The 134,015-nt window shown below is 51.4% G+C and overlaps 4 protein-coding genes across 25 annotated transcripts; 2 read left to right on the top strand and 2 right to left on the bottom strand.

The window, feature by feature from the left end:
- The first annotated feature begins 12,471 nt into the window (after positions 1-12,471).
- On the top strand, positions 12,472-20,808 carry Tnfrsf14 (TNF receptor superfamily member 14). 13 transcript variants are annotated; one of them, XM_006239587.5, is made up of 9 exons: positions 12,553-12,744; positions 13,184-13,326; positions 14,105-14,213; positions 14,669-14,794; positions 15,934-16,089; positions 16,859-16,949; positions 18,483-18,643; positions 19,383-19,414; positions 19,580-20,808. In XM_006239587.5, the coding sequence occupies exons 2-9, from the start codon at positions 13,228-13,230 to the stop codon at positions 19,673-19,675; spliced, it is 870 nt and encodes a 289-aa protein (XP_006239649.1). In that variant the 5' UTR covers positions 12,553-12,744; positions 13,184-13,227; the 3' UTR covers positions 19,676-20,808. The 13 variants fall into 13 exon arrangements, with proteins under 13 accessions (XP_063144215.1, XP_038966438.1, XP_063144218.1 ...); XM_039110509.2 differs by having other exon boundaries at positions 18,483-18,760; XM_039110507.2 differs by having other exon boundaries at positions 12,554-12,744; positions 18,483-18,760; positions 19,577-20,808.
- A 20,856-nt stretch (positions 20,809-41,664) lies between these two features.
- Positions 41,665-44,268, top strand: Prxl2b (peroxiredoxin like 2B). The gene is made up of 7 exons (NM_001108697.1): positions 41,665-41,785; positions 42,047-42,251; positions 42,557-42,608; positions 43,147-43,210; positions 43,301-43,376; positions 43,563-43,681; positions 44,099-44,268. The coding sequence occupies exons 1-7, from the start codon at positions 41,723-41,725 to the stop codon at positions 44,123-44,125; spliced, it is 606 nt and encodes a 201-aa protein (NP_001102167.1). The 5' UTR covers positions 41,665-41,722; the 3' UTR covers positions 44,126-44,268.
- Positions 44,269-45,162: 894 nt separating this feature from the next.
- On the bottom strand, positions 45,163-75,619 carry Mmel1 (membrane metallo-endopeptidase-like 1). Of its 10 annotated transcripts, NM_001107997.2 has the most exons (24): positions 75,454-75,592; positions 73,183-73,342; positions 58,673-58,741; positions 58,052-58,111; positions 57,114-57,275; positions 56,778-56,858; positions 55,511-55,606; positions 54,940-55,058; positions 54,345-54,407; positions 52,941-53,075; positions 52,776-52,865; positions 51,113-51,249; positions 50,673-50,766; positions 49,688-49,816; positions 49,120-49,218; positions 48,664-48,747; positions 48,194-48,297; positions 47,825-47,883; positions 47,337-47,456; positions 46,746-46,879; positions 46,568-46,633; positions 45,980-46,075; positions 45,665-45,741; positions 45,163-45,570 (listed from the first exon to the last, which is right to left on the bottom strand). In NM_001107997.2, the coding sequence occupies exons 2-24, from the start codon at positions 73,331-73,333 to the stop codon at positions 45,471-45,473; spliced, it is 2,325 nt and encodes a 774-aa protein (NP_001101467.2). In that variant the 5' UTR covers positions 73,334-73,342; positions 75,454-75,592; the 3' UTR covers positions 45,163-45,470. The 10 variants fall into 10 exon arrangements, with proteins under 10 accessions (NP_001101467.2, XP_006239631.1, XP_006239632.1 ...); XM_006239569.5 differs by lacking the exon at positions 54,345-54,407 and having other exon boundaries at positions 75,454-75,616; XM_006239570.5 differs by lacking the exon at positions 58,673-58,741 and having other exon boundaries at positions 75,454-75,616.
- Positions 75,620-78,005: 2,386 nt separating this feature from the next.
- On the bottom strand, positions 78,006-95,811 carry Ttc34 (tetratricopeptide repeat domain 34). Its single transcript, XM_039111371.2, has 9 exons — positions 95,647-95,811; positions 93,746-94,565; positions 89,495-90,302; positions 87,754-87,979; positions 86,329-86,533; positions 85,121-85,287; positions 84,411-84,681; positions 83,402-83,616; positions 78,006-80,381 (listed from the first exon to the last, which is right to left on the bottom strand). Exons 2-9 carry the CDS (start codon positions 94,518-94,520, stop codon positions 79,854-79,856), a joined length of 3,195 nt encoding a protein of 1,064 aa, XP_038967299.1. The 5' UTR covers positions 94,521-94,565; positions 95,647-95,811; the 3' UTR covers positions 78,006-79,853.
- Between the last annotated feature and the right edge of the window lie 38,204 nt (positions 95,812-134,015).

Genomic DNA, 134,015 nt, shown 5'->3' with positions numbered 1-134,015 from the left:
TTACCCAGCACCCTGGCAGCCACGGTATTAGCTGCTCATGCAGTCACCCTCTGCACAGTCCCAGGGGTAAAGCCTACCACAGCTGTTGCAGAGAGGAGCAGCCATCCATCCGTGGGGGCCATGTGACATTAGGAAGTCAAGTGGAACTGGTGGTGGGCTCTCTGTCTCTGCCTCCCTCCCTCTCTTTTTTATTCCTTGGTAAATGCAAATTTCTCTCAATTCCCCGACTCTGTCCAGCATCGATGGTTCATGGAAACTGGTATTTGAGTGGGGAGCCCTTCAACTTTCCCTTCTCCCCTAGTGTGTGTGTGTGTGTGTGTGTGTGTGTGTGTGTGTGTGTGTGTGTGTTTCCCCTTTTTCTAAAAAGGGTTTCTCTGTGCACCCCTGACTGTCCTCGAGTTTGCTCTGTAGACCAGACTGGCCTAGAACTCAGAGGTCCGCCATCGTCTGCCTCCCAGGTGCTACCACCGATCACTTACGGATGTAGCATTCTTAAATAAACACAGCCCCGGGGTTAGGGATTTAGCTCAGTGGTGGAGCGCTTGCCTAGCAAGCGCAAGGCCCTGGGTTCGGTCCCCAGCTCCGAAAAAAAGAAAAGAAAAGAAAAAAAAAGCATTGTTTGTAAATAAACACAGCCCTAAACCTGCGGAGGGATGCCTGGCTGTGAGGCTGAGGTGCACAGAGAGCAACCAGGCCTGGGTTTTGCTGCCCTCTAGTGGCGCAAAGGAAGGAAAGTAAGTAGGGTTTCCTACAGAAGAGCTAGGCTCCAGGCCCCCAAGTGGACATCTTGGTGTTCTCTGCTGCCACCAGAGGTCACACTTCAGCACTAGGTTGAGGAGGGAAGAGACCTGAATGGTTCTTTTCCAAGTTCTGGTAAAGACTCCCGGATGGGAAGTCATCGCTCTGGGGAATTTCCTGTCCCTGTGGAGACTTCCGCAGGACCCAGCATGACCTGGCAGAGGCTCATAGGCTGAGTAGGGAAGAAGTCTTTATCACTTCTCATAGAGACCTTGAACAGTGTCTGGCTGTTTTGTTAATGGAGTTTCTGTGTTCATGTGGTCTGAGCGGCTCCCCTGGGTTCCTCCCCTTCACTTCCACATTCTAGTTATTTCATCTATTAGCACGTCTGTGTTCAGGGAGACGCCAGCCTGAGGACTTCCTGTGCCCTGTTACCTAGCATATTGTAGGTGCTTCTTAAACAGAGGAGGACCTTGGTACTTGAGGAGTCCAGGACTCAGGTGAGGCCCAGCTGGCTCAAGGTCCTGCCATTTCCTCACAAGAGGTAATGCCGGGGACAGGGGACCTGCCCAGGTCTAGCTGAGGCTTCTGTGTGGGGATGGGGCTTTCCTTGCTATGCAAAGAGATAGAAAAGCAGTCTCCATATAACTTGGCAGTGTGTTGGACGGCTGGTTCACGGTCCCCAGAGGCTGTCAGTCTGGTGCTCCTGTGCGTGCGCGCGTGTGCGTGCGTGCGTGCGTGCGTGCGTGCGTGCGTGTGTGTGTGTGTGAAAAGCTTGACAGCATTTCTTGTTTGGGCACAATCTGAGGACTTTTGGGTGTCAGAGGATTCAGGCCTGGAATCCATCATTGATCACTGAGGGATGGCCAGGAAGGAAGGCTACATCCCCTGGACACCCAGACCTTTCTTGTGAAGTTCACCTCTCCTGGAGCCTTAGTCCTTAGGTGCTCCTGCCAAGGGCTGCTGTCCCTTGTTCTGAAAGTGCAGGCTACATGCATGGGACTTATTTTCTCAGGGCGCAGGTGGGCAGGGGAAAGAGAGGGCGGGCTCAGATGAACAACTATAGCCTCCCACCAGGAACTCCTAGGTCTCTCTTGATCTACTATCTCCGTCCCTAGGAGATAGACTCAGCATGGCTTATCTTGACAATTTCGAAGACCGGAGCCCGCTCTGCAGACAGACAAGTGCTGAGAGACATCGAGGCTGCCCTACAGCTGGACCGAAGGCTCAGCCGCAGTGTGCATGCCAGAGGGACCTTGGCCACCTCTGACCCACTCTGTTGTGCCCTAGGATTCTCCTCTCCTGAGACACTGATTGTCTTCTATCCCTGCATTGCCCTAGCCCCCAAACTCTTCTATCAGGGCACTGATCCTAGATTTTGCTGCTCCCAGACCAGGGAGATCTGGATGGTATGTCCCCGTGAGGGTTTAGAATCAGCCGGTGTGTAACCAGGACCTCTGGACTGCCCCATAAATGCCAATGGATTGTTTGAGAGGATGGAGGATGAATGAGTAGGGGCAGGATGAAGTGAATTCACACATGAGAAAAATGTTCTAGTGAACGACCAAAGGAGTTGTGGTGGATTAAGGTGGGGATACTTTCCTCTGACCCGGGAAAGCCCCTTACAGAGTCACGGCTAGATTGCTACACATCAATACTTTACATATTTTTTTTCTGTAAATTTACGTCCCACGATCCTCTTTTATGTTAAAAAAAAAAAAAAAAGAGGGGCATATTGAGAACCTCTTGTTTTCCGCTGTGATGAGTTGGTGGAAAATAAGTTCATGTTTTGCTTTAAGAAGAAACCTTAGTTTAGCAGGCAGCAGGAAGTGCTGCCATTGGAGGTTTCGACCATACCTCCTGATTTCCCTTTCCTGCCTGTGGAAACTAGCCTGTGGGCTAGAGGCCAAGGCCCAGGTCTTGGGCTATGCTCGGTAACTTCGTAGGCAAAGTGCAAATTCCTGCTCTTGCTGTGGCACTCTTTCCTGTCCCTCCCTTTCATCTTTTCTGGTAAATCATGAGACAGTATGGAAACTCTCGAGAAGGAAGTCTGAGTATGCACTGGCACTGTTATAGCAGGGGACCTGAGCTCTGCTCACCAACACCATACTTGGCAGCCCATGACTACTCTAGGAGATCTAAGGCCCTCTTCTGACCTCTTAGGCCACAACACTCACATGTAGGTATCTACACACACACACACACACACACACACACACACACACACACACACACACAGGTCTAGGAGACACTCAGGTCCTTTTCTGCTCTTAACTTCTGAGTCTTCTCTCCAGGCCCCCATTTTTGTATAGCCATCATCACTGTCCACACCCAGAACGTTTTCATTGTCTTCTTGGACACCCTTTTCTGGGTCCCCATGTCTTCCTTTGCACAGATCTCACAGTATCAGTTGTTTGTGTCTGGCTTCTCTCTCTCAGCAGAGTATCCTCGAAGCTCATCCATGTTGTAAGCATATGTCAATGCTCCATGGATTCTTGGTGGGCAAGTAACATTTCACAGTAGGAACAGTAGGACAGATACTCAGTTGCTTCCACTTCTCAGCTGCTGGGAATCATGGGATATGAATGTTCGTGGACGTGCACTAAAGTGGCCTCTGAGGGTAAGGGTTAGACCTGAATCCCCAAGTTCAGGGATTAAAGGGTGAGGAGGGGGAAGAAGTCTGTCTGTCTGTGGAGGTGGGTTACACAACTGGTCCTAATGCCTGACTGGACCCTTCCTGGGAAAAGCATGGCCTCTTGGTACTGCCTGGTGCATTCATCCATTGCTTGCAAATACCTTTCTGGTAAAAGGGGCAATATCTGGCAGAGACATTCAAGCCCAAGCCAGAAGCGAAAGTAGAAACAATGATCTGTGATCTCCATCAATTCCTGAGGGACATGTCTAGCATTTTTTAGAACACAGATGAGAAGACACACATTCGCTCTCACAGATGTCAAACATGGAGTGTCACATCCGTGTGTTTTGTGTGTGTGTGTGTGTGTGTGTGTGTGTGTGAGAGAGAGAGAGAGATTGTGTATATGAGTGTGTGTGGAGGGTATGTGTTTGTGTGTTTGTGTGTGTGTGTGAGAAAGACTGTGTGTGAGTGTGTGTTTGTGTAAGTGCATGTGTGTATGTGTGTGTTTGTGTGTGTGACTGTCTCTGTGTGTGTATGAGTGCGTGTTTGTATAGGTATTTGTGTGAGTGCATGTGTGTATGTGTGTGTGTGTGACTGTCTCTGTGTGTGTATGAGTGCGTGTTTGTATAGGTATTTGTGTGAGTGCATGTGTGTATGTGTGTGTTTGTGTGTGTGACTGTCTCTGTGTGTGTATGAGTGCGTGTTTGTGTATGTATTTGTGTGAGTGCATGTGTGTATGTGTGTGGTGGTGTGTGTTGGTGTATGGATGGTGAGTGAGTGTGGGTGTTTTGAGGGGGTAATCAAACTTAGGCACTCATTCCTATGCAGCAAGCACTTCACTGTCACTGACTGAGCTATCTCCCTAGCTCCTGGGGACAGGGCTTCTGAGTTCATACTCTGAGCCCAATGTCCAGACTGTCTGGAGATGGGACTTTAGGTGATTAATGTTAAGTGAGGTCATTAGAGTGACCTTGAAGACATGCTCAGAGGCACAGGGGATGCCAGTGGACATACAGAAGGTGCCATCTGTGGCTAGGAAGAATGTCTTGGAGGGGCTAGCCTCGTCACATCTTTGAGTCAAGTCCATACATTGTAGGATCACGAAGGTGTGACTATTTCTTCTTTTTGCTATTGCAGTAGTTGCCATGTAGGTAAAGATGACTTTGAACAATTTCTTTTTCTTTTGAGACAGGGTCTCACTATGTAGCCCTGGTTATCCTAGAACTCCATATGGAGACCAGGCTGGCCTTAACTCAAAGACATTTACTTACCTTTTCGTCCAGGGTGACCTTGAAATTCTGATTCTTCTGTCTCTACCTACAAGGGCTGGGATAGCCGCAACCCAGCCTGAATACTTGTTAAGTTCCGTCTGTGCTATCTGGTCATGACCTCCAGACCAGCTCAGATGCCCACACCCCAGTCACACAGTTCCTGGATCTTTCTGTCCCTCCCAGTTGCTCTGCTTCACATAGAGGCAACCGTGTAGTTTTGTTATTCTTGCTCCTCCATGAAGCCTGGGCTCAGAGAACATGTGATGTGTGTCCACAGTTTATCCTGCCCTCTTGGCAAAGCAGGACCTCCTCAGTTTGTTGTCCATCCTCCGGGGGGACGATTCTGAAACGATTTCTCATTCTAAAGTGGTCTGAACTGAGTCACTACCAACATTTCTCTAAAACATTTATTTACTTTGCACATGTTATAAGCACGCATGTGCGTACAAATGCCCGTGTGCCTACCTATGGAGGACAGAGGTTGACCCTGAATGTTTTCCTTCATCACGTTCTATCCTAGTTTTTGAGACAAGGTGTCTCCCTGAACCTGGAGGTTGCTGTTTTAGCTAGAAGGTCTGGCCATTGAGCCCCGGGATCTGTTCATTTCTGGCCCTTTGGCACAAGGATTACACACACATGCCACCATGCCGGTTTTTAAAATGCGCACCAGTGATGAACTCAGATCCAGCCAGCGCTTTACCCAGTGAGCCGTCTCTCCAGCCCTGCTTCTGACTTCTGTAGACATTTTGTGTACAGACCTGTGCTTGAGTTGTTTCTGTAGCTGGGGAGTGAGATGCTGGGTTGCATGGATGGTGTGTGATTAACTCTAAGATTCGACCACACCATTGCCCAAAGTGGTTGCACCATCTACAGCCGCGTGAGAGTTCTCATTACTCCACATCCTTACAGTGCTTGACTGGGACAGTCTTCTAACGGTGGGGAGGCCCCGGCTGTGGTTTTAACTTGAATTTTCCTAATGACTAATGATGTATAGAGTCTCTTGCATTCTTTGGTGAAGTCAGATTTTTTTTTTTTCTGTTAAGAAAAACTAGCTTAATCCCAGTGCTTGGGAAGCAGAGGCAAGTAGGTCTCTGGGTGTGAGGCTAGCCTGGTCTAGCAATTTCCAAGACAGAAAAGAAAGACAGAGAGGGAGAAAGAGAGAGAGAGAGAGGGAGGGAGAGAGGGAGAGAGGGAGGGAGGCAGACTGACTATGTTATTGGGGCTGAAGATATCGCTAAAACTGTTTTTTTTTTTAAGATTTATTCATTTATTATATATAAGTACACTGTAGCTGTCTTCAGACACACCAGAAGAGGGCATCGGATCTCTTTGCAGATGGTTGTGAGCCACCATGTGGTTGCTGGGAATTGAGCTCAGGACCTCTGGGAGAGCAGTCGGGTGCTCCTAACCACTGAGCCATCCCTCCAGCCCCCACTAAAACTGTTAAAAGAGTACTGGCTGCTCTTACAGAGGACTGTGGTTCAAGTCCCAGCAACCACGTAACGGCTCACAACCATCTGTAATTTTCCCAGGGGAATTGGTGCCCTCTTCTTGCCTCTGTGGGCAATTCCTGTTGGGGTACACATGCATGCATGCAGGCAAAACGCCCATTCGTATAAAAATAAAAATAAAATCTCAAAATAAAAGCCCTAAAAAACATCAGCAGCAGAAAGAAAAAACTAGGTTGTTTGTTGTTACAGCTTAGAGTCTAAATGCCACCCAAAGGCACAGCTTAGGACAGTCCTGGGGACTGGTGGAACCGGGAGAAGATGGGGCCTGGTGGGAGGAAGTGAGGTCACTGCATGAGACCCCTATTGGCATTTCGTCTAGGCTCCGCCCCACAGTTACCTGGCAACAGCCAGGTGTGCCTGACCCGCTAAAAAGGGGCTGCTTGTCCCCTCCTCACTCTCCTGCTCCTCTTGCTCTTCTTCCCTTGCTCTCTTACCATCTTCCCTCTCTCCATTATCCTCTCCCCTCTGCTCATGGAGGCCTCTACTCCTCTCTCTCTCTGCCTTTCTTTCCTTCTTTTTCCCCCCCCTGAGCTGGGGACCGAACCCAGGGCCTTGCGCTCGCTAGGCAAGCGCTCTATCACTGAGCTAAATCCCCAACCCCTCCGCCTTTCTTTCAACCCCCTCTCCGTGCCCTGAATAAACTCTATTCTATACTATACTGTCACGTGGCTGGTCCCTCAAGCACAGTGGCACCCCCTCCCCCACACCATACCGCACCCCCACCGAACGTAACCCCGCTTTCTCTTTCTTTTTGTAAAACAGAACAACCCTAGCCTCTCCTTCTCTCTTTGCTTCTCATCCGCGTCCGGTGAGCAGCCTTCTCCATCACAGGGTTCAACCTTGACCCTCAGGCTCGTAGGGGGCGACGCTGAAACTTCCTGTTTAGAAGTTGATCATCTCCGGTATCCGTCGTAGAAAACTGAACAACGTATTTGTCTCCTCACTGAGTGGCATGAGTTAAAAGGTGTTTTGGCTGTGAGCTTTTACACCCCGTGGGAGTTTTTCCTGCTGTGTGGCTTGTGCTCTCATTGCCTTAGCAACACTCTCGAGTGCGGACTGTAGACATCCTCTGTCTTCACAAAGCACGGCGGGCTCTTGTTTTCTTCCCCCCTTCTGTGGTTTCTACCCACTCAAAGACACCGTTGCCAGCTCAAGGTCACAAACATGTTTTCATGGGTTGCTCTAGCTTTTGAAGGTTGGGCGTTTAAAGGCAGAGCCCTGTTCCGTTCGCCTACTGGATTTCACCGCAGCACCTGCAGATGTCAGGACAGGCTGTAGATGTCTACGCTTTTAATGCTATTTTATTGCTATTATTTCTCAGATGAAGTCCCACTGTGGAGCTCAGGCAGGCCTAAAACCTTCTTTGATAGGTTCTTCCCCAAAATGGTGCGATAATAAACACCGTTTGCTATTTTTCAAGGGATTTATCATTTATGTGTGTGTGTGTGTGTGTGTGTGTGTGTGTGTGTGTGTGTGTATGTGCATACACGCACCTAAGTGCAAGTGCCTATGGAAGCCAGAAGGGAGCATCAGTTCCCCAGGAGCTGAAGTTAACAGGTGGTACGAGCTGTCCAGTGTGGGTGCTGGGAACTGAACTCTGGTCTGCTGCAGGACCAGCAAGTGCTCCCAAGTGCCGAGCAGTCTTTCCAGTCTTAGAAGACCACCTTCTCAGATAGCCAGCTCTCTGGATCAAATCTATCTTCCTGTCTCTGCACATGGGCCTTTGTATGACCAGCAGCATGAGGTGTACCATTCTGAATCTAGTCACATTTTCCTGCTCTGGGGGTGACTAGTAGTCTCCAGACAAATGCTAGACACCATGTTGACTACTTGATGACTTGGATTTTTGTGGGGTAAGGAGATGCCTCCTCTGAGGGATGCTGTGCCTTGTGAGGGAGCCCAGTCAGCAGCTTGGTGTTCACATTGCTCTCCCTACAGTGCCCTCTGTGGTAAAGCAGCACTCCGGAGGGGCTTCTCTAAGACTCTCTACTGAGCCCTGGCCTTCCCAGGACTCACCAGCTTCCCAGGTGACTCCCAAAGTAGGTCCCACACTGGCTCTTGGAAGCTCTGTGAGTACCTGCATACCGCGGTTTCCCAGTGGCCTGCTGTCCAGGCTCAGGGGCTACACTCAGCACACAGTTGACTACCTGTGTGTTATCACTCCCTCCTTTCTGAGCATCATTCAAGCATCGCTGAGTCCTGCCCTGTCAACCCAGCAAGGAATCATAACCTGTTTAGCTCTTCCCAGCGCCCAGCCTGTGAGAGAACAAGAGGCCCCACTAACACTAACCTTGGCTCTTGACTTGAGACTCTTCCTCTGAAGTTCATGCTTTTTCATATTGTTCAATAAAAAAAAAACAATAAAAAACCCCAGTTGATTCATGTATTTTCAGTTTCAAAGAAACCACTTCTCCTCCCCTCCTCCCCTCCTCCCCTCCTCCCCTTACTTCCTTTTCTTTTTGGAGACAGGATGCCCTTGTGTTGGGATTTGTGGCTTCTCTATACAGTCCAGACTGGCCCTGAACTCAAAAATCTTCCTGTCTGTACCCAGAGTACTGGGATGGGTATATGCCAACATACCAGACTCTGCCAGTTCTCTTTTGATGAGCAGGTGCATGGTTTCTAGCAACCCCACCTCTCTCAGGGCAGCCATGCTGATCACTACACTCACACTCCTCATGCTTGGCTGTCTATTCCTGGATCAAACCGGGAGCTGATTTGAACATACAACTTACCTACTTACAAATAATTTTCCAGACAGGTTTTCCTGCAGGGCAGTTCCAACAGGATAGGGCTGTCTGCTGAGCTACAATCCTCTGTCCTCTTAGCCTTTATTGTTGACCTACAGGTTGCTCCTTCCAGGGAATGCTATGCCTCTCCTTCCCAAGACGAGCACCCTTCCCTCCCTCCTCTCTGTCTTCACAGATGCCTTTCCCTCTCTGCAGAAGGCAGATGCTGCCCATGGCTGCCCAATTTGGAACCCAGGGTCTTTTGCAGTTCCCAGAAACTTCCATGTATCAACGACCAGTGGCTCTTTTCGAGGTCTAATTCACCCCCAGAATGCCAGGGGATCCAATGATTCATGAACAGGAGGATCCTCTCCACTGGTCCCTCTTCTAGGGCTTCTCCTTGAGCTGTCCTAGAATTAGGGTTGGGCAGAGGCTCAGCTCTGCTGTCATGTCTTGGCTCAGGGTGCCTTTGTGTGAGGTGGGAGGCTGCAGCGTTCTTATCGCTTGTAATGTATCCCTAAGCACTGCCTGGACACAGGCGTGGATAGAGGGTGCATTTATGGGCCCAGGATGGGGCAGTATGGCAGGAGAGAGTGGATGCAAGCACTTCTATCGAAGTGGGTTCCTGGAACTCAGGGCTCATAGGAAGTAGCCAGAAAGGTCAAGCGTGGACAGCTGCTTCTGTCCCGGTTCCTGACTCTAGCTAGTCCCAGAGGAAAGTGGCCAAAAGTAAACAGGGACAAGGTAGAGAAGAGGTCTACTGTGAACACCAAACTGAGTGTTCACCAGACTGTGGCAAGGTGTCTGTCTGAGGCAGCAGCCTAGAGCTTGGAGCTAGAGTCTGTTCCAGAGAACAAGAGCGGCAGCTGTCACGCGCTTCTGCTTCAGCCTCTGAATCCTGGAAAGCCCCAGGCTGCTGATCTCTGCAACGACTACCTGACTAGTTGGCAGACAGTAGATCTGTCTTGTTTGTAGATCCTGCTCCCCACCCCCTTTCCAGTCCACCTTCACCAGGACAACTGGAGTGGCAGTTCCCTCCCAGATCTCATCTATCCCAGCACTGCTCTGTCTCTGTGGTTAGCCTCCTTCCTTCTTACCTCTCAACAGTTCCCTCCTGGATAACCTTAGAGTCTATTCCTCAGAGCCACTCTGTCCACTCTCCACACAGTACACAGCTCTCAGTGCAGAATGTCTGTGTTCATGGCTGGCACTAACAGCTCCCTGCATGCCTGACCAACAGTGGACCTGATGGTTCAACTTGTGTCCTTAACAGAGAATTCCCTCCCCTCTGTCTTTTTCATCCTTCAGAAACTCATTTGTCATGTACGGCCCACAGGAGTCTTGAGCACCCAACTATGGCAATCTGGCTCTTAGGAGGGGTCTCCTCCCTGGGGACACTCAGGTAAGGAGAACACTAGGATCTCACCTTCTCCTTCTAGGACTGAGATCAAATTTGTTTTTCCCAATTCACTTTCTTCCAATTCACTACCCGTACTCACTACAAGAGAAAGAAGAAATGCCATGGGGGAAATTCCAGATGTGTCAGCACATCAGAGTGACATCAGGGCTTGGCACCGCTACAGAGATCAGAGCGGGACTAGGAGAAGTCCTCCAGAGAATGGCTGGGTGACCGGGGTAGGATTTGGGGAGAAGCTGTGGCCTGGGTCTTCCGCTCCTGCGGAGGTCAGAGGCTTTGTATAGGCATCTGTGTCTGTGTTCAGATCTCCTCTGTTGTAGCTTCCCATCTGCAGCTGGGAGAAGAGCTGTGCTCAGGGTGGTCTCCACAACCCCTGGGATCAGGTGGTTGACCTCAGGGCCTCTGAGCTCAGGGTCTGGATGAAACAGCCAAAGGTATCAGGGTGGTTGTAGAGAAAATGGAGACATGATGGCATCCCTCCATCTGTCAGGTGGCAGAAATGAGGGGGTGAAGGTAGCAGGTGATATCCAGGAGAAAATGCTTTGGTGGTGGGTAAGACCCAGAGCCAGTCTCTGCTGTCTGGTTTTGTCACTGGGGGCCAGAATAGAGCCATCTGGTGATGGGCATGGGACATCCTGGGTTGAAGGAGTAGCAGGTCACCCCTAGTTTTTATTCAAGAGGCGATTAGGTAGTCCTACACAGTAATCCTTCAGAGGTTGAAGAGTTATAAGGCGTGGAAATGGGCCTCAGAGAAGACCTCAATGAAGACACAATGTTTGGGTTCAGATTCACCACAGATAACATCTAGGGGACACTGCCCAGCCTTCTCAGACCCAAGGCTTTTATGCTGGTGTCCGGCGGTGGAGCATGAACAACCTAGCACTCCTCACTCAGCCAGACACTACATGGTGCCCGTAAATCCTCGTTCCTGGTTTCCCAAGAGGACGACGATCTTGGATTGTTAATCTCCGGGAATGGTGGTTTGGGAGCTTGGTAGAGGTTTTGTGTGGCCGTACCAGGTTCAGGGATCTCACCTACCTCATTTGAATCCTCTGGCTTCCCACCCTGGGGCATGTCTCGGAGAACCCACAGACATGGAGATACACTTGCAGTCCAGAGCCTTCTGTGTGTTCTGAGGTACCTGTGAGCTGTGGGGCTTTGGCCATTTCCCAGTGCTCACCCGTGGGGTGGGGGTATAAGATCTGCCTCTTCACTAGGAGACCACCACATCACTGTGTTGGACTGTCAGAGGCTGTTCACTCTGCGTTGTCTACTACAGAGGCACACAGACGGATGTGTGGGACAGCCTCTGTAACATAGAGCAGAGTGTGTGTGTGTGTGTGTGTGTGTGTGTGTGTGTGTGTGTGTGTGTGTGTGGTCCCTTTCGGGTGGGATTCTGGAGGACTGTGGACTAGAGCACTGGCTAGTTTCATGTAACTTGACACAAGCTAGACTCGTCTGAAAGGAGGGGATCTCAATTGAGAAAAAAAAATGCCTCCATAAGATCAGGCTGTAAGACATTTTCCTAGTTATTGACTGATGGGGGAGGGTCCAGCTCACTGTGGGTAGTAGTATCATCCCTGGGCTCTGGTGGTCCTAGATTTTTATAAGAAAGCAGGCTGAACAAGTTGTGGATAACAAGCCGGTAAGAAGCACCCCTGCATAGCTTCTGCATCAGCTCCTGACTCTAGGCACCAGCCCTACTTGAGTTCCTGTCCCGACTTCCTCTGGCCATGGACTACAATGTGGATTTGCAACCCAAATCAACCCTCACCTCCTTGAGTTGCTTTTGGTTATGGTGTTTCTTCACCACAACAGTAATCAAAACTCTTGAGTCGAGAACCAGAGAGAGCTGTTGGTAGGTGTTCAGGGCCAGGTGTTCTCTAGCCTGGTCCACACAGTTCACTGGAACAGGGTGTGTTCTAGGTGTGGGCAGGACAGGGCAATGAGGAAAACCAGCCCAGGGCTGGGGTGCCAGCCCAACCTAGGAGGGTGGTGATCAATTCAGCTGGATGGGAGCAATCATGTGTGGTTAGTTTTAACGGTCAGTGGGCAGGGATGGGGGGGGAGGAAGTAGCACAGATCAAAGAATCTTGAGGAGCTTGATTTCCTGTGTTCCTCTGGAGTTCCTTAGTCCTCTTTGGAGCCTAGGTCTATAGTAGGCCTCCAGCCCAAGGCTTACTGATACTGAGCCCATGACCTCAGCCGGTGGCTGTGGTTAAAAGCCCAACACACCACCCTGTAGTCCTCCTCGCAGCTCCCATCCTCATCTGCAGATGGAAAATAAGTCTGCTCTGCCTGGTCCCTCTCAGGGGACGGTTAGAGAGGCCCACGGCCTGCTCGAGTTTGATAAGAAGCCCAGCTTCACCCTTAGAAGATAAAGCTCCTGTTCCTAGGGCCTTCGGTGCTCAAGCGTGTGAAGCGTAAAGGCTGAGGAACCGCGGTGAGCAGTGGTAGTGGGGCTATCCCTGACGTGGTGTCTGGGAAGTGACTAAACCTTCTAGGGGAGGGTCCTGTGAGAGGGGTGTGTTGGGAAGTGGGTCAAAAGACCAAGTTCCCAGTTCCCTGAGGGGTTCCTATTTCAGACTGTCTATCAGAAAACTCGAGGTAAGCACCAAGGTGTTGGCAGTGACCTGGGAGACAGAAATACTTTCAGAGGGTATATATACCATATATATATATATATAAAATATATATATATTATACACACACACACACACACACACACACACACACACACACACATGGGCTGGGAGAACGTGCTAGTTTCCTTGTCTGAGGCTGAGGCTCTGGACTTTGGTGCTTTCCAGCACCACACCCCATGTGTATTTGACGTCCCCCATCTGCTCAGTCAGAGAAACTGCATTCTCTCTCACTTTTAGTTTTAGCTGGGGCTCATGAGAGTGTGTGAGGAGGTCCAAAGTCCATGGGGCTCCTGGCCTGCAGTGTCTTGATTAAGAAAATGGAACCTCTCCCGGGATGGGAGTCGTCACCCTGGAGCCGGGCAGACAACACCTTCAGGCTGGTGAGTTCTTGAGCCCTTTACAGCCTCTTAGCTCTGTCCTTCCAGCCTGACTCCAGCCACAGATCACCCCCCCCAGCATTTCCTGTCCCTCTGCTCTGTCTGGATAGCTAGCTCATGGAGGCTGTTTGTTGCTGAATCTCCAACAGATCTCTGGAGATAACTAAGAACAATCTGAGGTTGGGAGGCTACAGGCAGACCGGGCCTCTGCTCCCACTGTCCCCCCACTGGACTCCACTCACAGACATCAGCTATGGCTCTCTTTCAAGGGAAGGTGGTGGTGCCATGGGGATAGTAGCTCTTGGTAGACCCTGGAGAGCCCTTGGCAGACCCTAGGCTGTCTTGGACAGGCCCTGTAGCCAGAGGCCAACCTTATGCAGCTCCGTTCCTGAGGATAAGCACCTTCACTCAGTGGAGCTAGAGATCAGGGTAAGCTAGCAGGAGCCAGAGCGTCTAACCTGTTTGCTCAAGTAGGATACACTAACTATCAGTGAGCCACCCCACACCCCCCAACCAGCCCTCAACCCCACCCCTGCCTCAGGATTCTGAAGAGCCTGTTCCCAGCCCCGGCTAACCTTGCTGCCTCTCAGGCTGAAGGCACACAATGAAGGCAGACCTGGGCCCCAGCCCCTCCTCCAGAGACACTGCAGTTGTAGGCTGATACTTCCTCATTGCAAGGAGCAGAGCAGCAGAGTGTGAACTGAGGGCCTGGGCCAGCCTGGGGGAGGGAGCCACAGAGATGGAGGGAGTCCTCTCCTGCAGCACTCATCTGCTCTCCCAGGTGCCGTGTGTCTTCCTTTTGAACTTGTTGCAGTGTATCTCTGCCCAGCCCTTGTGCAGACAGGAGGAGTTTTCTGTTGGGGATGAGTGCTGCCCCATGTGCAATCCAGGTAGGAGCTCCCAGGAGGCAGTGCTATACCAGGGAGGAACTCCTGTCCTGAGTCTCTGGGCCTCTGGGTCCTCGGTCCAATGGCTATACAGGGTCCAGTTCAGGGATAGTCAGTGCCTGGCAGCCTGCAGTCAGTCGGTCAGCATCTGGGATCTTTGAAGTTGCACTGCCCGGGGTGGGCCTAGGGGATAGGGCAGGTTCTGTGTCAGTATAACCAGAGGCTGAGACTGAAAGTGGGCTGGGGTCAGAACCAGTTCCGAGTGATTTAAAAGGCCCTACCACCAGCTTCTGAATTACTCATAGAGGGAGCACAGAAGGCATATGGGCCAACAAGTCCTGTGGGACCTTAGTTGCGGCTGGTGCCGTACTTGTTGGACCCACATGAGGGTTCAGGGACGGCTTCTGTAGGTTACCCCCCCCCCAACCCTGCTGAGGAACTGTGGGTCCTGGCTGCAGGTTACCATGTGAAGCAGGTCTGCAGTGAGCATACAGGCACAGTGTGTGCCCCCTGTCCCCCACAGACCTATACCGCCCATGCGAATGGCCTGAGCAAGTGTCTGCCCTGCGGAGTCTGTGATCCAGGTAGGAGCTCCTGAGGAGGTGGGGCGCGCTGGAGGACTTGAACTCAGGCCTTGGTTCTAGAAGGGGGTAACTTACCGAGCTGCAGGCTTACCTTCCTACTATTGTCAGCAGGTCCTCAGGGTGTCTGCCCTCACTCTTGTCACTGAGACTCCACTGTCTGCTGCTTTCTCTCCCCTTCTGTCTGGTTCATGTGGGTGATGAGAGGCTCTTTCCTGCCTCAGTTTCCTTGCCCATGAAAGAGCTCTTACATGGGGTGGGACGTCACTGGGGATTGATTAGTCATTATATATATATATTTTTCCTTCATATGAAGAAACCCAGGAAAGCTTCACTTGTAGAATGATGGCTGCCTGGACCTGGGGTAGACTCAGATGGGGACACAGGTCCCAGCATGTTTGAAACTGTAAGGCCAGTGCTTCTGTTCCCACCACAGCCCCACAATCTCCAGACACTAGCCTTTGTTGACTCTGGATTTATTATAGCCCATGCGGTTGGCATCACGCTCCCCACAAGGATGACCCCGTGCTTACTTGTAGTGCGTGAAGAGGGTTGAACTCACCTCTACCGAGGATGACCACAGTGTGCAAACGGAGACGCCCTCACCCTTATAGAAGGAACCTCTGTATTCAACACACAGACCCTCACCTGGTCAGCCTCACTCCTACAGAGTGACTCTGTACCTATTCGCACAATTCCCATAAACAGTCGGCTCAGACCCAGAGGCAGAAGACTGCCGATTTCCATTGACGAGGATTTTAAGTCACCACGGCACTCTGCTGGGTGGCAGAGCCTTACCAACTCCACACTTCCAGGATTGTGGGCACGTGGATTGGGAGTCCTACTTCCCGGAGTAGGAGAAAACAGAGGCAAGGACGATTCAGACTTGGTCAAAACCCAGGTTCTGAACCGTGAACTACTCTGTGATCCCATCGGTCCTAGACCACGCCCCCTGCTCAGAGCCATTGAGCTATGTCTGGCTCCCCCTGTAGGACAAACCTGGTACCACATGTGCAGGTGGTGGGTAGCTTCTGGCAAGTGAAGCTGTGCAGAATCGGACCCAGGTACATTGGGACGGCTGGAGGATGGGTGCTTCCCCAAATCCCTCGCTGGTGCCCCCATGGCCTTGTCTCTGACGGCAGACATGGGCCTGCTGACCTGGCAGGAGTGCTCCAGCTGGAAGGACACTGTGTGCAGATGCATCTCAGGTTACTTCTGTGAGAACCAGGATGGGGGCGCCTGTTCCACATGCTTGCCTCACGCCGCCTGCCCTCCAGGACAGAGGGTACAGAAGAGAGGTGAGCTGGCCGACTGAAGGCTCTTTTCTGAGGCCACCCTTGTTCCAGTGAACCTGGGGTCTAGAAAACCTCCAGTTTAAGGATTTCAGAAGGAATGGAACAGAAATCTTGGCCAACCCTAGGGCACCCACCCCAGACCAGTCCTAGTGGCATGAGAGGAGAGTGCTATAGGTTCCCAGGAGGGAGGGTGAGACAGCAGAAGGTTGGGGAGGGGAGAGGGGAACACAGGGGGACAAGGAAAAGCAGGACTCAGAGAATCTGGAAGATCAGAAAGAAAAGGTTTTCTGGTGAGAGGCAGGAAGAGGACAGAGGGCGGAGGAGGGAAGGGGAGCTGGAGCAGCACCATTGGCTCCTACTTCTGGTCTAACCTCGGCTATCCAGCCTCAGGTCTATCCTTGGCTATCCTGCCTCAGCTCAGATGCTTCGAAGGGAACCCCACTTGTAAACTGTGCCCAACCCCACTACTCACCTAGCTGTGATTGTGAGGGCTGCCTTCGCCTTCTCTCTGGCATCTGGCTGGGCTTCCTTAAGGGTTTATGGGGTAAAGGATCCCTGGGTTATTACATCAGGCCCTTTCCATGTCCAGGATGTCCTAAAACTACCCAGCCCCTTGTCACAGTCTCCTGGTGCCATCTACTGCTGCAGCTCCCCCTACCAGCCACAGGGCATTATGTGTTGGAAGGTTCCAGAACAGACAGCTTCCAAGCCCCACCCCAGGGAAGGCCAGGTCTCTGCAAGCCTGAACCTAGTACTCCTCTACACTTCCCAGGTACTTACAGCCATGACACTGTATGTGCTGACTGCCTGACAGGAACCTTCTCACTTGGCGGGACTCAGGAGGAATGCCTGCCCTGGACCAAGTAGGTGACTAGCACTCTGGAGAAGGGTCTACTCTCTTCCCCTGGGAGATGAGTAGCCAAACCCAGCTGAGCTGCATCCCAGGTGGGCAGAGCAATATGGAGCCTCAGCTAGGACGCCACAGGCTGTGGTCAGTTCCCACTCTATGATTGTAGGATCAAGAAGTCAAGGTTGTGGGAATTCCATGCACTTCCATTGTGCGTGTGTAGTGTGTGTCCGTGTGTCTGTGTGTGTTTGTGTGTATGTCTGTGTCTGTGTGTGTAGTGTGTGTCTGTGTGTGTAGAGTGTGTCTGTGTGTGTTTGTGTGCATGTCTGTGTGTGTAGTGTGTGTCTGTGTGTGTAGTGTGTGTCTGTGTGTGTAGTGTGTGTCTGTGTGTGTAGTGTGTGTCTGTGTGTGTGTAGTGTGTGTCTGTGTGTGTAGTGTGTGTCTGTGTGTGTAGTGTGTGTCTGTGTGTGTTTGTGTGCATGTCTGTGTGTGTAGTGTGTGTCTGTGTGTGTGTAGTGTGTGTGTGTGTGTAGTGTGTGTCTGTGTGTGTAGTGTGTGTCTGTGTGTTTGTGTGCATGTCTGTGTGTGTAGTGTGTGTCTGTGTGTGTTTGTGTGCATGTCTGTGTGTGTAGTGTGTGTTTGTGTGTCTGTGTGTGTGTGTGCACACGTGCATGCGTGTGTGCTGGTTGTAAGATGTCTTAGTCAGGGTTTCCATGGCTGTGAAGAGACACTGTGACCACAGCAATTCTTATAGAGGAAGACATTTAATGGGGGTTAGCTTCAGAGCATAAGCCCATTATTGTCATGGTGGGAAGTGTGGCATGTAGGCAGACATAGTTTTAGAGATGCAGCTGGGAGTTCTACATCTGGGTTAGCGGGCAGCAGAAGGAGAGAGTGGCACTGGGTCTGGCTTGAGCATCTGAAACCCCAAAGCCCTGGGACCCACTTCCTCCAAAGCCCACACCTACTCTGATGAGGAGGCGTTCCCAACAGTGCGGCTCCCTATGAGCCTATGGGGGCCATTTTCATTCAAACCACCGCCATGATGTTCTCAGGGGAGGACCCTTCTCCACCTGAGCCGGGATTCTCCTCAATGTGGATCTCAGACCCTAGAGCTAACTGGGAACTCGGGATCTCTGACGATAGCTGGGCTTCTTTGGGTGATGCCTAGGGAAGAGCATCTGCCCATTAGGCTTCCCTAGGGAAGGGCATCAGTTTATCTTCTCTACCCCATTTCTCCTCACTGAGGTCAGTTCAGTCCCCAGCTTTGTCCCTAGCACCCCTCCTTCCTCCTCCTCTTCCTCCTCTTCCTCTTCTTCCCCCTCCTCCTCTGTTTTGCTTCCATTTCTACCCTGCTTCCCCCCCCCCCCGTTTCCCCATAAAGGGCTTGAAAGCTGTAACAGACCTGGGTGCTATCTCAGAGCTGTTGTACCAGCTGAAAGGCTCTGAGCTGCATGGACCCTGCCTCGTTCCCCGACATTGTCCAGTCTGCCGACCTATCCCCTACAGCATAGGTTTCCCACCATGTCCCATGGCTGCTCTCTCCTAGGTGCAGTACCTTTCAACGGGAAGTAAAACATGGGACCAGCAGCACAGACACCACCTGCTCCTTCCAGACCTTCTACATCGTCGTTGTGATAGTGGGAGTTGCGATAGTGGGAGCTGGGGTAGTTGTATTCCTCCTCCGCAAGCAAAGACAGCGGCATACCAGTGAGCAACGACCCACCCTCCCAGGGCTCAGGACTCCAGGAGTGGTCCCAGGGTCTTTGTGGAGTCTGGATCTACAATGGCTAGTGGTAGAGCCCTTCCTCAGAGCCCAGCTGTCAGGTGGCCTCTCCAGGACTCTCCGTTTTTCCCTTCCTCCCTCCCTTGCTCTCCCTTCTTTCCTTCCACTGTCCAGTCTCTGCTGTGTCCTGCTGAACTGGGCTCTAGAGATCAGCTTGTAGACCAAATCAGGCCTGGGAAGCTCTGGGTCATGCTTCAGGGAATCAAAAAACAAACATACAAAAAACAAACAAACAAACAAACAAACAAACAAAAATGGTCAGTCAGGCCACTCTCTCAACAGTGAGGAAGCATACCATTGTGCACTCACCCCTGCATGCTCCCAGTCCAGGCCACCATTGCAGGTGGATCAGGTAGCCTATCCCCCTTTCTGCCCAAGTTAAGTCCCCGCTCTTGGGAGTGAGTAGGTTCCCCAACTCTGCAAAGAGGGTGAGTGATTGACTTTGGCCTCCAGGAAGGTGGGTAGGGATCTGTTCTTTCACCCGGTGGGCCTCCTGTGAGTCTTGACACATGCCCAAAGCTCGTTTCTTCTTCTCTTAGAGACGGTCAGACTCTGGAGGTAGATCCCACAGCTGGAAGCCCAGAATGTGGGTTCTCCATTGCTGTGTGCCCCTCTTCCCTCTTGCTTCAGCCCCTCCCATGACTTGATGTCCTTGTGTTACAGGCATAGTGGCCAGTGAGCTGGAGGCTTTCCAGGTATCATTGCTGGGGGGGGGTGTTTGGGTTGGGGAGGAGGTTCCAACTGGTTGAAGGACCCAACTCCAGGGTCTACATCTGAGCCTTACAGGTCCCCGAGAACCATGCAGTCCCCAGCTCGGTGCCTGAGAGGCAGGAGTTCACCCTGTGCTTCTTTGGCAGCAGGAGCAACAAGAGGACGCCATCAGGTTTCCAGTCATCGAGGTTGGTCCTTCTGTGACCGAGGAGGAGGCAGCCTTCAACTGCATGAATTCGGGGTGATGAGACACCTTGGAGACCCTGATGGGAAGTTTCCATATGCCAGAGGGGCACGGCAGATGCCCTGGGCTGCTACGGCATCACATGGCAGGGGAGATGTTGCCATGGCCCAGGGTGTAGCAGTTGCTTTGTCCTTCTTAGTGTTAAATGGGATCATCTGCGCCCATGCAAACGATCCAAAGTCTGTATCAGTGACAGTTACCACAGACCCTATGCCCTACTTCCCAAATCTTCCAGACAGCCTGTCTAAACCCTAGGCCTTTGACCGTCCTGGAAATGTTAAAGGCTGCTCATCCAGAGGGCTGCTGAGCACGGCCTTCTGGGGTCAGGGTGCTTGCGATGAGACAAGAATATGGCATTGGTGGATTTTATTTTGAAGTTTCTGGGGCTGGAATCTTGCCCATACCAGGCAAGTGCTTTATTCCTGAGCTACATTCCCAAGACTCTTTCCGTTTTTTATCTTGAGGCAAAGTCACACGGAATTGTCTGGGCCAACCATGGACTCCTTCTGTATCTTGGGCAAGCCTCAAACTTGACGCTTCTACCTCTGCTCTTCAAGTAACACTGTGATGACCTGCGTGGTCCTCCAGACGGGGCGGGTCAATGCCTTCTATTTTCTTTGTGTGTGTGTGTGTGTGTGTGTGTGTGTGTGTGTGTGTGTGCACACGCGTACCTGTTACCCCCTTTTCCCACCGGACCTAGCCCCAGAGAGTTTTCTGCAGGCCCCAGAGAACTAAGTTTTACTCCCTCAGACACAAGTCTGCTGAGGGATTGATTAATCACTGACTCCACACCTCTCCTCAGTGTACCTGACCTGTCAAAGCTGGTCTTCAGTACTTGTTCCTTAGTAGCTAGCCATCTTGAGCCAGCCCGAGGCTCATCAATTCAGCTAGATCGGCCTACCACTGAGCGTTGGGCATCCCCTTGGCTCTGCCTTCTCAGCGCTGGGTTTAGGGCACACAGCACTATGCCAAACTTCTAAAGTGGATTCTGGGGATGAGCCCAGTTTCAAGAATGCAGGTCCTTTCTCATGCTGTGGAACAGCACTCTTAGTGACCAAACCATTCCCTTGGCTTCAGAATGAATGTCTAAGTTATTTTCTACTTGTCATAGGAAATAAATATTTTTGTTACACACCCTGTCTCTATCGTGTGTCTTATCAAACACCTGTCTGTCCTGTGAGAGTAACAGTGGCTGCTCCAAGGTGACTATGTTCTCTTGCCACCTAGTCACTTGGCGAGGGTTCTCCACTGGTGGGAGGTGTAGTCACCCTCGCTGATGTGTCAGCAACCACTGGGTTTTTTCATCCTGCTCGGCGATTGATCTCATCGCTGCCATATTTTCTGGCCCCCCACATTTCCATGGGCATCTTCTCCAATAGGAACCTTTGAACATAGAGCATCGGTTCACGGGAGTGACTGCCAGGCAAGCCGGGTGCTGTGTTCCAGGCTCATCTGTCCCCCTGCCCGAGTCCTGGCATCTCCCGAGAACTGTTTGCATTTATAAAGAACAGTGTTCAGAGGTCGAGACGGTGGCTAATTGCGCTCGCTCTGAGGCGTGCAGCGGACAACTTTGATCGTCAGCTTGGCTGAGTTCAGAAGTGCCCATGAGGGAGCAGGCTCAGGTGCGCTTGTGGAGCATCTCCAGGGATGGTTGGCTGAGGGGAAAGTCCCGTCCTGAGCATGGGATATGCCCAGATGAAAGGAGAGTGGGAAAGAGGCTCTCCTATGTGCACACCAACATTCCCTTTCTGCTCCCTGGCTGCTGTGAGCGGAGCAACCCTGCTCTACCACACAGATCTATACAAGCCTCTGCCGTACCACAGGCCTAGAAGCAGTGAAGCCAGCGGCCATAAACTCTGCTGAAACAGTGAGCTGAAACATAGCCTTCCTCCTTGAATTGCTCCCCTGATCTCCTGAGGTGTTTGCCATAGCAATGGAAAGCTTCATTAGGCTACACGCTATACCTCTGTGTATCTTAGTCACTGTTGTGTTGTTGTGAAGAGATACCATGAACAAGACTACACACACACACACACACACACACACACACACACACACACACAGAGCAGGGAGAACTGGTCCCGATGTGGGCTTTTGAAACCTCACCCCCTGCGATACACCTCTTCCAGTAAGGCCACACCTCCTAATCCTTCCCAAACAGTTCCGCTAACTGGGGACTAAGCATCCAAACAGATGACCTTATGGGGCCATTCTCACTCAAACCACCATAATCTCTTCTCATCTGTTTGTATCATCCATCCATCTTCTCTCTTCACCATCTGTCTTTTCTTATCTTCCATATGTCTGTCTTCTTCACTCCACGTAACCTTGCTATTCATCCACTCTTTAGCCCGTGGAACACGGAGAGAAACTTGTATGTTAATGCTAGTGGTTGAGGAAGTTGAGTTAGGAGGCAGAGGTGGGAAGGTTGTACTCATGCCTGATGTTTGCTGTTTCCGGCAGATTATAATTAGAACTGTGGAACAAGTCTGCATTCACGACTCACAAAGAGGACATCGGCACATGAAGCTGTCATCATGAACAGGGTCTCCAGTAACACGGAGGGCTCTGACCACCAAGGAACCACACCAACTTTGGGTATGCGTTCACATGAATGGATGCAGCTTGGCCTGATGCAGCCTTCCTGAGTCTTAACCACACAGCGGCCGCTGACCTATTTGGTCTGTTTTCTTCACAGAGTCTCCTAGCAAACTACAAGAGGCAAAACCATTAGTGAGTGGCATGAAACATTATGTGGAGACTCTTTGCTATCAGCACCCAGAACGTGCTTGATGCCCCTGGTGTCAGCTTGAGACAATTCAGGCAAACCAGTCTTGACTGACATCACTTTTTCCTGGTTACTTTCTAAGCCCTTCATTCTGATTAAATTGCAGGGGTCAGTTTTCTGCCACCCAACCCCATGCTTTGCCTGTAAGTCCCCAGTAAAATGCCCATTGTATTGTTCTAGATCTGCTGGCCTTTGGCTTTGCTCTGATTACATCTAGGGCCGAGTCTTCAAACACAAGGCTCAGGTTGCCTTGGAAGAGCGCTCGATAGCGGAGCTGTGAATTTAAAATTAGATGCTAGAATTACTGGGAGATGGCAGAGTGGTTGTTAAACAAGATTTGGGGGGCTGGAGAGATGGCTCAGAGGTTAAGAGCACTGTCTGCTCTTCCAGAGGTCCTGAGTTCAATTCCCAGCAACCACATGGTGGCTCACAACCATCTATATTCAGGTCTGGTGCCCTCTTCTGGCCTGCAGGCATACATGCAGGCAGAAAGCTGTATGATGTATACATAATAAATAAATAAATAAATATTAAAAAAAAAAAACAAGATTTGGGCACAGTGGGCCTGAGAGCTGCTCTTCTTGGTGCTCACAGAATGGGTAGGCATTCAGGAGCAGAGACACAGCAGGGCCCGAGACACTGCCACCTTCTCTGCCAGTGCAGAACCCTCTTCTCTCTATTCTGGTCTCCTATAGCAGCACAGGGCAAACATGTTCAACCAAGCACAGGCAGAGGTCACATCCACCCAAATAAATGGACGCCTGGGGCCAGCTGCACGACACCGTGTTCCTACTGTTCCTTGAGAGGGCTCTAAGAGTGTAGAGGACCCTGGGGCTGCCCAGTCTGGATCAGCACTGGAGCCAAGGGTCACCAGAACCGGTGCCTTCAAGCCACACTGACTCAAGCTACACAAGAGGTGCAGTGGGGGACCCTGAGGGCATCCTGTTCTTTGTAGCCGGCTGCCCACAATAGATGCCTGTCCTGAACGTGGTTTCATTTTGACAGTCTGACCTCTGGAGCTTCTCTTAATCCTTCTGGGAGGAGCCAACTCCTAGGTCCAGGAACTGGTGACCTGGGAGTTTGTAATTTACATTCAGACGAGCCAATCTGGAGTCCAGCAGTGGGAGCTACTGTTCTCAGTGCTTGGCTCAAACACCTGACAGGAAACCATGTAAGGAAGAAGGGGTTATTTTGGTTCCTGGTTTCAGGTCCGTCGTGGTGGGAAAGACAGGTGTGTGAGTTGGCCGGGTCACCTTGCGTCCACGGCGAGGAAGTTCAGTGCTAGGTGAGGATGTTCAGCTTCCTTTCTGAGCTTTCGTTCAGTTCAAGACCCTCGCCCTCGGAGGGACACTCCCTCACTTTAGGCTGGGTCTATCCACCTCAACCCAGTTCCATTGGGGGGGGGGGTGATTCTAAATCCCATCGAGTTAATAATCAGTGTTAACCATTGCACTGCTGGACTTTAGAGCAGCAGCCTGTGCCCGACAAGCTCAGTTTGGACTCCAGCCCCCGAGGAGGCAATATAACAGGGTTAATTTTTAATTTTTGAAAAGCTAAACTGCCAGCTCGCATCATGGCAGTTAATCTGCATCACGAGCCACAGGACAAGGCTGCACTGTCTCTTCAGCAGGTTGGTTAGAACAGCCGGGCAACATTAGGCTGCCCGCCATGCTGGGTTTCCAGACCAGCTTCATGTATTGTGTGATTCCTCTCCCCCCAACCCCCAGAGATGCAAGCGAATGCCTAATCGCCCCCATATTGGATGCTGAAGACCTTTGCCCTCCAGGTCCCACCCCAGGGGCTTCTGAGGTGTGGGCCTCAGAAGTGTCCTGGGAATGAGGTGCAGCCCCAGAAGCTGCAGGGATAGGCTAAGTGGTGGCGGGTTTGAAGGAAAGCGCCAAGGTTCATCTGAGGCCCAGGAAGTGGTAAGGGCTGGACTCACTAGAACGGAGTCAGCAGATGGCCACACTGGGAAAGAGGACAGATATCTAGTGACCCCGGCAAGTCCATCTTTCTGAGCAGAAGTTGAGGTTAAAACAGAGGCAGGGGCATGCATATTCCAGTAGTCCTGGGTAAGGCGTGGTCCCACCCATCACCCACCGCCTCTCCTGTGAAGTGGGCTGATGAATGGAAAGTCTCTTTTCAGGAGAGCAGCTTCTCTTCTTGTTGGCCTATGCTTTAGGCTTTCTCCTCTCATGGGGTGAGAATTCTGAGGTGATTTCAGTTCCCTGGGGCCCACTGCTTCAATAGTCTGAGAGTTGGTGAGAGGAACAATACGAGTCTTTAGAATATCTTCCTCCCTGCCGGTTAGTCACACCACCTAGAGGTGTCCTCTGAGGCCTTTATACCCCAGACCAATGATCCCTAGGGCTCCAGAGCTAAGATTGGCCCCTACAGCTCAGAGTCTGTAAAGCCAGCTCCATCAATCAACCGTCATCATGTCTTCAGTTTGTGACCCCCAGAGTTCATGCCTCTCAACCCAAATTGGTCCCTGTACCTCAGAGTCTGGGAAACTGTCCTCTGTGCAGACCAAGCCTAGGCCCGCTCAATGACCTTGACTGGCCTTTCCCATGGAAACTACACGAAGGCTCTCACCTGTAGGGACTCTGCTTCTTCTGCTTGCTGATCAGCCCTGGGGCTTCCCCGGGTGGCCTTGTGTGGCACGGGCAGGGCAGGGGCGGGGGAGCTGTAACAAGCCTGCTTCTCCATGGTGGTTTCCCTGATCAGCACCCTTGCCAGCCTGCACCGTGGTAATGCCCGCAATGTGAGACAGGCACAGGACAAGGCTGTCCAGTGGATGGCCAGAGAGACAGAACAACCTTAGGTCACAGGCCTGGGTTTTCAGCCTAGCTGCTCTTCTTCATGTACTGTGTGGCTTTTGCTTAGAAAACATGAGTAAGGGGCTGGAGAGATGGTTCAGTGGTTAAGAGCACTGACTGCTCTTCCAGAGGTCCTGAGTTCAATTCCCAGCAACCACATGGTGGCTCACAACCATCTGTAATGGGATCTGATGTTCTCTTCTGGTGTGTCGGAAGACAGTGACTGTGTACTCATGTATAATAAATAAATAAATCTTAAAAGAGAAGGAGGAGGAAGAGGAGGAGGAGGAAGAGGAAGAGGAGGAGGAGGAAGAGGAAGAAGAGGAAGAGGAGGAGAAAAGGAAGCCAGATTCTATTTGTGAAAGGCTTTACTTTAAAAAAAAAAAAAAGAAAGAAAGAAAAGAAAACATGAGGAAACGTCTAGTTACCCCAGATAGGGCACTGAAGATAAAACAAAAAGCAAAAAGAACCTGATACTACCTGGATCTAGCTTAGAGAAGCAGATGGAAGTCTCTCCTCTCAGCTGCTAGGATCCCTAACCCTGGATCTCAGGGCTGTGTGTGAAGCAGTTGGGGCCAGGCTGAAACCCCTTGGTACCAGGTTTCCGCTCCAGGCAGCCCCTGCTTCCTGTGCCCTTCAGGTCCTCCCTGTTGCGGGGCCTCTGAAGAGGCTGCCTTGGAAACGTTCTAGGGGTGTGGTGTGGTCCACAGAAGCTGGTGGGAATGGGTTGAGGCACCGGCACCCGGTGTAGGAGGGCAGCACAGAGGCAGGAGGGAAGGAAAGCGGCGTGGCTCACCTGAGGCCTCGGAACGGGCGAGGGCAGGACTTACCAAGGTGCGTGCAGCATCTGCAGAGCACCACGGGTAACAGCTCCAGAGACTGTGCCTGTGCAGGAGGCTGACTCTTGGTTTGTTCCTAGCTGAGTGCCAAGCAACTCGGCTGTTTAGGCAGCACCTCAGCAGAGTACCTGAGCCCACTCAGTCAAGGTGATTACCATGGCGGTGGTAGCTCAGCGCCAGCCCTGAGGATTTAGGGGACTATAAAGCAAGGGGGCAATGGTTGGGTACACGAGGCTGAAGGGGAGACACTCGGGATGGTGCTGTGGGTTTCAAGCTCCCCATTCTGTTCCAGAGTTTCCCTTGTAATTCTCCCATAAGGAGCCTCATCATCCTCTGTGAGGACATTTATACATGAGAGACTGTGCGCAGGAAGCAGACACACACACACACACACACACACAAACAGGGTTCACAAACAAACTGGGTACAATAGGCTAAATGACAGCCAGGAAGTGCCCCAGGCAGTGCAATAGGAACTGGGAGGAAGAGAGGGTTTTGCTGCAGTGGATGGATAACTTAGCTAGAAAAGGGGGCCAGAATTTTTGCTACTCCTCCCCAGGCATAAAGAAATCAGAATTTGGACGACCAGGAAGGGTAAAAGTGAGTGAGAAGCAAGGTGTTTGTAGCCTGAAGTGTCTTTTCCCGACTTCATTTTGTCATAAATACAGGGAGAGATGGCTCAGCGGTTAAGAGCACTGACTGCTCTTCCAGAGGTCATGAGTTCAATTCCCAGCAACCACATGGTGGCTCACAACCATCTGTAAAGAGATCTGATGCCCTCTTCTGGTGTATCTGAAGACAGTTACAGTGTACTTATATACAATAAACGAATAAATCTTTAAAAATAAATAAATAAATACAGGGAAAGGAGCAGGGCTGGCCAGCTGGCCCAGTGGGGAAAAGACTCTGGCTGTCAAGCGGGTGGCCTGAGTTTAATCCCTGGAACCCACATGATGTAAGGCAAAAACCAACCCCTGCAAGTTGTCCTGTGATCTCTGCATGTGTGCTGTGGCCTGTGCTCACATGTACACAGACACACATGCTCACCTGTACACGTGTACACAGACATACATGCTCCTATGTACACAGACACACATGCTCCCATATACACAGACACACATGCTCCCATATACACAGACACATAAACTCACACATACACAGACATACATGCTCCCATGTACACAGACACATGGTCACCTGTACACAGACTCACATGCTCCATGTACACAGATACACATGCTTACCTGTACACATGTACACAGACACATGCTCACATGTATACACACACATACTCACATGTACAGAGACACACATGCTCACATGTGCACAGACACACATGTTCACATGTACACATACTCATATAAATGTAATACTCTTGCAAGTTGTCCTGTGATCTCTGCATATGTGCTGTGATCTGTGCTCACACGTACACAGACCACACACTCATGCACAAAATAAATGTAAAGGAAAAATTTTAAATAGGGAAAAAGACTGAAAAAGGGCCAAACGTAATAGCTAAGCAAGCCTTTCAGCACCACACTCACGTCCAGTCTGGTGTAGCCCTGGTTCTGTGAGGCAGCGTGCACAGACCTGACTGGCAGGTGAGAAGGCCAAAGTGTGTTAGCACCTAGGTTGGACAGAGGGACAGGGTTGTCCGTGCCTGTTCTGGGATGGCTGGGAGTCTCAGGAGCAGGGCGTAGAGCCCGAGGAGGCTGCTAGTGTTTGTGAGGTGCTATAGTACTTCAGGGAGCTGGGCGTCACCAGGGCTAACCTTCACACAGACTCTGATCATCTCTCATGGAAGATTCTGGGCGTTTCAGAGGCTCCAAGATGGGTGGTCACAAACAGCTAGGGCTCATCTGCTAAGGATAAGAAGAGAAACCAGCTAAGCAGGCATCATGGGAAGAGGGGGCAAAGTGCCCCTGAAAGGAGATCCAGCAGCTGGAAGCTCCTGCCTGGGCAGATGGAAACGTTACCCTGGCTGGCATTACCGATACCACAGTGCCTAGTCCCACCCAGCCACACCCCAACTGCATCTCTACTGTACAAACACCCTTATCAGCAGAGAGGGGTGCAGGTTGCTCAGTCCCTTGTCCTGCTCCGTGATGCCAGAAGCCGCAACCATCCTGGTGCTGCCAACACTGTTCCCGAACAAGGGCCATGGCAGGGGCCTTCTCAGTGGGGCTGGCTTCCCCAAGCCCTTCTCCCTCAGGGACAGGGCAGTGCAGGAGGCCCTGGAAAAGCTCTAGAGAAAATCTAGCTGTGCAGAGACTTTTACTCCATGGAAGGTTAAAGGGGAGTGGCTCACCCCTCCCTGGGCATTGCCCCAGAGCAACTACCGCAAGCACTTAGCTAGAACCACACAACCACACAGTGTTTAAAACATGGCTGTGGAAAGCCCACCCAGACCCCGGGGTTCAGCCTCAAGCCAGTGCTCCTTTCATTAGTAATCCTTGTGGGCAAAGATCAAGGCTTCATGACATGTGCTCACTTTAAGATCCCCCTGGCCTCAGCTGCCTTAAATATGAACACTGTTTTCTGCTGTACATACACCTTCCTTGGATTGCTCCATCATGTCCAAATTCTTGGAGAACAGCCATGTGGTTGCAGGGTTAACAAGGCTGCCCGTGGCTTATCCTGGTGGCTTATCTGGTATTGGGTTCACGGAGGCAGCGAAGGGGTATGAAGTCAGCGATGGGTTGATCAGGGCCGAAGCTCCTTTACCTTCGGTGATTCTCCTCTCAGTGATTGCATGACCAAAGGCGGCTTACTTTTTGGCAGTTTTCTGTCTTTAATTCTTTGCTATTCTGTGGCCAAAAGCCTCTGACTTCTGGTAATTTGACTCCAAGCTGATAGCAGCAGGGGATTTAAGAAAAAAAAGACCCAGTGGTTTCTCTCTGGGTCAAGGGTCCCTGATGGCTAGAGGAGAAACTTGGAATTTGTAAAATCTTTGTGAGTCAGAGAAAAAGAAGGAAGAGAATTCAAGGACACACACACACACACACACACACACAGATGCACACACATGCACACACAGACACACATGCACACACACACAAATACAAACAGAGATGGACACACAAACACATACAAACACATACACGCATGTACATACACAGACAGATATGCAAACACACATGCATACACACACAAACACACACAGAGATAGACACACAGACATACACATACAGACACACACAAACACACACAGAGACACACACACACAAACATATACCAACAGACACATAGACACAGACACACATACACAAATGCTCACACATACACACACAGACACACATTTTGGCCAGGTCTGACCACCTGTCTCAACAAATCCATAAGTGTTCATGCATACGTCATACATATACCTACATATGTATGTACACATGTATGTATATACATATAGAGAGTCAGACATATACATTTGGTGGATGGGGCTGAGCCCCAAATATCACACACTTTATTCTTCTTCTCAGCCTCTATTTTTTTTTTTTGGTTCTTTTTTTAGGAGCTGGGGACCGAACCCAGGGCCTTGCGCTTCCTAGGTAAGCGCTCTACCACTGAGCTAAATCCCCAAGCCCCCTTCTCAGCCTCTATTATATTTTCTTCGACAAAAGTTCTTTAGAAAATTATCTCATAGATAAAATGTTACACAAAGGGGTTGCTATGGAAGGGTGTCCACAGTTAAGCTCGAAGCAGTCATATCTGATGAACGGGAAGGACCTGTTGCCCCAGTTTGGGCACAGGGAGGTATCGCCCAGGCCTCTAGTTACTTCTGGTTATTTTAATTTCTGGCTAATTGAGTTCGGAGTCATGTGGAACCCCTGATGGGACCAGGAGCTGAATTACGAAGTTTCAGAAGTTTTGAAAACTTTGAAAGTTTCATGCTCTGAGATGCCAGGCACTTTGGCGGCCAGCGAAAAGGATTGACGGACTGCTAAAGCAAAGAACTCCGGTTGTTAAATGTTATCTTGTTCTTCTGTTTTTGCTTTGACTTTATGCCTCGTGTATCTGGTCTACATCTATGTGTTCCGATTTGGGGCTGTATTGCACCGCCACATACATGGTCCCTGTAAGGCAGGTGTTGCCTGTGACGTCTTACTTCCTGGCCAGGTCTAGCTGATGGTAAGGCTGAGCCATGGGATCTGTGTTGACCTCTGACCTGACAGTACTGTTACGCAGCTGTGGCTCCAACAAATGGAATCTGTGACTTCTGCGCCTGCAAATCTTGCTGTCTATTTTGCACGTGTGTCGATGGATGTGGCCACACTGCGTGCTTATTTCTGGCTGGTCTTGACGATGTGAGCTTACTGTGACGTTTCTTTCTCCTGCTGCCAGGTGTCTGGGTTCAGAATTGAACTCTGGGCTTTCTGGATGTAATGTAATAGAAACTGAAATGTCATTCAGTTAACATGGAAGTTATTTTAAGCTGTGCTACTTTATTGCTGGCTCTGAAATTTGGGTTATGGTTCACCCTTTCTCAGACACAGGTATGTCTGGGGTTGGAAATGAAAGGGATTATTGTTTTTTTTTTTTTTTTTTTTGATATGGTTAAAAAACCCTATAATATCTATGACAGAAGGTTAACTTAAACTCGTAAGTCACCGCTGGTAATTAAAAGTCTGTGCTTAGATAAGCTTAAACCATATGGAATAATTTTGTCCTGGGACACAAATCAAATATGGCTGGTCACCATCTTGGCTCTGGGCTGAAGTAGATGAGAGTTGTGGTTTCATCACCATCTTGACTAAGGGCAGCCATCTCTGCTATGGGTTGACATCAGATCCTGTAGAGAGCGGCGCAGCAAAACAAAGATGGCGCCGACATCCAGCCTTGTCTGGATATAAACGACTTACTGCGCATGTGCAGGCTTGTCCCCTTGCTAGGGCTCCCTCTAGTGGTGAACAGCGGTACTGCACATGTGCGGTTTATGCACCAGGTGTTAGTTGACCGTTAATATGCTAATGAGGTGATTCATTCTCCGCCAATCCCTGGAGGACAAGTAGTGGGGTGATCCAAGCCCCACCAATCCCTGAGAGATAATTAGCATACTGTTGTCTATATAAGCCGAGCGATTTTGCTGCTCCGAGTCCCTGTTCAAGAGAGCTGTAACACTAAGAGAGCTGTAACACTAAGAAGAGCTGTAACACAGTAAAGGCTTGCTCGCAGAAGAATCCTGTTGCCATGCGTCGTTCTTGCTGGCGGGACATTGGGCGCGCGACAAGATCCCATTACACAGGGTTGTGAGCCACCTTGTGGTTGCTGGGAATTGAACTCAGGACCACTGGAAGAGCAGTCAGTGCTCTTAACCGCTGAGCCATCTTTCCAACCCCTTCTTTCACCTTCTAAGCACCCCGAGATTTTTGGCGGTTCAAGATTTGATGGTGCTCTGAGTGCTTGCTACTTAGTCACAAGGATTTTGAATTTTCTTTGGTTGTCTTCTAAATATAGACTTAGAGATGTCTTTCATCAGGCTAAAACATCTCCGTCTCTGTCAAATCTATATATCTGGCTTTCTAGACAAAAAACAAAAAACAAACAAACAAAAAAAACAAAAACAAAAAAACCCCAAACAAAACAAAACAAAAAAAAACCCCAAAAACCCAAAACAAACAAACAAAAAAAAAACCCCACCTTTTAAACCTGAAGCTATAGCTCCTAAGTAGCCACAAAGGCTCGAGTCTACTCTTAGGGCATGGTTTTGTGCACTGTGCACTCAGATGCTGATTGCTGTGTCCAGAGATCTGGTTGCAGTACAGACATTGGCATTGTCGAGCATCTCCTGTCTCAGCGTTGTATAAAATTCTTTCCTGTCATCTCTGGCTGGTTAATAAAGATCTGATCAGCCAATAGTTGGGCGGAAGAAGAAGAGGGTTTCCCGATCCAGTGCGGGTGTCCTGGCAGGAGGAGAGAAGTCTCCCCGAGGAGAGCACAGATGGACTAAGAGCAGCCAGAGACTAAGATGGCAGCTAAGCTTGTGTGGCTGGGAAGTTGCTGGGAAGCAATCAGGCGAGCATGGTCGGGTTAGAACCGACGATGACCCTGCCCAGCAATAGTGCAAGAAGCTTTTTAATAAACATACCAGGTGTCCCTGTCCTTATTTCAGAGATAGGGCGGGCATAGAAAAGCCCCGTACTTTTATATTGATATCCAACATGCTAGGCGCAGAATCCAAACTTAGACAGAAACGCAAACTTACGAAGAACCAGGCTTAGAGTCTGAAACCTCCCGGGTGGAAGGCGGGCTCTGTGGTGGCCATAGGAGCCAAGGAAATATACAATACCCTAACGTGAGGCTTGGCGTGAACAGGCTTGGCATGAACAGGGATCAGAAGGGGCAGCTTCTCCCAAGCACTACATGGTTTTGGGGGAGGGATGAAGCACGTGCTAGAGAGGAGGGTGGCCGGTGGGTGCGGGCGCTTCCACAGTCTCCCATGAGCATGCAGCTACATGCTCGACCCACAGTGTCATGGGGGAGGCTGTGCTTTTGCCTGTACCTGGAATGCACAGACCCCAGCCAGCAAATAGCTTGCACCAGGGTGGAACCGCCTCTTCGCTGTGAGCAGAAGGGCTGGATGGGGCTAACCACAGCTAGGTGGTGAACTGAACAGCAGAGGGAGACAGGGAGCACAGACGAACTTCTGATCAGGTAAAAATGCTTGGAATTACGCTTAAACGCTGAAGAAAATAGGACACTGGTTATTAAAACGTCATAGGCAGAGATAAATAAGTTGAAGTTTATAAATTTAAAAAGAAGCCACGTAAAGCTGGAAAGAGTTTAGAAAAAATTAAATACAAAAAGGATAAGTTTAGAAATCAGTAAGAGAAATAAACAAATACACATAAAAGATAAAAGTCCTTGAGGAAGAGAAAAAGAAATAGATAGAAATGTTTTAAAAGGTACATAGACGGGGCTGGGGATTTAGCTCAGTGGTAGAGCGCTTGCCTAGCAAGCACAAGGCCCTGGGTTCTGTCCCCAGCTCCGAAAAAAAGAAAAAAAAAAAAGGTACATAGACGCTAAAGAAACTGAACACAGACGGTCATGAATACTGAGTTAAAATATAAAAGATAAAGTCTCCAAAGAAAGGAGTTAGATTAAAGAAGACAATACTTTCCATATCACAAAACAGAAAAACACTGTAGAAGATGGTTTGGACTCCATATAATTTTGTTTTGAGTGTCACCATGAAAATAATTATGCGTTCAGTAATAATTACAATTTTATAAATTCTCTTTAAGAGAGATCAAAATAAAGCAGACTTAGAAGAAGAGAAGACTGAAAACTTAGATGCTGGAACGGACATCAAAGAACAGAGAACAGAGGATTTTTCAGTCAGGATAAAGAATCTTCAAAAGAATCCAATCCGGAACCTATAACAGCAGCAAAGAAGGTAGTTTCTGATAAGAAAAATCCATAAAGGCTTGAGAAAGTACAATGGAAAGGCATAGAGATATAATGTACTAAGTTAAAAATACAGACTGTTTAACAAAATCACCTTAGAGCAATGTCATACAATAGCTTTCATGTTCCATTTTTGTAGAATTTGAAAGTTTAAAATATGTACTCATGGGGCTGGAGAGATGGCTCAGTGGTTAAGAGCACTGACTGCTCTTCCAGAGGTCCTGAGTTCAAATCCCAGCAACCACATAGTTGCTCACAACCATCTGTAATGAGATCCGATGGCCTCTTCTGGTGTGTCTGAAGACAGCGATAGTGTACTTGTATATAATAAAATAAATAAATCTTAAAAAAGAAAGCTAAACACCAATTTAACAAAATGTGTACATATGTTGATATATCATACTATTGATACATGTTCAGAATTCCAGTGGGCTTCTGCCTTAAGTTCTGAAGAGGATGATTCTGAGATTGCACATTTATAGACGTAATGGCCATCTTGAAAACGTCTTTGCAGATTGGAGCAGATGATGCTCTGACATGTGTATCCATTGGGATGCAACAACGTTTTAGATCTTATGGCATAAACTATGTTACAAATATATCTTGCAATAATACAGGCCAGGCAATTGTAAAAGGTTCTAGCTACACCTTAAAGAAAATTCTCATAGAACAAAAAGGGGATATGGTTTCTCCAGAGATAGATTAAATAATGCTTTATTGATTTTAAATTTTCTAAATATCGAGACAACAGGTAGCACAGTTGCCGAAAAGAACCGGAGTTTTGAAAGGACTGCTGACTTAAATCAGTTCACATAGGTGTTAACTGAAGAACAGAAGGAAGGAAATAGTTTGCATTGGGGAAGAGGTTTTGTCTTTGTTTCATCGGGAGAAGAAAAGCTATGGATTCCATCAAAATTAATAAAGATTAGATTTGACCAGGGGAGACCTCCTGAAAATCTTGGCTGCAGACATGAAGGGGAAAAACCCAAGAACAACAACAAAACACATAACATGAACGCGGATTCCTCCGCATGGGAACTGCTCCGGGACCGGCTGGGACATGAAAGCTTTCCAGCAGGATTTCAGCTATGCAGAGTCAACAAATCCTATTGGCTGCAGAGACCTCAGGTCTTATCATGCCATGCTTTCAAATGGCATAGGTGAAATTTATATTACACTTGAGAGATAGAGTTTTAAACTAGCTCAAAACTCAGCAACAGGATCTGACTCAGGAAGACAGATGGTTAAAAATGCAGGAAGACTGGTGCAGACTCACTGACCCTCCGGATGTCACCGGATGTGAATAAATGAGTAACGGGTTCTGTTCTGCCCCTGTGATGTTTGTTCAAGCCCCCATTGTGCCGTACAGATAATGTTCCAGCCATTGTGTCCTGCAGATAGTATTCCAGGAAACTGGGGCCGAAGCCTAACCAGATGTGTATCAGATGCAGATGCTTCGTCAACTCTAACAAACATTTACCCTAAAAGACAGGAATCAAGATCTGTTCTCAGGAGAATGAGGGCTTGACCTTTCCCCTGATTTAAACCCTAGAGTCTTAAGAACAATCCTGTGACTTTGAGAGTTTCCCCTTGTGACATTTTTTGATATTTCCTTTTGACATCCCCTCATCTCCTGGGGCTTGTGACTTCTTCCTTTAAATAGCCCTTCTCCTAGCCACTCAGGGTCGACGCCTCTGTCTCCTGCATGGGATACGTGTCAACCCAGAGCTCCGTAATAAACTTCGCCTCTGCTTATTGCATCAAGATTTGCCTCTTGTATGTCTGGGGTCCTCAACTTCCCGAGACGAGTGAGGGTCTCCCTTCGGGGATCTTTCATGCTCTGGTTATACAATCCAAACTGACTTATCAAAAAGGACAGATGCCTTACCTGCTCAAACAGAGAGCAGAGAATCACGAAGCTGAATGGTGAACACTGCATATTCCATATATATGTTGATGCACAAATGTATATCATCTTTGAAAGTTTACACATCTACAGAGCAAGAGGACCAGACACCAAAACAGATGAGCCCAGGTGTGTTGCCTGTAGCTTTGCTACCCAGCCTAAGCTCCGGGAATGGGAGGTGCTACCAGCCCCCGCCCAGCTTCCCATGAATCTACGGATAAAAGACACACACACACACATACACACACACACACACACACACACACACACACACACACGTACGTTGCTCATTTTCAATTTGCCTTCTGACACAATTGTAGTAGTTAGCACTACTATCTCTGCAGGAAAACCGTGCCCTTATCAATATTGTTATCTCCGCACCTCTCTGCTTGCCCTAAACTTTAGTTGCTCAGTTACATCTAGTCCCTGTTAAACATTTTCAACCTCCTGCCTATTGGAACGGCCACAGTACTCCATTCCTCCCGAGATCTCACATGGCTGCTTGGTTTTTATTTTCTCTCTGAGGCTTGGCAAAGTCTGTCTCTCTTCTCCTTGGATCTCTCCCTTGCCTCCTAGGACTCGGAAGTCCCGCCCATTTCTTCTGCCCAGCAATTGGCCCATGGCCTCTTTAATGACAGACAACCAACCAATTGGGAGACAGGACCTTAGCATCAGACCCACCTCTACACAGGTGATCTAGCCTCATTGCCTCAAACGCTGTTTCCTAAAAATCTGCATACAAAATACCTAGCTAGGATGATCCAGCCTCTCAGACTGTTCAGTCAGGACTCTTGAGTTACATCCGCATGTTCACATCACACAGAGGCGGACAGCAAATGTTGCAGCGAGCTTTCCTAGGACTTGAACAATATTCCAATTTCCTTAGGGCCCCCGAACGTTACTCCAACACAACAGGAAGCAATTTTAAGACAATGATACCTCATTCCCAAGAGATAGGGTGGGTGGATTTTGGCCATTTGGTGAGTGACAGATGTTTGTCATCGTTTAAGGGGATTGGTTACAATGTGTTAATGGTCTTGATCAGGGGAGAAACAAAGTATAGTAGGTTAGATTTGTAGGTTTATCTTTTTCTTTTTCTTTCCTCTAAAATCTTTCTCTTATGTTAGGGGAAAAGAGTGGAGAAGGGATGAAAAGAAAGGAAGGAATATAGGAATAATAGTATAAAAATGTAGTTTACTGAATCTACTTTTAAACTAAAAAGCATCAACAAGTCAAATATTTTCACATAACTTGAGTTTTCATCCAGAAGGGTGGGGATGAGATTTGATTAACAGCCTAGTGATCTGCAGGGCCAGGCCACATCAAGCTCCTACAACCAGAACCAGCAGTGTACATGACCCTTACATAATCCGTAATAGCCAGGGCCTCCTCGCAGCTCCCACAGCCAGGGCTGGAGGGGACTCATAGCCTACATGACCTCTGTGTTATTTGTATGACCAAGACCATGCCAGATCCTTCCCTGGGGTCTTAAGCTAACACAGAAAGCCCATCTCCAGAACATATCTTCTTGGAAGAAATGACAAGTACTTTGAGTTATAACCAGACTGTAATATAAATTTCACCTATGTCATTTGAATGGATGGCATGATAAGACCTGAGGACCCTGTAGAGACACTCATGTTCCAGTTGATCTCGAGCGGTTCCCATGCAGAGGAATTGGTGTTCATGCTATCTGCTTTGTTGTAATGATATTTTCTTGGGGACTGGGGACTATATTACACCAGGAAACTTTCCCTAACTGTTCAAATATTTTTGAAATGAACAGGCTCCGAAGTTTGACTCACCTCTTTGCAGATCGTTTTGCTACTGATTGTGATGCCTGCCAGGACTCCTAAAGATCAGCCATACTACCAGGATGTAGTCAGAAATGGTACTCTGGAACAGTGACCCAGGGGGATCACCTGTGAAGCCTGTTTGGTCTCTTACATCTTCAGGGCCTCCAGATAGGATAACCAGACTCCTATTGGTCCCTCCCTCTGCACCATGTGCCAAGGATGGTGTGTTGGTTTTAGTAAGAATGACCCCATAGGACTAAATATATGAATGCTTAGTCACCAGAGAGTGGTGCTATTTGAACGAATTAGAAGGATTAGGATGTGTGGCCTTGTTAGAGGAAGTGTATCACTGGGGGTGGGATTTGAGGTTTCAAAAGCTCATGCCAATCCCAGGCATGGACTCTCTCCATCTCTCTCCCTCTCTCCCTGCTTAACACCCAGGAAGCAGCTCTCAGATTCTGCTCCAGTACCTGCCTGCACATTGCCATGCTTAACCCATCATGAGAATGGACTAAACCTTTGAAGCTGTAAACAAGCCCTCCGTCCAATGCTTTCTTTCATAATAGCTGTCTTGGTCGTTGTGGTTTGAACATGCCTGGCCCACAGGAAGTGGCACTATTAGGAGGTGTGGCATTATTTGAGGAGGTGTGGCCTTGGTAGAGAAAGTGTGTCACTGTGAGGATGGGCTTTGAGGTCTCTATCCTCAAGTTCCACCCAGTACGTCCTCCCAGCTGCCTGTGAAGGACATTTTCTTTTCAGCTGCCTTTGTATCAAGATGTAGAGCTCTCAGCTCCTTTTCAGGACCATGTCTGCCTGGATGCTGCCATGCTCCCTGCCATGATGATAATGGACTGAACCTCCGAACCTATAAGCCAGCCCCTATTAAATGTTGTCTTTATAAGAGTTACCTTGGTCACGGTGTCTGTTCACAGCAATAGAGACCCCAACTAAGATAGTCATGGCGTCCTTAGAGCAGTGACTAAAATAGATGGAATTCCCTTCTACCCAGCTACTGTTCAAAGACATTGCTCAGAGTTGTGTTTTCCCTCTACATTATCCTGTGTATGGGCAACACATGCAAGTCCCCCAGTCTGCTGTGTCCCCACATAGTTACACCCCAGGAAATCAGTCTAGCATTTATACCCAGAGTCTCATTTTTTGTGACAACAGGAATGGGTGATAGCTAGTTTGCTCAGTTCCAGGCTAGAAAATGCTTTGTGGGGGCTGGGGATTTAGCTCAGTGGTAGAGCGCTTACCTAGGAAGCGCGAGGCCCTGGATTCGGTCCCCAGCTCCGAAAAAAAAAAAAAAAAAAAGAACAAAAAAAAAAAAAAAAAAAAAAGAAAATGCTTTGTGGAAGACATGTACTTCCCTGTCCCCAAAATCCACCTGGCCATTGCTAAGCTCTGGCCAATTATGTGTGAGATAACAATGTATTGCCAGTTGTGGTGGCCTACGCCGGTAGGATTTGCTGAAGGAGGCAGAGGCAGGAGGATCACGAGTTCGAGGCCAGCCTGGGCTACACATTTTTGGGGTTGGGGATTTAGCTCAGTGGCAGTGCGCTTGCCTAGCAAGCGCAAGGCCCTGGGTTCGGTCCCCAGCTCCGAAAAAAAAAAAAAAAGGAAAAGGAAAAAAAAAAACAAAAAACAATGTATCCCAATTCTGCTCTGCCAGAAGAAAGCACATTCCAGAGAGCCATGGCTCCCCCTTAACCTGAATCTCAGAATAAGCAAGTACCAGGAGTAGAGATCCCTGCCCTTTGGACACACACAGGAAAGGGAGGTAAAACTTAGTTGCAGTGATCAGCTGAGGTTTGAGGTTGTCACTGTGTAGCACAATCCAAAGAAAGCCCACATAAATTGATGGATTACCCAGCTGTCCTCTGAGGTTGGCACTTCTCTGCTTCAATGTTTAGTTCCAGGTGTGTTTTAGATTGGGTTACAATGTTATGAAGGGACAACATGACCATGGCAACTCTTTAAAGAAAACATTTAGTTGGGGCCCCGGCTTACAGTTTCAGAGGTTTAGTCCATATCATCATGGCAGGAAGCAAGGCAGCATCCTGGCAGACATGGTGCTGGAGAAGGAGCTGAAAGTTGTGTATCTTGATCAGCAGTCAGTGAAGGTGACTGTGTTCCACACTGGGCAGAGCTTGAACATAATCAACCTCAAAGCCCACACCCACAGTGTCACACTTCCTCCAACAAGACCACACCTCTCTAAACAAAGCTACACTTACTTCAACAAGGCCATACCTACCCAACAAGGCCACACCCACCCAACAAGGCCACACCTACCCAACAAGGCCATACCTACCCAACAAGGCCACACCCACCCCAACAAGGCCACACCCACCCCAACAAGGCCACACCTCCCCCAACAAGGCCACACCCACTCCAACAAGGCCACACCTACACCAACAAGGCCACACCCACTCCAACAAGGACACACTTCCCCCAACAAGGCCACACCTACTCCAACAAGGCCACACCTCCTAACAGTGCTACAGTGGGCCAAACATTCAAACACATGGAGTATATGATGGCTAAACCTATTCCAACCACTACACACATGCCATTGATATGAGAGAGTCAAGATTATGCCAGTATTTAGCATAAGAACCAATAAAAGCAGAAGCTAAGGGGCTGGGGATTTAGCTCAGTGGTAGAGCGCTTACCTAGGAAGCGCAAGGCCCTGGGTTCGGTCCCCAGCTCCGGAAAAAAAAAAAAAAAAAAAAAAAGAACCAAAAAGCAGAAGCTAAAATATCAGGCAAAAGAGGCACCGGAGGAAAAACACGCAACCACCCTATTCCCAAGCATGGGAAATCTGCATTCCTGAAAGAACTCTGGAAATACAGAAATGGCCGCAAGTGTTTTTGGGGTTCCATATCCTTGGGCTAGGTACCTCTACCCTATAAAACGCAAAGACTCTACGATGCTATCCTTCTGATGACCTGTCTTACCTCATATTAACTCTGTCTCGGTCTCCATGAAGATGAGGTGGGTTCTGTATATGTGAGTGAGTTGCCTCAGGGAAGGGCCTGTTGGCTCTTGCTCAGCATGCAGCACTTTCTGCAGATATCTTCCGATGCTCCTGGGACCCTCTGCATTGTACCCTCAATACTTAACAGGAGGCAAGAAGTCACATCTCTGGATTTCTTCTGGCGGTGCCGTTGGAACCAGTGGCTCTACAGAACCAGCTCCCTTGGCCCTGCGATTTTCTTTTCTTTGTTTGTTTGTTTGTTTGTTTGTATGTTTGTGTGCACCTGTGCGAGCCCTCGGACTCCAGTGGTTGAGTGTTTTACTCAGTGCCTCTCCATCTTATTTCTTGAGACACGGTCTATTGCTGAACATGGAGCTCACTGAGTCAGTTACACTGACCGACCAGTGAGCCCCAAGGAATCTCATGTATTTGCTTCCCTAGCTCTGGGAACTTCAGTGAGTCAGCTCCCCAGCTCTACTCTTGCCTGCATATATGTTTGGGTACAATGTGCATGCCTGGTGCCTGAAGAAGCCATAAGGGAGCATCAGATGCCCTGGAGCTGGATTTGCAGAGGGTTGCGAGGCACTGTAGAGTGGCTGGGAACCAAACCTTTTGGAAGACAGTGCTCTTAACCACTTAGCCATCTCTCTAGCTGCTCACTTCTCCTTTTGACCTAGAGATATGGTTCCTAGCTTCTTGCCTGGCTGTTCACCCTCAGCTGGGTATTCTGTGGTGACTCTCTTCCTTTCCCAGCCTCTGCATCTGTCAGAGGACTGGATAAGGGGATTCCTGAGCCCTCTCCTCTTCCTATAGACACAGCACTGTGACCTTCTGTTTCTCTCCTTTGGATTGTTTTATACTGGAGCCCGTGGTTTAAAAGCTGACATCGACTCGGCAGGAAATGGTACTTTAAGCAGGAAGTTAATAGAATTTCGGGAAAGGGAGTTTTGAAAGCGGGAAATTAGAGTTGGAAAGGCTGTTCTTTCAGTACTGTAAGTGTCGCTGCCCTGCTGTTCCTCACTTTAGTGACTCGTGAATTCGATTCGCCGCTTTAACTTTCTGACTCTTAATTCCACCATCCTGCTGCACTACTAGGGCCCACCTGATGCTAGTGGCGATGCACGCAAATGCTAGCATAGAGTCCTGCAAATGCTAGAGCCACGCAAACGCATTCTGCGCAGGCGCACCACTTGCAGAAATGCTGTCGAGCTTCACCGGCTACGCCATTGGCCAATAGACTTATGCATATGCAAATAGCTATAACCCAGGCAGAGGGATCTGCAGTGATTGTCCTTGTGGAGGGAGGGTGTGCGTGTATGCTAAAATATTCAGGGCGGAGTCTGGGGTGGGACTAGCAAGAGCTTAGCCCTGCGATCAGAACCCCTGGAGGCGGTGCAGCTCTCCCGGACTGGGGCGGGATTATGGGCGGGGCATAGGCTGGCTGAAGAGGCTGCGCAGGACCGAGTGAGCCTCCCCAGGGCCGGGAGTAGGGATCCCGGTGTAGAAGGGGACAGAGGAGGCCATGAGTACGCTGGACCTTGGTCGCGTAGGAGCGTGTGTCTTGAAGCATGCAGTTACTGGAGAGGTGAGGTCTGGCTGGCTCAGGGCGGAGAACGCCTCTTAGCACCTGGTCCAGAGCGCTGGCGACTCACATGGGTTGGAGTGGAGGTGCTGAGGGGCCCTATGAGTTCGCGCATTGGGCGTGGGTTCAGCAGATGGTCCACATAGGAACCATGAGGACGACCAGTCGGCTGCGAAGCTTGAAGCAGCACGCTGCGGGGGTATGTGAGGCTGTCGGGCATAGGGGGTTGGTGAACCCATGTCCCCCGACCGATCCATTCTGCAGGCCGTGGAGCTGCGGAGCCTATGGCAGGAGAAAGCTTGTGTGGTGGCCGGTCTGCGACGCTTCGGCTGCATGGTGTGCCGCTGGATCGCCCAGGACCTCAGCAACCTCCGGGGCATCCTGGACCAAAACGATGTGCGCCTAGTGGGCATAGGGCCTGAAGCCCTGGGTCTGCAGGAGTTTCTGGATGGTGGTTACTTCTCAGGAGGTGCGACTCTTCCCGGACTCGGAGCCCGGGCTGACCTCTCCGTTCCCAGGTCCATCAAGAATATATTCATGTGTCAGCACCTGCAGATCTCCCCTGCCCTGCCTCCAGCCTGTGCTCTGGCTGGCGCCCAGACCTAATGGCAAAGTCCCAGTGACTCTTGCCCTTCCCGTAAAAGCAGTGGTGACATTCTATCCTGCCTTGCTCCTTCTGGCTTGGGTGGGTGGGGCTGGACACAATAAGTGGAGGGGACAGAGGACAGAATGTAGGAAGCCTGGGGGTTACAAACTCGTGGCTTTCCTTTCTAGAACTCTACCTTGATGAGAGCAAGCAAATCTATAAGGAGCTGGGCTTCAAGAGGTAAGTGTTTCTGTTTGGGAGCATGAGTCTAGGCAGGGACAGGAGCACAGAGTGGCCTCTCTTATGCATCTTCTTGCTACCACCGTCTGCTCTGCTGTCCGGTTTGTCTCATGGAAACCGACTTCTGGTGCTTCAGCCAGCCCTTCTTTGGGGACTTCTCATGGGTGTTGGTCCAAGCCAGGCCTGTCCTCAGCAGTCTGCTGTTTCATAAGCAAGAGGAACCTTGGAGTTCAGTTCCTTAGCCATGGCCCATTGCGGTCCTCTGTTGCCACAGACTCCCCGTCATGATAGGCAGTGCCAGCTAAGCAAGATCCCCGGGCACATCCAGCTTGGAGTTCATTCCCCACACTCCACACCACCTCTCTAGGGCCCCCAGGCCAGCTGTATTCAGCCTGAGGGCTCCCGGGGCTCCTCTAGATCCTCCCGGTTAGGCTAGTTGCTGATCTGGCTGAACCCTGGGTTAGATAAATGGGTGGGGCAGGACACTGGTGTGGGTACTCATGCCCCACCAGAAACTGGGACCCTAATGTCTTTGTAGGTACAACAGCTTAAGCATCTTGCCAGCTGCCCTGGGAAAACCTGTTCGTGATGTAGCCTCCAAGGTTTGTGGTTTGAGAGCGGTGGGAATTCCTGTGGTGCCCTCCTTCCCCCACCTCCACGAGACTGACCATAACCCATTCCTGTCTTTACAGGCTAAGGCTGTTGGCATCCAGGGGAACCTGTCTGGTGACCTGCTGCAAAGTGGAGGGCTGCTGGTGGTCAGCAAGGGTGGGTCAGGGCAGGACATAGAGCCCCATCTTGCCTGTCTTGGTGGCCCATGTCCTCACAGTTCCCAATCTGGTCTTGGGTACCAGGGTGAGGGATTGGGCTGCTGGGCTTGGTTACTGGGTTAGTCTCACCTCCTGGTGCACAGAGGCAAGATACATGCAGCTGACTCCCTGCCTGTGATTACAGGTGGCGACAGGGTCCTGTTGCACTTCATCCAGAGTTCCCCGGGTGACTACGTTCCCCAGGAGAACATCCTGCAGGCCTTGGGTATCTCTGCAGAGGTTTGCTCCAGCAAGCCACCCCAGGTGAGGCTTTGGGGAGCACTGCTTAAGTATATATAACTGACTTGGGGACTGCTTGGCGTGGCCAGGGACTGAGCTATAGCCTCTAGGGATTTACATAATTTTCTCTTTGTTATGCAGTCTTGGGATGTAGATGTGTCTCTATGATTCTGCTCGTAAAGGGGGATAGGCTGGCCAGGATGGAGCAGCAGAGAGGCTGGTGGGTAGGCAAAGCAGGGCAGCTCTGTGGGTTGAGGAAGGCTGGGCTGTGTCCTAGGTGTGTCAGTCAGGCCTTAGTGTGGCCCTTCCTCCAGTGGAAGGGAGTAATAGGTGGGTTAGACTGTTTCCCTTGTCCAGGGTGCCTCCTTCTATATGTGGGTAGTGGGTACCACTGGCCTCTGAGGAGTGTGACCAGGCTGATGGCCCCTGTTGTCCCCACAGTGTGATGAAGAGGTGTGTGGGAGGTGACACGTGCCCTCTGAGAACCTGGAGGCATCTGCGACCTTGGATGCATTTGGACTGGGCCAGGACGTTGGGCCTTGTTCATCTTTGAACAGCAATGAAGCCATTAAAGTGCAGGCCCTGGGCAGTGAGCGTCTCACTGCTTCCACAGTGCGCCCCTGCAGTTCTGTTGCTCCCTGAAGGCAGGAGGGATGAATGTCCAAGTGTCATCTTCCTAAAGGACAGACTTCAGGCCTTGGTTATGGGACCCTGGGGACAACCATGTCATCTCCTTTCAAGGTGACCTAACGTGGTAGCCCACTTTGTTTGAGGACATAGGGTCAGGCTGGGACATATGGATGGCAGTAGGACTCTGACCCCAGCCCCCAAATGGAGCCCAGTTGCGGGAACTGGGAACACAGGTGTCTGCTTGTGTTTATGGTGGAGATTAGCCAGAGGCTAATTGGGTTCAGGAAAGAGATGGCAGGCACAGACTGAGGAACCCTTCCCTGACCTGAATGGCTGGTGTGTCCTGTGAGAAGCCTGAGTTAGGCTGAACATGTCTCTGTCCCTAGGGTCCTGAGGTCCAAGCAGGACTCCAGACACCCCACCATTTCAGGGCTCCCCCTGTCAAGGAATCTTCCCTCGAGGTGGATTAGTACTTTGTAAATCCAAGCCAGGGTGACTCCAGGGTCCACCTTGATGCCCTCCCTCGATCCAGTGATCATCTGTAAACAGCAGGTGATGTCCCCTTTACAATCTAGACCATCTCTGGCTTCCAGATTCCACACCGTGCTCCCCAGGTCTCCAGGTGCTCCTCCTGCCACAAACTGACACTAGTCACCAGAATGTGGATCCAGTCCAGCCCCGGAAGCCTAACCCACTGACCTGTGGTCGTGGCCTCTAGGGGGCATCCTGGTCTCTTCAGGGTTCCCAGCACCAGCATTCTCAGGCTGGTCTTGAAACCTTTCTCCCAGCAGCTGTAATTCTCCCCCTGGCCCCAGCTTACCCAGGCCTTCCACCCGACCACCCACCCGACTTCAACCAACATGTAGAAAGCAAAGCCTTCTTTGAAGCGTTTACTTAGCTCAAGTCTGAAGCTCGAGGACATTTAGCCACACACTATGAAGAGGGTGGGGGACAGCTGACTGCTCCTACCGGGCCGCTGACCCTCACTGGCCGGAAAAGGCGCAGGACCAGGCACCACCACTCATCCCAGATGTGGGCGGGTGGCTGCCCTCTAGGCTGGGCGCGGAGGGCTGGCTGGTGGCTCCAGTGGCCTTCAGGCAACAACCTGCACATCTATGCCGGCTACACCATTCACGAAGCCTCTGGGTGGCGGGGCGTGGGCCGCAGCATAGCTCAGCCTTGGCTACCAGATGCGACATCGATTCATAGGGTGCATGGGGCTGCCTCGTGGGCAGTGGAACGCCTCAGAGAAGCCTGGTAGGTTCTGTAGTGAGCCCAGCACCCTGTGGACCAGCAAGTCCAAGGAGGTCTGAGATGTGGGGAGGGGCCCAGGGCAGAGGTGGGGCATGCCTGCTAGCTGGGGGACTGCGCACTTGCCTGTACTTAAGAGGACTGTGGACATCTGTCTTGATGGACTGGATGGCGAACTCCGGCCTGTAGGACCCACACCACACCTGGAGATGCACGGGTGGTCTGGTCACTGGCCTTAGGGCCAGAGCACTAGGGAGTCCTACCTCCCTAAATTATTTGTAAGATGAGAACATGGGAGCCAAGAGGTCACTTCCCTCCCTCCGCATCTGCTGGCAGTTTAGGGGGTGTGGCAAGCTCATGGTACCCTTAGAAGTACTTTATAGTGGACTTTCCAAAGCTGTGATTGTAAGGACCAGGGACTAGGCCCCTACTAGAGGTTACCTGGGCATAGTTAATGAAGAAAAGCTGAGCATAGGTCAGGTTCAGTCCCGGCAGTCTCTGGTCTCTGCCGCCTTCAGCTAGCCACTGTAGGTAAGCCTGCAGGCACCAAAATGGGGCTGGGTCCAGCCAGGCTTCCAGAGAGCCACATGCAGAATGATCTTGTTCCAGGACCTTCCCTAGGTGGGTGCCCTGCCTCCCCAAGCTTAGGGCCGTTGTTTATAAGTCAGCTCTTTCCTCTGTAGCCCTCTAAAGGTCTATCCGACAGGACTCTGTGAGACCCTCAGCCAGAGAGCTGCCACCCGGAATCCACCCACGTGGGATCCCGGTACCCGGTGCTCTCTGTCCCGAGGCTGTAGATTATGGGCTGCTGGGGCCCACACTCATGTCATCTCTACTGCGTATACTCATTGGGAAACAAAAATGGTTCCTGTACCAGCTCAAGTGTGGGAAATGTGGGGGACTCCAGATATACGGCCATGGGATACAGCTTCCTCCCCAATTCAGACGGAGGGTTTTTGGAACACAGCCCCAGTTTGGGCATGGCTCTGCCTAGTTAGGACTATACCAGTTTCTCCTAGCAGGGCCCACCTTGTATGCCTGCCGCACACCGCCGTTGTCGGCGATGTTCTCCCCGAGGGTGCTGAATCCGTTCACCTGCATAAAAACAGACGGGATGGAGGTCACCCGACCTTGGCCCCCCACTTGTCCCTTCAGGCCAGGGCTGGGTGCAGTCGCAGAGCCACCACAGTGCTGGTGACGTGCTCACATTCTGGTTGTCTGCTAGTTCCCAAGAGAAGTTGCTGTACTGATAAATCATACACTGTGACTGCTGTCGGAAGTGCCGGGCCGAGAAGTTGCTCCACCAGTCCAGCATGTTGCCATTCTTGTCAAAGTTCCGACCTGCGCGGGAGCGGAGGACCCGCGCACTTGGGGAGGTGCACGGATGTCCCCAGGGCCCTGTTTTCACTGCCCCACTGCACCCCCTAGCAGGGTCAGCCCAGTGCTTGGATGTTTATGAACTTCCTCTGGCAGCTAGAGTTCAGGGGTTCCCAGCACATAGCACCATGTTGGGGGGCTGCTCAGGAGAGCTTCCACGGCACCCCATCCTTGCCCCTGAAGTTAGGACCAGGAGTCTCAAATTCAGCTGATCCAAACCCACACGGAGGAGCACATGGTTACCCTCATATGATCCCCCCCTGGTTAAACCACATGGGAAAAACGTCTAAGACATCATTGATGGTGTCAGGCTCTAAGAGTCAAACGGGGCAGCCCCTCCAGGGATGGAGGCTAGACCAGGCCTATGTCCAACTGATCCTGGCCTGCTGGGTGGGTTGGGGCACCCCCCGTGCTCCTTTACCGTTATCATCAAAGCCGTGTGTGATCTCGTGTCCAATCACCATCCCGATGCCCCCGAAATTCAAGGCCTGTGGTTGGTCCTTGCTGAAGAAGGGTGGCTGGAGGATCCCCGCTGGAAAGACTGTCACCAGTAGGGTGACAAAGATGGGCTGTGAGTGGGAAGCCGTGTGTGCCAGGCTCAGGTGGGCACCTCCAACGAGCCCTGTCATCTGAAGCTAGGACTCCTGCCCAATGGGCAGACAAAGAAACGCTCGGATACCAAAACAGGAGTGTTGGATTGAGGACCCATGCCCAGTTTCTTCCCACCTGCTGCTGCCTTCTGAGAGGTACTCCCTGCCGTTTCCCCTGTGTCCCTCCCGACCTACGATCCTTGAGGGGGACCACAGGGTGACATGAGATCATCTGGAACCCATTCCCCTTTCTGAGAATGTTAGAGGAGTTTTCTGGGCAAGGGTGAGGGGCTGTACTGGAGAGGCAAGGTGGGCTTACCGATCAGGTTTCTGTTTGGGGAGTAGAATGCATTGACCACTGCAGCCCCAATGATCCAGCTGTGGTAAATACAATGGTCACGTGGAGTCTACATGTGCTAAGATGCTCCCTGTGGTCCCTCTGCCCTGGCTGACCAGATCCTGCCCTGAAGAGGTCTGTGGCAGAGTGCCCAACTACTACCGTGGCATCCTAAGCCAATCCCAAGGTCTGGTTCCTCTCTGAGGCCCCCAAAGCAGAGGACGCTGGGGAGGAGGAGGATTTAGCTCTAGTGTCCTCTTCAGCCAGCATTAGGACAGACTTCATGTGGCCACCCCTAGACAATAGTTAAGTCCTGCGTCCCAGACTAGTTCATGTAGCCGCTCTACTCACAGATTCTGGTCCACCTTTTCCCGAAGTTTCTTGAGGCTCCTTTGGGCATTGTTCTTGAGGTTCTGAAGCCCGTTCTCAAAATACAGGTCCTCTGAGAAAGTCAGCTATGAGAAGAAAAGAGTTTCGTGTGGCTGGCACTCAGGCTGAGTCCTAGAGAATATTAGAGGAGGGGCTGAGGGTTGGGGAAGTGTCTCAAGACACACAGGTCAGCTGGGCGAGTGTCCCTCGGACTCCTGGAGGAGGTACGTGGGGAGGGTACCCGGACTCTGAACATTTATGTGATTTTCAGAAAGCTTGGTTTCTCTGGGCCTCAGTTTCCCCATCTGTAAACAGGGTGAGGTTAGAGCCAGGGCGTAGGAGTGTAGCTGAATGAATTAAGAGAGCAGGAGGACACCTTACATGGAGGTCCTCCCCAGGGGGGTGTCTTGGAACAGGGAACAGGGGGCAGGCAGAGCTCCAAAGGTACACACACTGGAGTATTCCTCATCCAGGTGTCTGTTATTGTCTTCCAAAATGTAGTCAGGGTAGCCGATCTGTTCCCGGATATTCAAGGCCTGGGCAGAGGAAGGGCTGCTAGAATCATCCACTGTGGGAGATTCCCCCAGCCCCACAGGCTGGCCCTGTTTCCTGCTGTATCAGCAAGGTGCAAATAGACAAAGTTCCCTCCACCAGTGTGCAGAACCAGACAATTAGCCAGTGCAAAGAGAAACCAGCGGCTCCCTCTGCTTGGGAGTCAAGAGACTGGTTTGTCACTGGCCCCAGAGGAACTTGGAGAGGTCCTCGCCTCAGACCACAGAGCCCCCTTCTGCTTCCTGGGGACTACCCAGGTGTGGCACCTGTTCCAGCTTCCCTCCCACTAGGGCAGGGAGGGGGTCCTGACCGCAGGAACTCCTCTGGGGATGTCACACTGGTTGTGGCTTGCCCACCTTTTCCTGGGCCTTTTTCTTGGATTCCTCATCCATCCAGTTCAACTCGTCCAGGTTATCCACAAACACGGACCGTATCTTCTCGATAAGCTCACTGACCTGGGGGGAACGTGTGTCCTCATGTCCTAGAGGGTGTGATTAGCACTCCGGGCTAGGTCTAGGACACCTTTAGGATGAAGTCAGTGCCGCCCGGGCCCTGACTTCCCACAAGAGCGTGACATTAATGTGGGTGACCATTCTGGCTAAGGGTTGTAGCGTCACCAGCTTTTTGGAAGCTTTCCTACACCAAGCTCAGAACCCACAGAGCCTGTGCCTTTCCCAGGGTCCTAATGGGGTTCAGGGCTGGAGGTGGGTCTCTTGGCCTCCCTCTGTTCTTTGTGAGCACTGGTATTAATGTGCAATCCTTTAGGAGTCACTAAATTTGGGGAGAGAATAGGAGTTGACTGGCCATGCATGAGAGTCACCAGGTGGGGCGATGATGATGGGGACTGGTATTTTTGCCAAGTTGGCTGACCCAGGGTGAGTCTGAGAGCTTCCACAGTGCCCGTTTGGAGCCAAAGATACGCACTATGCTCTTGCTGTCCTTGGAGAAGGCCCGCTTGATGTAGAGGGAGCCCACGGCACTCTCCATGTTGCTGTTGACATAGCTGACACACTCCCGCCAGCGTACTTCCTCCATGGTTGTACCGTACAGCGCCTGGTGTGTGTTTCTTTATTCACTTGCTGGCCCACTCACTCATTCCCATGTGCTAACGTCTAACCTCCCCAGGTCAGGTAGGGGGCCCCGAGCTTGTGAAGCAGGTAGATCTCTTCCACCACTGGCCCCAGGGTACCCAGAGGGGGACATGGGACCACTAAGACGGGATGCCCCCCCTGGACATGAGAAGGCCATTGTGCTGTTTTGAGGGGACTTGTCTTTACTCTGAAAAAAAAACTACTCAGGCTCTGCTCTCACTCACCCTGGACTCTGTGGTCTGCTTGAACTTTTCCCAAAGCGTGGGATAGCATTGACTCTGGAATAGATGCTTGGAAACACACAGCTTTGGCTAGATTCTAGATTCTGGTTCTCCTTACTGTAGTGGCTATAGGACTGCCTTTCTCTCTGTCCCCAGAGAGGCAAAAGTACATGGTGGTGTTCCCATTCACGCTTGGTCCCTGGGCCTAAGCCAGGCCATAGAGAACTCTGCATCCCATGACTTCTTCTTGAATTGTGGGTGTCCTGCCCATAAGGAAGCCTCATGGCCGTTTCTCTCATCCAGTCACTTGTCCTTTCTAGTCTCTCTACCGGCTGTTTACCCCTGGACCTCTTGTCCTAGACTTCCTGGTCCCTCCTCTGATCACACTTGGTTTTGACAGCCTAAGGCTTCTGTTCTGTTGACTGCTGGATGTTGACTACTGGCCGTTGACTACCCCAGTAGTGCAAGGGCCCTTTTCTACCATGTTCCTGTCTCAGACCCCAAGTGATGACAGTGCGTGGCCCTTAGCTTCATGGGCTCAAACGGATGTTGGAGGGCTTGCCCGGGGCAGGAGCTTCCTCTCCAGGATGTACTCACCTTGCGGTAGTCCACACGCGCTTCTTTGAATCTCTGGCTCAGGCTGCCGATGCGATCTAGCACCAGGCGCCACACCAGGTAGTTTTGCAAGGTCCTAGAGGAAGCAGAGGTTAAATGAGACAGGTCAGTGGCTGTCTGCCCAGGGAGGGGACATGGGTTAGCCGTCAGGATCCACACCACACACGGTTCTCAGTTCTCCAAAGATTAACCCGCTTGTCCCTCTTGCTTGATGGGACTCATCACTAGGGTGAAGCACTGTGGATGCCAGAATTGAACCTCTGTGTTCCTCAGAGGGAAAGTGCTTGATGGGGTCTTCTCCCGAAAGCAGGAAAGCAGGGGATTTGTGTGTGTGTGTGTGTGTGTGTGTGTGTGTGTGTGTGTGTGGTTGTGGGGCAGGGACAAAGATGCTGCGGCCCTCTGGAAACTACCCCTGGGCTCACTGTGCTGGGAAGACGTCAATGATCTCCTCAAGATTCTCCAGGTAGGGGATGCCATAGACCACCACCTCCTCATTCGGGAGCAGCTCAACTTGCACAGAAGACAGCACGTTTTGTATGAAGAGAGTCCAGTTAAACCCCTGTAGAGAGGTGGGGAGGAAGAAAGGGGCGGGCAGCCCATGCATCTAGGAAACCCAGTTCCTGAAGTTTGGGGAACAGGTGAGGAAGGACCGCCAATAGGAATCAGGACCAAAGGTGACATTTCTCCAGAGCCTGTGGGCTGTGAAACCATCCAGTGTCTATGCAGAATGTTTGAAAAATTAAGTGCAGTTGGGGGTGGGGTGGGGAGAAATGCTGAGCAAGCGTGACTAAGCAAAAATGGTCCAAGTAGAAAATATGATAGTCTTACCTGCTACGTAAGCGGGATATTTTTTTTTTTTTTGGTTCTTTTTTTCGGAGCTGGGGACCGAACCCAGGGCCTTGCGCTTCCTAGGTAAGCGCTCTACCACTGAGCTAAATCCCCAGCCCCGGGATATTTTTGTTTCAACATTTTTTTAGTGTTCATGCTGAGAACTGGACACAGAACGTCATACATGCTAGGGAAGAGCTACACTACTAAACTCTCGCAGCCCCACGGCCATCTTTGCTCTTAGTAAGTATTTCACAGTGCGGAGTTTAATGGTGTAACTTTAACGACTTTGGGGAAAAAAGAATTTTGAGACACGGTCTCTAATCAGATTGGCTTTGGTGGCTTTGGGGTGTGTGTGTGTGTGTGTGTGTGTGTGTGTGTGTGTGTTTTGTGTTTTTTCGAGACAGGACTTCTCTGTGTGGCCCTGGTTGTCCTGGAATTTCACCTGCCTCTCTCTCCTGGGTGCCAGGATCAAAGGCGTGGGCCACCATGCCTGGCTTGGATTTAGTGCTTAATTGAAGATTTTAATTGTTCCTATGTGTGTGTGGTGTGCTTGTGTATCTGTGGGTCTCCGTGGGTGCCCATGGAAATAAGAAGAGAACATCGGATCCCTGGAGCTGGAGTTACAGGTGGTTGTGAGTTGCCTGGCATGGGTGCTGGAGACTGAACGCTGGCCCTCTCAAAGTGCAGGATTTTTAATTCCTGAGCTGTCTATAGCCATGACCTTCAAATCCAGGGACATGGGATGTGAATCTCTGGGTGTGATGGGTTGGGCCTAGGGCTCTCTCAGGCTTCTCCTGTCCTGTCCTCCGGCAGAGAGATATAGATCCAAGTGCTTCTCCCTACGCTCTGGTCAGTAGGGAGTGGCTGAAGGTCCAATCACTCACTTCTGACCTGAACCCTGTCCTAGCCCTGCCCTCTCTGGCTTGGCCCTTTAGAGCAGCAGTATCCTGCCTTGGAGAGAAGGCCTGTCTCAGGGAAATAAAGATTAATCCTGCTGGGATTTTTTTCCCCCTCCTGTGCTCATTTTTTTTTTTTTTTTGGTTCTTTTTTTCGGAGCTGGGGACCGAACCCAGGGCCTTGCGCTTCCTAGGCAAGCGCTCTACCACTGAGCTAAATCGCCAACCCCTCCTGTGCTCATTTAAAGGTACTTTCTGCCTCAGTGCCAGCCATATTACCCCATGAGAGCCAGCTATCTGAGGGATGAGTAACCAGATGGGTTGGGGCTGGGACGGTGGGTGGGTGCCCCGGTCTCACCTTCAGACCAAACCTTTCCTGCAGCTCCTCCAGGCCCATTCGGTGATACAGGGCGGTGACATCATGCCTTTTCTCCTGGGGGACCGTGGCCTGTGTGGGGCGCAGGGGTCACACAGTGTGGTACACAGCACCTAGCCCGAGCCTCCCAGCACGGCCCTGCCTCACGTTGGCCAGATGTGTCTCCAGATGCAGCACCTGTGCCATTTCCTCCTGCACCAAATCGGTCTCCCCGGGCAGGTTCAGGTCTCTCCTCAGCATAGTGGCCACTGATGTCATGAACTGCAGGTAGGCTTCCCGTACCTGGGCCAAAGGACAATGGATGGAGCTGGGTGGCTTTGGCCACCTGGGCCACCATGGAGCACTCTGGGGGTGGTGGGTGGGGAGCAGGGTGGGGGTGGTGTGGGGTGAGACACGGAGTGGTCCCTGGAAGCTCGCCCTTCTAGCCTTCCCAACAGGCTCCAGCAAAGATAGCATAGAAGGGAGCATGGGAACTGTCCACAGCACACCCAGCTGTCACTGCCACCCAGATCCCACTCGAGGGACAAGCCTGCACGATAGCCTTTGTGTTCTGTAGTCTGTGGTCTGGGGGGCCTGCTCCCCAAACTTGGAATGAAGTCACATGCTCTGGCTATGCCAGACAGCTCAGGACCAAAACTGTGATCCCTTTTCCTTTTCACCGGATGACCCATGCCCGGGCCTCTGTGGGTGAGGACGGTTTTTCAGAGATGCACAGTACCGGATTGGCCTCCGCAGGAGCTCAGCGAGTTCTGAGCCATCAGTGCCAGGCCGAGGTGGCCCCAGCCATGTTTCGGCGGCCATGGTGTGGGGGTATTGCCTCTTCAAGATGCTTGTCTATTCCCCTGGACGCCCTCATGCCTGTTCTCGCAGGGGCTTCCCTCACTCTAGTGGAAGCTCTGCCCTCTCCCCTAATGTTTAGCACTGCCAGTTGCCAGATAGGTGGCTGTGGTTCCAACTGTCTGTATCCTGCGACCTCCTCCTAGTCCCCTTCTCTGACCACCATCCTTCTTTCTGGTCCCAACCATCTGTTAGGTCCCAGCAGCTTGATGCCCATGAGCACTTACAGCCCTGCAGTGTTGGGTGCTCCTGCCTCCTGCCCATTCCTTACCCCATTCCTGGACAGATGTCCTTGTTATCCCTGTCGTCCCTCCCAGCTCTCCCTTCTACCCCAGGCTACTTAATAGTTGACTTCTCTCCACAGATACAGAAGCAGACTCTACATAGCAGGCTTGGGGCCTCTGCCTACCCTAGGCTGAGTTCTGGGCTTCCCAGATAGTGGACATCATCCTGCATAGGAGATTACAGAATCTGCCTGCAGTGGATTGCCCGTCTGGATGAGCTCCCTCACCTCGGGACCTACACAAGTGCAGAAATTGGGTGTCCATATTTTTGTCCCCAGAACTTAGTGTCTAGCCACATTCCCGCAAGTGCTTTACAGAGGCTGGTTTGGGAAGCAAGGCTAGTGGACAAACAGGAGTGCTGAGTCCCGGTGGGCACAAGGCATGTGACGTGTGCACATCTGTATCTGAGCCCTCAAGGCTTCCTGCTTACCCGGTGGCTGTCTTCCTTGAAATAGTACTCCCGGGAGGGCATGCCCAAGGTGGGCTGGTCTATCTGGAAACACAAAGGGTGTGACTCCTGGCAGTGTGGGGAATCCCAGCAGCCTGGCTGAGTCCCCTCCCCCAGGACTATGCCTGGCAGAACACGGGCTCCCTGTGGAAGGCAGATGCTTCCGAACCCAAGCCTTTCCCTGACACAGAGAGGGGGTTGAAGGTTGGGACATTCAAGGAGGTAAGAGAGGGGCTGGACAGGACATAGGTCACCCACAGGAAGGACTCAAGTCACACAGCCTACCCGAAGTATGATTCCCTGACCTTCCTGCTATGGCTTCTACAGTCTTCCTGCCCAAGTGCCAAAACCCTCACAATGGGTAAGAAACAGGCTAAGCACAGGGCCAGCCTCTCTGCTCAGCGCAATTCACATTGCAGACTAAGCAGTGGGCAGGGGACACATGCATCGAGCTCAGAGATTTCCCCAGCCACCATCCTGGTCCATCTCCCTGCTCTGCTTCAAAGGGTCCAGAGTTAGGCACGAGGACCCTGCTGACCCTGTTCTCCACCCTCCACTCCCCGAGGGTACTGCATACGTAGATGACGTGCCGGCTGGAGTTCTGGTCATCATTCCAGATGAAGAGGTCGATGAGGACGCGCCTGTTGAACTGCGAGTTCAACACAGCCAACTGCCGCTCCAGTTCCCACTTGGGGCCTGAGGAGTTAGCACCTGTGCTGGAGACCAGCTAGGCCATCTCCAGACAGGGAACTGCGTTCCTAAGGACAGAGCATTCTGGGGGGAGGGGCGCGTAGGAAATCCTGCCTGGCTCAGGGAAAGAACTCACTGTAAAACTTTGGGGACTGAGGGACTGTTCTCCACGTGGTTCATGGGGAAATAGGTTCTGAGGGAATGGCCATGTGTGGGTGGGAGACGCCGTCTATGGGACGAACAGAGGGATAAGAAGACTGGTGTCTAGAACACCAGGAGGGATGCCCCTGTGCAGAACTTCAGGGAGCCAGCCACAGTGAGCACTCGTCCCAGACCTTCCCCCCAGTGTGGAGCCTAAGTTGGCTCTGGAAGGAGCAGAGCACTTGGGGGTTAGCTTGCGGACAGCTTTGGGGTTGAATAGACCTCTCCCCAACGTCTGCGGACAGGCCTATACTTACCCATGGTCTCATTCCACTTGTCCATGGCTACAGGCCAACCTCCTATCATATCTAAGACGTTCAGCAGGGGCTCAGAGTCTCTCTTCTCTATCACACCTGGGAAGGGGAGGAGACTGTGTTTGCTCCTCAGGCTCTGCTGCTCAGGTGCCCTGACACAGGCCCAGAGCATGCCCGCCCCATAGGGCTCAGCTTTAGTTCAGAGGTTGCTGGCGAAGTGCGCACTTCCCTGGGGTCAACAAGGTTGGTAGGTGGCAGTTGGTGAGCAAACCTAGGAAAGGAGTCATGGCCAGGAGGGAGACCGAGGGACAGAGGGTTGCACAGGAGTTATGTGACCTGTGTCTGCAGCACACTGGCAGTCTAAAGACCTAGGCTAAGGAGGGTCCTTCTAAGGAAGTGCTTTTCTGACAGGAAACCTGGGAGAACTCCAGGCAAAGACTAAGCACACAGGGCACCTCCAGAAGTCACCACAGACACTCTCAGATCACAGGAGCAGCACTTCAGAGCTGGCAACAAGAAGGAGCTGCTATCCACCGTCAAGGCATGTGGCAGAGGCTGAGGGGACACAGGGAAGGGACAAAGATTTGGCTGAAAAGGAGGAGCCACATGGCTTCGATGAAGGGTACTAGCCTCAAGATGCCGTGAGTGGGAGAGAGGTGGGGCAGGACGATGGCCTATCTGGTTTTCTGTTTCAGCTTGATTTGGAAGAAGGGACAAAATTAGAGAAACCGGTAGCCAAATCTGAAGGTCCCGGCTGCTTGGGACAAACGGATCAGGGTTCTGTGTAGCTGATGGACTGCTACGGTGGTTAGTGGGCTAGAAGCAGAGGAACAGGATCAGGGTTCAGCTGCTGTCTGACTTGGGAACCCAGCCTCTCAGGTTGGAAATTTAGTAAAGATGAGAATCCAGAGAGTTTTCCACATCTGGTAGGCATTGGCCACATGATTTGGGGACATAAGGTATCCCTGGACATGCCAGGTAGGGGTTCCAACAGAGATGACCTCATAAAACCACGGTCCCACTGACTCCCATTGGTGGAACCCTGGACTCAAATCTCAGATCTCTAGTGATGACCTCAGGCAGTGTAACCACAGGCTGGGGTTTCAAAGCCCAATACACAGGGCAGCTGGTAACAAGCCAGGCCAGGCAAGGCACAGCACACAGACGCTTTGAATGTGCCCTGCAGGGCGCCCACTCCCACCTCATGGTGTTCAGCGTGTGCCCTGGTGCTGGAGCTGACTGGGCCCTAGCAGGGTGTGGGTATACTCACTCTGGTTCATGCAGGAGCGGTACAGTGTCTTGGCCTTCTCCACAGCTGGGCGGTGCTGGACAGAGGAATCCTCCAGCACCCCTGTGGGCAGAGAGAAAGCAGAACAGAGGTTGAGGGCCCAGGTCAACAACTCGTGTCTCCTGTCACCCTTGTTCCCTTCCGGCTGGGTTAAGCATCCCAGGACTCCCACCGCTCTGACAGACAAGGGACTTCGTCACCACGGTGATGACCTAGTTCAGCTCATGAGCGGTGATTTTTCCGTTGGCCCTGCTCTCCGAGATGTTGGCCAGGAACCCACCCAAGGTTCCCTGCCCTCTGGTGGTGGCTACTCTTCACCTTTGAGGATGACCTCCAGCTCATCCCGAAGGATGTCAAAGACGCTGTATCTGGAGTTGGTCTCGGGGATCACATGGTGCCGTAGCCAGCCTCCGCAAGCATACTGATAGAAGTTGTCGCAGGGTTTCTTTGACTGGTCCATGTTCTGGAGGATTCTGGCAGCTGTTTACTCCAAGGGGGTGGAGGGAGGAGAGGAGACTGAATTGCGGAGGACATCTTGACACTGCGTTTGAGTCTGAGAGACGGCGGCACCCCTTTGGGGACTGATATCTACTATCAGCTTGCTGACTGCTACTGACCTGTTCTTGATCGAGTTAGTCACTCTCCCCGAGCCGTGGGGGAGTCTAGAAACGTGGGAGGAATTGCCCAAGTGGCTTCAAGGGCTAGGGCTGCCACTAATAAACCACTCAAACCCTCCTGTCTCCTCTCCCACCTGAGGACCCGATAATGGAATATGGTTTCTGCTCCAAGGAAGGCCCCAGCTGGTGACCTTGCCCTCTAAACTTGTCCCAGGCTCCTGGATGTCTCCATAGCCCTTCTGCCTCTTGTAGTCTCAGTGGCTTCTCATTCCATGTCCTTGAGGTTTCTTACTTATCAGATGAGACAGCTGCTTCCCAGAATTTGGAGTATGTTGGTGACAGGGGCCTAAGCTTACATGCATAATGCTCTGCCTGGGAACCCCTAGAATCCTGCCCAGCTGTTTTATGTTGGTCTCCTGCAGCTAGGGATTTCATAGAAAGCATCACTGTGGGACTCCAGGATCCACGCCAGATAAAACCACATTCTGTGTTGTCTCTGTACTCCCCACAGAATTTTATCTGTTTTTGCCTCCGGCAGAGGGCTGGCTGTCCGTAGCATCCAAATTTAAGACAAAAATCTCAACTTGGCTTCAGGCAGCCCCCGAATAGCCTTGTGGCCACCCCAGGGGAGGAGCTCACCTGCTATCACGCAGCTTGGGGTAGTACAGATGTCACTCTTCTGCGATGAATCTCTGAGGACTGGGGGGATGGAAGGGAGAGAGTGTGAGGTGTGCAGAATCAGAGGATATGGTACACAGGCTTCAGTGGGTGGGGTGCAGGCCTGGGTGAGGCACTCGCTGGGTGGGCGTGGCGGGGTAGATGGGGCAGGCCTCTGTCCCCACCCTCCTTTGATACCTCCAGGATAGGTCTGAAGCACAGCATTGCTGCAGTGACCTGGGATCCCCTTTAAATTCTCTTCCTCTGTGGACCCCTACCGGGGCCCAGGACCCTCAGGGCTGAGGTTGCTCATGCCCTGCCACTTTGCTGTCCCACCAGCTCTAAGGTACTATGTTATCCTGCCCTATCCAGTCAGTACACCCATAGGTGGTATCAAGCCAGCCTCATGGGTGGTGCCCAGCTGTCCCCAGCTGTCCCCAGACATCCTACATACAGCAAGCACTGGAGACCGGCGTCCCTGTCAGTGTCCTCTCTTCCCCATCTCTCATGTGCTCCCCGCCCATCCACAGTACCCCACCCATGGCAGGTCCAGATGCCAAGCCCACCTCCTCAGGGCTGCCTGGCAGGGAAGGTAAAGGCTACCTCGTTTTACAACCGTCCTCTCATGCCGGGAGACGTGCAGCAGGCTATTTAAGAGGGGCAGCTGCTTCCCTGGAGAGAAACACAGCGCTCAGCCCCACGGTCACCCTGAGAGCCTCGGGGACTACTGCATGTCAGCGCTCAGGGCTATAGTGTTCACCGACCCCAGGGAACAGAGGCAGGGGGACCGTGTCTATTCAACCTCTCTTCTCTCTCCCCTTTCTCCTCTTCCTTCTCCTCATACTTCCTGCTAGGCTTGAGTGGGACAGGGAAGGTTCCCCCTGGCTTGCTGTTCCAATTTTCATGTCCTTTCTGAACTACCCAGGCTCTGCCTGTCTTTCCAGGACATGCCTACAGAAGGCTGCTTTTGCAGAAGGCTAATTTAGGAAAATTGGGTCCTTGCAGGCGGGGGCTTCCCTAGCGGCAACCTTCACCTCCCTCAACTTCTGTACTCTTAATGTCTGCTGAAGGCTCAAGGCTACCCCTTGACCCTGTCCCTCCACCACATATGGGGAGGGACATTGCTAAGCACGGGAGTGAGTCTTCAGGACCTGGACAGAGGTTTGGGAAAGAGCAAGTGCAGAGAGCATGATAAGAGATTAGAGGAAGACTGAGTTGGATGTTACAGTGAGAAGCAAGCTAGCTCCTGTCAGCTGCCTGGGGAGTAGGTGAGAGGTGGAGGAGCCAGCTCTGTGCGTAGCAGATGAGGATGAAGTCATAGACAATGATGTAATACCAGAGAGTGACCGCCCCGTGTCATCAATAAAAGCAGAGGCTCACAGAGGACAAGCAGAGAGAAACCTTGATTCTGGGACTGTGAAGACCGTCATGCTGTCTGGTTCTCTGACCAGAGGATAACCGACCAACCGACCGACCGACACCCTGGCTGCATTGTGATTAGAGGATCCAGAGGAAGGAGCCGCTGCCTGAGACACACTGATAGACAACAGATTTCCAGCCTTGCCTGGGAGCCCCTCTGCTATTTGTTTCTGAGTCAAGCGCCCTGTGTGTATACTGTGGATTGATGCTTGTCCCCGTAGTAGTGGGTCTTGCCTAGGAGCCTCTCTGCTATTTGCCTCTGTGTGTGTGTGTGTGTGTGTGTGTGTGTGTGTGTGTGTGTGTGTGTGCGAGAGAGAGAGAGAGAGAGAGAGCGCACGTGTGCTGTGAACTGATGCTTATCATTCTAATGAATAAACCTTGAGATCAAAGGGTATCCGGACTCCGCCTCTCTGTCCCAGCTTTAAGGTGGACGTGACTCACAACAGTGAGTTGAGCCTGGACATCTTCAGACCTGGTGCGTGGTATTGATATTCCCCACACACAGACCTGCGAGGAGGAGGGACTATGGTGGTATATGCGTGGTTTCTGGTATAGTCAGCGCTGACGGTGCTCCCAGTAATGGGTGCTCCTTAGGGCTAGGCAATGCAGAAGGCCATTCGCTCCACACACAGGGATGTTACAAACCTGAGCTGACTCAGCTATGATAGCAATGTGGACTCTGTTCTTGAGGAGCCTACCCCTTCACCCCAATCTTATAGGGCTACCGAGGGAAACATTTCAGGGGGGGGGGGGAAATCTGTGCTCCGGGGTAAGAAAGTTGACTCCTCAGATCTGGAATGAAAAGTAGGGGGTCAAGGGAAGGGGTAGAATCCTTAAGCCTCTGCTGCCTCATAGGGGTGTGGCTATCTCAAGGGCAGAGCCTGAGGGTGAGACGCTGGACCTTGGATCTCACAGAGTCACAGAGTCCAGGGAGAGGATTGGTGACCAGGAGGGAAAAGTATCTGCAGACTCAGCACCCACCTCGATGGGGTGCACAGACCTCTGAGGCTACTCTGTGAAGACACAGAGCACAAAAGAGCCCCCTTCTTTCCACAGAAGACTGACCAAGCTAGGACACAGGAAGGGAGGCCCTGCTGCAAGGCCCGTAGATCACAAGCGGGCTTCGGTCGACAGCGTAATGGGTGCGTGTGTGAAGAATCGGGGTTCCTCGGGAGCCTGATGCAGACGGTGTAAGCTCTGACCTGTGATCCTAGCTCACACAGCCTTCAGGGAGTTTGTGGTGATGGCCGCAGGCGCAGGAGAACAGAGAACCCCCACTTCCAGACCCCCAGTGAAGCAGATAAATATTGTGGACAATCAGGAAGGAAGCCCAGGGGTCAGGGTGTAGCTCAGTTGGTAGACTGTTTGCCTAGCGTATGTTCTAAGCCCTGGGTCTCATTCCCAGCACCACACAAACTATATCTGGCATGTAGGACGAAGAGGCAGGAAAATTCAGGAATTTAAGGCCACCCTTAGTTATATAGTGAATTTAAGGCCAGCCACCTGGGCTACATGACACTTAAACATCTGAAACCTTGCTAGGTATGGCAGCTACACCTCCAATCCCAGCACTTGGGAGGTAGAGGCAGGTAGGTGGATCTCCATGAGTTTCGGGCTACATAGTGAGGCCCTACCTAAAAACAAATAAACAAGCCTATATAAACAAACAAACAAACAACCCAAGAGGGAACCCCAAATGGTCAAGAGGAGCAGACTGGGGCGCGTCCAATATTAGCAGTGGCTGCCAGTGCAACGGCTGAGGTCACTAAGCTGAAGAGTCTTTCAGTAGAGGAGGAAAGCTTACAGATGTGCCACAGGCTTCACCGGACAAGTGGCAGCCACAGGAAAGACTTGGATGCGAATGAGGTGTGGGAAGTGAGGTCACTGGGGAGACCCAGGACCGCCCAGGAGATAGACATGGGAGGGTCAGAAGTTCAAGGCCAGCCTCTCTACATAGTTTAAGGATACATGAGACACTGTCTCAAAAAAGAAGTGAGGGAACCACGTGACAGGCATGACAGCCATTGAACCGCACAAAAGGAGTACCAATGGAGCCAGTCGGAAAGACTCTCCAACCCCCGACAAAACATGAAGGGAAAGGAGGAAAGCAATGAACGGCCGCTGAGCCAAGCATGGTTGAGCCAAGCATGGTTGAGCCAAGCATGGTGGTTCCGGTGTTCAGGACGCAGAGATGGAAGGAGGGAAGCACAGGGCTGGTCTGGGCCAGCGAGACCTGAACTTGGACAGAAATGGAGGCAAGAAGCAGCTTTGGCGTTAAAACCACAGGACATGAATGGCTACGTTGGATGGGATTCCAGGAAGGATCAAATTCTTTGGCACCCTCTGGTGCTTGTTCGGGTAACTTCTACAGTGTGCCAACCCCCACCCCCACCCCAAAATAGCCCTGAGGGTTGGGAGATGGTTCAGTGGTCAAGCATCTGCCATGCTAGTGTGGGGACCTGAGTTTGGATCCCCAGTACTCAAGTAAAGGCTGGTAGGCATGGTGGCTCCCCGCCTATAATCCCAGTGCTTTGTTAGTAAGACATGGAGTCCTCTGGCCACCTAGATTAGCTGAACCTGTGAGCTCTGGGTTCAAGTGAGAGACCACCTCACGCATTAACGTAGAGAATGATGGAAGACACTCAGTGCCAACCTCGGGCCTGCACACCTGCACACACACACACACACACACACACACACGCCCGCGTGCGTGCACGTGCCTACACATATGCAAACATACATATCTCTTTGTGTACACATGCGTGCCATCCATATATCCATCCATGCATCCATCCATGCATCCATCCATGCATCCATCCATGCATCCATCCATCCATCCATGCATCCATCCATCCATCCATGCATCCATGCATACATACATACATACATACATACATACATACATACATACAAGAATAGTCTTCACAATCTCTCTGAAAGTTTGTTTTCCTAAAACTTTGTTTTTTTAAAACATCAAAAACTCCTTGACTTGACGAAAACCTTAATTTTACAAAATTTATTAGAGCTGCGAGCTGTTATGTAGCTGCTGGGGATTGAACCTGGTTCCTCTAGAAGAGCAGCCATTGCTCTTAAACCACAGAACTCTCTCCAATCCCTAAGACCTTAACTTAAATGACTTAAGGTTTTTCCTCTCCTTCTCAGCCTCTCTCTGAGGAAAAACACTACAGAGGGCCTGCGAAGACTGACCAGTCAGTGAGGTCCTTGCTGAACAAGTGCACTCCAGATTCGGTGACAGTAAAATAAGGCAGAGCAACTGGAGAGAGAGATGACTCAGCGGTTAAAAGCATGTACTACTCTTGCAGAGGGTCAGAATTCAGTTCCCACCTCTGGGATTCTTGATGCTCTCTTCTGCACCTGTGTGTACAAACACATGTGCATGCAAAGAACTAAAATACATGTATAATAAATCGTGATAGAGGACACTGTCACATTGATCTCTGGCCTCTGTATCTGCATACACAGTGCATGCACACACACACACACACACACACACTCACACACATAATACCATCTCTGTCTCTCTGTCTCTCTCTGTCTTTCTCTGTCTCTCTGTCTTTCTCTCTCACACACACACATACACACATCACATATACATCATGCAGACACATTACACAGTCATCACACACACATCACACACCACACATCACACCATCTCTCTCTCTCTCTCTCACACACACACATCACATATACATCACACACACATCACACATCACACCATCTCTCTCTCTCTCACACACACACACATCACATATACATCACACACATCACACACACCACACATCACACCATCTCTCTCTCTCTCACACACACACACATCACATATACATCACACACACACACACACCACACATCACACCATCTCTCTCTCTCTCACACACACACACACACACACCACACATCACACCATCTCTCTCTCTCTCACACACACACACACATCACATATACATCACATACACATCACACACACCACACATCACACCATCTCTCTCTCTCACACACACACACACACACATCACATATACATCACACACACATCACACACCACACATCACACCATCTCTCTCTCTCTCACACACACACACATCACATATACATCACACACACATCACACACACCACACATCACACCATCTCTCTCTCTCTCTCAAACACACACACACCACACATCACACCATCTCTCTCTCTCTCTCTCTCTCTCTCTCTCTCTCACTCACACACACACACACACCACATCATCACACACACATACATTACACACACATCACACACCACATATACATCATGCAGACACATTACACAGTCATCACACACACACACATCACACACACCACACATCACACCATCTCTCTCTCTCTCTTACACACACACACATCACATATACATCACATACACATCACACACACCACACCATCTCTCTCTCTCTCTCTCTCTCTCTCTAACACACACACACACACACCCCACATCTCACACACACACACCACATCTCTCTCTCTCTCTCTCTCTCTCACACACACACACACACCACACATCACACCATCTCTCTCTCTCTCTCTCTAACACACACACACACACACACACACACCACATCATCACACACGACACACACGAGAAAGAGAGAGACAGAGATAGACAGAGCTCAGTTCAGTGATGGGAGAGAACCCACGCCCCCCTGGGGTTGAGTAACCTTCCCGGCAGGGCTGCGAGACAGATGTAGGAGTGGCTGTGGTGTTGCTAAGGAAAGGATCCCGAGAGTCAACAAGAAGCTCTCCCAAGTGGGAGAATCTCAAGACACCTGATGGAAACAAACAAACACATTCTCAGAGGGAAACCTCCACTTACGTCATACAGGAGTCCAAGGACAAAGGCCATGGGGACAGTAATTTATGTTTATGAAAAGAAGTTGTCTGTGTATCAGAACGACAGAGCCCCAGGAGCTCAGATATGGGGACTATGAGGGCAACTCTCTGCAACAGAGTCCCAGCCACCTCGTTTTGCTGCTGCTCCTGCTCAAGGGGCAAAGGATGTTTTGCTCATCTCTTGCCCAGGGGGTGTCCATGTGTCCTGCCCACAAAGTAAGGTGGGTGTGTCATGCCCCAGTTCTGAGCTAAGGCCCCTTGTGGCCTGAGTACTTTCATGTGTCCCCTTGAATTCCTTTCCTCCAGGAGAGGATCATGACCAGCTAGGTCTCTGTGCCTGGATGAGGTTCCCCCGACACAGAGGTGCTCAGCCTGAGTCTGGCTTGTATCAGCTTGACCTCAGCCAGAGATAGATATTAGATAACTGTGGTTTTGGGCGTCTGGGTGTTGGGTCTTTTCTGGGTATTGATGTGACACCTAGACTATGTGACCATAATACAGTATTTGAAATACGTAAAGAAACGAAATAGCTAAAACTGACAAGAAGTTCAAACCTAATCTGAAGAAGAATCAGCTGTTAAAGCTAAAAATGAGACCACATGGGACAAGAGGTGTTCAGCGAACTTGCTGTGAAAACCTGGCAAGCTATTGTGGAAAGAACCGATTCTCAAAGAGCTGTTCTTGTACTGTGTGAGTCATGTGTTTTTTCTCTCTCTCTCTCTCTCTCTCTCTCTCTCTCTCTCTCTCTCTCTCCTCTCTCTGTCTCCTCCTCTCTCTCTCCTCTCTCTGTCTCCTCCTTTCTCTGTTTTCTTCTCTCTCTGTCTCTGTTTCTTTCTCTCTGTCTCCCTCTCTCTGCCTCTGTCTGTCTCCATCATCTGTCTCCCCCTCTGTCTCCTTCTCTGTCTCTCTGTCTCCCCCTCTGTCTCTGTCTCCCTCTGTTTCTGTTTCCCTCTCTCTGTTTCTGCCTCTCTCTCTCACACACACACACGCACACGTCCATACATTTTCACCCACACACAAATAACAAAATAGTATATATTTTTTAAAAAGGAAAGGATGTGGGGCTGGAGAGATGGCTCAGAGGTTAAGAGCACGGACTGCTCTTCCAGAGGTCCTGAGTTCAATTCCCAGCACCCACATGGTGGCTCACAACCATCTGTAATGGGATCTTCTGGTGTCTCTGAAGATAGCTACAGTGTACTTGTATATGATAAATAAATTAAAAATAAAGGAAAGGATGTGGCTGTTGAAGTTTATTAACAATTGCAGACCCAGAACGGGTAGAGTCCACCCAGCTGAAAGGAAAGAGACTTAAGGCGAGAATGATACTCTATGGAATTTACTAGGAACGCAAGGCAAAGCCAGGGAACAGAAACGATTACAGAAAAATCGAGTACTAGAAAGGACAGACCGAGAAAAGTCAAGTCTATAAGCAACCAGAATTTTCTTTCACTAATGTATGTGCTTCTTGTTTGTGTGGGGGAAATGGATATATGCACATGTGTGTAGAGGTTGGAGGTCAGCCTTGGGGGTGTTTCTCAGGCACCCTCCACATCATCTTTTGATGGCAGGCTGCTCACCAGATATGTTAGGCTGCCTACAGCCCCAGGGATCTCTCTGCCTTTGACTCCTTAGTACTGAGCTCTTTAATGGAGGCATCACCATAGCCAGCTTTTCTGTATGGATTCTGGGGATTGAACTCAGGCCTTTGCTGACTGAGCTCTCTCCATAGCCCTGTTAGAATTTTAGGAGTGAGGAGTAATATAGGACTCCCCTCCCTCTCTGTGTCTGTCTCTGTCTGTCTCTGCCCCCCCCTCTCTCTCTGTGTGTGTGTGTGTGTGTGTGTGTGTGTGTGTGTGTGTGTGTGTGTGTATGTATGATTCAAGACTCAAAACAAACCCAAGCTGGAAGAAATACAAGTGTTTTCTTAGATTTCTCATGATAAGCAAACAGAAGTGTAAAGACAAGGAGAAACCGACTCAGGAGACAGAACTGGGAGGGTTAATTTGACAGACAGTGGCATTAGACCGACGGGTTCTGAACAGCACAGTGCAAGTTAACACTGGATCTCGCTCTTTAAATCATTGTGCCCTGCTTAGCCTGGTTTGCTGAGACGGGCAGGTTGTTGTGACTGAGGGACGGAAGCAAGTAAAGTTATTTTCACATCCACCTCTGCTGACGATTTACAACAGACTATTTCCAGGTGGGCATTGCTGAGGTGTCTGATCACCAGAAAGGCCTGACGTGCTTGTAGCACTGTAGATTTGGAATTCTTGTTCTGGAAGATTCCCGAGTCCCACCTACATTGAAGTCAGTGATGGACAGTATATTTGTAGCCACCCTATTTAAGTGCTGAAGCTCTAACCCCCAGCACGTGTGCATGTATGTGTGAGCACATGCAAGTATGCACGTGTGTGCATGTGTGCGTGTGCACGTGTGCGAGTATGCATGCGTGTGAATGTGAATGCGTGCGCGGCCTGTGTTAGGGTTGGGGAACCAAAGTTGTTATAAGGTGAGGAACTTATTAGAACATGGTACAATTAAAAGCAACAGTAATTGTATATGGTCTGTGTGTGGTACTTAAAAACACGGTAGAAACCAAATACATAATTAGCAATTCCGTGTGTGTGTGTGTGTGTGTGTGTGTGTGTGTGTGTGTGTGTGTGTGTGTTCATCTGCACATAGGAAGCATAGGAAGCAAGAAAAGAGCAGGAAGTGCAGCCGAACTATTAAGCCCACCCCCAGTGACGTCCTTCCGCCAGCAAGGCTCCACCTCCTAAGGGTTCCATAACCTTTCCAACAGCGCCACCAGGCGGAGACCAAGTGATCGAACGCGGGATTCCACGCCAGGCATTTTACATTCAAAGCCCTACGAGGACCAACCTGTTTGTTATTCAAGCTGTCCCATAACTAGCAACTGTTTTAAAGGTACTGGTTGAAAACGGGTATGGAGGCGTATCCCTGTAATCCCGGTGCTTGCTAGGTAGGGGCAAAAAGATCAGAAGTTCAGGGTCATCCTTGGCTATATATACTATGTTGGAGATCAGCCTGGGCTCCCTCCCTCCTCCCGCCTGCCTTCCCTCCTCCCCCCACGCCCCACGCCCCCCACCCCCACGCCACACGCGCCACTCGCGCACCCGCGCACACACATCAAATACACAAAAGGCACAGACTGCTTTTGAAATGCTAAAGACAAGCCTTGTATAACAATCACTAGATAGAAAAAGGAACTGCCAAGAGAGTTATGAAATGAAGAAATCCAGACAATAGCCAGGAAAGAAAATGTAACTCTGAACTTTTCAGAGAGACAGACCAAGGGCTGGAGAGATGGCTCTGCTCTTGCAGAAGACCTGAGTCCAGATCCCAGCACCCACATAACTGTTGAGTGACTTTCAACTCCGGTTTCCAGAGGTGACCCCTTTTTTGGCCTCCGAGGGTTCTTACCCTCACGTGTGCATTCATCCTCCATGTACGTGTAATTCAAAATAAATAGTAAGTATTTTTGAATACAGCATAAAATACATAAGTGACAAGGGTGGGTTTTAGCAAAGGCTTTGGAGACATCTGGGATGTGCAATCTTGGTGTCTCACAGTCTAATTTACCTTCATACAGGACGAAATGTCAAGATCAATAGGGTCAGTGGCAAGACAGACTTCTTGTTACTAAATCTGATAACGACGGGTGTGATGGCCCCCTTTCTAAGCACTCCTGTTGCACTAAGATTTCAAACCCTCGTGCCAGCCTCTAATACACGCACTCCTGTAATTTCTGTTTTGCAGGTCGGGAAACTGAAGCCCAGAGATGTCGTGGAGGTTGACTGAGGTCACACAGCAGGGACGGGAGCTGGAATGCCCTGCCAGGCTGTATAGCTGGGCACTGGTGTGCATACCACCTCAGGCTCTTCCTGTCTTCACTGAGTAACAGGCAGAAAAGCCCAAAGATGAGCTGCAGACTGTAAGGACATAGCTCAGGTTCAGGCTGGTGACATCTTCCTGCAAAGAGGGCTGCTGGCAGGCTCAGCGTCACCTAAGTAGCTTTGCTGCTCTGCCAGGAAAGGAGCATGGGGACAATCAAGGAGGCAAGGCAGCGTACCACTGAAACTTTATTTACAAAAACAGGCAGAGGCTGTGGTCAGCCAACCTGAGAAACGAATATGGCTGCTTGTGAACAGAATTCCGGATGATCGCGAATGAAGGCGCAGTACCCAGCTACTTATGAAAATACTTGGCATTCAGAGCCTGCCAGATAGCAGGTCACTTGTTCAGAAACAAGTGAAACAAGCAAAGTCACTTGTTCAGAAAGACTGGGACCTGAGACTGACCCCCAGAATCCACGTAAAGGTGGAAGGATTGAATCAATTCCAAAAGGTGGTGTCTGACCTCCATACCATGCCACCACAAAGCACAGAAAATAAAATAGGAGTTCGGGGAGTCGGGGAAAGATTTGTTTATAATGTTAAACTAGCAAATAATTAAAAGAAAAAACAGCAACTATCAAAAGGATAATAAAAAGAATTTCAAGCAAATTGAGGGGGGTGGGGATAGCTTAGTTTGAACACAGGCAAGAAAGGCTGAAAAATGCATCAGAAACACAGCCAGTGTAGACAAAAGACACATTCTAGAGATCACAGGGAGGGAGCTAAGGAAAATCCTCCCAGTAAAAGACAATCCAGCCTTGCATGGCTGCAGGAGAAACAGCAGAGCCGTAACCGGAATGCTTCCGATGAAAGAACGGAAGTACTCATATTCAATTCTCTGAACCACTCGGAGAGCAGTGGCTCATGTCTTTGATCCCAGCACTCAGGAGACAGAGGCAGGTGAATCTCTGAATTGGAGGCCAGCCTGGTCTACAGAGTGAGTTCCAGGACAGCTAGGGCTACCCAGAGAAACCAGGCCAAACCAAACCAAACAAAAACCCAACAACAACAACAATAACAACAATAATTCTCTGGACTCATGTGGTAGCAGGAAAAACTGACCCTACAAATTGTCCTCTGACCGTCGTGTACCTCTGTCTGTCACGACACGCTCCTCCTCAAATAAATGTAACAGAAAAATTACAAATAAATTGGTTTCATTTATATGTATGTGGGTGTTTTCGCTTGTATGCATGCCTGTGTACCACCTGTGTGTCTGATGCCCATGGAAGCCAGAAGCTATCATATCTTCTAGAACTAGAATTACAGACAGTTGTTAGCTGCCATGTGGGTGTTAGGAATCAAACTCCTGTCCTCTGGGGGAGCAGCCAGTGCTCTTAACCACCGAGCCATCTCTCCAGCCCTCCAGCCCCATGGAAAAATATTTTCTTTTTTCTTTTTCTTTTTTAAAAAGAACAGAATCCAGAATGAAGAACATTGCTCAGGTAAGATCACTGCATAACGACATGTGGAAGAGTGATACTGTATGTATTACAGAGGCAAAGCACTCGTACACACAAACTAGAGATAAATAAACCATATATATAATTGCATAAACTTATGAACCAAGTTTGTAGCTTATGGCTTTTCTTTTTTTGCCAAGAGTGAGGAAAACACGTTAGAGTTCCCCCTCCCCCTTTTTGAGAGTCTACTTTATTTTCTGTGTAAGGGTGTTTTATATTTGTGTGTGTCTGCGCATCATGTGCACTCCTGGTGCCTGTGGAGACCAGAAGAGGGTGTCGGATCCCCTAGAACTGAAGTTGCAGACAGTTGTGAGCTGCTGTGTGGGTGCTGGGAATCTAACCTGGGTCCTCTGGAAGAGCAGCCAGTGCTCTTAAACTGCCGAGACACCTCTCCCAGCCCCTTATGGCTAAATTTATGTTCACTCACTAGTCTTGAATTGTTGATAAACTAATCCTCGATCCCACTCGGGGGAAATTGACAAGTCTCTGGTACAAGGTGTTCACAGACACTTTTTTTTTGAACAACTGGAAGGCCAAGTGATAAAATCTGGGACGGGAAAGATGGCTTAGCTGTTAATCCTTGGCTGCTCTTCTGGAGGTCCTGAGTTCAATTCCCAGCAACCACATGGTGGCTCGCGACCATCTGTAATGGAATCTGATGCCCTTGTCTGATGTGTCTGAAGACAGCTACAGTGTACTCACATATGTAATAAATAAATAAATAAATCTTTGAGAGTCAGCTTTCTTAAAAAAAATTACTTTATCTGAGTTGCCAAATACTAATGGACTGAACATTATACATGTATAATCACACCTTATAGTTTCCATAATTATTATAATCATATTCCACTTTTTTTTGTAAAGAGCCTCTTACTGGGCTGAAAAGGGGAATTGTAGAGAGATCGCTTTGCATATTGAATGGATGCACCACCAATCACAAAGCCTATGGCCTATGGCTTACACAGGAAACAGACATCGGACACTGGGAGGAGAAACAATTCTGAGAGAGAGGGGGCAGGGAGAGGAGCCCGAAGAGAGGTAAGGAGAGGGACACATATGGTAACCAGCCACGTGACAAAATGTGGGTTAAAATAAACCGGTTATCTTTAGCTATGATGTAGTCAGAGCAGAGCCTAGCTATATGGCCAAGGTATTTGTAAATATAACTTGAGTGTGGGTCTTATTTCTGGGAGCATGGGGCTGGGAGGCAGAACTGGGGCCTAACTTCAACAACCAAGAGAACGAAGGAAGCCAATATTACAAGGGGCCTTGACTGAGCTCAAAGGGTCACCTATGGACAGACTCTCAGCAGGTTGGGGCTGAGAGTCCCACAAGAGCATCCAGACACATTTTTTACACATCTTTTTTTTCCTGTAAAATTGACCAAGCCTTGCTTATATTATACAAGGCCAGTGAGGTGGTCAGTGTTATCAACTAGGGAGGATCCAGAGTCACCCGGGACAAAGGCCCGTCATGCATACTAGAGGGGACTGAACTGAGGGTGAGAAATGCCCATTGTGGGTAGGGATCCCAGGCTTGTATAGAACGAAGACAAGGAGCTGAACATAGAGAGTGTTCACTGCTCTCCTGCTTGTTTCGAGTTCCTTCCGCCTAGACTTCTGCAAAAACTGCCTTCTCTCTCTCTCTCTCTCTCTCTCTCTCTCTCTCTCTCTCTCTCTCTCTCTCAAGTTGCTGTGTCAGGGATTTTTTTTTTTAAATCACAGCCATAGAAACACACCCAAGGTTAACCTTAGTTGAGAGCCAGAGGTCTCACCAACCAGCTCTAGTTGAGCTTCTGAAATGGTACAGCTGACCCAGAAGTCAGGGAAATTTAAAATGGTGATGTAAGTGGGTGGGTGGGAGTGGGAGCATCCTCATAGAAGCGGGGGAGGGGAGATGGAAGGGGGGGACCAGAAAAGGGGATATAGCATTTGAAATGTAAATATATAAAATATCCAATAGAAAATGGATAACAGAAAACTTTCCGTCTTTTCAGTCCTGACTGAAGTCCTGGACTAGAGCTGAGGTGAGCTGTACGGTCATTCCAGGGACCGAGGAGCCCTGGAGGAGGAGGAAGCAGAGATTGTGTGGGCCCTGACAGTCAAGGAGAGCCTGGCTGTGTACACTGCTCAAAGGATAAAGGGAGAGACAGGTAGGGAGAAGACAGACAGGGGGACAGAACATGAGAGCCCCACCCCCAGCTCCCCGTCCTATACCTCATGGCTGGCTGTGGGGCTATCAGGCCTAGCCTCTGGAGGCCTCAAAACCAGGTGTACTGAGACCAGTGAACTTCAAACAAAAGTCCCTGGAACCATGGCCTCCACTAGGGGGATGGACCCCCTGTCATTCCTTTTCTTGCCTGGGAGTTCACTGCACCTGTCAACACTTGCCTGAGGCGAGAACCACGTGGGCAGAGACCACAGTGGCCACTGGGCAGAAGCCACACTAACGTGGGCCCTTCAAGGCAGCCCTGGGTGGGAGGATACCCACCTACTCCTTAGGCAGAACCCACTTGTGTTTTCCATCTGTCCCGCATTCGAAGTCCCCTGAGGGAACTTCCAGGCTCTGGTGCCCTGGTGTGAGAGCCAGAGCCAGGTTAGTGCATCACTGAAGAGTACAGTAGTGTAGTAGTCTGATTTTGTGTGTATATCTATCCTTCCTCCCTCCCTCCCCCTCCCTCCTCTCCCCTTCCTTCCCACTTCTGGCTCAAAGGGAATGAAGGGCTTGGAAGGTGCAGGGTGCGAGGCTGCTGGGTGTCTAGATGCCCCATGCAAAGGGGTTCACTGTAGTCCTACACGGGGTCCTTTAGGAAGGAGTCAGTGTGAGAAGCCGTTCCTAAGACACCTGGGGTCTACCCAAAGGGCAGTCCTAGCCACGCCTCCACTTTCAAGGACCCTCAGGCTAGCTCCTTCCTTCCAACGTGCGGTAAGCAAGAGCCTGTATCAGAAGACACCAGGTCATCCTAGCACCAGGTGAGACAGCGGGAAGGAGACCCCCTTCGCGCAGGGGCTTGGGCTCCTGCTGCTGGACCACCTGGGAACTGCAGCAGTCACTCTGCTGGGCTGGGCTGCGGACTAGAAGGGGGCTGGACCAGTGGGGCGGGGGACCTGTGTGCTGTCCGCAGCATCCTACAGTCCTGCTGAGGCAGAGGGGGCGGAGGCAGAGCCTGCAGAAGCTGCTGCGCCAGTATGCCCGGACAGACAGAGCTTTCTGGATGGGGTCGCTGGGCCTGTGCAGGTCAGTGTCCCTTCTTTGGCACCTCTGGAGTCAGCGGCATGGCCCTAGGAACTGGCGGGGGTGGGGTGGGGGTGGGGGGCGGGCCCTGGCAGACCCTCCCCCTTTGCCCCACTCTACAAGACTGGCTCCTCTCGGAGACATGCAGAGCCCTGGGCAAGAATGGGTTCGGGGGAAGGAAAGGGGCAGGGTGCCCTTGCTCACCTATGCTGTAGAAGACACCCAGAGTCACTATGGCTCCCATCAACAGCAGTGTCAGCAGTACCAGCAGCCCACACTCCACGAAGCCTAGGCGCCTCCTCCCACAGTTGTCCGCTCTCTCCATCATCCCCACTGAGCTCTCCGACTTCCCCATCAGCCGGTTCTGGGTGGAAGGCACACAGCTGAGCACCCAGGGCCAGGGCCAGGAGGGAGGCAGCTGGAGCTTGGATGCCTTGAGCACACTGAAGCTAGTGCTTTGGGGAATGCTCTGTCCTGGTCTCCGCTCTCGACGCTTTAAGCTGTGCCCTGAGTGCCCGGGGGACCCCGTGTAGAAGGGGAACCTGGCCAACTAGTCCTGATGCCCATTGCCTCTCAAAGTCAGTTTCTCTCTCGTTCCATTGTCTGACATGGCGGGGACTAACTGGGCCTGAAGTTATTCTGCCCAGTAAATGCAGGAGGCTCAGCCTAGGTGTCTGCTGGCCTCTATGGTGGAGCCTGCTTGGGTTGCCTATGCCCGGAGGCTTTGGGCTTGGAAATTGGATCAGGGATGCCGTTGGGGAGGTGACTCAGGTCCCGAGCTCCTTGACTGTCCTTTCTCTGTTCCTGTGGAAATCCAGGAGTTTCGGGGATGGGGGTGGGGCCGGGGTTGGAAGGACAATGTGTATGGGAACCATACAGAAACGAGAGAGGGTTAGGGTTAGCAGCTTAAGTCGGGGCTTCTATCTGTATCTTCCAAATGGCCCAGCCTGGGGAGGGGGCTTGGATGCTCTTGAGGCAATCCTCACAAAGTTGGCACGGCTGATAAGGTGCAGAGCAGGTGGGGCCCTGGCCTCACTCCCTGCTTCTCAGTTGGCTGTCAGTCAGCTGTTGCCTGTCTCTTGGTGTTCACATGCCCGCCACTTCCTCTGGATGCTCAATCCGTGGCTGTCTGATCCCCCGTCTTCCCACAAGGCCTCTGCCTTCCTCCAGACAGTCCCCTTCTGGAGTTATTGAAGCCAAGCTTAGGAATTACCCTTCACCCCACACTTTACAGACTCCTTCAGTTCTGCTAGAGTCTGTCCTTGCCTCCTTCCTATACCCGGTTTGCTCCAGGCCGCCATCACCTTGAGCTGCAGTCAGACCTACTGAGGGTGTGTGTGTGTGTCTCCTTTTCCATCCAGAGAGGATCCCTCAATGGGGAGTCAAAAGATGTCACTCACTAGCTTTCTTTACATCTCCCTGTTTCCTCAAGCCCCCTTGTCAGATCACTCCCACCTTCCAGGTCCCTAACTAAGGAAAAAATGAAGAGTGCCCCATTTTTCAGGGTGCTTTCCCTACCTGGTTTTCAGTTCAACTAAGCAAAACCTTAGCCTGCTCCTGCTCAGCTCCCCCAGGGCTGGGGCTCCTGTGTCTTCGTGAGGGGCACCCGTGATAGCGGTTGAAAGAGTGGGTGAGTGGGTGTGTATGCCTACCCTTGCAGGATGAACCTAGGTCTGACCTGGCCTTTGCAGCTCATGTTCCAGAATGTTCTGACTCTGAACGCATTAGCTAATTCTCTTCTGCATTCTGCTGGTTCACATCGTGCCCTGCAAACTTCGCTTCCGGCTGACAAGTCCCACAAACACACAAACATACACACACACACACACACACACACACACACACACACACACACACAGAGCCAAGTGTGGGGTGAATGTGCTGGGTAAGGGGGAAAGGAGTCAGTGTGAACGCCCCTCCCCCAAGTGGGTCTTTATCTCTCTAGAGAAGGGTTGTCATGAGGAGGAGGCAGGGGCATCCCAGGTAGGAAGTGTTATCAAAGGGTCTACTCAACAAGATGTAGGTGATAAAATGCTGAAATGCCGGGGCTCTTAGAGGGCATCATGACAGAGCTTAGGTGTCAAGTATGATGGTACATGCCTGGGGTCAGAATTTGTGAGGCTGAGGCAGGAGGATGGCTGTGAACCCAAGGCCAGCCTGGATTACAGAGTGAGACTGTCCCAAACAAAACAAAACACAACACAACAATAAAAACAAAAACAAGGGCTAGAGAAATAGCTCAGTGGTTAAGAGTACTGACTGCTCTTCCAGAGGTCCCGAGTTCAATTCCCAGCAACCACATGGTGGCTCACAACCATCTGTAATGGGATCCGATGCCCTCTTCTGATGTGTTTGAAGAGAGTGACAGTGTATTCAGATATAATAAGTAAATAAATAAATATTTAAAAAACAAAAAACAAAAACAAGATACCACCTGGTGAAGCAGCCTGGCTGGCCCCTGTCCATGAACCTTACCTAGTGCTGTCAGCTGCCACTTGGCAAGTCCTATAGGCTAGTTTGGGACCTCGCAGAGCTGGGGTGAGCTGGCCAAGGTAGGCTCTGGGTGGAGTAGAGCAGCGGTCAGGCCGAGCTGGCTGTGAGGTCACATGGAGCTGGCTTCTGGCCCACCTTTATGATGATGTGAACTCCTTGGAGATGATCTCACACCAGGGCGTTCCATGGGCTTTCGTGTGGGGGAGGGGAAGCTGTGCTTTTTAGTATAGGGACCCTGCTGAGGGGGTGTTCTGACTCCCCCACCCCCAAACCCCATCTCTGTCTCATCTCTGTCTCTTGACTCTAGCCCAAAGGGACCCAGGGTCTGCTGGCCCGATCCTGGTAGGGTTTCTGCTGTGGTCTGATATGAGTGGCTCCCCTCTGGGTGTTCTTCCCTGCAGTCTCTGGGTGGGTGGGGGTGGTTATGGAGGCTTGCCAGTGCAAGGGAAAACCTGCCCATCATGATGGACAGCAGTAGAAAGGGTCCTCATTGGAAATGATGGTGAGATGCTGGACTGCTTGCTAGTTCTCCAACAGGGGAGCCTCTAGAGCCAGGGCAGGAGCCTGGCTAGGGAGTTGGAACTCTAGTTTTGGGCTCGGGGCTGTACTCAAGATTTTTAATATGAGCTGGGAATATCCTCAAAGAAAGCAATAGGGCTCTAAGCAAGAGCTGACTTCAGGCCTAGGTGACCTTCGAACAGTTCTCTTGGCTTCCAAAGACATCAGGAAGGTTTAGTCTACAAAGTCTGGGTCCCATGAGAACAATCTCCTAATGTGGCTATTGGAGACATTGGGTCCCGTGCTCTGATGGCTTCTGAGGGTGGCCCATGGCCCGGGAGAAGGGAAATCTCCAGCTGCAGCTCAGAGCTGGGCTCAGACCTTAGGTCCATCACCTGGAGTTTGGGGATTAGGAGTTACTTTTCTTTAGGTGGGGCCAAGTGCCTAACAAAAGCAATGTAAGGAGGAATCTAACTGAGTGGTTTGAAGGCTCGGTGCATCACGGTAGGGAAGGCGTAGTGGCCCGCATGTGAGGCAGCTGATCTCACTGCATCTGTAGTCAGGAACTGGAATGACGGATGCTGATGCCCAGGACGCCAGCCCATTGGGCGGCGCCACCCATCTACAGGTTGAACTTTTTCTGGAAATATACCCGGAGATTTATCTCGGGGGTAATTCCAAATCCAGGCAAGATAATACAGATTAATCGACAAAGAGGGATTTGTCATGAAAACTATGCAAGCCCGATGCCAGGCATAAGGTGAGGTTAAGCGTCACCCCAGAGGGGCTGGTCTCGCAGCAGAGAAGGGCAGGCATTTGTCGGATGGAGGCCTCAGAACTTTGCAGTCTGCGATGTTCTGAGTTAGCACTACGGCAGTCACACTAAGCCCCTAACGGTCAGTAGATCTCGATAAACCAGTGCTATGGTGTGACTTCCACTGCTGCCTCTGTGGGCATTTCCTTCTGCCCACACGAGTAGGAAGGCTGGCTGATCCGTTAGCCTCAAGGATGCTCTTGTCTCCGGCTTCTCCAGCATTGAGATTGTAGCTGTGGGATACTCTGGCCTGGTGTTTTTGTTTTTTGTTGTTTTGTTTTCCATTCCAGTTCCGAGGATTGAGCTCAGGTCCCGTGCTTGTACAAGAAGCACTTTAGTGACTCAGGTTTTACCTCCCTGAGTTTTTATGAGAAAAACTAGGGCACTGAACAAGAACTGGACTCTGAAACGCGGAGCGGGCACATCTGGATGGACTGAGGTGAGGGCCCCTGGTCCTTTAACTGCCCCTCCATTGGAAGCATTTGGGGACACTAACCTTTCCAATTGAAAATGTTATGGTAAGTCAATGCTGAAAGATCTGGCTTTAGACTCCTAGCAGCTCAGGTTTTGGGGATCCCTGAGTGTGAATGAAGTCCCAAGTTGGGCCCTTGAGGCTGTGGGTCACACACTGTGACACCTCCAGGACTTCTGGAAGGCAGGTGGGAGCAGAGACTAGGGTCATAGCCAACTGGGCACACCGACCCGCTGATGAGGACTCTGTTGTATTTGATCATATTCTGCTGGAAGCGACCCATGGTTTGCTTGGTGAAAGCTGGACTCCATGGTCCACAATAAACTAGAGATGCTGGAACCATGCAAGGACTGGTCACTTGCCCTTGGGACACATGGCTTGGGTTCTTTCCACTCCAGCCAAACACGGAAGAAGGAGCTAGGAGGTTGTGGGTAGGCTTTGGGGGGCTGCAAGGAGGTAGATGGATCTGTAGAGTGTGAGCTCTAGAATGCGGGGGCCAGTAGCCCTGGACATGTCCTGTAGGCATATACCCTAGCTAGGGTGAATGCACAGCTTTTAGAATCCTCCACTACCATCTCCAGGCTGCCGAGGTGCTTGGTCTAGCCTGGGACTCTTCCATGAGACGATGTGTGGGCGGAGGGGCTTAGCCAGCCAAGACTCACCTCCATCTTCAGGGACCAGAGCTCTATGGTCAAGACAGAGGTGGTGGTGAGGAGACACTGCACTTGGGTTCACTGAGACAAAATCCTATAGGCTGGGAACCTTATTGAGATTTATTTCTCATGGCTGTGGAGGTAGAAGTCCAAGGCTAAGCCCTGGTAGGTATACAGGGACAGGCCTGCATCCTGGTTTGTAGGTGACATTCCCAAACTCCGTTCTTATACGTGGGTGGGCTGAAGGGTCTTCCAAGCCACGGATCCTGTTCTTTACGGCTCCACCATCACAACCTAACTCCTCCCCACCTGCAAGATCCTCTGCTAACGTCCCATTGGTGGTGGGATCTCAGTGCACGGATTCTGGGTACACATTCAGACCGCAGCAAAGTCCCAGGCCAGCAGCAGTAAGAGATTGGGGGTGAGGGGAGCTCGTGTGCGTATGTGTGTGCTCGTGAGCCCGTGCTAAGACCTTGGGAGATCAGGAGGTGCTGGGTGATGCCCCTGGTGGCTGGGAAGAGCTCTGCCAGGTCTGAGTACCTTCGCATTTGGAATGACAAGGGCTGGGGCATCCAGGAGTGGATGAGCAGGACACCTTAGGCTGAAAAGCAAAAGTGGCAGTGGGATGCGCAGGCCACACCCAGGTGACCAACAGTTTGACCTTGGTGCTGCTGGGTGTCTGCAAGTGTGTACAGTGCCAAGGGATGCACAAGTGGAGAGATGGATGTGAGGTGGGTGGGTGAAAGGGTAACCTTGTGGAGACGTGCATTAGGTTATTCTAGAGATCATGGTGGGGAAGGAGGGCAGGAACCAGGGTGTGCCTCACAGAGGAGTCTTTCTGGGCTCCCTGCTCTTCCTGGTCCTCCTGTGGAATACATGGAGGCATAGCTTGGCAGGTCTCAGGTATTACAGCAACAGGAAGGAGGGCTCCCACACTATGGAGGGACGACAAGGCAGGTGGGAGTTATTAGGAGTCCTTTTCACAGGAAGGGGGCTGCTAATCCTACCCAGTCACTTCATCACTGCCCAGGGACAGGCAGGACCAGGGATCCTGTATCTGAGCATGGGGTCAGTCTGTGTAGGAGGTGAGATGTGGGTTTCCATGGTGTTAAAAAGACAGCAGGAGGAAGGGTCATGGAAGGCAGCCCGGGGCAGAGGGGGAAGTCTCAGAATTCAGACCCTGCCCTTACCCCCACTGGAGAAGCCAGGAAGGGGTTTGCCACGCCATACCAAGCAGTCCTGCCCATTGTGGGGAGAGAGCAAAGTACTCCAGCCTGGCCCCTGTGACAGTTTTGGTGATGGTGGTAGTAAAGGTGACAGGCTGGAGCCTCACTGGCAGGGATAAGAATGGATGGGAAGTTTGCCCACGTAACGCTGTCTCAGCTCGGATGCACCAAATCTCAGGCTGACCTCTTGGACAGGCGCAGGCCCAGTGGAAGCCTGGGGTCTCTCAACCTTATGAGGGTTCAGGGCTTGGTGGAGGGAAGGGGCTGTCCGGGCTGTGCCTGTTTGGCACGTTCGGTCACTGGGTTCCTGGAGAACAACCTTGAAAGGTCAGCTGCACATAGGCAGCCAGGAATCTGGACCTTGGCTAATGTGGGAACAAATCCAGGCCTGCTCTAAGCAGCCTCCTCTTCCCCAGGGAGGTCTCCCTGGGCCAGCACCTCTCCTGCTAGGCCCTGAGGTGCTAACCCTGATCCTGCCTGTGTCTGCTCTGAAGGCAGAGTCCCAAGTGTGAGCAGAGCGCTGGGGCTGCCCAAGGTAGTGGGTGTGTGAGCCACCTAGGACAGCTGTTCTGCACAAAGAGAAGGTTTCTCCTCTAATCCTACAGCAAAGGACAGGCAAAAATGGCCAGCAGAGAGAGCCACTCTTGGATCTGGGGAGCCAGGTACACCCTAGGTGAGAACTTAGGAGCTGGTCGAGGAGTCAAGCAGTTAGCCACTGGTTAGTGTAGTCTGCAGCCAGAGGCCGCCTCCTTGCGAGTCCTCAGCTTCAATTTCTTTAGCCCACTGTGGCTGGGGTCCACCAGGAGTCCATTCCGGACTGCTGTCCAGGCCTCCTCAAAGTGCTGTTTCTCTAGGCAGCGCTGGCCATGGATCAGGAACACACTGGCTGTCGTGGCCCGGCCTGGTTGCTCCAACAGGCTGCTTTGAGCTTGGGCTGGTGCCAGGGCCAAAGCTTGGGTGAAGGCCCCCGCGGCTCCATCCTTATCGCCCAGGCTCAGAAGCAGGCGACCCCGGGTGCAGAGATCCTCTGTCCGTCTCGGCAGGTCGCTGTCCTCTGTAGGCTGATACAGCACCCGGTCCAGGTCCCTGAGTGCCCGGTCATACTCCTGCAGCTGGGTCAAGCAGGCCATTCGGAGACGCAGGTGGTAAGGACTGCTGCCTCCCGCCAGGATGGCCAAAGAACAGTAGCTCAGTGCCTGCCCCGGATTCCCTAAATCCAAGAGGTTGCTTGCTTCCTTGGCAGCGGTCTGAGAAGGGGACACAGGGAAAGAGCTCAGAGTTAGTCTCTGGGCACAGCCAGTCTCTGCCGATGTCTGGTTCCCTCCCTCTGCAGAGACGCCCACACTCTGGAGGCTTGGTCGTGGACTCCTTGTGTGACTGAGGGCTGCAGCTGGTCTAGCAAGTCGGCCTCCCCTTAGTCTCTGGGCAACATTGTTTCCAGAGCAGAGGCAGGTCCCCTAAGCATCTCCTCTTTCCTGATGCTGTTTCTCTAGGCCACTGTGAAGACAGGCAACTCCATCTCATCAAAAGTTTGTTAGACTCACACGATTCCTCCCCTGCTCAATAACCTACATTGGTTCCACAGAACCTAAGATGGACCTCTGGGTCCCTCCTTTCCCCTTTTAACTGTATCCAGCCTCACAGCACACAACACCCTAAACTCTAAAATCCTTCAGTTGGGGGTAAAGCTCAGAGCATTCCGGGCTTGTCAGAGTCACTCCTACAGGGGGCAAACACCACAGGACAGTTGCTTAGGTCGGATGTTTTTGCTGAAGGGCTGGGGGGAGGGCGGGCTATAGGGACAGAGGACCTGCTTTCTAGCACGGGTGCAGTGCCACCTCCCAGAACTAGACTGGAGGCTCCCAGGGAGGGCTCTGAGGCTAACACAAGAGCACCTGCTTTTTTTTATATATTTGGTTGTGAGCCTAGCCTTTAACGGCTGAGCCATCTCTCCAGCCCGCACCTGCTTTTCTTGTTCCCTGCTGTGCGACCCTGTAAGAGCTTCTTGCCCTTCCTACTGCATGGTCCACATCGCTGCCGCATACAAGAAGAAGGGATTCAAAAAGCTTAAATACAGGCACAGCTTGGCGCTCTACTCCGCCCAGCTCAGGGAGGGGGCAACAGCCGCGCAGGCGCAGGCGCGGTACAGAAAGACCTTGCTTGGAGGTAGCAAGACAGCCGCATAGCAGGAAGCCAGAAAGGCCACTTCCGGGTCGACCCCTGTTGCTGGGCAACCGGAAACTGCCTTGCCAAACTCAGCCCCTGGGGTCCAAGACCTCTAGGCCTTGAGATTTCGCCAGTGTTTTCCTGATTCTCCCTTAGAAGCTCAGGAACCTCCCCAGCCCTCTACCTCAAGTTCCCATTCCCTGCTTTAGCTCCGGGACTGCACCCTCCCCTACCCAGGAACTCAGGATTCTCCAGTCCTAGAGCTTGGGGTTCAGGATTTCCCTCCCGACCCTTTTAGAGTTCCAGGATCCCACTCCCCAATCCGCTCTAGTTTGGGACTCCTATCTGGCACCAGGACCTCAGAGACACCCCTGGCCCTACTCAGAACTCCCTGGGCCCTGAACCTGTGTAAGCTTGGGGACTCTTCGCCCACCTTTCCTGGATGCTCTGATACTTTATCTTACCCTTTTCCCTTAGCTCACAAGCCACGTTTCTGGTCCTCCCTACTCAGAGGCTTTAGGCTCTAACAACTCTATACCATAGAACGCTTCTGTAGAGTCCATAAACTTCAGCCTAGAAGTTCCTCTCAGTTCAACTCCAGCCAGCACCATCACAGTCCTTGTGCCCGTTCTCAGGCAGCAGTTCCTTTGCTTTAGGAAGCATTCATTCAACACGGTTCAGCCAACTCTGCGGGTTCAGCCACTCTCTGATAGGCCCTTTTCCGTGTCACTTGACTGGCAGAACTCTGAGCAATTGACGGAGGGAGACATTCAGAGGAACACTTGTCTTGCCCCATGTTAACTCTTGACCCTGGGTCCCTCTGACCCCAAGGCCTAAAACCTGGACCTGCTAGCATTCCTTCTAGGCTCTGACTCACGGTTACCTGGTGTGATTGTTTCTATATGCTCGGCAGAGAGAGTGGCACTATTAGAAAGTGAGGCCCTGTTGGAGTAAGTGTGGCCTTGTTGGAGTAGGCGTGGCCTTGCCGGAGTGGGTGTGGCCATGCTGGAGTAGGCGTGGCCTTGCCAGAGTGGGTGTGGCCTTGTTGTAGGAGGCGTGGCCTTGATGGAGTAGGCGTGGCCTTGCCAGCGTGGGTGTGGCCTTGTTGGAGGAGGCGTGGCCTTGCTGGAGTAGGTGTGGCCTTGTTGGAGTAGGTGTGGCCTTGCTGGAGTGGGTGTGGGCTTTAAGACTCATCCTAGCTGCCTTAGAAGTCAGTATTCTGCTAGCAGCATTTTCAGGTGAAGATGGAGAACTTGCAGCTCTGCCTGCACCATGCCTGCCTGGATGCTGCCCTGCTTCCACCTTGATAATGGACTGAACATCTGAACCTGTAAGCCAGCCCCAATTAAATGTTGACCTTTATAAGAGTTGCTTTGGTCATGGTGTCTGTTTACAGCAGTAAAACCCTAACTAAGACACCTACCTGGCAATAGCCATGTATGCCTGATTCACTCTAAAAGGGGTTATTTGCCCTCTCCTCACTCTCTTATACTCTCTCTTCCCTTTCTCCCTTCTCTCCCCATTACCCCCTCCACATCTTCATGGCCAACCTCTCTTCTTCTCTCCCCCCCTCTCCTCCCCCTCCTCCCCCTCCTCCTTTTCTTCTTCCTCTTCCTCCTTCTCTCTCTCTCTCTCTCTCTCTCTGCCTTTCTCTGTCTCTACTCCTGCCTCAACTCCCCACCCCATGCCCTAAACTCTATTCCATGCTATCCCTACTGTGTAGCTGGTACCTCACAGGAAAGGGTGTCTCAGCATGGGCCTGCCGAGGCACCCCCTTCGACCTCACCACACTACACCTCCTCCAAACACATCCTGGTTCCTTCTTCCTTTTTATAAAACACAACAGGACCTGTATACCCCGATCTGGGTCCTGGAGTGGGCCTTGTACCAGGATGAGGTTCCTCAGCCCCAGTTACCCATGGCTTGCACGTGCAAGCAAAGAAACGGGGGTAGTATTTCCAGAGATCTTACTCCATTCTCACCCCAAACCCAAGGAAGCCAGCTAGCAACAGGAAGAGAAGAGCTGCCTGGGGTGAGTGTGGAATTCTGAAGTTCGTGGGAGTGGGCAAGGTCAGCATAGGGCTTGTGGGGCACTACATACCTGCATGAGACTCTGCCGCTCTGCGGATTCAAGGAGACGCAACAGGAAGCTGAGGTCCTGAGTGTCTATCTCTGCCAGGCACCGCAGGTCACGGGCAGCAGCTGACACATCTCCCTTTTTAAGCTGGAGCAAGCCTCGCCGGGCCTGAGTAGCCTCTGATGATGGAGTGAGGTGTAGCGCTTCTTGTAAGTGGGTGCCAGCCTCCTGATACTTGCCTGTGGGGAGCGCAGGAAGATATTCGGTGAATGTGGTGGGTGTGGCTGGGATGGAGGCATGCCCAAGAAGGCAGGCATCTAGCCCTAGGGAACTACTTTGATGTCCTCTAATCTGTCTTGGGTGGAGTCCAGTCGATGGGTACAGACTTAGCCCCAGTAAGAGCAGAGCTGTGGGGTAGTCCCCGGAAGTCTTTGGAGGGCAAAGGCAGGATGCAGAGAGCATCCCTTCAAACAAGGGTGACAGAGACCCACACGCCACAAGCGAATGTACAAATCCTTCTTGGGGTCTTCCTCTGCCAGCAGAGGGACATGACTTGAGAAACCAGAGAGTGAAGCCAGGCGGTGGTAGGACACACCTCTAATCCCAGCACTCAGGAGGCAGGTGAATTTCTAAGTTTGAGGCCATACTGGTCTACAGAGCAAGTTCCAGGACGGCCAAAGCTACACAGAGAAACCCTGTCTCAAAAAAACAAAAAAACAAACAAACAAAAAACCCCCAAAAACAAAAAAACCCCAAAACAAACAAACAAACAAAAACCCCAAAAAACAAAAAACAAAAAAACCCCAAAACAAACAAACAAACAAAAAAACCCAAACCAACAAAACAACCAAACAACCAAAAAAATAAAATAAAATCCAGAGTTGCCACTCCACAGGCCCCACAGGGGTTGGAAATTACAGGATTTGGAGCCTTAGAAGTTACAGTCCAGAGGCTCTTTCTCCACTTCACAGAGAATAGTACAGAGGGTACGGAATGTGGGACAGGGGCCCATATCCCCTGCTCTTACACATACCCAGCCCTGTGAGGATGTCTGTGAGAAGCAAGTGCCAACTGCTCTGTGCAGCATTGATTCTAATCAGTGCCTCCCCCGTGGCCAGGAGGCCCTGGGTGTCCTCTTCCCTGAGGGGCACTCCAGCATCCAGACACTGGTTCAGGAGGGCCCGGGAGCGGGTATAGAGGCCCTGGGTCAGGGGCAACTGAACTTCTGTCTTCAGGGAGAGGATCTCAGTGATAACAGTACCCGGGTCAAGCTTCAGGGCAGAGATCATGTCATCCACAGCTTCCTGCAAGGAGGGGGAGCTCATCATGAGTGTAAGAGTGGGAGGTCTCATTTCTATGGTTCCATTTTCTCACTCTGGAGACCCAGAAGGTCGGCCCCATCCAGCTTCCCACCTTCCCAGCTCCAACTATCCATAGCCTACCTACCACCCACCTTCACTGTGAAATTCTTTAGGATCCATAGCTGTCCCTAGGACTTACACACCTATCCCTACAGACTGAGGCATCAAAGCATGAAAGGCAGGAATACCCAAAGGTGGATCTGTGGGAATGTGGCTCTTGATCCCTGCTAGTGCTTGTGGGGAGGAGAACATGGAGCTCCAAAGTATACCCCGAGGGCTGGAAGGCCTGATCTTGCTCACCCTCCTTCAGTGGAGGAGGGCAGCACCACAGTCTCCCTCACTCCTGCTTGCCCAGCCCCAGGTGGAGAGGATGGGCTGGCACCTGCAGCTGGTCCAGGGCCAGATGCACAAGAGCTCGTCCGCACAGAGCTTTCACATTCCCCGGCTCCTCCCGGAGTATAGAGTTGAAATCAAACATGGCGGTCTTCTTCTGACCCAGGAGCCCGTAACAGCGGGCTCGGACAAGGAGGGACTCACTGGCTCTACTCCCTGAAGGAAGAAAATGTGGTCAGGTACAGTTCTGGCTGGCCCTCTTGTCCAGGGTCCCATCTAGTGCTCAACCTTGGAGCAAGGTCCACCCTGGGGAGCAACCACCCCACTGGGTACTGAGACAGAGTCAGGTAGCCAGGGTTATTAGCTACAGGACATGAGAAGCTCAACCAGGAGAGGTGATGCTGGGAGGACTGGTAGCTTGTTGGGGTGTTCTAGGAAAGTCTATGACTTTCTCTGTTTTGGGGGGAGTAGGTAAAGGTTGAATAGGACAAGTTAGGCCAGGGTAGAGAAAAGAAGCACATAGTAGGTCGGGTATGAGGCTCAGAGTGGGCAGCAATTCCCAGTGAACTCTGGGAAGGAACTTCAAAGGAAGAAAAGGTGGTCAGGCACAGCTTGACCACCAAACAGAATGCTTCCTCCACACTCCTTCTGTATATCTGTCAGTGTTCCCACAGGGAACCACACAGTGACCTGCAGGAATCAGTTTCACTAGCCACTTCCCTCCCTTGGGCTCTCGTCCACTTACTCTGAGGATGAGCAGTGGAGAGGTGCCAGTACAAGTCACCACAATCTGCATAACCACACTGCCCCCTGCCCTGGCCGTGCCAATGTCCAGAGACTTGTACATGCACCATGATACTTGCACATTACATTCCAGCACACCCAGGACAGGCCTGCCGCAACCCAGGTGGGATGGCTTGGCGACGTGTGGAGGGCAGGTGTGGCCATACAGAACCTGACACTACTGTGAAGGACTCAGGGGAGCCAAGGTCTGGATGACACCTCAGCACAGAGCATGCAGGGGAGGCAGTCCAGGAGCAGGGCGGTGCCTCAGTGAGCCCAGGCCCTTCTCCAGCCTTGGTATATTCATGGACAACCAAGGGTTCCAGTACTAGGTGCTCTTGGTAAATGGTCCCATCTCGTGCACACCCTGGAGGGTCCAGGGCGCAGGATGTGGCGGAGCAAGCTCGTTCACAGATCCCACGAGTGCCATGCATCTGGCTCTGGCCACCCTGAGGCTGGTGGGGGGGTTCCTACCTGCAGTAAAGATGGCCAAAGAGAGGTAGGCGATGGCTTCCCTGGTGTGGGCCTCACTGTCCGACCCACCTGGCCGTGCCCGAAGGATGCTTAATGCCCGTGTGTGGCAGTGGTCTTGCAGCAGCTGCAGGTCCTCACGACGGAAGATGTCCAGCGTGTGCTGGAGGCAGGCGGTGTCTCCAGACTGGGCTACCTTCTTTACTAGCTGCGAATGTGAGATCGGAGTCATCCAGTCCTCTCCACAAGCCCCCTTTTCTTCCTGTCCATGCCCATTCCTGCAGCTGCTTGGCTCTGTTTCCACAAGCCTGGGATGGGGGGAAGCTGTCTAGTCTGAGCCCTGGAAGGTTTTCCCCAAATTGCAGCCCCAGCTACTTAAGCCTTTGAAGGTGTGTTTGTCTCCATCTACTACTGTGCGTCCTTCAACAAGGACAGGGACAAGGGGAACATGGAAGCACTGGACACAGCAGAAGCCCACTCTGCAAAATGGAGAGGTGGGGGTGGGGCTCTCCTTTCCCCGAGTCGCCTGGGTGGAGACCCCCCTCCAACATGCTGGCCCAAGGAAGGCTTGAACAACAAGCCTGTGCAAGGGACCTTCAGAACAGCATGTGAGAGGGACTCGAGGAGCTCCTCAGAAGGTGTAGACCAAGAGCCTAGGAGTCTGACCAGGCTCTAGCCAGGTGTCCTCAGCAGACACAAGCTCCTCCCTTCATGACTCTGGGAGACACAACATCGTTTCCCATGGGCCGGGTGCAGACTCTTGTCCCTGGTAGAAAAGAAATGATTGGCAGCCCTAGGGTGGTCTTTCTGCCTACCTGTCTGCCCAGGGAATCAGGATTCCAGCCAGGCCAGAGAAGAAGGAAGAGGCTGGCTGGTCCCTCAGCCCAGACTTTGAGGCCCCAAATCCCCCAGAAACAGGAGCTCAGTGCAAAGAGAAAGCCCCCTCTCAACACCTAAGCCAGGTCCTAAACTCTGCCATTCCAGGGGAGGGTTCTAAGAGGCTGACAAACGTGTCTAGAGCCTTGTAAAACCCATGCTTCTGTCCCAGGCAGAGTTATGTTCAAGGTCAAGTCCAGCTTATGTGGGAGAACTGAGTAGGAGCTCAGCCTATGAGGCATTGGTTCTTGGCCACTTTTCATTATACTACGGCCAAAGCAACTTGGAGGCACCTCCTGTAAGCAGGCACCTCCCAGGTCTCAGGCACTACCTCAGCCAATTCCCTTGACAACTTATAAGGGCAGGCACAGGTGAGGAAGCTGAGGGCCAGAGAGGCAAGGGCTGGATACAGGTGGTGAAGTGGGTCCTAATTAGGTCTGCCTTTTCCAAAGTCCAGGCTGTAGGGAACAGATCTGGGGCCACAGGACGCATAGTGTCCCCTGCAGATCTGTGCCCATTCCTACCTGCAGCAGCCCACCTGGGCCTACTCACCTGGTTGGCATCATAGCAGAAGCCCCTCCGCAGCTGAAGCAGGGCCAGCCGCACCAGCACAGGGGCTGCCTGGGGCCTCCGGGAAAGAGCCACCAGCAGGGATTTGTGAGCATCCTCCAGGCGACCCAAGCGGTACAGGGCATCAACCGCCAAGAGGCAGGAAGTCTCATCCCCTGCATCCATCTCCGTTAACAGGGTGGCCAGCTGGTACACACCGTAGGCATCCCTATGGAGAGGGCGGCTCAGTGTGGGATAGGCCTTTTTCCACATCCCCTCCATAGAGGTCAAACCTCAGGTGATTTGTTCCTGTCTGTCTGTGCCCCTAGTCTGGGTAGCCCCTTTCCCAATGAGCTGCAGAGGGACAACCTCTGTTCAGATTCCTAACCTGCTCCTTCACTCTCCCTGCTCCTCCTACCACCCCACGGGGCAGGTGCTACAGGAAAGTAGGCACCAAATCTGCCCAAGAACCCGAGCAGAACCCGCCTCAGTTTCCTTTTTGTAAACACAAGAATTGATGGTTTGGCTTTGCTGGGCTCATCACAAAGAAACATAGCGGCAACAGCAATTCACACACCGGGTAGAGGAAGCTCCTGGGGGAGGTGTGGGGTGTAGACTGACAGTGGTGGGGGAGGGCTAGGTAGCTAGAGGTGCACCCACCAGGCAGCAGGGGGTCACATGTGTCTGTTAGGGCAGGGTGGGCAGCACTAGAAATCAAAGACCCTTCCTTGGAGCTGCCCACTGAGCCAGAGCAACACCAGTACCCCCCTTTTAAGAGAAGGTGTTGTGGACACAATGTGTTACAAATGTGTTTAGCAACAAAGGGAAACTTAAAACTCCTTATCTACTGCAGGTGGGACAGCTTTAGCAAAAACTCCGTGTTTTGAGACATTGTATATGTGCACAAAAAGAAACAACTAGAACTACACACCTCAGGAGACTAACATTCAAGAATTTTGGTTTTTTTTTTTCCATTTAAAAAGGACATGGGGGAAGGGGGGGGGACATAGAGATGACCCAGTGATTAAAAGCACTGGCTGTTTTCCTACAAGACTGGGGTTCTATTCCCAGCATCCACTTGGTGACAATTCCCATAGTCTGAAGACCTGACGCCCTCTACTGGCCGTCGCTGGCACTGCACACACGTGATACACATACAGGCCAGCAAATTTTTAAAAATCCAAAATAAAACAAAATTATTAAAAAAAAAAGTGTGTTTGAGCATGCATGGCTGTGTATGTACACGAGGGCAAGTGCCCTTGGAGGCCAGAGGAATGAGATCCCCCGAAGCCGGAATTATTAGGCTGAGGTGAGCTAACCAAGCGAGGCAAGTTGCTAGAAACTAGGCTCTTAGCAGCACTCACTCCTAACTGTTAAGCCGTTCTTCTGGCTACCTGCCCCTTTTGATTTTGACTTTTTGGTTTGTTTGCATTTTGTGTTTTTGAGACAAAGTCTCACTTTGCATGTAGCTCAGACTGGCCTGGAATTCGCTGTGGCGCTCAGGCATCAATCTCCCAAGTGCTGGGGTTGCAGATGTGAGCCAACACCTACCCCCAGCTTGTTCCTAACATTAAGGGGAGAAAGCCCACAGGGCACCACTTTCTGAGACCTAGGATACTGAAATCTCAGCCCTGGCTCCAGATGCCCAACTTGGCATAGGGAAGGCATCTAGCGGACCCCAGCGCAGTTTTCTACCAGACATCCCTCGATAGCTTCCCCACCTTCCGCAGGGGGCAGTTCTCACCCTTCCTGCGCCTGCGCAGCCTTCACCGCATAGCTTGGCGAGCGCAGCAGCATCTTGCGGCCCTCCTCCCGCAGCACAGTCAGCAGCAGCCCTCGCTGGTTCCAGGGCACGTAGGCCTTGGCGACCAGCAGCGCCTCCTCCGGCCGCAGCCGGCAAGCCGTGACATAGTCTAGCGCGCCCAGGAAGGCGCTGCCCGCCAGCACCCGCAGCAGCCCTCGACCGCACAGCGCGCGCACGCAGCCTCCCGCGTGCGGCGCCGCGCGCTCCACCACCGCCTGGAAGTCCTCGCGGGCGCGTTGCGCATCGCCCGCGTGCAGCGCGCAGAAGCCGCGCAGCGCCAGCAGCGGCGCGTGCTCTCCGGTGTGGTTGCCCGCGCGCTCTCCCGGACGCCTGGGCCGGAGGAGGCGCTCGCACTGCGCGCGAGCTCCCGCCACGTCCCCGGCCAGCAGCAGGCACTCTGCTAGGCGGGTGCCCAGCGCAGGTCGCCGTCTGGCGGGTGCCACGCGGAGCAGGACGCGGAGCGCGCGGGTCACGGGAACCAAGAGCTCGCGGTCCGCATCCCGGCGCAGCTCGACCCGGCTTCTCACAGCCTCCAGGAAGCGGGCGAAGCCCAGGTCCGCGGCCTCCTTTGCCTGTGCCTGCAGGCGTTCGCGGTCCTCGGAGGACAGCAGGGCCTGGAACTGCCTCCGCGCGCCAATGGGGCTCTCGCTGAAGGCCTCATGTAGGTCCCGCAGCATGTCCCCGACTGGGCCATCCTGGAAGAAAGTGGCGGCCGCGCGGGTGACCAGCAGGGCGGCCAGGTGCTCACCTAGGGACAGAAATATATGTGGTCCTATTTTCCTACAGCTCACTCTGTCAGCTCAGGGCATCTTCCCTAAGTCTGCAGTAACCCAGGGTTCCAGAACCACAAGGATGACTCCCAGCCCTGGCAGGACTTGTACCAGCACCACAGCCAGCCTCTCCTGGTGTCAGCATTGCTTCCCCTAGAGTGGCTCTTGTAGACATCACCTCTCAGCCTAAATGGAAGCTTATTACATTCCTTTCCGCCTTGACTCTTTTAGTGATGGGCTTTAGTTTCCTTCTCAGGGATGTAGCCCCACCCAGCCCACTCTGTAAAGCCGGGGTTCTGATTCCGACTTTGCAGGGTCACCAATCCTGGACATCTTTGCTGCTCTGCCTTTTTGGGACTCAACACTTCTCTGTAGTAAACAGAGACAGCAGAGAGTCCAGAAAAGAGGCGCTCAGTTATCTGAAGTCCTTTAAGAGTGTGGACCTGAGACTTGGGCTGGGTGTCTGTCTCCTTCCCATTGTTAGGATGGGAGTTATAGATATGGACCCTCCCCGGCATCTCTGAGGCCAGTGAAACAACAAGCAACCGGTTTGCACAGACTGGCTGAGAAACCCACCACCACCAGTGTCTCTGCTCAGTCCTGGTTGCAGAAGCCAAGGGTGGAAACAACATTGAGGAAACAGAAGGTCAGCCCCGGAAGCAGCAGAGGCTCCCAGCAGCTGCTGACGTCACACCCATATCTCCTCCCCCCCAAGAATGCAGCCACACACAATACATTTCTTAATTGTCCCACAGGTCAGCCAGTAAGGCCGTATCCATTTTTCTTCAGTTTTGCATATCAGAGAATCCCTATTTTATTTCAAATGACTCTTCTCCCATTAATTTCCATATTTTTTTGTTGTTGTTGTGGTTGTGGTTTTTTTTGTTTTGTTTTTTGTTTTCGTGTGGTGTTAGAATATCAAATCCAGCTCTGTGTCCACTTTGGGCAAACTCTTAACCATTGAGCTATATATCCCAGCTAGTATATTTTTAAATTGTACACCAGACATTTGAGCGATGCTTCAGAAAGACTCCAGATTTAGTTGTGTGCTTCAGATGAAGTCTGAATTTCGTTGTATAACCAGTTGCGTTGTCTAGACTCAAACGTCTTTGGAAGCAAATTCTCCTTTTAGCTCCACCTGAAGGTGCCACCTGACGCTTTGCACGGACTGTCTTGTCTCTCCTACCTGTGTTCGGTTCAGCAGTCAGCCATAGACTTATATTCAGATTTTGGACTTCATCCCTTCTGTAACCCTTCAGGACTTTGCTTCTCAACTTTCCACTTTATTTAGCCCCGAACTCCCTAACATCCTCTCAGGCTGGTAAAACCACGCCTTCCAGTGGTACATATGACTGTACAGAGGAAAAAATCTCCAAGCTGCAGTCTCACCTCAGGTAGCCCCAGTTTTATTCGTTCAGGCACTGACTGTACTTGCTTTTGGAATTTCGTTCAAATTAGGAGGCTGCTGCCTGTGGAACAGCGTCCTGTCAGATTGGCTGATCTTTCCTAAGACCAGATCTGCTGTTAGCTTTAGCAGTTTTGACAGCCTGGGTCTTCTAAAGTGCTGTTTCACCGTTTTAATTTTTCATTTTTTCTCATGTTCACTAATTAATTTTCTTTCCAGTCAGCTGTGTCCAAAGAAAAAACTTTTCCATTGTGTTAATTTGCCTCTGTCCTGCTACCATGGTTCCTACGATTTCCCGAATTTTTTGTTTGTTACCTGTGTTTTCTCTTTGGGGGAAAAGTTTTTTCCCCCAATTCCTTTATACATTTGCCTTGCTGACATGTGGGATTTCCGCAAATACTTTGCATATGGTTGTCTTTTCTGCCATCGTAAACATTCTCTTCTCTGAGAATTGTCCTTTCATCTTGTATAGGTGTATGGGGAAACTTTAAAATTTAAATTGTATAAGATGTATTACGTTTTTTCATTGTCTCTACTTTTGTATCTTTTAAAATAAGTGTTATTTATTTTATTTATATGAGTACACTGTGGCTGTCTTCAGACACCGTCAGAAGAGGGCATCAGATCCCATTACAACAACCATGTGGTTGCTGGGAATTGAACTCAGGACTTCTTAACCGCTGAGCCATCTCTCTAGCCCCTACTTTTTTTGTCTTTTAAAATGCTTATTTATTATTATTAATTTTGAGGGGGACAGGGTTTCTTTATGTAGCTCTGGCTATCCTGGTACTCATTCTATGGATCAGGCTAGCCTTAAACTCAGAGATATGCCCACCTGTGCCTCCCAAGTGTTGGGATTAAAGGCATGTGCCACCCTGCCCAGCTGTGTGTCCTATATGATCTAATGCACCTTTGCCTACCAGATGCATCAGAGTCAAGACATGGAGCCTCCCAATCCTCTCCAGCTGATTCCTCCCTGTTCATTGCTCGTGTCCAGGTCCTCAGGAACCCTGGCACTCAACGGACACTTTGTCCCTCTGACCACATCCCAACAAAGGAACTTGGTGCCCTGTGAGACTCTCTGGACAGCTGACCACAGACTGAAATCCACAAAACCCAGCAAAGGGAAAGAAACCTTCTCTCTACAATTTGGTTATCTTAGGCGTTTTGCTATAGTGAAAGAAAGCCTCTAGCACAGGGTTGCTGCCCCTTCAACCCTTTCCCAGTTAAGTCTCCAGGGCTAACTCTAAATCATTCTTGGTCCTCCATTGACTCTGTCCACAGTCCTGCTACAAATGACTCAGTGGACTCTCACTCTGCAACGCTTCCTCCCAGGTAAGGGTCATGGTCTCCTGTCTGAGAGTCCAAGGACCTTTGATAGATGGCCCCGGTCTGGACCATCCTTCCAGCTTCCCAGCCTCCTCTCTGTTTCTTAGCCTCCCACCTTTCCAGCTCCATTCTTCCAGCCTCTCTGTCCTCCCACTCAACTTTCCCTCGGCCTCCTCCCAGTCTTCTAGGTCCCTCTGGTTCCTGAATCACAGTCCATACAGGACAGCAGAAGAAGCATGCTCACATCAGTTTGTAAACTGTCCTGTGGTTTTAAGAGTAAAATCCAAAGTCTTCCAGGCCCCAGCCTTTACCCACCCTGACTATTTGGTGGCAAGGACATTTCAAGTTTTCTTCCCAAAGGCGTTGGCTTTTTTTTTTTTTTTTTTTAATTCTTGAATTCTGAAAGCCTCCTCGGCTGAGAAGTCCTTCCTTGACTGACAAACAAATTTGCGCCTTGCATAGTAAGGCAAGAATTTTGTTTGCTCTTTTTTTTTTTTTTTTTTTTTTGGCTCTTTTCACTATGGGGTCTCCAGCCCCGCCCCAGCTCCGCCCCAGCTCCGCCCCAGTTCTGTCCCAGCCCTAGTCCCAGACCCAGCTCTAGTCCCACCATTCGCAGGTTTTAGCTGTGTCTGGAGTGAATGTCGCCAAGGCTCGTAAGGAATATGACTTCATGAGTCACTCTCTTACCTTGGGGTCTACTTCCTGTTGAGTCAGGCTGAAGGTCCCGGCTGCACGCTGCCTGGCAATCCTCAAACCTGCCTCTATGAAGCAGAGCTTCCGGTGACATGGCACCCATCCAGCTGCCTCTGGGGTCCAGGGCCTCCAGAAGTCCCCGGCAGTTGGCCTCTTGCTGGCTGGCGCTGGTCTTCAGGTGTCCTGAGAGGTAGTTCTGGAGAGTACCAAGCAGCCTGGGGAGGTAGGGCTGCTGGTGGCTACGGATGAAGGCCACTGTCCGGTCTGCGCTGGAGGCAAAGTTCTGAAGATAGGCAGCTATGCCTTCTCTGGCCTGGTCCACAGACAGGACCCAGGCCAGGGCCCGCATCAGCTGCAGCTCCAGGGCCTGCTGGGAGTGTGCATCCAACAGTGTATTACAGCGCTGCACCACTTCCACGTGACGCCCTTGGGCCAGCAGGCCAGCCAAAGGGTACAGGACAGTAGCAGGGTGATCCGGGCAAATGGCACCAAGAAAAGCAGAGGCCAGTGTTCCAGTCAGGGAGACCACCGCCATGCCATCCCAGTGGATAGCAGGGATCTGGCTGTTCCCACGACACCAGGCCTCCAGGGTGGCCACCACAGGTGCCCCTGGAGACTCAGTCAGGACAGCCCGTACATGCCGTACAGCTGAAGGGGCATGGCAACTGAAGGCAGCCAGGTAGAAAGCTGTGGCTAAGGGCAGCTCCCCCAGGGCCAGATGCTTGTCCCCCTCCTGACAGAGGCAGGCCACGAGATCCTGAGCTGACATCACGGTCTCAGTCCCCTCTGGTCCACGTTCGGTCTTCCTGGGTACCTGCAGGAGGAGAACTGTAGTTAGTGTTCAAGTTGTCATGGTCACTTGTACTGCAGCCACCCTTGAGCCTGGCCCCAGAGAGCAACCTCCTGGTTTCGGCCACTGAGTTCTCAGAATCTGTGCAGACCCCACTGTGTGGAACCTGAGACCTGGCCACTAGAGATATTTGTGGTACTCTCTCGGCAGGTAGCCTCCACGGCTGAGCATGGGCTCTGCTAGGGCCTGTCAGGTTTCAAGTTAGTCTCATCTCTTGAGCCTCAGTTTCCTCCTGTCGAGTGGGATGGACCCTGTCTACTCAGGCCAGCCTAAGAGGGCTTTGGTGTTCAAGTTGGGGGCAGTGCGGGTAGCCAGGAAATTGAGTGCTTAAGAGATCAGGGGCCTGGGCAAACTCTGGGACACCTGGCTCCATCTCCTCAGGAAGGTAAATGAGTATCTCAGATCTCCAACCTAGCACCACACAACTACCTACCTGCTCATGCCTGGGTGATGCAGGCTGAGGGCTAGGGCCAGGTCTGGAGCAGTGTGGGGAGCACTGCTGGACAACCCCTGGTGGGGAACACTACCAGATGACCCGGGGTAGGGAGCACAGACAACACATGGTAGGGAGCACTACCAGACAACCTGTGGTGGGGAGCACTACCAGACAACCCCTGGTGGGGAGCACTACCAGACAACCCATGGTGGGGAGCACTACCAGACAACCCATGGTGGGGAGCACTACCAGACAACCCATGGTGGGGAACAATACCAGACAACCCATGGTGGGGAGCACAGACAACCCATGGTGGGGAGCACTACCAGATGACCCATGGTGGGGAGCACCACTGGACCACCCATGGTGGGGAGCATTAACAGACAATCTGTGGTAGAGAGCACATCCAGACAACACATGATGGGGAGCATAGACAATCAGTGGTGGGGAGCACTACCAGATAAACCATGGTGGGGAGCACAGGCAACCCATAGTCAGCTCAGAGAAAGACTCTGGAACAAGTTTCTCTTCTAACTCTGCCCTCTGACCCCAAGAACTACTCTTGGCCCCAACAAGCCCTCCATGACAGACACATGTACATATGCCTACCCTGCTCACACTCACAAGCTGAACCAGCCAGGTCTGGGCATGGAAAGGCTCTGATGACTCAAATTCCTTATTAGGCTGGGTTCGGGGGTGGTGGGTGCAGCTGCTGGTCAGCCCCAGGGGCTCTGGGCCTTTAGAGACACTGGCCCAACACTGTAGACACAGAAGTAGGCGGGGCCAGTTTCCAGGGAGAGTGTCAACATCCCAAAACTGTATGGCTGCTCAGCTATGCCCTCTAGTGGCCAGACCTGCCCAGGCTGAGGGGAGGGCAAGGGAAGAAGGGCAGCATTGGAGTAGAGAACCCAAGTCTCGGAGGAGGAAGGCTCAGGAGCATACAGTGCCTGGGTTCCGGGTGAACTGTCCTATGTCCTGTGCTAGCCCTCCCCTGCATGTCTCTGTGTCCCAGGCCTCAACCTTGGATGCGCTGATGGCTTTTTCACCCCATACCACTCCTGGTCCCAGTCCCCTCCCTGCAGGTCCACGTTGGGATTCTGTGATCGATCGTATTTGACCCAAGTCCGTGGAGCCGCAGCTTGTTTCTTGAACCAGGCGAATAGGCTAGGATGTAGTTCTGGGCCCACAGCCTGATTCCTGGGGTTGCCCTGGTTCTGGCAGCCCTGCTGAACCCTCTTTGTTGGGGACAGCCAGGTCTAGGCAGAGGAGGGGGCATAGGGTTCAGTTTTAGAAAGAGGAAGTAAAGGCGGGGGCCTGAGAATCAGTCCAGGCTTGGTCAACTGCCCTATGGGACATGCTGGGTAACCAACTTCGTATGTCTGCAGAGGGGTCTTTTGGCGGCCCCTCCCAACGCGCCTCACCAAAGTGTTGAGGTATGGGCCAGCACTGGCTCCTCTGGGGGTTCTGGGACTGGGTGCAAGGCTGCTGGGGGGGTGGGGTAGCTTCCCGGGATGTGGTTTACACACACCCTTCTGTGGGGGGATCTGTGACACAGAGAGTCTGGGTCTGAGGGAGCATGGCGGGTACAGTCGGCAAGGCCCACTTTCCTGTACGGCCCACCTTCTCTTCGGCTCCTTGACATTCACAAAGGCACACGAATCTTGCAGTCGGCAGTGGTGAGGGCTTATTAAGAAATTTCCTATTATGTTACTTTGATTACTTTCATTTTAATTACCCTAATTAGGCCAGCTCCGTAATGGAGTGGGCTGTCCTGTGGGGCTGTTGGAAGGGCCTGGGGCACAGAGGGGCACTGGCTATGGCAATCACATTAGCCCTGATCTGTCCCCTGTGCCCTGCCTGGGTGTATGGAGCCTGAGGGCTTGCAGGCACCGGCCAGATGGCCCATCTTCTAGTTGGGATTGAGCTGTGACTGCAAGTCCCCTTTGAGGTCAACATGCCTGGGTGCTGGAACCCACCTGCTCATGCTGTGTCTTCTATCTTGTGTTTACACTTCTGCAGTCAAATGCTCTACCACCGAGCTATACCCCTGCACATGTTTACGCTTCTCATACTGTGGTAGACAGACACTGGCTGCTGGAGCTGGGTAGGGAGTGCAAGGCCTGTGGCTCCCAGTTTCAGAATCTGGACATGGGAACTGATCACCTGGCTTTAGTCTCCCTGGTGCAAAGGGTTTCTACTGTGACTGACTCAGATCTACCTGGTGGTGACTGTGCACTACGTAGGATCTGCTACCCCAGATGCCCTGCTTTGTTGGGGATCCAGGATGTCTGAGTGGGAGTCAGCCTGACACCTGTTAAACGACCCATGAGAATAGTTGCACAAGAGGTGTTCCGAGCATCTGACCACTCCTCTGTGGTGATAGCTGTATCTGAGGCTGTGCCTGGCCTCAGGGGAAGAGGAGCAGAGGCACGGTAGCTCCCAGGGCTTCCTCCGTACAGTTTTTAAGCAGGGCCTTGAGATGCCCTTCATTGGAAACAGCACTGGGCTAGTCAGGGTCTTAGATGAGCAGGGAACAGGGCAGACATTGAGAAAACTCTGAGGTCAACCTTGTGGGGTGTGGGTCTGGTGACTGAATTGCTGTTCCCAGATAGCACTCACAGGGCCAATAGGGAGCACTTTCTCAGATCTCCAGAGGAAGACTGGGAGTGACTGTTCTCATGGAAGGTCTTTATGGATCCTCTTCCCAGATCCCCTGTGTTCTCCCAAGAGGGCTGGATTAGAAAGATCTGCAAGGGGGTTGGGGATTTAGCTCAGTGGTAGAGCACTTGCCTAGCAAGCGCAAGGCCCTGGGTTCGGTCCCCAGCTCTGAAAAAAAGAAAAAAAGAAAGAAAAAAAAAAGAAAAAAAAGAAAAAAAAAGAAAGATCTGTAAGTCTCTCCAGAATTTATATCGCCCACGCACTGGGTAGGGGCCACCCTTTCCTGCAACCTGCCCTTCAAATAACAATGTGTCCCTGATAACTAGCTAGCTTTAACTCTAGGGGCTGGGAAAATGGCTCCCCTTCCTGGTGAGGATCTGGGCTCTCCCGACCCTGAGAGCTGGTCATGGTACTGGATCCAGGGTAGAAGCCTTGGCACAGCTCATAGTTGAGTTGGTCAGTTTGTCCTTCCATCCCCACAGAAGTCTGAGTGCCTCTTTGTCATTGACATGTTCTCCCTAAGGGTTTCCCTGGGGAACCTCGTCCACCTACCCCTTTCCCCTTCTCCATAGGTGCTCACCTCAGGGGCTCACTGTGTCTAAGCCAACGTGAGTCAGAACAGGTCGGCACCCAGGATCTCTCAAAGGGCAACCTTGGGCTCTTGGGTGCTTTTTACTCCCCGCTGCCTTAAGGACTGGGTACAACACTGGCTAATTCTTTGAACCTTGTTCCTGCTCACACCCACCAGGGCCTTCTGCACCCCAAGCATCCAGAGTGTTTTGCCAGGCTGTGTAAGCTACCGCAAACCTCCCTAGCCACCGGGGCTTTGGTTACCCTCCCCCATCAGGGTTCTATGTGACCCCACTCAGTAGAGAACCCTTCAGGCTTCAGAAGATTTCCCCGACGCAATCTGGGAGTTACCTGGTGGAGTTTCAACCTGTTGTCTCTGTTGACAGCCAGCAGGAACTGTAAGCAAATGACAGGCCTCTCTCTTCTCCTCTCCTCTCCTCTCCTCTCCTCTCCTCTCCTCTCCTCTCCTCTCCTCTCCTCTCCTCCCCTCCCCTCCCCTCCTCTCCTCTCCTCTCCTCTCCTCTCCTCTCCTCCCTCCTCATCAGCCTAGACCCAGTCTCAGTCAAGCTCAGCTCTTGGCAGACCCTGCAGGTGGCAGACACGCCCAATCCACACCTGCCACGGAAGCTATCTCCTCTTGTTCACCGGGGTTCTTGTTCCATTCTGAGATCAATAATGCAGTAGGATTGGGGTGTTCCCCTTTTCCCAGCCACCTGCCCACCTGCTGCTTCTGGCTGCTTCTGTCTCTCCCACAGGCATAGGAGACTGTACCCTGGAGGTAGGCAAAACCAAGAGTTGAATAAAGAAAGCATTACAGGGGCTATGTTTGTGCATTTGTGGAGGCTGTCCGTCTGGGGCTCCCAGGCTCCTCTGGCAGACAGCTCAGCTGCAGACAGGGTCGTGCTCATGGAGGGGAAGCCATGCCCCTGCCCCAACCCACCGTAGGCTTTGCTCAGCAGGGGCCCCATCTTACCAGTGAGAACTGGGTTACAAGATCAAGTGTGGGGCCCAGGCCCTAAAGGGGACTCTAGTGTCCCCTGGAGCCTTAGGTACCTGGCTATAGGAGCTAGGCTAGAGTGAGGCGATCTCAGACAGGCCTTCCAATGAAGCTCCTCTGCCCCCGCCCCCAGGGCCTCATCATCATCAAAGCGTGGGACACACGTTTGACAGTATCCATCTCAGCATCTGCGTGCCTGTAGCCCATTTGAAGCACAACTCACAAAGCCCACTCAGATCCCAACCTAGGGATCGGCCCTGCCCCTTCTCAGTCATCTCACCTGAATTGCTCACAGTGGTCCCTTGTGGTGGTTCCACAAAGGCTCAGGGAACTCTACCCTCTTCCCCCATATGCTGGTCCTGCTCCACCGCCACTGCGTTCAGGTTTCCTCCCGATATCCTGACCTGGCTCAGTCACCCCCACTTAGACCCTCTTACATGAGGGGCATAATTTCCCTGGTCCTCTCTGCCACAGTCACCGTCATCCCTGAGCTCACCCAGGTGTTATTGGCTTCCTCCCTGGGATTCCAATTGAAGATTCCGACCACTTGATTGAGGAGGTCAGGGTTGGGTCCCTGTCACCTAGCAGATGCCTGGCAGGCAGCCGGATGGAAGAGAGCAAGGGAGCTAGTGAGGGAGAGAGGAAGGAAGGAAAGAAGGAAGGAAGGAAGGAAGGCAGGCAGGGAGGAAGGAAGGAAGGAAGGAAAGAAGGAAGGAAGGAAGGAAGGAAGGAAGGAAGGAAGGAAGGAAGGAAGGAAGGGACAGACAGGACTGCGCAGGTTCCATCTAAGATCTTCATGTGGCACTGTGCAGGGGACATCCTGGGATTCTAAAGTTCAGCCCCAAGACACACAGATCTCCCTAAACCTGACCATGTAAGCAAACACTGCTCACTGTCGCTGGGCAGAGTGCATTCTGGAACTTGTCCCTTTAACACCGAGAAATACTCTGGCCCCAAGAACTGCCCAACTTTCTCCTTTGCTTCCTCTTTCCCCTGAAACTCTGTCACCAACAGGGGGTGGCAGGGTGGGGGGGCAGTGTGCACAAGGAGAGATTGATGGTGCTGTGCCGGGAGCCCCTCTGCAGTCTGTGTACACAGCCTAGATTGGCTAGGACTAACGAAGTTTATCAACCGGGCCACCAGGAACCATTAATCACACAGAAAAATAACAGAGTGAAATGACTTTTCAAAATGCCGTGGGTATAATGATCATCTTGGCCATTCTGCTAACTGCTGCCATTTGTGTCTGAGATACTTAAGTATGCAAACAGTAATTAACGTGGTAATGAACGGGGGCTCAGAGCCTCCCCTCCCCAAGCTCATTTGCATGTTAATTATCATCAGCGACCAGGGAAACAAGTTATAAACAGCCTAATTAGCAGCCGGATCATTTTTACAAGAAATCACGTGCACTTTGACACAGGAGTCAGCATGAGATTAATGATGCCAGGCACAGCTGACCCCCCCCCCTGCCTGGGTGTGCATGCTGGGGTGTGCAGGGTGCCCTCCCTGCCATGGCCTTGGTAGTCTGGATGACAGGGAGTAGGTTGGCAGTGGGCTCAGTGTGGACTGGAAGTGTCCAGATTAGCCAGAGAGGTCAAGGGCAGAGGGCAACTGGTAAGGAGGTGATCCTGATCCTGTCAAAACAGCAAGGGAGCCTGTCCTGGAGGCTGGTGCCATAGCTGGAGGGAGGGAGGCTCCAGCCCGGTACAAGGACGACTTGGGTTCTTTTTTTTTTTTTTTTCAGAGCTGGGGACCGAACCCAGGGCCTTGCACTTGCTAGGCAAGCGCTCTACCACTGAGCTAAATCCCCAACCCCACGACTTGGGTTCTTAATGGTAGAAGATGGGACGGTCCCTAGAGTTGTCCAGGGTTGATAGGGTTCTTGCTCATGACAGCAGAGGTGACTGACTGGGCTTCACAGGGGAGAAGGGTCCTCTTTACTATGACTAGCAGGAGTTTTGCTAAAACTTGACTGGACTGCCTGGTCAGGGGCAGGTCCAGGTGAGGCTTCGCCACAAGTGGACCTGTCTAACATCTATTATCACTAGTCACAAGGTCTAAGATCTCTGTCTCTGTCTCTGTCTCTGTCTCTGTCTCTCTCTGTCTCTCTCTCTCTCTCTCTCTCTCTCTCTCTCTCTCTCTCTCTCTCTCTCTCTCTCTCTCTCTCAGCATGAGAAACCCTAAGCCTAGAAGACTGTGTTCCCCACCAGAAGCAGCTGTGTAGGCTCTGGGTATCAACCTTGGCCTGTACAACAGCTCTGTGAAGTGCAAATGAAGTAGACCCAGCACCTGTACTCAGACGGCTACACTAACTCTTCCACTTCACAAAGTAACAAAGTATCCCTGTCCCAGCCGGTGTTTTACTCTCTGAAGCTTCTGTTTGTTGCCCCCTCTATAGAAAATCAGCCTGACTATTCCCCCCTCCAAATCCCCACCATTCTAGTTCATCTTGTCTTTTCTCAGACCCTTGCCTGTTCCCACAGTTTTGTCTGTTTTGGCTCTTTTTGATGCCCTTCTTGGCACACAGTAGGTCCAGCAAATGGTGGAACTGGTTCTTAAGCACCATCTTTGCATTCTCCTATTCTCCCAAGAGGGGTTGGTGGATGCTTCCTGGAAGGCTCCTCTTATGCTGTTCACAGTTTTGAGCCTTGTGGTTTCTGCAAAGACTTTTCTTCCATCTTCGAGGAGCAGAAGCCATCAGATAGCACTGGAGTGAGGAGGCAGACACACTCTGAGGCTGAGCTTTGTGTCTATGACAAGGTACCCTCTCCCACCTCATCACACAGCCCTGAAGCCCCTCCCACTTCCCCCCTCAGTTCCAAACAGATCCTGGGATCTCACATAGATGCCACCTGATTAGTGGGAGGATTGTCTCCACCTCCTGTGGCTCTTGTTGTGACTATTGAAGGGCTGTGCCCACACCTGTATCTCACCTGGAGAGATAGCTCAGTGGTTAAGAGCACTGACTGCTCTTCCAGAGGTCCTGAGTTCAAATCCCAGCAACCACATGGTGGATCACAACCACCTGTAATGGGATCTGATGCCCTCTTCTGGTGTGTCTGAAGACAGCTGTACTCACATACATAAATACATACATACATCATCCCTTGGCATGAGTGATCTTGGGTGAGGGAACAATTATTTGTTCTTTTCCAGCCTCCAAGAGGGTCCTGGCATAGGCCTGCTGCTCAATGGCTCAAAGATCAAAATCTCCAAGGCACAAGGAAGTAAGCAGCTAGCTCTGGTCCCTGCCTACCCCCCAACCCCCATCCCCTGGTCGGTCACACTTCCTGAGGCTGCTTCTGGATAGGTAGTGATTTCCAAGTTTCTTTCTGTTGGGTGTTTGTTTCTCTGACAACAAAGCAAGGTGACCCGAGGCCTGAGAGTCTCCGGTGCTGGTGGCAGTGAGAAGGAGACAACCTTGGATAAATGGCCTCAGGTAAACAGGCTCCCATCTGGCTGGCTTGGATGAGATTCAGGTGGAGGTCAGCTTTGGGCAGCTGGTCACAGTGGTCTTGTTAGGAAGGGCGGTGGCTGTCTGTCTGTTGGCTGATTGCTTTGGCTTCTGTCCTTCCTTCCTTTCTGAGTACATGGTAGCTCAAACACACCAGAAGAGGGCATCGGATCCCATTACAGATGGTTGTGAGCCACCATGTGGTTGCCGGGAATTGAACTCAGGACCTCTGGAAGAGCAGTCAGTGCTCTTAACCGCTGAGTCATTTCTTCAGTATGCTTTGGAGAAATGCAGAAAAACAGAGATTTGGGAGCTCAGGATGCAATTTCTATGTACTTCTCTATAAGATGTAGAGCGTTTTCTGATGAAAACTAGGCTCAGGATCCCAAGGAGGCTGGGAGCAGAGCTGCAGTGGGGGTGGTGTTCAGCTTTCTTATTTCTTACGAAGAAATCAAGGTCTTATGGCAAATGGAAGAACCCCCAAGAGTGAGTGGAGAGTGAAGAGGCTCCGAAGATCTCTAGGCAGAAGCCGCCTCATTGACCCCTGGCTGCAATTTTTGGGACGTCGGATGAAGTGGGGTCCTCTCAATCTGGACTGTGGTTCCTGTCTCTTGCCTGCCCCTCATTTATTCCGGTTGCTAATCAGGGCGAGTCATAAGGATGTTTAGGCCCTGCAAGAACAGGTTCCCACCAGAGGAGCAAGAGGGCAGTCTCAAATGGATGGGGAACTCTGGGAACCCTGTGGTAGTGAGCCAGAGGTAGTGGGCACAGAGGGTAGGATGTGAGGTTGAGGGTGTGCTTGGGTCCTGGGTCTGCAAGACCGTTGGGACATGAGACAAAAGACTAGGTCATAGGGAGCTCTGGGAGGTGAGCATGAGGGGTCAGAGAACCCAGGAGGGACAGGGGGCACACTGCAGCAGGGCTCCTGGGCCATGGTGTGGGTCCTCACTGTGGTCAGGGTAGATGATGCTGGTGCAGAGCTCTGCTAATGTCTCAGTGTAGGCGAGGCTGGGCCCAGCACAGCAGGTACCATCCGAATGGGAGTGGAGAGGGCTGGAGAGATGGCTCAATGGATAAGAGCTCTGACTGCTCTTCCAGAGTTTAATTCCCATCAACCACGTGGTGACTCACAACTATCTGTAATGGGATCTGGTGTGTCTGAGGACAGCTACAGTCCTGAGGTGTTCAATTCCCAGCAACCACGTGGTGACTCACAACCATCTACACTGGAATCTGGTGCATCTGAGGACAGCTACAGTGTATCCAAATGGTAGCGGAACTGCAGTGGGTGATCCCTTAGGGAGCTGTGAGCTCATTGTTCAGTTCTCTTACCTATGGTGCATGACCAAGTCCTTCTCAGTAATGGAGCCAGCAGAAACCCATGCTCATGGCTTAGCCTACCTTTAACCTCATAGCTGTACTTTGCCTGGGTGCTGTAATGTGTTCTACAGGCCCTCCTGTTTTGTTGAGACTTAGGGACAGTCATACAGCCCCATCTTAGACAAGTGGCTGTCCGTAGGCAGCAGTGATTGCCCATGGGAGTATACCAGGACTAGAGGGCTTTGGGTGAGCTTCAGCTGGTGCAGATCCCATGGGACACAGGAGGGGGAAAGCACCCCTTGTCAAAGGTGGGAGCACAAAGCCAGAGAAGAAAGGGGACCTTCAGGAGCAAATCTGCCTCCTCTGTGCTTTAAGGATCTCTTGCCTGGGAAGTCACTTGTAGCAAGGTTGGTTGGAAGTCCAGGGTAGTTCTTGCTGCTTGTGACTTAAGGCCTCATCAGGAAGGTCCTGAAAGTTGGATTTCCATATCAGTGAGTTTGTATCTGGGACCCTGAATCTATATAAGTGAGCGATATGCTCCAAGGAGTCTGGTGTTGATGCTCCAGGCTGTCATAGAGACTTATATGGAGCCCACAGACATGGCAGATCACCTATGTGGTGGGGGCTCAGCCTACACTTCTTTCTTGCACAGCTCAGCACCAACATTATAACACCCGAGTCCTTTTCTGAAACCTCATCCTAGCTTTTCTGCACCTCACCAAGCCACACAGAGCCTCCCCCGCTCGCTTTTTTAAAAGACTTATTTATTTTATGTATATGAATACACTGTAGCTGTCCTCAGACACATCAGAAGAGGGCATCGGATTCTATTACAGATGGTTTTAGGCCACCATGTGGTTGCTGGGATTTGAACTCAGGACCTCTGGAAAAGCAGTGAGCACTTTTTTTTTTAAACAATTTTTTTATTAGATATATTTCTTTACTTACATTTGGTTTCCTGTCCATAAGCTCTCATTCTCTCCCTTCCCCCTCCACCATGCAGGTATTCCTCCTATACATCCCCTTTATTGCCTTCCCCATATTTCCCTGCACAGGACCAAGGGCTATCCCTTCCACCGGTGCCCCAGCAAGGCTATTCTCTGCTACATATGCAGTTGGAGCCCTGGGTTAGTCCATGTATAGTCTTCAGTGAGGACTCTTAACTGCTGAGCTGTCCTCCAGCCCAAGCTTTGGGCTTCTTAAGGAACCTACTCAGTACTGTCCCTGACCTTTCAGGCACTCTGGAGTCTTGTCTGCTGTCTTGTCCTTGCTGTGCCCCAGTTGGTGGTTAGCCAATCCTCCCTTACCCCTCCCTGATACGGGAAGGTCAGTAGGCTCCTCAAGGTGAGGACATGCGTCTGTGCAGCAGAAATTGTCCATGCAGGCTCAGCTGAACTTCCTTTTGACCTCCATGGGTCTGCTATTGCCTCTGCTCCCCCAACCCCCATTTAAGGCCCCTGCCTTTGATCTCCCTGTGATGTCCCTTCTCTCTGTTCAGCCTGGCAGCTTTCTTGTGGTAAAGACAATGGTCGGGATGGATGGGCGTCTGGGTGCATAGCTCACGAACCACAGGTGTGGCAGGGTGTGAATGACATGCCTGCCCCTAGCTCCTCAGCCAGCTGCTGCTTCTGCGGGGGTGTGGCTGAAGGTCTGTATCCAGAGAGGGTCAGCAGATCTGTCCATGGGAGCTTTTAGCTCAGAACTTGGCTCAGCACTAGGAAAACTTCATCCTCCTCTGTTCTGTGGGGTGAGGTGACCCTTGTCCTCTGAGCACTACCCCAAGAGAGTCATGACTTCCTCAGGAACTAGGTCTGAGCTGCCCTTTCACCTGGCTAGTGCGCCCTGTGGGACACAACAACAGGGCTCTTAGTGATGGGCAGGCGGCTGGCCTCTGAGGCCAGGGATCTTGGCTGAGGCTTTGTCCTCAAAGCTGTTCCCTCTGGCCTGTGACCCTGGCCCCCTGGAGGGGTTTCCAGGTCAGTGCCAGCCTCCTACCCAGGGCAAGTACCTGAAACCAGAAAGAGCAGACTTTCGAGAGTCTGACTGCCTGTGCAGTGTCAGAAGAAGCTTTCCCTAAGCTTCCGCTGCTGTCCTAAGACTCTAGTAACCCATTTCCCCTCCCCGATGGCTGGATATCTGAGCCTGTCTGGACTCTGTTGAGTCTTCTGGTCTTTACTCAGCTCAGTCTGAAGCCAGGAAACAAGGCCAGCCTCTGCACCGAGGGTGATATTCTCCCCCAGCTTGGACTCAGAGGTCTTTTTATGGTTTTGAGAGTCTTGTGGTTATAAAAAGCCTCAGATCATGAGAAAGGTCACGTGGATCCACAGCCCATTACCCTGGGGAGCAACTGTCCCTGTCCCCTTGGAGAACGGGAATGGAGCCCAGAACTGGCACACTGAGGCAGAGCTGTTGGTCCCCGTTTGGCTGCTCAGATATAATCTCTGGCACTGTGAATGTCCAGGATGCTGCCGTGGCTGCCGCACTGTCCAGGAGAGCAGCCCGTGAGTGTCGTCCAGCCATTTACTAACGTGAAAGCTAAAGAATAGTAAATTTTCTTCAGTGGAGCAGCACAGGGAGGCTTTCCTAGGGCTGCAGGAAGCTCTGCCATTTTAAGGGAACTTGAAGGTTTTCTTGGCCACTTGAGGCCATCAGTGTTTGGAAAGGCTTGTTTACTGAGGTAACAGAAATCATGGCGGGGGAGGGGGGAGGAGAAGAAACCATCAAGAAGGAATACACTGCATTTATAAACACTCAAAGCATGTAAAAGGGCTCCCAGGCCCCACCCCTGAAAAAAATGATGGTAACTTTGAAATTAGTAATAGTTAACAGTCAGCGGATGTGACACAGGCAACAGTGACAGAACTCACCTTTAACCCCAGCAATGGAGAGGCAGAGGCAGGCCAGTCTCTGAGTTGGAGACAGCCTGGTCCACAGCATGAGTTCCAGGGCAGCCAGGGCCACACAGAGAAAAAAAGAGCAGAGACAAGGAAAAGAAAAGAAAGAAAAGAAAAGAGAAATTAGTCAAAGAGCAGAGCGCTGCAGAGACGGCTCAGACGCTAAGCACAGAGGCTCAAAGACTCAGAGGTGCCTTATAACTCTCAGAAACCCCAATTCCAGGGGATCTGATGCCCTTCTGGCCTCTGTGGACACTTGTATGTCCCGCTCCCCCTCCCCATATATGCAATTAAAAATAGTTAAAATTAATCTCTAAGAAACAAGCAAAAGGGGGCGGGGGAAGTGCAGCAGGAAGTTCCTGTGTTGCTTAGGGTTAGAGAGGAGTGGTTGCCTCACATCACAGGACCAAGGAACAAGGCAGGACCTCATAGACTCCAAGCATTGAAGCATTGGGAGAGCTGGTAGTGGGTAAGCTGGCTTCTGTTCCTGGCTGGACTGAGGGCTGAGGCTGAGGCTGAGCCTTCTGAGCTGTGGCCTCTGTCTGGAGGGTACTGAGACGGTGTCTAACCCTCAGAGCCCCAGAGGGCCTGGTTGGGTCTCCAGGCCTCCTGTGACTGTGGGTTTGGGAGCTTCTGGGAATTGGGGGATCCAGGCCCTGTGCAGAGCACAGAGGCTGTGCTAGTGAATGTGCCTCAGGGGAGGGGGCATAGGTGAGTGGGTTCAGGGAGTCAGGGTGGGAGGGGTCAGGTTCCAGGGAGCAGGTGGGAAAGGGTAGCACTCTGAAGCTGGATTTGCTGCCCAGGCCACACACCTACCTGTCCTGTTCTTGGCCCTTTGGGATAAAGAGAAGCACTCAATCTCTACTTACTCCACCCTCCCTGGGGTTTGGCTTTTGACTCTCCCTGAGGCTCTCTGAGGGAGGCCTCAGACAGCACCTTATGGGTGCTCTAGGCGGGATGAGTCAGCGACAGTTGCTTGAGGTCTCTTTTCTCAGTTTTTCTATCTAGGCAAGGCAGAATTATCAACCTTTCTACCCCTATGGCCCTTTCTGTCTAGGGTTGATTGGCATTGGGGAGAGGGGGTACTAACCTACATAGCACTTGGTGTGAAGCAGTCTCTACGTAGACGGTGGTCTCTCACCTGCACCTGTCTACATCCAGACAAAATGAGACGGTGGGAAGGCAGTGCCTCGTGTCCATCTGCCCTACTCAGGGCACCATGGGATTTTCCTTCCCGGCTGGAGTCCTTCGTGGCCATTGCTCAGAAATGCCAGCAGAGGGCAGCCACACTCCATATTCTGGGCTAACCTTTGCACTGAAAGCGGGTCTCCGTCCAAGGTCAGCAGAAGAGTGGGGAGGGGTTCCCACCCCACAAAACCCGCTGCTTAAGCCCAGGCCACCCAGGTCACCACAGAAAGGTGGAAGGGATGTGATGGCTCTATGATTCCTCTGGTCCAGGCCTCTGCCCACAAGGGGTTGTATGGGGCTTGGTCTGGGTGGGGGCAGAGGGCACTGGGGGACAGAGGGAGGCAAGATAGGTGGGGCAAAGGCTCACTTGGGTCTGCTTAGTCTGGTACTCAGAGGGTTCTCTGCGGACCAAGTTGGCCACTTCCGTCCTGCAGCCACTCCTGACCTTGGTCAGCATCAGAATAGAGTTCCAAGGTCATCATGATCTGGTAGAAAACTCCCCCTTATTGTCCCTATACAGGCACGAGAAGATGACAGAAACAGATTGGGATAGAGGGTGCTGGCCTCTTGTGGCCCCCGTGACCTTGAATACCTACATCTGGCTGGGGGACTCAGAACGGACCAAACGCATGGGAGCACATCTGTCATGAGGATGTGGAGCCTGCCCGACTCCCTGTGTGGAATGTGAATGTAGGTGATGTTCGAGGATGGAGATCGGGTTTCTAGATGGTTCCTTGAGGAGTCCGGGGTCCCCATCAGTCAAAAGTTTAGTATCTTTCCTCGGAGAAGAGGTGGTGAGCACCAAGGAGCTGTTTGCAGATTGCACGAAGGGCAGCTCCGAGCAAGGGCTGTCCCCTGGCCCCAGGGAAAGCAATACAGCCCCCTGCAAATGCCCAGGCCAAGGCTGAAACAAGCGGTCCTTCAGAGCTGCCAAGCACACCTGGGAAAACCAGCCCACCTTCCTCTGAGCTGCCAGGACCAGGCTGGGATGGTGTGGCAGTCACCAAGGCTAATACAGTAGTAGTGTTACTGGTGACTCTGCTGTTGGGAATCCAAGTAAAGGACAGGACCCAGACACCCCTAGGCTCCAGGCACAAACAGATCCATTCACTTCTGACTATAGTACCTGGATTCAGAAAACAAACAAACAAACAAACAAACAAACAGAAGGGTCAGCCCTGAAGGAAGAGCTAAGCAGGTGAGATGTGGCTTGAAAACAACTGATTTGGGTTGGGGATTTAGCTCAGTGGTAGAGCGCTTGCCTAGCAAGCACAAGGCCCTGGGTTCGGTCCCCAGCTCCGAAAAAAAAAAGAAAAAAAAAAAAAGAAAACAACTGATTTATTATCTCACACTCTGGAGATCAGGGTCATGAAAAGGAGGTGTTGGCAGGACACACACCCCTCTTGAGGATTCTAGCAGAGAAACTATTTCTTTTTTGCCCCTTCCACTCACATCTTGTACCCCAGCAGTCTGGCCAGTGTCGTCCAGTCTTCGATTTCTGCTCCATTTTTACAGGGCTTTCTTTGACTCTCTCCCTCCCCCGCCCCCACCACCCTTGTCTCTGTCTCTCTGTCTGTCTCTCGGCTTACTGTCCATTTTTATTTTACATGCAAGGTGAGTGTTTTGCCTGTGTGTATGTCTGTGCATCACATGAGTCCCTGGTGCCCTGAGAGGTCAGAAGAAGGTGTCAGGTCTCTTGGAACTGGAGTTAACAGATGTGGCTATGAGCCCTCAAGTGGGGAGTTGGGAATTGAGCCCAGGTCCTCTGCAAGAGCAAATGCTTTTACCCATCAACTCCTCTATAAATGCTAGCCCATTTATTGTTTTTTTAGAGACAGGGCCTCACTGTGTAGTGTAGGCTAGCCTGGAACTCATGATCCTCCTGCCTCAGCTTCCTAAGTGCTAGGACAACAGGCCTGGCCATCAGACCCAGCCTGTCAATTCTGACCCTCCTGGCTCCCTCTGGGAGGGTCTTGTGATGGCTCTGCCCCCATCCAGATGATCCAGGACATTTTCCGATGCCAACGATGTTCTCTTTTTAGTTCTATCCGCAATGTCAATTTTGTGTTTGACCCCGTGGAGTGCCAGACATTTGTAGGAAGGTCCTTTGGTTGTGTCTGAGACATGAACACATTTCAGTCTAGGGACTGGCTGCCCACAGCATGGTGGGTCACTAGTGAGTTGATGGCCTCGAAAGAACTAAAGGGGGTTACTACCCCAGATGACGTGGCGTCCACTGTGCCTTCAAATGGAAGCTCAAACATGAGCCCCTCTCAAATCCTGAGCCAGCTGGGTTTCAGACTCGAGGGACATCTGGGGCTCTCCTGGTCTCCAGCACGTATAGCTTGTCAGCTCATGGGTACATGGCCACCTCTTCACATTTGTTCCTTGACTCGAAGCCTATGGGTCCCACCTCTCTGGGGAGTCCCAGGAGCTAGCAAGTTGGCCACAAGTTTTGGGATCTGAACATGGGTGTCGTGGGCACCATTATCCTTACTGACCACACACAGGCAAAACTGCAGGACATTTCAGAACAGAACAGGGGGCCCGTGGGAGCTTACAGTCTATCTGTGGTGTTGAGGGTGGGTTCCCTTCCTCGACAGTTCTGCTTTTTTGGTCTTTTTGCCTTTTTGTCCCCGTGGAAATTTTTAATGTAGACAGACTGCTTAGTTTTTATTGCTAAGTTGACCCAACGTGTCACAGGGAGGAGAAAACTTCAGTCAAGGAACTGCCTCCTTCAGATTGGCATGTCTGTACGGCATCTTTGTCTTGATTGCTAATTAACATAGGAGGGCCCACTGTGGGCAGTTCTATTCCCTAGGCAGGTAGTCCTGGCCTGTATAAGAAAGCTAGCTGAGCAAAAGCCAGAGAGTAAGTGAGTTAGCACTGCTCACCCCCCACTCCCCATGGTCCCCGCCTCTGGGTTCCTGGCTTAGCTTCCCTCTTTGATGGGCTATAACCTGTAAGGTGAAATAAAAACCCCTCATCTCAGGTTGCTTTTGGTTATGGTGTTTATCACAGCAATAAGAAGCAAGACGAGATGTAGCAAGTGCATTGAGGCCACTTGGTGGGCCGGTGTTGTATGGGGCTGCCTGGCACATCCATCTGCATGTGAGGACAATGTTTTCCTACAGTTTATGTCCGAAATGCTCCGATGTCTCCTGAGAGTTAGTCTACCCAAGAGCACTTCAGGGAGCAGGGAGAGACATAGCGCCTGGGATAAGGGTGCTACCTCAGGTTCTGGTGCAGGAAATAGGTGCTATCCCATTACCTCCCATCAGCCCTGGGCAGTTCAGTTCCTGTCTGAAGATACCCAGGGTTAGGGCCAGGGCCAGTGCCAGCTTAGGGCCTCCTTGGGGAGAGGCATCTTACCTGTGTGGTTGTCCACTTTAGATCAGGGATCTTAAGGCCTGAGTTCTGCTGGGTTAGACCCAGGGCCAGAAGTGTGTGCTGAAGGAAAGTCTGGGTGCCAGAGAGGAGCCTGGAGACCCATTCAGCCATAAGATACAAAGTCTCCGGGATCCCACCTGGGATAGAAAACTGTAAGGACCCTGACTGAGTTCCCATGGTAGGGCTAAGCAGGGAAACGGTTGTTGAAGGTGACTTCTTGTCATGCAACAGTGCCAGGTATGGGCGCTAGTTCATGGAGCGGGCCTGCAATCTGATCAGAAAGGGTTTATTACTCCCCTAGTATCCGCCCTACTCTGGTAGGAAATCACACAGAGCATCTACAGAATATCTTGCAGCACCGCGAACCCTAGTCAGTAGGGAGAAGCATCTGTTTGGGTACCGGCTCTGTTTCTCCATGTTCAGTGGCGTAAGTGAGCTGTATCTTCCACAGGTTGTGGGGGGTAACCATTGGCCTTAGCCTATGAAGCTTTGGAGGGTTAATCAGACTCGAAGTGGAGGTTGTGCTTGCCAGCATAAGTGGTCCTCTAGGTCTCTTTGGGGTCTCTTCAGATGGTAAGAGCCAGCCGTGATGTTTGGTGCCAAGGGAACTATCTTCACAGAGACTGTGACAGCATGCACAAGAGCTGCACAAAGTCCAGACCAGACAAGAAACAGCACAAAGTCCCACCCAACCCTAACCAAGAAGCCATTTGCAATTGGCACTGGGAAAGGAAACTCAGTCACTAGCTATATTAGATACTCAAGGGCAGGCCCTATGCCTGGGCCAACACAAAACGAACTCCATTTTTTTTCTTTGCGTGTCTGTGTGTGTGTGTGTGTGCGCGCGCACGTGTGTGTGTCTCTCTGTGTTATTTTGTTTGTTTTGATTTTTTGGTTTTATTTAGTTTTTTTAGAGAGACAGAAACAGGTGGTGAGACAGACAGACACAGAGAGAGAGAGAGAGAGAGGGAGAGAGAGAGAGACAGAGACAGAGAGACAGAGAGAGACAGAGAGAGACAGAGAGACAGAGGGATGATGAACTTGGGTAGATAGGGAAGTAAGGAAGTCTAGGAGGGGTTGGGAGGGCAGAAAGAATATGATCAAATTATATTGTGCGTTAAATTTCCTTTCCTTTTTAAAAAAGAGGTGGCTTCTGGTGATTGAAGTCAGCTGGAAGGTTGTGGATCTATTCCCAGGGGAGGGAATTCCTGGTTTGGGGAGGAAGGGGTGTCTGGGAACTCTCAGCACTCCTCAACTCAGTCACCAAGAGACAAGTGTGCCGGGCCCCAGGAGACCTCAGGCAGACAACAGGCCATGCTATCCCATTGCTCCCTGAGAAGGATTTGGGACATACACATGCTAGCAAACGAATCCTTGCTGACCTGATCCAAATTTCAGTGAGCAGCTCTATCACACGCAGCAGTTTCTTCTGCAGGCAACTGGTCTCCAGAGGTTTCTTTTCTGCCAGGAAACCTGCAGTGACTCTCAGGAGTCCTCCCCCAGGAATCCTCTCTCTGGGGTTGTTTCCAAACCCGAGGCTGAGCTCCTGGAAGTTCCTGCAGGGGCTGGGGAAGGGAGGATGGAGGAACCAAGGATGGGGAGAGGAAGGAAGGGGAAAAGGGGAGGAGGGTAGGGAGGAAGGAAGGAGGAAGGGGGAGGAGGGAGGGGAGGAATGAAGGAGATAAGGAGAGAGGGAAGACAGGGGAAAGGGTAGAGGAAAGAACAAGGAAGCTCTAGAGTCAAGGATGCTGCTGCAGCTGTACTAATTCCTTGACTGTTTATCCAGCAACCATTTTCTGAGCACCTCCTGGGGGGCTGCCCTAGGTGAAACCCTCCCTATGGAACTGCTGCCTCCAGTCTGGCCCAGGCCTCCTCCAGTCCTCCAGGCCTGGGTGTGGCTATACCCTGCTCTCCCTGTCCTTCAGTGTGATGAGGGACCTCTGGCATCTCAGCTGAGGAGTGGCTGCCTCCTGGATACTGTGTGGTGGCCTCTGGGAGAGGTCAATGCCAGTGCTCAGAGCCCCTGAAAGATCTCAGGGACGCAAAGCCCACAGGTGCACCCTAGTTACTGTCTTCAGGGACCCCATCAGGAGCCCAGGGTCAGGGGCACGTTCCTGCAGGGCAGTTAGGCATGTTAAGGTCACTATGGTCATCCTGAGAGGCATCAATCAGGCTCTGTGTCTCTTCCCCTCATATTGGTGTCCCGGTGGGAGGGGAGGGCACAAGGCCTTCAGTGCAGCTGCTCATCCCTCACACACACTCCTTGCCACCTTCTGGGATTTTTGACTCAGGTCTCTGGGCTCACCTGAGTTTGCCAGCTTGGGAGAAGGTGTCACTCTAGGATTGGGGGCTACTGCCATTGACGAGGCTCTGCATAGCTAGAACAGGCTCGACCGCAGCTAGCACAGGCCCAACCACAGCTGGCACAGGTCTGACCACAGCTGGCACAGGCCTGACCACAGCTCTGGTTCTGCATGTGGAGCACGAGAGGACCGATGTTTGGGGCAACAAGAGACTCTGGCTGCTCTCCCTGGGTGCCTGCTTGGGGTCTCCCACTCTGGCAGCAAGGGCCTTGGCATCAGAGTTTGCCAAAAAGGCAGGGAGGTGTAGGTCATTGGCTGGGAGCACAGTCTAAATTCGGGTGGGAATCCAAGTCGGATTGAGAGATGCCTGTGCATAGCAGCCATTAACTACCAGGTAACAGATTTGATTAATTTTGTGCCTGGAGGTTTTTTTTAGTTTTTTGCCCCCCCCTTTTCCTAAAGAAATCAGAGAAAACAAAATATTTTTCTAATTAAATAAATCTACGGTGCTCACTAATGGAGCCCGTCTGTGGGCTTGTGACAGGGCAGGGGGAGCTGTGGAATAATGATTTTATTTTTTCATTAAATAGAATTATAGGCAGTTACTCAAAGCAGCGCTGAGCCTAATTGAAAGAAACCCATTTCTTCTTAATTTACTTTCACGGTTTCGGATGATAAAAGAGTGTGCTCGTTGGAAAATTAAATAAAAAACACAACACAGGGAAAGAACTCTGTTTAGGTGAGCTATTCTCTCCCCTGTCCCCAGGCTCAGGTGAAGAAATTGGGAGACACAGGCTCTGGGGATCTATCTGGGGGTCAGCGGCTGCAGCAGGGAGGTTCCGAGTCCTTCCTGGTCTGAGGTGCTCTGGCTCAGTTCCTGGGGGTGCTCACAAACCCCCGCCCTGGCCAACAGTGAGGGTTGTGTCCAGCTTGGGCCTCTGTCCTGCTTCTCTGGCAGCTGGATCACCTATTGGACATGGTTTCCACTCCTGGGAATGGTGGACTTTACTGCAGGCCTGATGTATGGGACCAAGGCATCTGGGCTGGAGTCAGCGGGGCACCTGGTGGCCAGATGTCCACTGAGAGCTCTCACCCCTGTGTCTGTGTGGATCCCCGGGTTGTGCCCCACATAGCCTTCTGCCACCCCTGTGTGTGTAGATGTCCTTGCTGTGTCCCCCATCCCTCTAACACCTCTGTGTATCTGTGTGGATCCTCTGGCTGTGCCTCCACAGCCCTCTGACACTTTGTCACCTGCCATGGCTCCCCCTTCAGGCAGTCTTCCTGGGTTAGCACCTCTCCCGTATTCATTGCCCAGCTCTTTGTGGGTCCAGGTCAAAGGGTGGCCAAGGTTACCCACCATCGAAGCCTGTTCTTCCAGTTGGGTGGAATATGTGCCCGCAAAGACAGAGAGCCTAATCAAAGAGGCACCCAACAAGGCCCTGCCCCGTTCCAACTGTGAGCCTGCTCTGTCCTTCTCTAATCTGTCAGGTTGTAAAGGCTTCAGAGGAGCTGGTGCGGGGCTGCTCTGTCCTGGATAGCCAGTGTGATAATGCTTGGGTTCCCTGCCCCTCCCCAGTCTCTCAGGGTCACACCAGCTCTGTTTTCTTGCAGAATGTGCACCTGAAGACCTGGCTGTGCCTTAGGGTCACCTCTGGATGAGTGAGGTCCTAGCTGGCTCCCATGGGGGCCACAGCTGCTAAGGTTTCGTTGTGTTCACAGCTTCTGCTACACTTACTACTTCCCAGGAAGGCCTGGTGCAGGCAGAGCTGAGAGTTCTACATCTTCACCTGAAGGCTGCTAGTGGAAGACTGGCTTTCAGGTAGCTAGGACTAGGGTATTAAAGCCCATGACCACAGTGACACACCTACTCCAAGGCCACACCCACCCCAGCAAGGCCACACCCATGCCAACAAGGCCACACCCATGCCAACAAGGCCACACCCACTCCAACAAGGCCACACCTACTCCAAGGCCACACCCACTCCAACAAGGCCACACCCATGCCAACAAGGCCACACCCACCCAACAAGGCCACACCCACCCCAGCAAGGCCACACCCACCCCAGCAAGGCCACACCCACTCCAACAAGGCCACACCCATGCCAACAAGGCCACACCCACTCCAACAAGGCCACACCTACTCCACAAGGCTACACCTCCAAATAGTGGCACTCTCTGGGCCAAGCATAGTCAAACCATGATTGTCATCTTCCAGCAGACTCTGAGCATAAGCACTGGAGTCTTTCTCCATCCGAGAAGGCTCCTCACCCAGGCTGGTTTCTGCTACTTACCTGTTATTTATGGGACTGAACCCTAAGGACCCCTGGGCCCCTCTTTCTTTCCACAGCCAACTCATCCCCAGCCAGACACTTTACTGACCAGGTGGCATTTCTGGCTATTTGGGGAGGGTTCTGGCAGGGTCTGGGCTCAGCAGAAATCGGTTAGCGATGGCTGCTCTGTGTAGATGCACCAGGGTTACCAACAGCAGGCATTGGCTATCTGCCGACTGATTTTTGGTTTGTATTTTGCATTTTTTTTCTTTGCCATGGTTAGAATGTGTCCCATCCAAAGTCCAAGTATTAAAACACACGACCAACAGGGTGGTGCTAAGAGTGGCCCTTAAGAAGACACTGGGAGACAGGGCCCTTCTCCCCAACAGCAGGATCCAAATGAGCCCTTACAGAAAGGGCTGACCCATGCTGTCCTTGTCCCCTGCTGTTGTCCTGTGAGGACAAACTGTGCTTCTTCCCTCTGAAGGACACAGACTTGCAATGCTGAGCCTTCTAGCACCTTGATCTAGACCAGGGCTTCTTTAAAATCTTCTGCTTATGACCCCTTCTTGCCTAAGAAGTTTTTGTGACCCTGGGAATATGGGCACACAGGTCAAACGTTTACAGAGACTAAACCATAAAGAAATATATTGTTTTTAAACAATTCTTTGGGATAAATATAATTTTAGTAAAGATGGGATCACATTTGCATACTAATGAGACATACTAATGAAACAGATGTGTGTGTGCTCACGCGTGTATATGTGTATGTGTGTGTAGCATGCATGTGTATGAATGTGTATGAACCCATGCATGTCTCGTAAAGAGGCCTGAAGAGGATACCTCATGTCTCTGTTACTTCCCAGAGACAGGGTCACTCCCTGAGTGTGGAGTGATTTGGGGGAAGTTTCTGGCTGTCCAGTGAGTCCCATCAATCCATTTGCCTATAGCCCTACCTCATGGCTAACAGGTTATAGGCACATGGGGACACCCATCTTTTTATGTGGGTGCTGGGATCTGAACTCGATTCAGATGCCGTCCAGCAAGTGGTCTTATCCACCGAGCATCTCTCCAGCACCTTGGTTCACATCTACATGAATCTTGCCCGGGCATTTGCTACTGCAGGGCACAGGTTTTCTTCAGCATCTTTAGAGTTGATGGATTCTTTGTTTTTTCAATCCCCAAACCCTGAGAACCGGGATCTACATAAATACGCAGCACGAACAGGCAGAAGAAGAGTGTCTAGACTCCTTTTAGAAATGGATAGTCCGTCCTAATCCTAAGCCAAAACTCGTTGAATGATTTTTTTTCCCGTAAAATTCATCATCAACACAAAAAAGGAACATTTAAAACCAAACGCTCTAACACAACCTAATCTAAAGATGTCTCATTTGATACTTAGATGCTGAAGAATGAGGGTAGGAAGGTGTTGAAATCTTTTTTTTTTTCTCTCTCTGCAATTAACCCTCTCTCCCACCTTCTGAGACAAGCTGAATGTTAACTTCCAGTGTAGCTGAGGCTAACCTTGAACTCCCGATCCTCCTGCTTCCACCTCCCAAGTTCTGAGATCACAACTGTGTACCTCTACTCTCAGCTTACCCCCCCACCCCCTTTTCTGCGATGGCAGAAAGGTTTGTACGTGGAAGGAAAACACTCTAAGTCCTAACATCAAATACTTCCTATCCTGAGCTGAGACATTTCGGGGGGAGGGGGTCATCCTCTGGTGATGGCATGCGCACAAGGCTGTATAGTGAAGCCGTGGGGAAGCACCACCAGGAACACCTCGGGTTCATAGCACATCTGATTTCGAATTAATTGTTAGTCACATTTTGTGTTATCATTGCTGTTTCTTCTCGTGACCCCATACCATTATGAGACAGGGTTGTGACCTGCTTAAGCAGCTGTGATCTGCACAGTGTTCCTCCAGAAGTGAGAGACAGAGTTTTCTCACAAGCCACCAGGCCTGGTTTGTGCCTCTGTCAGGTGAGTCTAACCAATGTGGTAGCCATGCCCTCCCAGCAGCGCCCACCTAATTCACTGACTCAAAGTGACAAACATGGCTGACCAGCACCGAGTACTAGTCATGGGGTGGGGCGGGGAGAGCAGGACATCAGACAGAGGATGGAGGCTCTTTGAAACTAGGCTCTTCTGAGTAGTTGGCAGGCAGGGGTGTCTGGTCTCAATACTGCAGGTATGAGAAGCCAGGACGAAAAGGCCCTGTGGGTATGAGGGTTGGGTGTGAGCCGCAGCTGGCCTTGGAGTGGACTTTAAATGTTTGCCCAGTTATTCTGTCTAAGGGCAGCAGTGACTCTGCATATTTTGAACCCCCTGTCACAAACCGGTCAATCACCTTTACTCTCTGGCTTTTAGGGGGTACGCCCCTGCACTCTGATCATTGCTCCCAGATTGTAAGACCCTCATTTTCCCTTGGCACCATGGCACCCCACTTTCTCATCATAGAACCAGGGGGCTGGCTTTGTCTCAGTCCCATCCGGGAGCACCAAGCTTCGAGGGCCCTCTTTGGGTCTTGGTGCCCCTGACTCATTTGCACATTCTCCCAGGTGGCTCCAGCCCCCTTCCCCACCCTGGGGGCAATTAGGACATTCAGCTTCACTGGCCAGCTATGGGTGCTTGCCCGGGGCATGATGGATGGGAGAGACCATCTGCAGAGCCGTGACAAATGTCCCCTCTCACTCACGGGCTCTCTTTGGAATCCTCTAATACTCCTCGAAGGTGAAGTTCCATTTTTCGCTGTAATCACAGTATTAAACTTTAATATCCAATATTAATAAAACATACTCTCCCTGATAGAACCCGCAAGGCGGGGGCTGAGTGTGTTGAGGACGAGGCCCCTGCTGGGTCGGTACTGGGGGCAACGGTGCTGGGAGAGGTTTACGGGGGGCAGTGCTGAGGGCCTCATCTGTCTGCTGGCACCCGTTCTAAAACTAGGCTTTCGGATAGTGGGTAGTGATGTTGGGCCTCACGGGTGCCAGGTGTGGCCCCTGACTTGAAGCAGCGAGTGAGCAGGGGCCAGGGTCCTGAAGCAGCCTATGTCCCAGCTGAGGGCTCCACAGAAGGAGGGTGAGCCTCCTGTCCTGTCCACTGTGCCCCACCCAGCCCCCCTGGCCTGATCAGCCACTTGGGGTTGTTGGGCTATGCTTTACTAAGCTGGGATGTTGTAAGAGGGGAGAGTAGCCAGTGGCTCTTACCCAGAACACTGGTACAATGGAGACATCCAGAAGCCACTCTTCACTCAACTCCCCTATCTGTCTCACCTGGCCTTGTCTCAGGGGGCACCAGTCCACTATGCTTTCCTGATGTCCAACCCTTCAGGGTTCCTCCTTTCAGGCCCCTCCTACCCCCAAGTGCAGGAGCAGTAACTTGTGTTCCCTGGAACTGCCCTCTGGGCTTGCTGAGGGCTTGTGCTCTAACCTTCTTGTCCTTAGGTGTTAGGTCTGAGGATGCTGTCTGGAGACCAGGCGGTGGAACAGTCAGAGCAGAGCTAACAGTGAGGAAAATGTAGATCTTGCTGGGCATTGCCATGTCCAATTAGGACCTAGGTGGTACCCAGGGCTGGAGCAGCAGGTAGGTACCTTGGAAGGGAGACCAGAGGCCTCTGTGGTGGCAGTACATGCTGTCTTGATTCTAGGATGCTTCATATTTTCCCAGACAAGGCTTTGAGGCAAGGGATTGTAGGGAGGGGGGTGAGTTATCATCCGGTTGACCCTGCCAAGGTGAGCGTTGGTAAGGAGCCAGGAGCTGGACCTCCTTATTCTCGGGTTCTTTATTTATATGCTTGCTGTTGGCAAAAAGGCATTTATGTTCCCCAGACCAGTTCTCCTGGTACACTGAAGGTCATTCACAGACAACTGAGGGTGGTGATAAATTTCAGTGCCAGTAGCTCCTGTTCCCAGGTGAGGCCTCCTCAAGGTTCTCTGTCCGTAAACAAGTGCCAGCTTCTGGGTGCCAAATGGTTTGTACTTTTATGCTTTTGTAGAATGGCCCCCAGAGCTGGGAAGTGGCTCAACGGATAGGGCCCTTGCCAAATGTGCAAAGGGGCAGCCAGTGTCTAGATCCCTAATACCTACACATGAAAGCCTTGTGGGTATGAAGGCTTGGCTGTAATCCCAGGGTTCTGGCTGTGGAGATGGGCTGGGATGGAGAGAAGAGAGTCTAGATCATCATCCCTTTGGCCTGTGGGCCGATCAAGGAGACATCAAGAGCTGGAGAAACCCCAGTTCCCGCCATGAAGCTAGCTTTGGACACCCCCACCTAACGCAAAGTGCCAGTCCACACCTGTCTGTGACCACCATTGGGGGAGGGGCGATTTTATTTTCTCTTGAAGATAAAGAAGCCAGCTATTGGGGCTGGAGAGATGGCTCAGTGGTTAAGAGCACTGACAGCTCTTCCAGAGGTCCTGAGTTCAAATCCCAGCAACCACATGGTGGCTCACAACCATCTGTAATGGGGTCTGATGCCCTCTTCTGGTGTGTCTGAAGACAGCCACAGTGTACTTATATAATAATAAATAAATCTTAACAAAAAAAAAAAAAAAAAGGAAAAAGAAAAGAAAAAAAGAAGCCAGGTTCTAGAGGAGCCATGCCACTTCCTCTGGTTACCTGTGATCTAAGACAGGTGTGCTGTCCTGCTTCAGTGTCCCCTTGGCCCCCTCTTATCCCTTTCCTCAGATCCTGGCTTCTCATGGGTATAGTAGTTGCAATTAGGACTGTCTTTGTGTGTAAGCATGTGATGTCCGCAGTTATTGGCAGACATTCTGCTGGGACATCTTTGTGAGCCCTGAGCTAGCTCACTTGACCTCTCACTTGGGAAGTGAATTTACAGCAAAGAGGAGTCACATCCTGTTCCCCAGCAGCTTCCTGCTTCCTGCCTGGGAATCAGAGGGCTAGGCTGCAGGCTGTTACTATGACCCTCTCCCCAGTAGATGTAAGAGGCCACTTCCTCTGCCACACAGGTCCTGAGTCTCTTCAGAGCCCATCCCTCATCTGTACCAGGCTGTCTGTCTCCTTTCCTAGGAGCCCCTGCATGCTGCTGCCCCTCTGTCTGTCCATGGTGTTAATAACTCTAAGAAATCCTTTATTCTCCAGTAATGCATCTCCGTGCTCCCCTGGACCACCAGCCCAACCCAGAACCTAACAGCGAGTGTAGGGTGGAACCCAGAGGGAGAGGACAATTCAGGGGTCTCTAGGCTGGCGGGTGGCCACTGAGGGATCGGAGAGTGATGCCCACCAGCGCAGAGGTCAGGGGTTGAGTGGGTTTTCCAGAGTTGCCTGGAAAGAGATTGGTTTGCCAGGAAGCTAGGGACTAAGACGTTTTGCTGGTAGGGTGTGGGAACTGGGGTAGAAATGGGGCAGAGGAGGGGCAGGGCAGGGCTGGGGCAAGGCTGGGACAGGGCTGAGGCTGGGGTAGAGCAGAGTGGGGCAGAGCTTGGGTAGGACTGGGGCCAGGCAGGGGCCAGGCTGAAGCAGGGGTGGGTAGAGGTGGGACAGGGCTGAGGCAAGGGTCCAGGGTTAGGGCAGGGGTGGGGCTAGGGTAGAGCAGGGTAGGGCAGGGCTAGGACAGGACTGGGACCAGGCTGGGATCAGGCTGGGGCGGGGGTGGGTAGAGATGGGATAGGTTTGGGGTAGAGGTGGGGCAGGTTTGGGGCAGGGCTAGGGTGGAGAGGGAGTAGGGCAGGAATAGGGCAGAGGTAGGGTAGGGATGGGACAGGTTGGGGCAGGACTGGGATGGGGTTTAGGCAGACCTTTAGTCCCTCCCTAGAAGCAGGTATAATGGAGAAAAGAGTTTTTAGCACTGAACCCGAGTTTCTCTTACTCTGGGGGGTCCACCAGGCTCAGAGCAACAGACTTTCAGAAGCTCGACTTCCTCCTTCCCTGACCCAGGTTTTGTATTTGTGAAGGGGGACCCTGGATCAAGGGTCTGAATTTGGGATCAGAAGTCCAGCTATCTGAGGCTTTATCCTGGTGCTTGACTGACTGATCGGTGGGAGGGAGGGAGGGGCTCAAGGGTTGCACTGGGGGACCACCCAGGCGTCCAAGGACATTCCCTGGAACCCGAGAATCACCTGGCAGAACTCCTGAAGCTGAAAGAAGTTTTCACCCCAGGTTCTCAGCCTACTTCGAGCGAGTGCCTGGCTGAAGTGGAGCTCTGGCTATTGTTTCTGGGTTCCTATACCTACTGGGACATTGCTTCCTAGCTAACCTGAGCCCTGGAAATAAAGCCCACAGAGCTACTGAAAACTCTGCTCTGCTTTCTCCCTGGCTGTAATTCTTCCTTCTGGGCTTTGGGCTTCTGTTTCTTGAAGGACATCCCTGGGTCACTGGTCTGAGCCACTGGTCAGGAGGGCTTTTGGCAGCTGAGTGCTAGCTCTCTCTCTCTGTCTCTCTCTCTGTCTCTCTCTGTCTCTGTCTCTCTCTGTCTCCCTGTCTCTCTCTGTCTGTCTCTGTCTCTGTCTTTGTCTCTCTCTCTGTCTCTCTGTCTCTCTGTCTCTCTCTGTCCCTGTCTGTGTGTGTGTGTGTCTATGAAAAAGGCTGCCATGTATCCACCAATGTGAAATTTAAGATTAATTATGATTCCCACAGAAACCCCATTATGTAAAACATCATTTTTTCCGGAAGGACTGCACTGGGGTCTGGAGGTGCCTCCCCCACATCTCCAGAGCTTTATCTGTTAGGGAACTTTGTCAGGTGCAAGCACGGAGCCCCTGAGCTTCCTGCTCAGGGGCCTGCTAGAGAAACCTCGGACCCCACCACATGCCTAGAAGCAGCAGCAAGGTGCCTTTCAAAGCCTTGAAAAGACTGAGAAGGAATCATAACTCCATTAAATGATGGTGCAGAGCACACTGCACCGCTGTAGTCATGGGACAGACAGACGGATTGACTGAAGACAGACAGACCGAGGGTACACAGCCCCGTTGGCTCTAACAGGGCTAGCCTTTTCCTCCTTCACCAGTGCCTGCCCATGTCCTGATCTGTGACACAGAATCCTTTGTTTTGTTGCTGCTGGAAACTCTGCACGGGAGAGGGCAGCTTTGCTCTGTGGACACTGTCGCCTTGGGGCCAGTGGGCTGTGAGCACAGAAGAGGGAGGTGGGAGGTGGTCTGGAGAGATCAGAGTAACCGTGTCCCCTGCTTACTCACTGTCCTGTTTGCTTTGAAGGGACACCGCAACCAAGGACACTCTTACAAAAGAAAGCATCTAAATGGGTCTCTTACAGTTTCAGAGTTCGTTGTCATGATAAAGCGGGAGCTAATGGTTGTACCCTGATCTGCAGGGAAAGAGGGAGTGAGCCTGGGCCTGCAAAGGCTTCTGGAATCTCAAAACCCACCCACGGTGACACACTTCCTCCAACATTCCTCCCCACCCCTAATCCTTCTAATCCTTTCAAATGGTGTCACTCCCTGGTGACTAAATATTCTAATATATGAACCCACAGAGGCGTCCTCACCCCAACTCCCAGAACATTAAGGCAGGCAAAGTCCTTCATTCATTTTAGCACACAGCTTAAAATGTGTCTGGAAATGGCAATCGAGACCCCGTGGTCACAGGGAGTGCCCCTCAGTATGCTGCTTAGACAGTGAGTGTGCACCGGCCCACGACTCACCTACATTCACAGTCACATTGGTCTGTGTACACTGGGAAAGGTCCAATGCTTTTCCAGTAACTTAAAGGGTCTTGCAAGAGCCCATGGTGACCATCATTCTACAGGGGGAGGTGGCAAGAGCCCATGGTGACCATCTCTACAGGGGGAGCTAGCAAGAGCCTAGGACAGTGAAAAGAACTGAAGGAGGTAGTTACGTGTGCAGAGGTATGAAGGGAGCAGGAAATATGTGTACGTCCACTCTCCGACACCACACTGCCACTCACAGCACACAGGCAGTGGAGCTTCTTGTCCCACCCACAGTGGCCTCGCTGTGGGCTATCAATTTGCATTTCCTTGGCTATTGGTGACGTTGAGCACTTTTTCATACAACAGTCAGCCGCTCTCATGCTTTCCTTTGAGAAATGTCTGTTTCGGTCCTTCGCCCACTTTTAAATTAGGTCGTTTGTTTTCTGGCTGTTGAATTGAGGTTCTTGTATATGTTGAATGTCTGCCCTCTTCCAGATGTTGTGCTGTTTACTAAATATCTTCCCTTGTTTGTGAGACGGTTTCTTTACTCTGTGGATCATTTCCCTTGTTGGGCAGAGGTTTCCTGGTTTGATGCGACCCCTTTTTAATTGGGTATCTCTAGCTACTCATGGTTTCTGAAAAGAAAACCAGGCTGGGGAAATGACTCCATGGGTAAATCACTTGGCATGTAAGCGTGTGGGGACCTGAGTTCAAACACCCAGAATTCAGTTTAACCTTCAGTTAAAGCGGGCTCTCTGGGAACAGGCAGGCTCAACTGACTTTTGTGAACCATCGTGGTGCTATTAGAAACAGGGAGGGGACACCACAGGAGCATACGTATGACGTTGCTACTTGAGAATGAAGTGCTCCCATAGGTTCAGAGGGTTGCTGGTCTCTAGATGGTGGCACTGTTGAGAGGCATCTCCTCCCCCCTACCTCCCTCTCTGTCTCTCTCTCTCTATCTGTGTCTTTCTGTCTGCCTCTCTCTGTTTCTTTCTCTCTGTTGTTCTGTCTCTCTCTGTCTCTGTCTCTCTGTCTCTCTCCTCCACAAGTGTGTCTCTCTGTCTGTCTCTCTTCTGTCTGTCTCTCTGTCTCTGTCTCTCTCCTCCACAAGTGTGTCTCTCTGTCTGTCTCTGTTCTGTCTGTCTCTCTGTCTCTGTCTCTCTCTGTCTCTGTCTCTCTCCTCCACAAGTGTGTCTCTCTGTCTGTCTCTCTTCTGTCTGTCTCTCTGTCTCTCTCTTTCTCTCTCTCCTCCACAAGTGTGTCTTTCTGTCTGTCTGTCTCTGTTTCTTTCTCTCTGTGTTGTTCTGTCTCTGTCTCTGATCTCCCTGTCTGTCTGTCTCTGTCTCTCTGTCTCTGTCTCTCTCCCTGCTCCCTCCCTTTCTATCTCTCCCCTTGGCTCTCATGTGGTGCGCATCCTGGTTCCACTATGATATTCTGCCATTGGGAGAAGCAGCTGAGGTCAGAGGTGCTGTGGACTGAAACCTCTTTAACTCTAGACAAGATCTCTCTCTTCCTTAAAATAGTTTTTCTTGGGTACTCTGTCACAGTGATGGAAGACCGACTAACACGTGACATGACCTTGGAATGGGGCCACGGGTTCCTCCCTCATCCCAGCCTTGCGTCTTGGCTTGTTCACTGCCTCCTTCTTCTCCTCCTGGTGTCCATTGGGCTGAGCTGTCCAGCTTGAGTGATCCCTTGTCATGTTCTTTGCTTCCTCTAGGGGATTAGTGTGGTGCCGAGGTTCCCACAACCTTCCCTAACGGAAGGAGTCACAGAGAAAACCTCTGACTTTAATCTTTTCTCCCCACCTCAGTCCCTGATGACCTAAAATGGCTGCTGTAGAATCTGTATTAATAGAGAAAGGGCCTGCTGGGGCTTAGACTGGGAGGAATTTGAGCTCAGTCTCCTGGAGACTCACAGAAGCCATCCTGTGCCCCCACACCTCCGAGAGTAAGTGACTCTTTTGGGTTGGTGTGGACTATTGACAATTGACAGTCCTGGGACTCCCTCGGCCCTGAACGATTTGGGACAGCTGGTCACCCTGCATCTGCCCTATTGTCCACCTTGTCTGTTGCTCTGAGGATGTGTTCTGGAGCTCAGAATACTTCAGATGGGGAAGGAGGTCACCCCTGTGCTGGCTCTGCCTGTGTGTAGAAGGCTTAGCTGACTCCCGTTCTTTAGGTGTTAGCTGGAGACTGTCTCCTCAGGGCTCTCTACCTGCTCCCCTTAAAGTACACTCTGTCTCTTAGGTTGCTGAGCAAGCTCGTGTTGGGAGATGCAGGGGCCAGCTTCCATCTGTTACTTTCTGTGGGCTCCTGGGAATCTGTTCAGTCAGCACCGTGGCCAGTAGAACATATAGTTCTCATCTAGAGGCAGCAGTGCTGAGTCCCAGGAAGGAGGGTAAAGCCCACTGTGCCTTGGGTAGCCTGAAGTGAGTCTTAGTCTTGCACTGGGAATCAGCATGCAAAGGCAGGCCTGAGATACCTGCCAACAGCACATCCAGGTCACCGTGCTCTGGTGCGGCCACCACTAACCTGTCGAAGCTGGTGGTAGCATCTCTCTAGTCGCAAGGCTCTTTTAGCCCTTGAACTCGTCAGTTCCAGCAGAGCCGTGAATGCTCAGAGGATAGGCAGGGATCTGCAGAGGGGGGATCCTCTTGCTGCTTTCACCCTGCACAGTCAGCATGAAGATCCTTCTTCAAGGCTTGATTTGAACACTGGACAGGAAGTATCTAGACAAAGGTTTCCCATAGTCTGGTGCCACAGAAGGGATGGAGATGCAGGAGGGACAGATGAGGGATCTCAGCTTCTTCGAGGACATTGTCAGTACTGTGTGTCTAAAACTTCGTACTGCCTATTCAGAGGTCAGAGCACCTAGTAGGGCTAGAAACCCTCCCTGGGGTTAGGAATAGTGTACAGGGTTTTACTTCATCTCTTTTTTTTATTTTATTGAGATGTCCTTTAATATTAAAATTAGCCCACTGAAATGCAGTCTATGAGGGCGGCTAATTGATAGCCAGAAAAACAAAACGCAAAACCAAACTCCAGGCAGCGATTATTAAGTGTACATAAGATGCAGAAAAATTGGGTCTCCTTCACATTACTGAGGGAAATGGGTAACAAAGAAGCCAGGACAGAAGACAGCACGGTGATCTCTCAAAAACAGTGAACAGAACTGCCGTGTGTGTGTGCCAGGAATCCTATTCTTTGGGTATGCACCCACCAAAAAAGGCCAGAAAGGTGTCCTTACAGTGATGTTCTCAGCAGCATAGCTTCTAACACCATAAGGAAGAAACAATGTAAATGTCGCTGAATAGGTGAGCTGAGAGGTCACCCGTGTGGAGCCACTCAGCACTTCGTGGGATATCACTCAGTTAAAACACAAGGGACTCACGGCACAAGCCTCAACATGGAAGAGCTTTAAGTAAGAACACTAAGAATTTACAGAGACAAAGGACGGGGGCTGGAGGCAGGAGCTGAGAACAGAGTTCCAGCTTGGGACGATGCAAGTTCCTGGAGGTTGAAAGGTAGTATAACAAGAATGTACTTTTGTGGGGTTGGGAATTTAGCTCAGTGGTAGAGCACTTGCCTAGCAAGCACATGGCCCTAGGTTCGGTCCCCAGCTCCGAAAAAAAGAAAAAAGAAAAGGAAGAAGAAGAAGAAGAAGAAGAAGAAGAAGAAGAAGAAGAAGAAGAAGAAGAAGAAGAAGAAGAAGAAGAAGAAGAAGAAGAAGAAGAAGAAGAAAGAATGTATTTTTGTTTTGTTTGAGATAGGGACATGCTACAAAGCTCTGACTGACCCAGCACACATTATATGGCTCTGCTTGGCCTCAGACTCTGGACAAGCCTCCTGCCTCAGTTTCCCAAGTATTGAGATTACAGACATTCATGGTCATGTTTGGAGTTTGTGGATGGACTTAATGCCACTGAACTGTTCACTTAAGAATGGCCAGTATAGTAACTTTAAAATTTTATGTTTATTTTATGTGTATGGGTGTTTTGCCCAATGTATGTTTGTCCATCACATGTGTGCAGATCCACAGAAGCTGAGAGTGTCAGATGGCCTGGAACTGGAGTTACAGACTGTTGTGAGTTACGTTGTGGGAGCTGGGAACCAAACCCAGTGCTCTGTAAGAGCAGTCACTGTTCCTAATTGCTAAACTATTTTGCCAGTCCTAGATACTGTAACTTCTATGTGTATTTTTTTAACCACAATTATACAATGTATCCAGTTAATTGTCTATCCCTTTGAGTTTTCTGTCCTTTAAGTTACATATTTGGCCAAATCCCCTGAAAGTTCTTTCCTCCTTCCCCTCTACCCGAGGCACCCCAAGATCAGATTCCCATCATCGTAGACAAGTTTACATTCTTTTGGAGTTTTACAGGAGTGTAAGTATGTCCGCTGAAGTCAGGATTATTTTTCTCAGCCTAATTGTTCTCTGATACACTTGTGTTACTAGGTGCCTGTTAACAGTTATCCTTCCAACCTGCCTGTCTGTGATGCACACAGTGTCCCAGAATCTCTGTGGCTCCCAACTTCTGAGCAGAATCAGTCCCACCAGGGGCTTGGTTCTGCCAGATGGGTCAGGAGTAGAATGTGGACGAGTCTGGAGGTTAGAGAAGTATCTGACAGGGGAGGGGCTTCTGGTGGGGTTGCTACAAACTGCTAACTCAGACCATGACTAGACATATGTTGCTGGCCATTCCTTTATCTGTTCCCTACCTGGCCAGGGGAGGGAGCCAAGGCCCCACATACACGTGGGAAAGCCAGACTTGGGACTAGCTATATGATCAGCCTAGGGCTCCCAGGAAGGAGATGCCACAGCTCAATGGGCTTGGGACCCAGGAGGTGCCTAGGACATATATCTTTATGCTGTTCAGAGCCTCTTTAAGGCGTGTGTGTGTGTGTGTGTGTGTGTGTGTGTGTGTGTGTGTATCTTCACTTTCAGTTCTACAACTTACCTGGGAAGTCAGAGTGTCTAGAATCCAGGACTCTACATCCTGCTCTGATTGACAGAGAAGTGGGCTTCCTAAGTTGATAGGGAAGAGGGGAGGTCTTGGTGGGACTTTCTTGTGGGACTTTGTGCCCTGTAGCTGCTGTGGAGAGGCTTTGGCTGGCATCCAAAGGCTTCACTGAGAGTGGAGGTGGATGAGGGAGTCATGCTGGTCTCATGGTCAATCAATGAGGAAGTCATCAAGCAGGGTGAGCTCTTACTCAAGATCCTCAGAGGAGACTCACAGAGTTTTGATAGCAATATGTTTTTATAGGTTTTTTGTTTTTTTAATGTTAATAGATGTGTGTGTGTGAGTGTGTGTGTATGCACTGTTATGTATTTGTGAGTATGTGTGTGTATGTGTGAATTAATGTGTGTGCATATGTGAATGTGTGTGTGAGTGTGTGAGAGTGTGTGTGTGTATGTGTGAGTGTGTGTGTGAGAGGGTGTTTGTGTGTGTGTGTGTGTGTGTGTATGTGTGTGTGAATGTGTGTAGGACACAGGTCAGTATCCGTGTCTTCCGCTACTACTTTTCTCCTTACTTTTTGAAATAGAATCTCTTTGGCACCCTCTGATTTGGCTATACTAGTTGACTAGCAAGCCTGGGATCTTCCTGTCCCTCTACAGTGCCATCACAAAGCATTTTTGCAAGGGTGTTGAGGATTAAACTCAGGTCATCATAGAAGTGCTTTCTACTGCCTGAACCATCTCCCCAGCCTTTCTCATCCTGGTCAGTTTGGCCTGTGGTCTGGGAATTGGTCAGTGCAGACCCCCCCTCCCCTCACCCGGTCACACTGTGGTGGCCCATTTCATTACTTTCTCTCCTGTAGTTCTGGAATTTGGCCCCAGATGTCTTCATTAACTAATGATTATTTCAGTTTCTTTTAAAAAAAATTAATCAGAGACATCCCAAGCTGCCAATCTGAGGTTTGATCAGCCACGATAACCAGTGTGCCCACACGGTGCTGGTGGGATTCCAGCCTGGAGCACGGAAACTTGACATTCTCGACAGCCTGGAAATGTAGGATTTCCGTTTGCCTTGTAATGTGGAGCCAGCTCAAGGGACCCCATCTCCCACTTTGCAGTCCCCCAGCGGGGGGCCGGCTGGGACCATATGGCTTGGCAGTGGGGTAATGTGCTCCCTGGGGTTACTCGATGCCCCCTCTTCCCTCTTTGCTCCTCCAGGAAGCTTCCAGAGCCCTTTCTTGGCTCCCCAGCCAGCAACCAGGGGACCTGAGGCCTTGGGCTGGCGGTTCTGGCCCCCTCCCCCTCGGAGCTCACCGGTTCTGCGCTATCATGCCCTCTATCGCCTTTGTGCGAAACGTAACCCACAAAATGCTTTCGTGGTAACCTTATCCATCGGCAGCCAGCGATAGCATCTCGTGGCCCGTGACGGGCAGGAACTCGAAAGCATGGAGTTAATAACGCAGACTTTCAAAAAATGAGGCTGGCAGAGGGAGACGAGGGCGGGAATAAAGGGGGCCGGTGTGGTTGTAATTGGGACCATGTGAACTTCCTCCGAGGAGGATTAGGAGGAGAGACAGGCCTTGCCCGCGAAGATTAGTTTCAATTAGATGGGCTGGAGGCGAAAGGCCGGGCTCGGTGAAAGATTAAAACAAGAAGGAGAAAGTTTCCGCGGCGGAGGCTCCGGGCCTGCAGCAGGGGCCGGCGAGATCCGCTAATTGAAGGCAAAGCGTGCACCGGGCTCGGAAGAACGCCCATTAATTGATTCGATGCTGGTCTGCTTCTAGGCCTTTCCCGCTCACCCCCATTCTTAACTTACTTCCAGATACTCATTTGTGTTTGAAATCAGGGGGGTGGGGCAGGGCCTGCCCTGCCTGAGCCCCTCAGGTAGGGGGAGGTGAGGAGGGCTTGTGGTCAGTGAGCCAGACACCAGTCTGGTCACTTGGGGCTCTTTTGTCCACTTGGGGCCACTGTATTACTCAAGGTGTGAAGATTTATCCTGGCTCCACACGGATCACCTACCACCAAGACCTTGGGAGGCTTCAGAGGGACCCTCGAAGAGGCTGTGCCTCTGGGCTTGGGGTTTCTCTAGGCTTTCAGAGCTAACCTGTATCCCTCCTTCGTGTTTCCATTCATCTACCCACCTCACTGCCCTCCCACTCACTCAACTGTCCATCTTTCCATCCACGAATTCACCTTTAACTGTCTTCCCCATTCCCCCCCCCCCTTTTTTCCTGGCCTCTGGCCTCTATTCCTTCAAAAACAGCTTTCTCAATAAACACGTCTCACTTGAATGTTTTCTGTCCTATGCTCTGAGTCCCTATGCATGACTGGTGACCGGTACCTCTTGAAGCTCCATCTTGAATATCAGGACTGGGAACAGGAGGACGCCACTCCTCTTTCCCTAGTCCCATGTTTCCTTCCCTCAACCTCGGAGGCCCAACTATCCGGCAGGTGGTCTCCTCCATCTCAAAACCAGCCATGTTTTCTTCTTGAGGTTATGGAAAGGTGTAAACTGTGACCTCCGAGGAACCAGGAATTGAGAGGTATGGAGTGCCAGTGGGTCTGAAGGAACCTGGTCCTTGGATCTTGAGTTCTAGCTATGAACCAGGGCACCAGAGAGGGCAGAGACTGACCAGGGATGGTGTGACTCCTGTTGCCCTTGTTTCTTAAATAGGCAGAAAAGAAACCTAGTCTCAATTCATGGTTCATGATCTCGTTCCTATCCCCAACCCGACGAGGTACAGAGTCCAGGGGATGGCTGTGCTTTGCTGAAGGATTCCCTCAGCAACATCCTGTCCTGGCTTGGGGGTCCAAGCCAGGTGGCTAGGTGTGGCCAGCAGGCTGCATTTTACGGTGAGGCCAGCTGCTTCTAGGCCTTCCCTGGACAGCTCCCCCCCAGGGCCTCAGAGCACGTTGTGTGTGCGTGTGTTTTATAAATCCTTCCCATTGTAATGACAGCTAAATTATGGAAAATGCATTTTCACAGCTGGTGAGAAAACCCATTAGCATTAATCAAGGACCAGGCCTCGTTGGGGATTCTCAGGCTGGGCTCTGTTGGTAAAGTTATGGACGTGCTAAATAGTCATTAGTGGTACTCGTTTGCAACGGACCAATCTTTCATCTCACAGCACGTGGATGCCTCCCTGCCTGGGACTGAGGGTGGAGCTCTGTGCAGGGTTCCTGTGGCTGCTGTGGTCTCCGCCTCAGTGTGGGTGGGGCCAGGGGAGACTATCCTGGTGATGGCTATGGGGCCAGTCCAGTCACACTAAGGAGAGGCGCCCCCCCCCCCCACTGTCCCTGCACCGATGGCCTCAATGGTACCAGGCAGTCCAGTATAGAAGCCATGCGTCCAGGAGCCTCACTGTCTTCTGAGCTACTTGCATTCTGGGATCCACGGTCCCCAAACTCACGCATGTTTTTGAGCTGGACAGGCCAGTGTAGCAGGGGAGCTCTGGCTTGAGGGCGTGGAGTAATGGCTGAGCTGTCAGCTGAACCAAGTCTGAATGCTTAGCCCTGGTCTTTGGTCCTTGAGTTCTAGCTATGAAACAGGGCACCAGAGGAGCCGGAACTGGCCAAAGGATGGTCTGGCTCCTGCTGTTTTTATGCCTCACACCAGGGTAGCTTTTTTTTTTTTTAATTTTTTATTTTTTCAATATTTTTTTAACACCCCCCTCCCCCCTCCCCTTCCTTATGGGTGTTCCCCTCCCAACCCTCCCCCCATTGCCGCCCTCCCCCCATAGACTAGTTCACTGGGGGTTCAGTCTTAGCAGGACCCAGGGCTTCCCCTTCCACTGGTGCTCTTACTAGGATATTCATTGCTACCTATGGGGTCAGAGTCCAGGGTCAGTCCAGGGTAGCTTTTTATGTGTGTGCTGCATGTGTTCATGGGCACATGTGTGTACATGCCACTGTGATCACCCGTGAAGGCCTGAAGAGAACACTCGGTATCTTCCGACCTCTGCCTTATTTCCTTGAGACAGGGCCTCTCACCAAAAATGGACTCACTGATTCAGCGAGACTGACAGACCCACTAGAATCTGGAATCCACCCATCTCTACCTCCCACTGGTGGGGTTATGTGTGCACCCCGTAACTTCCGGCTTTTCATGATTTTACAATCGTGAACTTGGCTCCTCGTGATGGCATAGCAAGCATTCTCACTACTGAGCCATCTCCCCAGCTCCAGGGTAACTTTCATTCCGGAACAACTTCAGAGAGCATAAAGAAAAAAAAAATAGCTGGTTTAATTCCAGTAGCCCCAGCCCTCTAGGGTTTTTTCCCCAATATCCACCAATACAGGTGAATCACAGAAACATGTTAGTCGGATCCAGGTAGGTGGCTTCTCGGGGCAGCCTGTTGGTCTTTCCAGTGACTGACTGTCTTTATATCTTCAAGTGTTATAGAAGCCATAGGAAGGCATACAGTATGGCAAACACCCATGAAGCAAAGTAACCACCAGGTCTCTGATCCTAGCCTAGACTCTCCCTCTCTTCCCCTGGTCAACACCAGAGTCTGTGTTCTTGTCCAGTTCTCTAGGGGGTTTTATCTGAATCTTCCCCACATTCCTCCTATGGATAGATGCATACAAATGAGTTGGTGTACAAACACACATACCTACATGTATATAGGTACACACATACACACACACACACACACACACCAATCTAGGTAGGCATGCATGCATAGTGACTTGTGCACATAGATTGGCACATGTACTCAGGAACACAGGGGCAGGTGTCCACCCCCTTTTACTAGTTCAATATACCAAGATCCTACAAGGGCATCGAGGAGCACAAGAGCAGCAGCATCCTGGATGTCCATTCCAGAGCTGGGGAAAGGAGCCTGGAACATCTTGCAGTGTCCAAAAAGAAGGAAACAGCTGGAATATAGACAGCTGAGGCATGTTAAGGGATATGGGCTGGACAGGGCTCCTATTTGTCCAACTGGGGCAGAGAGAAAGACAGGAAGGGAAAGGGAGAGATAGTACTGTGTGACTGAAGGGACAGTGTGCAGCTGTCCCATCCCTCAGAGAGGTGGATCCGTCCCAAGCATCCACAAGGAGATACCTGGGTCTTTTTTTTTATCTTAAACAGATGTTGGTCATGGGCTCTGCTTCCTTGGCGAGTGCTACCGGCCCTGGGTCACTATGAGGCAGTGAGGGTAAGTAACCTGGCTGGAGTCACGCAGCAGGTGCCTGGGGTCTGGCAGGTCTCAACTGTTTATAACCAGCCACAGGGTTCACCCTTGACCTTTCAAGAAGGGGTTGACTAAGGAAAACTGCCAACTTAAGTGCAAGTTGGAAGCTTCTTGTGGACAGGGGGATACCTCTGGGTTTTCCGAGCTG

This window comes from Rattus norvegicus, chromosome 5, assembly GCF_036323735.1.
Source record: "Rattus norvegicus strain BN/NHsdMcwi chromosome 5, GRCr8, whole genome shotgun sequence".
In the NCBI taxonomy this organism is placed as follows: Eukaryota; Metazoa; Chordata; class Mammalia; order Rodentia; family Muridae; genus Rattus; species Rattus norvegicus.
The sequence above is the reverse complement of the archived record's forward strand: the minus strand, read 5'-3'. Positions and strand labels throughout refer to the sequence as shown.

Bases quoted from the DNA above. Each gene is read 5' to 3' on its own strand.
- Tnfrsf14 (XM_039110507.2), top strand. From the start codon at position 13,228: ATGGGGCTCCTGGCCTGCAGTGTCTTGATTAAGAAAATGGAACCTCTC. The intron at 18,761-19,382 runs GTGGCCTCTCCA...CTTGTGTTACAG, and splicing joins CCTCAGAGCCCAGCTGTCAG to GCATAGTGGCCAGTGAGCTG. The intron at 19,415-19,576 runs GTATCATTGCTG...CTTCTTTGGCAG, and splicing joins GTGAGCTGGAGGCTTTCCAG to CAGGAGCAACAAGAGGACGC.
- Prxl2b (NM_001108697.1), top strand. From the start codon at position 41,723: ATGAGTACGCTGGACCTTGGTCGCGTAGGAGCGTGTGTCTTGAAGCAT. The intron at 42,252-42,556 runs GTGCGACTCTTC...TTTCCTTTCTAG, and splicing joins TGGTGGTTACTTCTCAGGAG to AACTCTACCTTGATGAGAGC. The intron at 42,609-43,146 runs GTAAGTGTTTCT...ATGTCTTTGTAG, and splicing joins AAGGAGCTGGGCTTCAAGAG to GTACAACAGCTTAAGCATCT.
- Mmel1 (NM_001107997.2), bottom strand. From the start codon at position 73,333: ATGGGGAAGTCGGAGAGCTCAGTGGGGATGATGGAGAGAGCGGACAAC. The intron at 58,742-73,182 runs GTGAGCAAGGGC...GTTTCTCTCCAG, and splicing joins GGGTGTCTTCTACAGCATAG to GGAAGCAGCTGCCCCTCTTA. The intron at 49,219-49,687 runs GTGCGTATCTTT...CGTTCCCCCCAG, and splicing joins CCAAGGACAGCAAGAGCATA to GTCAGTGAGCTTATCGAGAA.
- Ttc34 (XM_039111371.2), bottom strand. From the start codon at position 94,520: ATGTCAGCTCAGGATCTCGTGGCCTGCCTCTGTCAGGAGGGGGACAAG. The intron at 85,288-86,328 runs GTAGGAACCCCC...TTCTTCCTTCAG, and splicing joins TTTGGCCATCTTTACTGCAG to GGAGTAGAGCCAGTGAGTCC. The intron at 84,682-85,120 runs GTGCCAGCCCAT...CCCTCCTTGCAG, and splicing joins TGGCCCTGGACCAGCTGCAG to GAAGCTGTGGATGACATGAT.